The 144,179-nt window shown below is 34.7% G+C and overlaps 2 protein-coding genes and 2 long non-coding RNA genes across 6 annotated transcripts; 2 read left to right on the forward strand and 2 right to left on the reverse strand.

The window, feature by feature from the left end:
• Positions 1 to 8,168: 8,168 nt before the first annotated feature.
• On the reverse strand, positions 8,169 to 116,281 carry LOC119066500. Of its 2 annotated transcripts, XR_005085761.1 has the most exons (4): positions 115,542 to 116,265; positions 70,959 to 70,999; positions 20,218 to 20,663; positions 8,169 to 8,181 (listed from the first exon to the last, which is right to left on the reverse strand). XR_005085761.1 is itself a non-coding variant. In XM_037169012.1 (3 exons), the coding sequence occupies exon 3, from the start codon at positions 19,532 to 19,534 to the stop codon at positions 17,018 to 17,020; it is 2,517 nt and encodes an 838-aa protein (XP_037024907.1). In that variant the 5' UTR covers positions 19,535 to 20,663; positions 70,959 to 70,999; positions 115,542 to 116,281; the 3' UTR covers positions 15,037 to 17,017. The 2 variants fall into 2 exon arrangements, 1 of the variants encoding a protein (XP_037024907.1); XM_037169012.1 differs by lacking the exon at positions 8,169 to 8,181 and having other exon boundaries at positions 15,037 to 20,663; positions 115,542 to 116,281.
• On the forward strand, positions 96,369 to 109,666 carry LOC119066501. Its single transcript, XR_005085762.1, has 2 exons — positions 96,369 to 96,402; positions 109,600 to 109,666. It is a non-coding gene; the product is annotated as an uncharacterized LOC119066501 (long non-coding RNA).
• LOC119066499 lies at positions 99,745 to 102,715 on the forward strand. 2 transcript variants are annotated; one of them, XM_037169011.1, is made up of 3 exons: positions 99,745 to 99,883; positions 99,953 to 100,224; positions 100,297 to 102,715. In XM_037169011.1, exons 1-3 carry the CDS (start codon positions 99,868 to 99,870, stop codon positions 102,544 to 102,546), a joined length of 2,538 nt encoding a protein of 845 aa, XP_037024906.1. In that variant the 5' UTR covers positions 99,745 to 99,867; the 3' UTR covers positions 102,547 to 102,715. The 2 variants fall into 2 exon arrangements, with proteins under 2 accessions (XP_037024906.1, XP_037024905.1); XM_037169010.1 differs by having other exon boundaries at positions 99,953 to 102,715.
• Positions 116,282 to 131,480: 15,199 nt separating the features above from the next.
• Positions 131,481 to 136,901, reverse strand: LOC119066503. Its single transcript, XR_005085763.1, has 3 exons — positions 136,777 to 136,901; positions 134,538 to 134,542; positions 131,481 to 131,491 (listed from the first exon to the last, which is right to left on the reverse strand). It is a non-coding gene; the product is annotated as an uncharacterized LOC119066503 (long non-coding RNA).
• Between the last annotated feature and the right edge of the window lie 7,278 nt (positions 136,902 to 144,179).

Raw genomic sequence — 144,179 nt, forward strand, 5'->3', positions numbered from 1 at the left:
CTGAGACACTGTAAAACCAATGGATAATCAAAGTTCCATTCATTCAATGTTCGTTGATTTTTAAAATGCTCAAAATGTTAAAATTCAACCGTGCTATTATTGATCAATCCAAAGTCATGCGACGAAGCGCTGAACATCGAAGGAAAAAACACCAGTCAGAATTTCGAAAAAAAAATTCCACCAAAAATTTCCCTCCGTCTTGTAGAAAAGTCACTGCTCTCATTGCATTGTGATGTATATTTGTAATTCCACTGACCCAGCCTCAGTGATACCGTGCAGCTTGACTTTAATAGACCTTGGTTCACAGTCTTTGTAAAACTTGATCACAGACAACACACTAAGTAGAACTAATACCGGCTCCACTTGACTACTGTCTTAAAGTAACTAAATATCTACGAATGAATGTAAGTACACTGTCAACCGTAATCCCCTATTCAAATAGGATTATTGATGAATTGAAGAAACCATCTGTTAATGACTCAAAGAGGTAGAGTGTCAAGGTAAGCTACGAAAGTATTTTCAAGTGAGTTTTGTGTACTCTCTTGCACACGTTTAAAATCCCATTTTCGTATCTAAGTGGTTCTTCGTTGGTTATCTCATTTGGCAAGATCTCTTATCACAGTTTTGGACAACGATCAAAGTCAACTTGGATGCTAGAAGTAATTCATTAACTTGAGGGGCTTAACGGTTTAAGTAACTCTCGTTTTGGAAACTTTTATTTTGACTCGTGTAGTTGCACTCCCCTTCGGCTCGGATATCCAATCCCTATATTTGTCAAAATAACAGTATCTGAAGCTTGTTGCTTAAATATATTTAAGAAGCAAGCGTCACTAGTGCAACCAATCTCATTTGCTATACTAAATGAGAGCCATCAGTAACAGCTTAGAAACGAAAGTGGGATTTTTTACGTGGGCAAAGCAGTGCAAATTTCCTCTGAAATTACACAAGTAATATTTTAAACAAAAGAAGCAACGAATGTACCTGATTGACGTTTGGGAAAAGGTAAATCTGATAGATCTTAAATAGTGTTGTCGATTTTCAATAACGAATAACAGTGAATACAATGAACAAAGTATTATGCAACTCCGAACCGAACTGCTTAGTACACTCTGACGAACACTATTTTACTGCTTCTATATGGAATGTAATGCATGGAAAAAACGAATAGAGACTTACATAAGTTCTAGTCATTATTTCACCATTACACAAAGTATGAAAAGAACTGAAATAAGTTGGACACCCTCGGGTGCATTTTTTAAAAAAGGAATTCACTTTAGAAAGCACCCATCATCTATGTATACAGAGATACATGTATACACAACCAAGTACAAAATACAATTGTAATAACGTTTCAACAATTTTTCCAACTCATGAATATGTAGTTATGACTCAAGTTTTTCATTTTTCTCAAATGCTGCACAATATTATATATAATTCCTAGGTGTAATTTTCTCTTGCGAAACTATCATATCCAACGAATTAAAAACCGTTATGTCGGATAAAAAATAAGAAGAAATAAAATAAAGTGGGAAAAAATGGCTTAATGTGAAACGGAATACAAGTTGATGTTTTACGAAAGTAACGTACACTCACACACACACAAAAATAGTTCCACACGGGAAGAGACTGGAGGCTCCATATTTTCGATATGGAAAAAGAAGTCATGTTCAAATATATTACAATACATTTAGCTAACTCGGTTACAATATCTCTGGAGATTTTTGGCTACCAGAAAATAAATACTTTTTTCCCGTTTTTTGTTTCACGAAAATAAAATTTTAAATCTTCCATTAGATTTATATGGTTATGCCTTGTGCTTATATTATACGAACACACACACACACAATTCACGTTATAGATTATCTCATGGGCAACAATTTTATTTTCATTTTGCTCTTTACATTACATGAAAATTGTTCATAAAGTGGCTTATTTTTCCTCGGCAATTTTTTTTTTCTTTCTTCTTCTGTTTTCCTTTATTTTTCATCTTGTATTTTCGTTTTATTCAAATCTGCACGACATTGGAGTGTTTTCTCCGGGGTGCACTTTAATTTAAATGAAATCCGGAATGTTCGGAGCGAAAATAAAACGCAGAAAAGTTGATTTTCGGAAAAGATTTATGGAAATTACAATTTCTTATTACTTAATTTGGACGGTGGGAATTTCTGAATTGAAAAAACAACAAAATCAAAGGTACAAAATCACCAAATTGCAAAATTGCTTTCATTTGGTAGATCTTTGATCTTATCGATATATATGAGCCTAAGTAGAACGTAAGAAGAAGAAGGTGTCATGTATTTAACACAGAACATCTAATATTTGTAGCTTCAGTATAGCTTAACCTGTTACTGACGGCAAGCATATGATTAATATTCTTATCGGGTCTGTTACTTCCATCAATCAAAGTATTTTTAATTGGTCGATTTCAAATCTTGTACTTCAATTTTTTTAACATGATTTTATTATATAAAGGATCATATTACACAAAGCTTGTGATTATTTTTGTCGTCATTATTGATAACAGATGAAACGCGATCAAAAAAATTCGGAATATCTATCGCCTCCTGTAAACAAGGCCCCACCTTATGAGTGGGTCAGGTCCCTTGACTGACTGACTGATATTTTCTCAATAGATTTTTGTAATTGTTACAAAAATATCATAGATTGATCTTGATCAAATTAGCCCTTTGTCTTGTTTTGTCATAAATTGTTCGCTCCTTTTATTTTATTGAAAATCAAATTTCAGAATAAACAAAGTGAACTTATTTCCAAGGTTCTGAACCTTGCTTATTTCTCCATTTTCAAACAAAGAGGGATTTAATTCCTCGTCGATTAAAGTTTTTGGAAATCCGTTGAGAATTACTCAAGTTATCGTGGCATCAAGCGACGAGACAAAAATTCTTTTGAGAATATCTTTAAGATCATCGGTCCTTCATAGCCCATCTTCGAACTTGGTCTAAAGGGTTTAATTACTCGTCGATTAAAAAAAAAGTTTTTGGAAATCCGTTTAGAATTACTCAAGTTATCGTGGCATCAAGGAATGAACAAAGTGTGACAAACATTTTATGTATTTAAGGTTTTTGGTCATACATTCCATGTATTTTCAATCATTGTAGTGAACATTGTGTCACAAACATTTTAGAGTGTTTATCATTCGTAAAACCCATGACTTTCAGTCAAGGGAATAACGCTTCGGAAAATAACGCTCATCGCTTATCATTGGGATCATAGTCATTCCATTCTGGTTTTTAGAATATAGTCCGCCGTATTCTTTTCCGGTTTCTTGAATATATTCCGCGGTGGAATACTTTGGCTAAAGGAAATTCATTTAAGGAATGATGTTTTGGCATCCGGTTGTAGTACACGGTGAGTTAAAAAAAACATAAATGTTTGGAAACTGTTGAGAGATGTAAGAGTAAGTTTTTGGTGACGGAAATACTTCAGAGCAATCTCAGTATTTTGTGAACCAAAATATTCACCAGAAATTTCGGCTCCCGGTATTCGGTTAGGAATTTTTACTTTAAACAAAAGTGATGAGAAATACCTTTCGCTATCCTTATCCTATCGACAGCAGCTGTCCAATGAACCCCCACACATTCCTGTGTGTCATCTGGTATAGTGGCTGTAATTTTTATGAAGAAGCGCATTCTTTCCACTTTTTGAGTTTCCCAAGCCACCAGCCAGCAAATGAATAAAGTAAAGGGGCGGTTTTGGGCTATTCAGTAGTTAGGATCAGTGTTCGAAAATAAACTTTCAAATGAAGTAAATCAAAGTAATCACTTTGTGTATCATCCTACAATCGTAAGTAACCTTGAATGATCTGTTATCTAATCTGTTATCGACAGCGACGACACAAATAATCAATGAGCTCTGTATAGTGTGTGGTCTTATATAACAAAATATCGCATAAATCTGTGAAGTAATAGATTTTTTATTAATTAAAATTACGAAAGTCAAACGAAGTAACAGATTTGAGAAATATACCATCGCACGTCAACGTTATTTCAGCAATGTGTTGTGTTGTACTGTTTTCCGCTTATGTGATTTTATTTCTTAATCAATCAATAAATGCAAATAGTCGATATGACAATTATTATCATTTCGTCGAGTGGGAATCCGACTTGTCACAGTAAAAAAAAATCAGCAAGTACGCCAAGTATTTATAGTAGATTATTCACCTCTGTCCACATGTTTATTTAGACACTTGGGGAGTTATTGCATGAGCCGAAGGCGAATGTTATAACCCCAAGTGTCTAAATAAACATGGGACAGAGGTTAATACGCTATTTTATCTACCGACGGCGAAATAATAGCACTTTTTCACTGCTATTATTTCACCTAGGTAGATAAAGTACTTTAAGCAATTGTTGTGTGGCTGTGTCACAATAACATACTACTCATATATTAAACATGATTTTAAATTGTCAGATAAATTTGCCATTCTCTTATATGTGTGTGGTTTTGCTTTCACACAATCGACAAACGAAGATATGTTTCCATATGCAGCAAGGTAAGCCTCGATTGTGTAGTAAACACAAACAGCAAATAGTTTTGTCGCCAAAATGTTGTCTTTTCTCTTTACCAAATCACTTCTCTATCCAAATATTTTCCCAAAATCTAAACGTTTAAGGTTTGCCATTTTAGAGCTATAACATTGAGGGATTCTTTTGAAAAACGGCCCACCGAAATCGGACGCATACAGTGGAATTTTTTTCGTAAGCCCAAAAAAGTAGAACCCAAAACCACTTATTTTTTTTTTCGAAGCTTGTGTGGCTAGTTTCGAAGTACACGAAACGTACATGGTCGTGTGGGGCGTCATTAGAAAGGTAATTTTAGTATGTTTGAGGGCAACTATAAGTAGCCCCATATTCCATTATAATTCGCTGGTAAATGGTTTGATTTTTCACTTACTTCGGTGGATCCTAGCACCAACATACGGAACCAATTGTTTTTAAGACGTTGCTCTGGTTTTAGCTTCATTACATCTAGTTTACTGGAGTGTAAATATACAATGATTTAACCCAGTTTACCATCTTTGAACTTTGATCAACCAAATTTTCTCAAGTAAACAGTGAACGGGCAAAGTTTGTCTTTTACGGAACTACGGGCAAACATTTCTACTTACTCTAGGATTTAAGCTCATAATGTTGCACAAAGCGTAATAAGCCAACAGCCTTAAATTCTAATGATAATACTTCGGAATGGGGTGTAAAAAACGCTTAGTATTACAAAGTCCGAATGCTTACCCCTCCGCTGTACATTATTTTCATTAACGAAAGCAGACAAATTGAAAGCTAGCATTCATTAAGGAAGTCTTTTAATCATACAAATTAAAAATTCCTGTTGAAATTTACCTTATTTGCATTCCATTTTCCCCGAATGAAAAACAGACAAACCTTCAATCCGGCAAAAAAACAATTCATTAATCACACAAAAGGAAAGGAAAATCAACGAAAAACGATGACGAAATTTCGTCTAAAATACATTTGAACTGAACATACATCCCATGTATATCGTGTCAGACAAACATGTTTCTCGTACATATGTTTTTAAGGTGGCCTGGTTTTGTTCGAAAGAAAATCCATATCAAATTCGGGACAATTAATTATTATATCCCTCAGAAATAAATCAATAAAAAGGTTTCCATCAAAATACCGACACGAAAATGGCATGTCTCTCATTGGCAAAATTTATTGAACAATTTCAGTCTGTACGTATATATATATACGTTCCAGATATAATAAATATAACGAACGAGCAGAACACACACAATGTCAATCCATAAGTTTTGAAAGTTATTTAATATACCCCGTTTCGTGTTTTGACAAAACCCTTGTCCAACGAAAATTGGAAATTTAATTTATTGTTGAACAACCGTGTAAGGGGTAAAAGTGAGTATGAAAACTTATGTATATAATGGAACTTGCTTGGAAAGCTTTTCGTTCATCTGACTGAAGTATCAAAAGAACGACCTTGCAACTTTCGGTATTTTGTGTGCTGTGTGGAGAAAAGCTTTTTCCATAAAAATAATCATTGTGTGAACCCTTAAAATGATATATATGCAGAAAGTTAACTAAACTCCAAATTGATCGCACATATAACACAAAACTGTACAAAACTGTTCCCGTTATTTCGATGTATTTACAATGTATTTACTATACGACGCCAACTGGTATCCATACACCCAATGTCTTAACCATATAAATTTCCTCGACATAGCACCACATAAATACGTAGCAAATAGCAACACAACCGGCAACAGAGCGAGCAAAGTAATTATATTATGGATTTAAACAATTAATTTTATTTCAGACAAATTAAGGCTAGTGCTTAAATCAAGAGATTAGAAAGAGATATGTCTGGATACCACGAAGCAACATAATGAATCAACCCGAATTATGAACAACATTAGAGTGAGAGAGATTTTAGTTTTAAGTTTTAAATATAAAATTATGTGCTTCACGACGACCGGTTTTTTTTTCGTTTTTTGCAGATAGATTTTAATTTCGAATTATTATTTTGACTGTGTTGTGTAAGCTAGCAAAATTTATTAAGCCACAAAAGCCGCACATTTTTTTGCATCTAATTTGTTCACTTTTAAGCTCCACTGTTAAGTCGGGAAATAATGCACCCAAAGCGGTCAGTGGGCTTGGAATAAAATATATTTTGTGGGTCATTTTGTTGGAGGGTAAGTGGTGTTAGAGTTATGGAAATAATAGAATGAGATTCGTAGGAGTCATCATCAATGTTATAAACGTTTTTGTTATTGACATCGAAGACAAAAATGAACGATGGGCTGCTGCTAAACAAAATGTCGAAATTTCTGAAGTAATAGATTTTGTCTCAATCAGTTGAAAATACTAAGACCACCGAATTGTATTGAATATTGGGGCCATCTGTAAAAGATTGGAAAGGTTATAACCGTAAAATGAGTCATTACTTCACTGACGTTCATTACTTCATTGAACTTTAAAACTCATTTCCCGATGTGAGCAAAATAGCTGACTTGTGTGATTGCACCTCCTATAATAAATAGTTCGAAGCACGTAAATTACTAAAGCAGAGTAGGTAGAGAAAGCATCGGAAAGCATCGGTCAATGGACCAAAAGTCGTACGGGATACAGTTTGGAGGTACGCTGTTAAATGTTACATCGGTAAGGTTTTCGCATGATTATTGAAACTACATTGTTTCGTATAAATTTTTTGGACTGAGTAGAGATAGAGAATGAATGGTCCGTACTTAGTTCGTTGAATTAGTTTGAATCGATTCACACATTTCTGTACTACTAGTACGTCACAGCACTGCCAATACTTTTCCTTGATTTCTTTATTTTATTAACGGAGTGAAAGGTCTGGTGCGGTGATCCACTGAATTAAACGTGACATCTAAAATAAAATGAGACTTCTATACTCGACTGACAATCGAGTCCAGTTTATTAACCTTTTATAAACAGCAAGCGTTACGAATAGCAGCATCGCTACTATGACGATCAGTCTGTTCCTTCCTTCCTTTCAAATATCAGCTAGTTTTTTATAACAGTAGCTAATGGCTACTTTTGAAATCATCTTCGCTATCAGATGGTCTAAGTTTTTTCGTCAGATTGAAATGAAATCTTTTACTTCATTTCTTCTAACATAAATTTCACTATATAAGGCGACGTGAGAGTTCATCTTTGACTTCTATCATCGTAGTTGTCGATAACAGAACAGACAGATGAATTAATGATAACTTCCATGTAATGCAAGTAATCCATTGCCAGCAATGACATCCAAATAAACTGACTCGCCTAAACCAATTTAAATTGGATTTTACATTATTCAACGATCGATCCAAAGGTACAGTCCTTACACCCTCTCTGCCATAGACCGTTCAAAATCGGTCTCTAAATAAGCTTTACAAATTTGTTCGATCCATTAATACACATCAAATTAACATCTCCATCCAAACGGACGGAAGTTATTACGAAAATGTTAATGGATTGATTCCGAAATTCATGCAAGCGTCATGATGACAATGCGCAAATATTATTTATATGGACAATAATTCAAATTGAAAATTAAATATGAAATTGTTTTGCCGAATGTTGTGACTGCAATATTATCGGATATCTTTTAGATATGTACACGTTTACCAATAATATCATAATACCTTATATCCCCTTCTATGCCACATACACTCACCTATCGAATTTCGGGCTTCGGTTTTGATATTCCTACCGCTATCCACCATATCAACACATAAAATATATAGTTTTGCCTATAGTTAATAGGTGCAAAACTGATTACCCTGTTTGTTGTTTTCTTAGGGTTTATAGATTGTGTGTATTACGTATGTATACTGGGGGAGATGTTGTATAAATAACACACAACACCCTCAAGAACATTGTAGAATTTAAGATCAGATAAATATATTAGACGTAATGTAACATTACTATATGTGGCACGTGGAGTGTGTTTTTGTGTAGAGAGTCATAGATATGTGCGCCGGTGGTAGAAGTGGCAATAATCAGCGACGCCTGAAGGTGTAAAATGTCCAAAGGTGGCAGAATGGGATTTTTTTGCCGAAGGGCAGATAAATATAGAAAATATTTTTGCACCCAAACGAAAATCCTTTGTTAGAAAAATCCTTAAATTCGTTGAAAATCCTTGAAATTGATAGAAAATCTTTGAAGATAAAAGATAATCAAGGGATTATACTTAAAAGTAGTGTAAAAGCGCTTGAAAATTCTTTGAAATTAAGAAAAACAATCGTTTCGAATCCTAGAAAATTCTTTGAGGATTTTCTTTTCGAAAATCCTTTGAGGATTTTGTTCTAGAAATTCCTTTGAGGATTTTATTCTAGAAATTTCTTTGAGGATTTTCTTCTAGCAATTCCTTTTAGGATTTTCTTCTAGAAATTCCTTTGAGGATTTTCTTCTAGAAATTTCTTTGAGGATTTTCTTCTAGAAATTCCTTTGAGGATTTTCTTCTAGAAATTTCTTTGAGGATTTTCTTCTAGCAATTCCTTTTAGGATTTTCTTCTAGAAATTCCTTTGAGGATTTTCTTCTAGAAATTTCTTTGAGGATTTTCTTCTAGAAATTCCTTTGAGGATTCTCTTCTATAAATTCCTCTGAGGATTTTCTTCTAGAAATTCCTTTGAGGATTTTGTTCTAGAAATTCCTTTGAGGATTTTGTTCTAGAAATTCCTTTGAGGATTTTCTTCTAGAAATTCCTTTGAGGATTTTCTTCTAGAAATTCCTTTGAGGATTTTCTTCTAGAAATTCCTTTGAGGAGTTTCTTCTAGAAATTCCTTTGAGGATTTTCTCTTCTTTTAGAAATTCCTTTGAGGATTTTCTCTTCTTTTAGAAATTCCTTTGATGATTTTCCTTCAAAAATTCCTCTGAGGATTTTCTTCTAGAAATTCCTTTGAGGATTTTCTCTTCTTTTAGAAATTCCTTTGATGATTTTCCTTCAGAAATTCCTTTGAGGATTTTCTTTTAGAAAATGTTTTGCATTCAATATACACTATCTGCCCTCAATTTTTGCTCACAGAACGAGAACTATAAGAGCCAAGAATTTGAATCCAGCGCTATTCATTGTTTGACACATTTGTGAGAAGTGCAATAAATACTAATCAGCGTCATCGGCATCGAAATTTCGGCTGGCAAGGCTGTCCGGCGCACAGGTCTATAGAGACATGATACTATTACCGGAGACTATCATATCATTCTCTTGTGTACTTTCTGTATAACATAACATTATCTTAGGTTTTAGATATACAACTCATGTATCCATTCTATTCTCCGAACCGAAAGTGGTACGTTACATTTGTATACTGGTACACAGCTTTTTAACATCGTGTCTTTAATGTGGGTATTATGTAAGCGTAAATGTTTTTGCAGAAAAACAGGGGGTTTATTACGTAACCACATAATCGTTTAGTGAGTACATAATCTATTTGCCGAGTGTAACAAAACAAATATAAATGTGGCGAAATAAAAGTTTCGAGACGATTTTGAAAGATTTTAAGAGAGTGAACGTGTGACATTGATGATGCGATTATTTATTTTTTCGCGCTCTACATTAACTAAAACAAGAAATTTTCGTCGCTAAGATGAACTCACGAAAGGGTTTGGTAGGATATCGAGTTTCAATATCGACCTTTTCGACACTTTAGTAATAAATGGAAAGTTACTTTTGGTGTTGTTCTCGTGTCTAATGAATTCGCAAAGTATTCTATTTCTAATCTATACAACATGTTCAAGTGTAACTCAGTGTTATTTACGTCGAAATATTATGACAACGAGATGCCATATATCAAAATGTCAGTTAACATATATCCCAAGAACAGAACAAAGGAATAACAGTTGGTCGTATTGTACCTTGTTATAAGGAGTGTAAGCAAATAGCTACTTCAGTTGAAGCACAAAATCGTAAACAAAAAACGTACCGATAACCGAAAACTTTTGAGCAGAAGAAGCGACAGATTTATTTCGTATGTAGATCACCTGCTTGTTCCATTGCAGACACTACTGTTTTTGCACAATGTGCATCAGAAGCCATGAATTTTGTCGTTGAACTTTTCGCTTGATAAACAATTTGACGTAAATTTTTTAGGTATCGGTAAAAACGTAGTTTTTGCGACTTGTTTTTATTTCTGTTCCTAGAAAAATTATAAAATTCAGATGCACAAGGCATCCGAACTGAAACTCTGCACTGCAATATTTATCATCTTAATTTATTCGAGAATTTATTATTAAATTCTTAGCCCAGCCACAATGAAATATTTACGCTCATTTATGCTATCGCTTGGTTGTTTTTACATATTTAGGATAGAGCTGATGGTGCCTTTTGAGTCAGGCTTGTATTTAATTTTCGTTACGCCATAAACTATACCGAGTATTTTTAGAGATTTCCAGTAATTGTAGTTGAGGTTCACGGTTTGTAAGATATTGAATGAACATGTTGGGAGTTTGATGTACTCAAGTTCCTTTGATTTTAATAAAATCAAAATAACCAAACCATACCTTGTTCACTATAAAAGCTTGTACATTCTCAAAGTTTATATTGCTTATGCTCTTTGTTAGGATTCATAAATATTTGAATTAAAATTAACTAAATTTTAATTTGCAATGAAGACTAGAAACATCGGTTTTCAGCGAATTAAATTCTGTGTTATTTACGGGTATTGTTACGAATTGAACCAATTTGAAACTCTTGTCGATGATACCATCAGAACGTCGAGTTGGAGTCTCTTACTTCTTTTGTTGTGAATGTTATCAAAAGATTGGTGCCAAATCTTTTACTTCATTAGTTTTTAGCCTAAATTTTCGTATATAAGACCTTATTAGCCAAAGTTGGACGTTTATTTTTCTCGTACGTTTCGATAACAGATGAGTCTACTCTCTGTATGACCTTATTGCGGTCTTTGTTGGTGTGACGAGAGAATGATAAGGGGGGAACGAGGTCAGTTTATCAACTGATTTTCACAACGTATAATTGAGCTGGTTAAGTAAGTTCAATTAAGAAATTGAAAACATCATCTACTACCAACGACATCTTTTTAACATTCCAGTGGTCATTACTCGGTATCTTGGGAACTGTTATAACTACCCACTATGAATGTTCTACGAATTTGGTTCGATGTGAAAAGATTGAGAGAAATAGTTACACGAAATAATAGATTAAAGTTAGCTAGCTTAGTGTGTGTTTACTTATTACGTAGGTGGAAGCACGGATTTTCAGAGGGTATAATGTGTCAATGCATGTGTGCCAACTTTTAAAAATAAAATATCAAAACCCACCACTGACCGGTAGTGACTCGCTTGACGAACGAATAATACTAGGATAATTTCCCTACTCTATACTTACCGTGACTGGTCAACACAACAAGGCAAACTTAAAACGAATCGGCAGTTTAAACTGTGAGCTTACCGATGTATGCGAACAATAATAAGAACGCAACAAGTCACCTTATAGTGGTGGACGACAATACTACTGACGAAATTTGGCGAACTTACCTTTTTCCGAAAGGCCTATTCCAACAATTTTGTCGTATTGACAGTGTTCATGTTCATTACTTAATTTAAGCTTCAGATTTTGTTAAAATATCACGAGTTATCTTAACGAGAGGGAGACTAAGCTAGTACGCCAATGAAATTAGACAAGATTTGCTCGCGTTAGTTTCCCTCGACGCAGGAAAATCAGACTGGATACAGAAGCGTTGGTCTTTTCCATATACCAATACTCGGTGTCCTAGACTAGATGACAGCTGCGGGAATTGCCCTAAAGTGAAATAAAATGATTTTCTCTAAAAGTGAGCTTTTTTCTCTTTCTCTTTTAATAACGTCACATGTAGTGACGAAAACAATCCCATTTCACAACTTGAATTGAATTGAAGTGTGCGGTGTGAATAGCCTTATTTTCTGCATTGCATTGAGTGAGTTTAAAAAACACTGAAAAATCTGTGGACGTCATTATTGCACGACACCTATTTTAGTAAATTACTCTCGCTTCGCTCTTGTTAGAATTTGCAATTTTCACGCTATAGTTAGCGCACTGTACTTTTTAGCTTTCTCGCCTCCACTTTGTTCAAAATAAATCTCTCGCTTTATCTACTAATCACAGTTTGTTAGCGGAAGTATGACAAGTGTGTTATTGCAACTTTAGTCACTTAAGTCTGAAAAACACTTAGCTGCAGAAACCCTAATTACATACACTCAACGGGTGGGCTAACGAGCAATGTACGCTATTAGTTATTACTAATGGGATCGTTTCATTACACTCTCAACGTATATCGTAGTACGGGGTGTTGCTTACAATGAAAACAATGCAAATTCTCTTCTTTAATTACATTTTTATATTCCAAATATATCAACACTATATTATAATTCTATATTTCCTTTTTTTCCATTTCAATTTATTTTTATTTTATTTCTTTATTTATTTTTTTACTTAATAATTTCAATTTATTTTATAATTTAAATTTAGATTCTGTACAAGAACAATAAACTTTTCACTAATGAGCCAATATCGTAACATTGGGTAATGCAACAAAACAGAGAAGAAGATTCCAAATAAATAAAAACGGGAAACCAAAAAAAAAATATTTTTTTCCATTTAAATTTTCTTATATTTTTCTTCTTCGTTTTTTTTAAACCGTAATTGGTGTTAAAAATTAATTTCTTATGAAATAATTTTCTCGTGCTACCAAAATGGTTAAGAGGTGAATAAATGAGATAGGTACAAAGTGAATAAAAAAAAATTCATTTTTATATAAATGTAAAGTCGACCTCGGCATTATATTCCATTGGATTTTTTTCTTGTTGTTTTTTTCCCTAATTTAAATTTTATTTATGAAGAATAACGGAAAGTTTTTTTTTTCTTTCAAAAGGGAGTTTTACATTGGGGGTGGAAATGGTGTGGTAGGGCAGCAGAAATGACTGTGTCACTGATTTTTATTTTATTTAATTATTTGCGTTTCTCATTAAATTCGACGTCATTCGTTTGGTAAAACATTTTTTTATAAATGTTTTTACATAACGATTCAAGTTTTTTTTACAGTTTTTGACAGAGGTGAGCGACCCAGTTGAAGCTTCAAAAAACCGATTAACCCGGAGATATATTAGATCGCGACTTGATTCAATTAAGATAATCCCGAAAATAATCTATAAATTGGATAGTAAGCTATCGGGTCTAAACAGTTTGTTGAATCACCACACCAGCATTTGTACTGGCCCTTGACAATGACATAAAAAAGTACCTTAGTTGTATGCACTTGTTTGTATAAGTGCTGGTGTATCTGAAATCGAGATAAGCAAATACTGGTGGATTGGTTAAGGTCATAACGTCTAAACAACGGATCCTGTAATAAATTGTTTCTTTTCTCGACAAGAACTCCTAACCACCTCGCAGTTTTTTCATATTTGGTCGATATAGTCGAAAATGACAGATAGTAACATCTTTAGAAACGACAAGCGTGTCATAACACAATAAATCTGCTACTTCATTTATTCAAAATACATTGCCTGAACTTTCATGCGAAATCTTTTACTTCATAAGTTTTACCTCGTTTTTTCCTGTATAAGTCTTGTTTGACCGGTAGTTATCGCTTATGTTTTTCGTTTTTTGTGGATGACAGATGATAACAGGTAACAATTAACGAATGTCGTTTAATGCTGCGGACAACTGAAATACGACATATTTTGCCATGATTTTTTGTTATGAAAGGTCAGGTTTTCCCGAACGATACATCGTGCTATTTTGCCAACATGTGCCTAAATGGATATTTTGCGATGCAAAGCCGAGGTTGACAACACATCGTATGCATCGTACTTCAGTACATAAAATTCATTTCTTTACGATTTATCGTATGAGAACGGTTTTGAATGAATTTTTCCAACAAATTTAATATGGCGAATGTGAAGTTTGAATTTTTTCAAGTAAATTGATGTGTTTTGTCTCTTTCAGTTGTTGTCCTGTGCACAAAACGTTGTTCGTGCCTCGACCGGAAATGGATTTTTTTAGCACACGTCCCAATTTTCCTTAATTTCTTCGATCGAAAAGTTAGAACTGATGCTGAAAAAAATCGTCATTTCCTGGCTTGGTACGAAAAATACTATTATGTGAAGCTAGATGAACGTTCAACATTTCGAAATAACCATGAACTGTCCGATATGCGTGTATTGTCAGTGTTAGGGCTGGGTAATCGGTTTGGATTCTGGTCGGGTTTTTGTTCTATGCGTCCGGCCGATCTGCTCACCCCTATCTTTTTTTACAGTTCAAAGGGCCAACCAACATTTACATGTGAAAATATTTATATTTTTTAATGATGAATTTTTTTCATATTTATTCCGTCTGTTTTGTCACAGAATATTTGAATTTCACGTAGCCGGAAATGTTAAAAAAAAATTAAATTCTCTGAATTGAAACTAATTACAAAAATATTTCTCGTTTAATTTATTTTTATTTCATTTAAATTTATTTTTTTCTGTTTTCGCATTATATTTCATCATAGATAATTCATCGCTGGTTCACTCCCCACTTCTTCATTTTTTTTCTTCAAAATTTTCCTTGACTAAGTTTAAAAATTGTTGTTTACAATTTTTTCTTTTTAATTCAAAGTACAGATACCCCCTTTCTATGAAAGTTATGCGGCGGTTTTGACTGCCCATTAGATTTATTTATATTTTTTTGTAAACTTTTCAAGATGATTGTTTTGGAAAAGTTTTCGGTCTGAGTTTGTTTGTCCAAATAACAGACTTTATTTACACACCCACACACATTTAATGAAACATCATCATCATCGTAAAGAGTCACTTTCTTCAAACAGTCATTCGTTCAGCCCCGTTTATATACGTAACACGTAACATTACACAATTATAGAAAATAAGTTTGTTCTTACAATTTTCAGTTTTTTTTTCTTCTTTTTTTTGTTATGTCGTTGGCATTTCTTTAGCTAAGCACTTTTCTTTCACCCCAAAAATAAATAAACCGAAAATCCATGAGAATATGCTGAATTTAAATTATATAAAAAAAAAAAATGTTCGCTGTAAGACCTCCGGTTTTAATACACAGAAACACACAACCGCGTATAAATTTCGCTCTGTGTGTACAACTCTGGAATATAGAAGGAAGAAAAAAAAATTCAATGTGAGAAAATGAACAGTCTTGTTGTTTTTGCGCTTTTCCACAGAAAAGATTTTCCGAAGAAAACTTTTTTTTTCTTTATATTTTTTGTCTATAAAACGGAAATTCACTCAATTTGCTTGAGCACATAAAATTCTCGCTATACATTTTTGACTAGAACGTATTTTAGGTAGGTTATATAAAGTGGAAATGAAAAAGTTTTTTTTCCCTCTTCTTTGACTCGCTGTTTTGTTTTGTCAAAATTAAAAACACATTTCTTCAATTAAACGATTGCACAATTTTTTATGTTGTTCCGTATTCGTTTTATACACACACACACAATTTCTTGCCCGTCCGAAATGTTCCACATAATATTTTTTAATGTATCGACGTTGTTCGTTCCATTTCCCAGTCCATGTTGGCTCGTTGTTTTTAATTTCATGTTATTTTTCTTTTCCTTAAAAGTTATTATTATCGCGAAAAGAGTCATTTGTCGCTCACACATATTTTTTTTTTCGTCTTTCATTTTACTTGGTTCTTAAACAGATTTCGCATTTTTGATGTTTTGGTTTATATGTTGAAGCTCGAAGTAAATAAAAAGTTTTGATTGAACGAGCTTGTTTCTCGAATGATCGTGGAAGATGTCTTTTAATTTTATTTTACGTTTTTTTTCGGGGTGATGTGTTGGCGTATAATCCTTTTTTTTGTGGAAGGAACGGCAAAGTTTCAGACCAAACCACAAAAGACGAGGAATGACGAGAATATTTTCTTCGTTTTGTTAAGTAGAAAATTTGGCCGCGCGCGAAAAATCATTTTTTCCATTTTACGCTTTGCATTTTCTTTCTTTTTCGCGTGTGACGTCAATTGCAATTATTTTTAAGATATTCATAATCAGACAAGAGTCTGTGGAAAGTATTAATGGTGTTGGCGTAGGTGCGAAAAATGGTGTTTTTCGCAAGAAAATTATACTTTCAGCGAGAAAAAGTTCAACCAGAGTTATGTGGACACAAAAGTTGGTGAAAAAGAAAGTTGATTTAGGATGACTTACAAAAATAAAATATGTGGGAAGTCCGTCGTCGTTAGATTTATATTGTCATGGAAATTCAATGTTGGAATTTTACATAGAAAATAAAAATCGAGGCTAAAGGTTCGCAATTTCATAACACTCACCAACCGAAATGGATTTTACCGTTCGCCATTAAACATTTGATCTCGTAACGACATCACCACTGTGTAGTTGAGACAGAAAAATATAGAATTTTTTCCCCTTATTAGTTACCTTAATGCACTATTCACATGTAATGTCTTGTTCGACTAAAGTGCCACCGAGTCATCGGCCAAATTGTCGTTAATTTTATTACAACTAATTAATCTATCACCAGCACTACATTTTCCCTCATTGGCTTTATGTCATATGTCGGATCCTTCTTGGCTATCACCTACGTACCCCTCATCGGGACTGTCAGCCAAAGGTCCTGACAAATGTTTTAACTTAACTTCACCATTATCACCAGTGCTCGTCTCTTCGTCATCTTCGTCGTCTTCCTGCTGTTCGGGTATTGTTTCCTGTGGATCCGAAGTTTGGGCACCGACACACCGTTTCGTCACAGACATACTGTTACCCGCCGACGGTGTGCTGTTTGACGAATTCGGCGACATTAAACCGCTGCGAACCGATCGCTGGCCATCGTTGACCTGTGTTTTGATCGGAACGATTTGCGAATGGTAACCGGGTAAACATTGAGGCCATTGATTGTTGGTGAACTGTTGATTGGATGTGTTTACGATCAACGGTTGTGACATATTACCGTCGGCTTTGTAACCTTCTGGAGGTGATGGAAATTGTTGATCGGCGAATGCGACTTGTTTCGCTGCTTTTGGATAGCCTTCGGCTGTATACCGCATATCACGCATTGCGTAACCATCAAAGACTGGCGGAGGTGTTCGTGATAAGAATTCTGCTTCCATTGAATATCGCATTCCTGGATTGGCGATTGATTGATTCTTTGGCTTATGCGGTAACGTTCGGTAGTAGTTCACTTGATTGTTTGATTGTTGCATAACGTGCGGCATTATTGGCATTCCATGTAACCGGTAATCCATTGGATATCCATCTTGGCCCAGAAAACAGCCGGGATTGAGATGAACGTCCACCTGGTGCTGATACATGTCCTTTATGATTCCGCGTGGAATCGTTGATAACGGATTAAACCTAGGCGGTGTGTCTCTTATGACTTGTGGCATAAGCGGTTGAACCGGATGATATCCATTTTCACAACTGGCATGACTGCCCTGAATACTTCCTGGTCCATTAGAGCCATGATCGCTGGCACCATCGTCAAGTTCGCTTTTCATTCTGGCCTTGACACTTTCGGCATCGTTTATCAAGTCTGGATTCTGTTCGCCATAGTTCCGAACCGATAACGGGCTGCAATACTGTGCCGAAGATGGCATACCTTCATTTGTGTGATTCATTGAATTTTGACTGACAAACATCATCAGATCTTGCTGCTGACTCGATATGCTGCCGTTTGATTTGAGTATCGGAATTGGCATGTGAGTGTCGCTGATGATCGACGAACATTTGCTGTTTTGTAGCTGAATCGTTGAATCCTTCGACGACTCTTTTCGCCTGTTCGATCGTTTGGCGCGTCTGGTGCACTTTATAATAAGACAACAAATTAGCAGAACTATCATGAAACCGGACACACCCGCACCGACGATGATTATCAAAAAGTATTCGTACGGAAAAGTCAATTGCTCAGGCACTGGCTCTTCCTTCAGTATGACCCGAATTGTGTAATTCGTTTGTGTTTTCCCGGCCAAATTTTCGGCTACACAGGAAAATGTTCCATTATCCTCCGCTCGGGTGTTAAAAATGAATAGCTCGCTGCGCTTGTCCTCAACACCTTCTTCAATGTAATAGTAAAGGTGTAAGTTCGGCGCAACGAATGAGTCGTTTTGTAGTACTTGTCCTTGAAACCACCAGGAAATTGTGGCCTCCGGAATGGCTGTTATCTTACACAGTAGAGAAATGTTTCTGCCCTCGGTCAGTTCAATGTACAGTGTCGTTGGTGTTATTTCAGGTAAGCAAGCTAGCTCGTCAGTCTTTAGAAATTTGATTACTTCACCAGTCAATCGACTGGGATACATACATTTGGGATCTTCCACCTGTTGCGGTATATTGTAGCTTGTTAACCAAGCATGCATATCGATCATTTTACAGTCGCAATTCCATCGATTGCCATGCAAGTTAATTCCGTGAAGTGATTTCGGCAAAATGTTATTACCTCTGATGCTTCCAATACGATTACCATCCAGCCGAAGCCATTCCAAATTGTCCATGCCCAGGAAAGCTTCGTTTTCAATTTTATCAATTTGGCAATTGCTCAGCTCCAGTGTAGTCAGAAACGACAGATACCGAAATGAATTCGTTTTCAGCTCTCTGATCGGATTACCACTCAACGACAGTCGCATCAGCGATGTGTAGTCTTGAAACGTTTCGGTCGGTATCGTTGTCAGCATATTATCGGACAAGTCCAATTCGACCAAATTCGATAAGCCGCGAAACGCCTTGTCATGGATTCGTATCAACTGATTGCGGCACAAATAAATCTTTTGCAAATTTGTCAAATCCATTTTATAGAATCGTTCACTCTTCAGCACTTGCAAACTGTTACCCGTAAAGTTTAACACTTGTGTACCGGGGTCCATACCCTCCGGCAGACTGGTTAAAAACCCACCGCCACATTCTACCGTCTGTTTGCCACCCTTCCATTTGCAAACACAAACATCAGATGGACAACTACAGACCGTTCTAATTGCAAGACTCATTAGGACTAGAAAAACATAAAACCACTTCATTGTAATCGTGGTTGGAAATGTTAAAGTAGTTGATGATGTTGTTGTTGCTGTTGCTGTTCTCATGGATTGGTTTGTTTGTTATTCGGACTGCGGTTTTATATTTGTGTTTTTGTTCGTCGTATTGTTAATGATGCTAACTCAATCATCATCACAAAATTGTCTTTTAATTAATTCAATTTTCAAACTTATGTCCCTAGGGCGCTATTTTGCCTATCCCTTTTTTGATTAATTTATTAAACTTTTATCTTTGTTTATAATCCACACTTCTTCTTTTTTCAATAATTTCGTCGTTTCCTTTTCTCTCCTTTCGTTTCTTTCGTTTATTATCCTTATTTTGTTATTCTACCATTTATCGATTTTTAAAACAGTTCGCTCTAGCAGTGGGTACCTATTTAAAACTGTACGTTACTCGAAAATAAAAAAGCGAATATAAAAAGGGAACCGGCGACCCAATGAAATAAGCACAAAAACTCATTCGTTCAACATTGAATTTTTGATTAGAATCACATAATATAAAATTCAATTAAAAAAAACGAAAACTAAATTGAATTTTCTTCAATTATATCCCCTCTGACAAGCGATGTCTTCGTATCGTCTTCTGCTACTTTTATTTTTATGCGCTACGTCGGTCGTTTTATATATAATATGTACCCACAGTATCAGCCAAAGCAATGGAAAAATGTTTCAAAACGAAAAAAAAAACTTTCATCGTCCGCTATTCGATATATAGAATAGTTGTAACACACACATCTATACAACACACACGGTTTTTCCATGAAAATTCATTCTTTTTCTTTCGCTTCTTTTTCATATAAGATTTCGTCTTCTCCACGAAGTGGTCGCACTGTCCGTACGGTTAGTTAGTAAGTTTTTGTCGGGTATTCTTTGGTTGAATAAAAACGGGATTCCGTAGCAGCAATTTCGAGTCGGGTTTCTTGATGTTTTTGCCGTTGCGGTTTTTCCTGGGGTTTGCATGTTGTATACCAATGCATTTGTTTGTTTCAATGTTGATGATGGTAAATGTGTTTTCGTTTATCGATGGAATTTTTTTCTTTCTTGTTGTTGGGTGTGCTCGGTTATGGCGTTTCAAAAATAAAATGTATTCCAGTGGTTGAGTAGATGAGCTGTGGCGTTTCTTTTTTGTTTTGCTGCTGTTGTTCTTCTGCTGTGTGTTAATGGTAAAGCATTCAACCTGAAACAACAAATGAAAACAAAAATCGATTAGATGTTAAGACAATGCTCGCATGTTGTAGTCTTACATCTATTGATATATATATAACTGAAGGGAAAGGTGGATGTTCAAAAAAAGAGCCAACGAACGAACGAACGAACACCCAACAATGATGAATTACATTTTCGCTTCTATTTATTTATGTTCTCATATACGAGTTTCTATTTTCTGTTTATTCTCGTTTGTGTTGTTCCGTTAGCATCCATCCAAAATAATTTTCAATATAGAACAAAGGGAACGTATAATAAGGCTAAGGCAGTTAAAGTAATGGATTACATTGACCATTTCACCTACTGGTCTCATATATATTTCTGTCACATTTCCTACACACCGAAAAAAAAGAGCGGAAGAAAATCTTCAACTACTCACGATATATGTGAAACAACAAAAAACTTGTAGATTGATTGAAAATCGTATATTATCGAGAGTTTGAATACACTCCACTAACCCTCTGAATTCGATTGATTATTTTTGTTCGTTTCTTTCGTTTCCCGTAAATGTAAAGTTTAAACAAACACGAAAACAAAAAAGGCCGACTCTATTCGCAGTCTACTGCGAATAGTGTTTCATGGAGACTAATCGCAGAAAGTGCGAATAGTGTTTCATGGAGACTAATCGCAGTATACTGCGAATAGTGTTTCATGGAGACTAATCGCAGTGGACTGCGGATAGTCCCCATGAAAGACTATTCGCAGTTGGACGGAGTGACTTAACAGAAACGTTGTATGATTTTGCGCGGCGCAAAATCATACAACGTTTCTGTTAAGTCACTCCGTCCAACTGCGAATAGTGCTTTATATGTAATTTGATAACAACTTAAGATTTCGAGCAGAAAATTGCAGTATGAATTGTTCAAATTTTTTGTTTCGGATAAACAAATATAGGGTTGAAGAACGATTAGCGAACCACTATCGGAATCACTGGGACACATGTCTAAGATCACTTATTAACAGATGTTAAAGCATGAGTTTGAAGTGAATTGAACGATTTTAAACAGAATTTCATTGATCAGAAATAGCAACAAACGTCATCTATCTATAGCCATCCGTACGAGGGGTGAACTCTTCGAAAGAATCATATACCATAAATTTCCATTTCGTTCTATTCAATTTACCCGATAGTCAATTAAAGAGATTGTCAGTTACTTAGGCTTTTCCTTGATTCGGTCTCCTTTAGCTACAATTTGATACCCTTCGCCAACAATTTTATCTGGTTTACAGACGTTCCAATCAAATATTCGATTAATATATTTCCTCTTCGATCAATTGGATGACTCATCAAGATTTGATCAAATGGAAATATAACAGATTTCCGATTTCTCTAGTTGGACACGATCATTATGAATTTCCAGAGTCGATTTCAATAAATATTTACCTATCGATATTTTGAAGATATAAAATAAAAATAGAGTTAAGAGCAATCACCAGCAGGCAAATTTGTAACCTGCATTTGTGCGAAAAAATATTTGTTTTTCGTTAATTTCTTAAATATTTTTTTTAAAAGTAGGACCAACATAACGGATTAATAGTATATTAACTCGTTTGGAGTTGGATTTTCGAGCTTCAGCGAGAATCCTACTCCAAATGAGATACAATGCTTTATTGCATGAGCAAAAACGAGACAACAACATTCATCGTGTTGACAGCTAATGAATAACGTCTAACTTATAACTCTAGGCAAATAATTTTTCTGTCAAAGCATACTGCGAATGCAATAAATTGTATTACTTTAAATAAAAAATTTGTTTTTAAGTGAAAACTCAGCCTATACTACTTAAAAGTAATACAATTTCGGTCTTTACGTTTGGCCTATAGGTGATTGCTCTTAATAGTCGATTCGGATCGAGTACGAAAAATCCTACGTTTTGTTGAATTCCGTGCTGCAGATCATTTTTTTTTGCATTTTCTAGTTCTTACTCTAGTTTGAACGGTTTGCATTTCGGATGACTCTGGTAAAGATATTCTTATTTTTTGCATCAATTTCGTAGCCAAATTCAAACATACTATCATAGAGGTACTTTCAATATGAGTGAATTTTGTAGCTATCAAGGACTATCACGGTCCCAATGAGCTATTTACGTTATAAAATATACCTTATTTCTCAATCCATACTCAAATTTTTAAGAAAAATTTACTGCGAATAGTCTTCATGAAACACTATTCGCAGTCTACTGCGATTAGTCTACATGAAACACTATTCACAGTATACTGCGATTAGTCTACATGAAACACTATTCGCAGTATACTGCGATTAGTCCACATGAAACACTATTCGCACTAACTGCGAATAGCATCTTCGAACAAAAAATCGGTTTGAATTTGAAAATAACGAAAAAGGAAACCTATACCCCATAACGGTCCGTGTACATTTACGGTTTTAATTAATGGAATGACTGTCCATAAGTTTACTGGTGTGCTTTGGAAGAGAATGGAATAAGAGCATCAACGTTGGGGAAAATTATAATTGGATTTTCTTATACTAATTACGTGAGATGGACTGTCGTTTAAAAACGCAGAAAATTCGGATCAAATTGAAAGAATTTATTTATTTTGAACGGCCAACACTATGTGGCTTTTCTTCATACAGTCAATTAATTCGCTCGTCCTATTTATTTTGAAAAAATTGCAGTTTTAGTACAAAATCATACTTTTTGGTGTAATTTTTAATCTTACCAACTTCGATGGTACATATCGTCGGCATATCTCCGATATCTCAGGAACTACTGAACCGATTTTGAAAAACTTTTTTTCCCTGGAAGGTAGTAACAAGTTATGAATTATGAGCTTTAAAAAAATGTCAGTGAAATCAGCATTTTTCGTCGTATTCTCTAAAGCCTTTTTAGTTTTTCCACAATAACATGCGAACCGTATGGCCGATTGATTTCATGTCGAGCTCACAATTCATTACTTTTCACTGCCTTTCAACGAAAAAAAAGTTTATCAAAATCGGTTGAGTAGTCTCTGAGATATCGGAGATACGCCCTTTAGTTATGTTTCCGATGATATAAGACGACGACAATTGTTCTCATTCTTCTCACAATTTAAATAAAAATTGTTTCAAGTAGATCAAGGTGTATGTAGCAGCTGTATGTAGACTAACACCTCCACCAGCTTTTAATAGTACCTGTTTTTGTTGTATGGAAACTAAGTATTTTTTGTGACTGTGTAAGTTAGGGTGGAGCAGATTTTAAAAAGTTTCTTTTCTATCGAATAGCAGGGGGTCAAGTTTTGTTAAGAAATTTCCGATGATTCTTATGGATAACTTATCTTTTCCTTAAGTTCTATTGCCTTCTTATGTAGAAGAAAAAACGCGAGAAAACGATTAATTTCGTCCGTGTGGTGTTTGGTGACTGAACGTTTGTCGATGGCAAATACTTCGCAGACATTCGCCTACATTATGTTTTGTTCAGAAATAAAAGAACTAACTTGAGACCTGATCGATGCTCTCAAAGTTTCCGATGGTCACTCAAACTTTCAACTTAATCTTTTGCGAATATTTAATTAAAAAAATATTTTGCTTGTTAGTTGTATAAGGAATTACACTACACTGCTATAGTTACGCATATAATATAGACGAAAAGTGCCCAAGGGTTGTAAACCTATTCGATTATTGTATGTGCAATTTTCATGAAAACTATCTGAACGAAAAAAAAAATTGAAAAATTTGTTCAAAGTTCTTGTGCCAAATATTTCTAATTGTTCTTATTAAAAGTAAGAAGAGTTAGGTATGGTATATGGTATACATCGTATAGATAGTAAAGTAATGATTAAATATGACTTATTTCGTTTAGAGTATTGTCTACAGTTAGAGGCAGTGAATTTTCAGCATTATTTTGGTTTAGATGTTTTTCAGCTGATCCACACAAACCATCAAAAATTTTTATACGTCTTTATAGGGTTTTACCACTACCACGCATGTGCGTGTAGCAGCTTCAACCGTATAAACAAGTATAAACAGTTTTGATTGTATGTGTGGATCAGCTGAAAAACAGCTGAAGCAAATTAATGCTGAAAATTCACTGTTTCTGACTGTAGTGTTTGAAGGAAAATCTTTTACTTCTTTTGTTTAATCATAAATTATGCTATATAAAAGAATACTAAACAGCGCACATCTCTATCCTTTTCCCAAGTTGTCAATAGTGTCGTTGAAAACAAAGAGACAGTCGTGTATAACAGATCAAAATGTAAATCCGAAGCAAAAAGTTGTTTGTATACTGTGGCTCCGAAGAACTTTTTCTAGTTGTTATGTAAAACTTGCTGATAATTTATTTTTTTTAATATAAAAACCAAACTACCTTACTGGCATCACTCAGACGTCAAGACAAATAACCTCGCTAATAACTTTGTTGAGCTGACAACATTTTTACCTAATTAAGTTCGTCCTCCTGTCAACACAATGAACCCACATTAAAAGAAAATGAAACATAATAACTTCGCTGCAAGGCAAAAACTACATTATTGTGATGGGAAACGGATGACAATGATAACAACAGAAAATGTAAATCGGAAATATCATCAAATTTACATTTTCAGTCAAACGCAATTTCCACAACATTTTAATGTGCAAATGAAACTTAAGAACATGTCTCAGTATTTACGCCACAATTCACAATCGAATTAGAGCGCTTCAACTTTGCACCTACTTTACAATTGGAGTGACAATCGTTTTTTGAGTGATGTGTGTGTTTGGAGTATAATTGAAAAGTTTTTTTTCCTTCTTGGAACAGACAGAGCGAAAAGTTTCAGCGTCTCGGCATATTGGTTATCGTAACATTTAGTTGGAACAACCATTTTGAACTTGACATTGTCAACACTTTAGGTAAACGAGAACCGGCGGGTAGGTAGATTACGTAATTATAAATCATCTAACAGAAACCACACGAAAAGCTATTAAAAAGTTAAAAGTTTGCTGAAACTTTTACCAAGACCCCGGACAAAAGATAACGCAGCCGTTGTGTTTGCATACAATTAACGGTTTTGTTAATTTAAACGAGAAAGTCTATTGTGCTGCTTGTGGTGATGTCTGTTGATGTTATTGAATGGAGAAGAAAAAATGGAGGAAAATTTCAGGTCATTTATAAGTACATTGTAAGTAGATTAATTAAATTTTGTTTTCCTTCTCTTCTGGTGCTTACATAAGAAGCCTCAAACGACCTGTTCTTTAAAAAAAAATATAGAAAACTTAGGGCTGCCATATTTCCAAGATTTAACATTTTTGATGGAGAATTCAAATTCGTCGGAATGCAGGAATAACATCAATAAACGATTGATTTTTGAGGCAAGATCTGCTACTTCATTAATTTTAACATAACTTCTGATATAATATGCAACCACTTGGGTGCTCGTCTTTGCTCATATATATCGTCTCTAATAGATATCTATCTATAACAAGTAAAAGGTGTTCTTTAAAGTCTAAACGTTGCTGGCATTTCTCTTGTAATTATTGAATAGCGAAAGTCTACTGACTCAATTAATTGAAACTAAAAAATATTGGAAAATGCTGGTTGGATCGTTGACAATTTTTTTTTTTGTAGGCTGTGATACACAGTGGGATTTTCACTAGAACAGTGTAAACATTAATTTTTCTAGGATTTTCATTGCTTAACACTTTCCAGTATTTACTATTAAATTCATCGTGTTGATTTTGGCTCGGTCCATTTGAAAAATAGGAAGGAAAAAAATCGGTCACCAACCATTTGAAATTATATTTACAGACTGGAACACACACAAAAATGGGATTTTTTTTATAAATTTAAATTGTGGACATTAAAGGAACAATTAAGCGAACCAAAAACTCGACTTCCGATTAATATTCCATTTTATTTTTGATGAAATTTCGATCGAATTCAATCGAAATAACAAAAAACGAATTTTGGAAAAAAAAAATTAAATCTGGTTTAAAGCTGATCACGACATTAATTGCATTATTTTCAATTTGTGTATTCATGTGTATGTACAAACACAGTCCACTGTTCAGGAGAGGGATTACGGCTCTCTTTTGTCAATTCTATCTCAATTCTACCTGATGGAGACCGATTCACTATTTCACTGATGTCGCTTTCGAGATTTTTACTCGACGGATTTTAGTCAAATAAAATGCCATCGAAAAGCACAAGTCCTCAGGCCTGTGGAACTGGATCATTAGTTATTAGCTAATTTAAGTGTCTTAAAAAAGTTATGAAGAAAAGATAGCAAACGTTTTATCAAACCCTTATCTCCAAGAAAATTTAGTTCCGATTGAAAAACTGATTACTGTTTCGGAGATCTGAGGTCATGTGCATTTTATTTAACTAAAATCCGTCGAGTAAAAAATAACTTATTTTTCTGTTGACATTGGTTTTGTTTCAGCGACATCTTTAGTGAAATAGTAAATTGAACTCTATCGGTCAATTGGCATAGAGTAGAGGACTGCCGTAATTGGCATAAGAAACGTACCGAAAATTCTTAATAAAAGATTTCTTTTGTTTAGATTGTTCACTAAGTCTCTCATGCAAACTGCGTCAGAGGAAAGAGAATTGATGTCGTAATCTCCCTCCAGAATTTAAACATTTAAACATAGAAATGAATTTAGTGTTAGATAAAAGCATTTGAGTTTTTTTTAAATTACTTTTTGGACTAGATTGTCAATAAAGCGGAGAATCTGTCGTGTCGCCGTAGCATACGATGTACATGTAATTTTGTTTTAACAACAATATTGTAGAAATAATTTCTAAATCTGCTATATCTTTTGTTTAATGCATATCCTTGTGTTTCTAATTCTTTTACTTCGTTACTTTTAACAAATATTTTGCTATACAAGACAACATGAATATGGATCATCGTTTACTTTCAAAGTCGTTGTCCTAGCAGATGACTAGTAGATTCTACAAAAGATGTATCAATTGACTCTACTGTGGTGTACATGTAAAATAATGAAATGTGTCATCACACAATCTTGTGACATTATACCTTCTTTCATCTTGTGAAATATATCATTATGGTATCCGTTACATAATTACTTTGTAAATCCGTTAAACCACTTAGATCAAACGAAGTAAAAGATTTGTTAATGTTGTTGGTGGCATGCTTGTCGTCTGTAAAAAGGTTAAAGGAAAAACCGTGTAACTGATTGATTTCTTTATCCGTTCTTATTTTCTATGCATATAACGTTCCGGAACACGAAAGAGGCTTTTCTTTTAAGATTGTAAACTTTGCACACGGATTGAACACGATTGAAATATCGATTATAAAAATCGAAACCGAAATTGCTCGAAATGTCTTTTATCCAATTTCAATTTCAGACAATTCAATAAAAAGCGTTAAGAGAAATGTACGCCTTTTTCCCGCTACCGGGAAGAACACCTTTACGTTTCTATCTGTGTGGCACAGAAAATAATTTTCCTTATTTTTTCTTTCTATTTTCTTGTTTTGTATATTTATCCGTATAACAAAACACAAAGCCGTAATGGTTGTACACCGCAACGAAGTGAGTGAGAGAGAAACGGCTCATACAAAATGTATAATATTGGCGTAAAATTAATATGGGAAAAATTAGGGCACGTGATTTGGTTTAATAAACCCGAACAGAGAGAAATGTTTATGGAAATTGAGGTATTATTTGTTTGCCAGTGGTTAATATTGTTGTTTTGTGTTTGGAGATTGTTTATCCGAATTAAATGTAAAACAGTTTTGCTATGGGTGACGATGTTGGTGTTTCGTTGTTACATTGCAATTTCAAAAGGGGGAGAATTTTTATTATTCCATTCATTGCAGATTCTTGTTCGGTTAAACCTAATTCCGTTGAATAAAACACGTGCGTGAATGTGAATGGAACAAATAAAACTATTGCTAATTTACCCGATGGTATGGAACTGCTATAGAGATACAGACACGGAGATAGTTCCTTCTGGCTGATGTTATACTGCCATTGTTTGTATGTATGTAATTATGCTACTGATTAGGTTGTATTATTAGCAGACGTGTCGAGGCGATAAAATCCACAACGTGATACAATTAGATCACAGATTATTTCATTTACGTTTTTTTGTGTGGTAATTAAATTTCTCCGAATTAACTTATTGCATTGTTTCCAGATTAGCTGTTCGGTGTATAAAATGGGTGTATTTTTGGGAGGGCTAAGTTAGCTATCAGCAGACGTATAAAATCGTAAAATAAGTTCCATCCTTTTCTTATTCCTATTATCTTAGCGAGGAAAAGTAGAAAACTTAAGTTCAGCTGTTCCATTTATATAAACAAAACAGCTTGTATAAGAACTTGTACGGGTGCAATCCTTACTAAGCTCACCAAAAGCTCAATACCATTCTACATGAAGCAAAGTCAGCAGATGAAACCATTGAACCGTTTCATATCAAGTCATCTGTTGACAAGAGAAATGACTAAAACAAGCAGAGGATCTATAGGTAGTATTTAAGTGTGTAGGAAAATGTATGGTAGGGCCAATACCCTCTCTAGCAACCTAACTACATTAATTAAGGTGGAAAAAATGCAACGTATGCTTTCATTTTACATGGAAATTTATGAATTAGTCAACAGTGCATGATTCTAAAAACAAAGAAATGAGGTGGTATTTTGACAGCGTCAAAACCAAGTTTGTTTGCTAGAGAGAGTATTGATAAGGCTGGTTGTAGAAACTGATTATTATCAAATTGTGTCAACAATAGAAGTAGCAGATTCTGATTGCAATTTATAGAGGTTTTATAGTAAAAATGGGACATTAAACTCGTTGTACAATTTTTTCTTGGATGAACTATTGTAGCAATCTACCGTTATTGTCGTGAAAATATTGGTAAATTGAATGATTTTAACAACCAAAAACTAATAACGTTCCTTAAGTACTGTCCGTATCCGTCCTTAAATCGTAAATCTGTAAGGTAAGTGGACAGATTTATAAAATTTTAAGATTCAAAACCTTTTGTGCCACCGAGAATTGAAATACGACTCTTTTCAGCACTCGTTTTAATGACTTATTTCAGCACCCGTTTGATGTGATATTACAACACTTAAAGCAGTGTTGATATGGAATTTGTATGAGTTGTTACAGCATTCGTTTGAGAAAATGCAAAGCAATGTCATCGATCAAATTTGAAGAGTGATTGTTTACAATGAAAATTATGATTTTTTGTGCTCTTGTCTATTTCAATTCTCGGTTGGCACAAAGCATGATGTGTTACACATATTGTAATGAGATTTTTTCAGCACACGACCCAATTTTCCTTACTCGCTTGTAACACAACATACTATTACAGCACGACAATGACGACCAAAATAATCGACCGGCTCTGTCAGAATAATATAATTATTTGTGTTAAAACAAATGATGTAAAAGATCTGTTAGAAAATGTTTACATCAAAAGAAGTAACAGATTCAAGGGCAATTCCAATTCCACTGGATCGGATACTTTGAGCAAATGCCGAAGATGAAAATGGTGCAATATTTAAAGGACCACACACCGTTAATGGGTGTTTCACCTAACTGACTGAATGACATTACCATCGAACAATTACATGTAACACAAAGAGACGTTATCGGTACTTAATCCACGATGCAATCTACTAACCGATTCAATCAGATGTCATTATTGTGAACAACAACCTGATGAAGCGAATTATTTGTGTGTGGTTCAGTTTCGAACCCACAACTAGAAATTCAATAATTCAATGTGAAGTCTCGACTTACACACTCAATAGTTTAGAATGACAACCTTTGAATGTGTAAAATAAATCCATGCAAATAGTTCACGATATCGTAGCGAATGTGGATGTAACCAATGCGAATGCACATTATATCATATTACTGTGGTATTACTTAGTACTAACATTCAAGATACACAAATGTATGGAATAATTACTTTCCTTACTCAAACACTTCGTTTACGGTGGTGCACATAGTATATCCTCTTGATATATTCTACCTTTTCGCAATGGTATTAGGTATGCACACTCGTAGTTCATTAAATTGAGTTGAGATTTGTTGACTTTTTACAAAGCTTTGACAAACGAAAGAAATGAAATACACCCCCGAGTGAAATAAAATCCTCAATTCGTCGAAAAAGAAAAGTCCGACGCCTCAAAATCCATCTCGTGTCTTTCTGGTCTTGGGTTAAATCATTTCGACATATTGTAGTACATCATTTTCACCCGGGCATGCAGTCAGTGTTCTCTATACCGTTGTCTCATCATCACATTTCTTGCAATAATAATCCGAAAAAGAATTTCCAAGCAATTAAAGTTAGCAAAAAAGGAGCAGAAATATTCATAACTCCAAAAAGAAAACTCATAATACCCCCATGTAACAATGTTACTGTCTTAGATTTTGCCCATCACAATTCTCCATTAATTTAACTTTTTCTTGTCTTTAAGTAAATCCGTTTTTATTAGTTCGTCTCCATTTTTCGGTGTACACACAAATAGACGCGCCGAATGAAATATATATAAATACATTCCACAGTGCTCCCGGGTGCGCTCGCTCTCCTTGTGTACAATATAAAATATTTTCTTAAACCGCCAAGAGCTAATGTCTGATGACGACGATGGTTCAACTGTAATAATCTTTAAGATTCACACAAACGATAATAATGCTTATGGACTCTTATTTCATTGTGTACATTTGCGTATCCGTTCTTTTTTTTGTTGCTTGTACTTCTTTCAGATGAAAAACAATGGGAGTGTTGTATATACCCATCGTGTAACAGGGATTGAGTTAGCTGGGATGATTTTGATACGAAACCGAAAATATTCAGGTAACGGTATGAATTTGAACATGACAAAAAGTACGTTTTATATGTTGGCTAGGTACGTGGATAGGTAGAGCGATCGTACATGGATGGATATAAGCAGAGGAATTTTCGTTTAACAATTTACCCCGCTCTCTTCTCTTTACCTTTTACCCGTAATAATATCCCAATGAAATGTCGAAAATCTTCACAAAAAAAAAAATATTTCATTTTTCAGTTCAAGATAAAGTTACACCAAACAATAGAACAGATTAAATATAAAACAAATTACCGTCATTTTTTATGGCTCTGTTTTTCCCACAATAGAGGAAAGTTAAAATAAATTGCTGCTGCTGTGTTCTATCGTGTATACTAAACTGAATGTATGAAATGTTGTTGTTTCGACTTGGTTATAGTTCTGGTTGTTATAAGATATATTACGAAGGATGTTGTAGTACATGTTCTGGGGATACAAGCAGACATTCTGTGTTTCGGCGGGATTCCGAAAAAGAAAACTAAATCGTACACAAAAGATGTACTATGTATAGTATGTGCAGACGGGGTGTATAATGGAATGGGGGTATGATATTCGGCATTGCTGCGAAGGATTTCATTTGAAATGCTTTTTCGGAATTTGATTTAATAATCGTGTTGTACATTGTTGTTTCAAATGTTGCTACATAAATTACAGCGAAAAATGTTCCAAACACTTGGCATTGCTGAATGTTATTACTTGAAGCGCTCGTACATTGAAATCTAACTCAGGCGAGTTGATTTCCCTTTTAATCGCAATCGTTTACGGTAATTGACCGACAAATTACGAAGAAAAGGGAGAAATTTGTGCAGAGCTTTTCGATTCCTTCTTAAAGTGATTGTTTTTGATTTTTGAATGCCATTTGGATTGGCATAAAAATTGAGTGTTGAAGTTTAACCAGAAGTCCAACCTGTAACATACAGCTATTCATCTGTTATCAACAACGACGACGAAAATAATAACAAGCTTGGATTGGGTAATATGGTGCTTTAAATAGTAAAAGCCATGTTTATAAAAATGAAGTACAAGATTTGAAATCAACAGATTAAAAATACTTTGATCGATGGAAGTAGTAGACCCGATAATAATACTGATAATATGCTTGCCGTCTGTAAGAGGTTAAGAACATAAGCTTGAAAATAAAATCCGCAATTTAAAACTCGTGATGAACGTAGCAGCGCGTCAGTCTGCATCATGATACGTGAATAGTATTTTTTGACAAAACTTTCGATAAATGTTTGTTTCATAGATATCCAAAAATTACCTGCCTCATTTCTTTTAAAGTTTTTAGGACAGATAGGCAATCGACACAACATTGGAAAATTTGGAAAAACTCAACCTTAGATTCGCCACATTTTCTAATGTTTTGATAGTTACGCGCACACGTCTTGCAACAAAATACTGAAATCCTGAATCTAGATTTTCATTTGTTAAACCATTATGTGGTAACAATTGCAAACCACAGAAACTCTCAAATCAGAAAATATGTCGGAGTTCCGCAAAAGTATAAAATTCTTTTTTAAAAGAAGTCTTGGATGAAAACAGTCTCTTAGCGTTGATCTAGACCTTATTCACTTGACTAATCGACGAGGAATAAAATTACTGAGGTTATGTTCGAATAAAGGCTATGACGGACGGGTGATCTTAGAGATATTCCCAAGAGAATCAAGAAGGCAAGAGAGTGAGTAAGAAAATTTTTCTGCAGTTACGCCTTATATTTTACATACGGGCGTCCGGTAAGCTATTTCACAGGCGCAAACAGTTGACCGTGCACTGGCATGTAAAAGGAATGTTGTCATAAATTCAACACAAAAAATCTAGTGAAAAAATCAGTCAGTCAAGGGATCTAACCGACCCAAGAGGTGGGGCCTTGTAACATGGTAGAAAAGAAGCTTCTAGAAGGACAGGAAGCAGTATGATAAAATTTTTGTCTTACAAGAGACAGCCAGGTACAACAAACAAAAATAGTCAACCTCTTTTCCCACAACGACACCGTTAACCTTCATGTCTGGACATTAAAGAGTTCGCACCCCGCCGACGTGATTCTCAAAATAACACTTTTCTTTTACTAAACATTATATTGTGATTCATGCCGGCTCGAGAATTTGAGATTCCTTTTTGTTTGCAATAAAAAAGCAGAAGTCCCATCTGTTATCGACAGATATGAAAAAAAGGTAGGAAGCAAAGTACTTACAACAGAGTTTTAGAAGCAAGAAACATGAAAAAACAATTGAAACAAAATATTTCAAAAGAAGTAGTAGATTCGGTAAATACATCTGATAGTTAAAGCCCGTTTTGACTACGATCAAAACGAAATTGCTTTTTCTTTTAAACGTCGAATGCCCATTTTTTAAAACCAAAGTTTTATCGCTAACACGAATAAGTTTGGAGTTACTGCTTCCACATTTGTAAGGTAAAAGGTTAATTGTGTTCATGCATCGGTTAGAGAAATAACAGGATCCCAATTAAATCCACCGCAAGATGTCGAAAATTCTCAAAGTGATATGAACTTACCCTACGGACCTAAAGTTCTACAACTCCAACTCATATATTCCTAGTTTCCCCATGTAAAATAATCCAACATCTTTCGAATCAATCTCGCACAATTATTCATGAACTATGCGAATCAAAATGTTATTCATCATTCAGGCTGAAACATTGTCAGTACTTCTGAAACTCGAAAGTGCATTAAACAATTTATGATTTGTAAGTTTATGTACAGAGCTAATTGTCAAACTATTACGTTCCCTGGGTGTTTATTGGTGTTCGTTCCCCCATAAGTAACAATATAAGTGCGGAGAATTATTTGTTAAGTTCAGCTTAGTGTTAAAGTTTAAATGATAAAAACTTTTGATACATCACTACCGAACAGAATTATTGTTAAATATTCTTCCAACTTATCTAAATGGGAATCGTGTGTCTCTGTGTGTGTATTATTATATATTCATAATGCCAACCTAAAACATTTAGCATTGTTGGTGAAATTAATTCTTCAATTCATTAACAAAATGTCTCTGGGGATAATGTACTTCTCATCCGACTGCTTTGTCATTTGCGAAACTGTGCACCAATTATTATTCCAAACACAACTATTATACTTGCTCAATGCTCTGCTGAATAGTTTCAAGATCCTTTTGTCTGATTGCTATTACGAAATAATAAAATGGATGCTATGCCACTATGCCATAGAGTGATGTTACATTTTCCTTGTCTAATTAAATAAACGATTTTACATCCACAATTATTCATTTCCCATTTTATTCATTACGATCTTCTCTTGCCACAACATTCTTCGAGTTATATTCTATCTTTTGATGCGTATGTTGTACATATCAAACAAGCTAAGCTGTTAAGGTAAAACATCCACATCCCCATCCACACATCTAAAACACGTCATGGTAAAATAATCTGGCTCCGTTATGAAACGAGTTTTCAATCTTTCCACAATTTCCCCAGCATTTTCCCGGAATAGACCGGTTTGAACAGACCTCTTTAAACAAACAGAATTCAATTATGTGAGATGAATTCAAACAAACGGAGAATGTAAAGCTAAGCGTCGGAACCTCGTCTAATTACTATGGGGGATAGTAGCAGAAAATGGAGAAAAAAAATGGGAAAATTGAAGTAAATACTCTGAACGAACATTAATATTGTGCCGAAAGCAGCTGGCTTATTGCAATGTATGGTACTTGTACGTTTACATGAGTAGTAAATACGGAAAAATAGAGATATAATGATAAACTGCGAATCCATCTACACTTTAAGCTTCACTGTCTCTAGATCGAGAAAGAAGACAAAGGAATTTCTTTTACGCAAAACACTATTCAACCGTTCGGTCGAAACTGGGTCACTGTCTCGAAACCTCTCTGAACCGATTATATTTGATTAAACATTCACGTTTTGTTATTGAGTGCGTAGTAATACGCACTGCGTATAGAATCATTCTATTAGAATGTAACCGATAACCAGCACAAAATTCAGTTATGAATTTATTGCACTCTGTTCACGCTGCGACACATATTACGCTGTCGTATACATATGAAACGAATTGATAGCAAACGAAAATGAAAGGAACAGTGAACCAATCGTTAGTGGTGGTATTGTTAGATAAATTGGTTAATAGTAATGGAGTGATGGCTAATGTATTCCTGTGAACACAAAATAAGAGCAACACGGTTGATTCGAATAGCTTAGCTATTCTATTGTCCATATGAAATTGCAACAGCAGAATAGTCATTGCAAATTCTTTGCAATAAACTACATGTTAACCCAAGGCATACAAGGAGTTTTTCGTTGTTAGGATCGATAATTATGCTGCGTTTCCCATTGTAATCCGATATTCACCACAGTCTGAACAATGGAAAATGTAGCATAAGTGTCGATCCCATCATAGCAAAATCGCTTTGGCATAACATTGCTAATCTTTAAGGCAGATGGCAATTTTGAGTTCTCAAAATTTTATATTAAAAAGATCCACCGAACCTTGTTAATTTTGCTGCCACCCGCCTTCCTTGACTTCCTGAGGGTCTTAATCTGAGCTTTTTCTCAACCTAAATATTTTAGTCCTCCACTCGCCCCCTTGTTACCGATTCTCCAATATCTATAACGTGACATGTCAGTTGATATGGTTGGACCTTCATTTCGTTTTTCGTTTCTGGACAGCCCTTAAATTCACTATTCAGCAAACTTTGGTCAATGTTGGCTTTATGCTCTGTTGGATCTTAAACGGAATTTTATATTTAAAAAAATTAAATTAAATTTAGATGCAATGAACAATTAAAAACTATGGCTCGGTTGGTCAGCATACAAAGTCATATTTAATTTGAAATTAAAATATTGCGTTGAAAATCCAGTGAAATATGAAAATCATACATGAACGTGCATAAAAAAGTATTCCTCTGATGTCGGCAATGTTTACATTACACAATCATTTATGTTGCCATATTTTCTCATTTACAATGCTAAAAGCTTTGCGGAATTATATTCCGGAAATTGAATATCTCTTTCTATGTTATAACAGAATGTTTTATGAAAATGTGTTTATACTATTACGGGTAACGAAATTGGTTCACCGTAGTAACTATGCGACTGTGCGATAAAAGTTAGAAAATGCTTTTATAGTATAGGGAATGTGGCATAACATGTTTAGTAAAATGTAGCCGAAGTAAATAATGAGCTGAGGACTTCAACACCTCATTCACAGTTAGTTTACACTTTACCTTTATCATTTCACAACTTTGCCATTCTGTACAAGATTAAATGCATCGTTTCCAACATCATTTGAAGTATGTCACATAAAGTTTGCCTATCTTCGAAACTCCCTTTATCGTTGTCACAGCCTTGTCACAAAACTCTGCACCTGAACACCACAATAATCGTAAAGAAAATGTGGAAAATCAATAAAAGTCACAAATTTCTTGCTTATTCCATTTTCCATTATATTTTTATTTTTGAGACTGTCTATACAAATGATCGAAACGATAGAAACGAATTGTATACACCGAGGCAGGGCCTACTTTTTAGAAACTTTTAGAGAAATTCAAGAAACTTCGAGAAATTCAAGAAACTTCGAGAAATATTTCTTGAATTTCTCAAAGTTTCTTGATTTTCTCGAATTAGAGAAATTTCAAGAAATTCCAGAAAATTCAAGAAATTCGAGAAATTTCAAGAAACTAATTTCTCTAGTTTCTTGAAGTTTCTCGAATTTCTCGAATTCGAAAAATTTTAAGAAATTCGAGAAAATTCGAGAAATTTCGAGAAATTCAAGAAATTAGTTTCCAAAAAGTAGGCCCTGCACCGAGGTGACATATAAGTTAACGATAATCGCCTTTCCCCCGAACACTGGTCTCAAAATCGCAACTCTATGAATGGACCTCAAATTAGATCGTCAGAATTAACGGAAATGTATATTATTAGACTATAACAAGATAGCTACCAACCATCTATCGATGTTAAAATTGAATTTGATATACAACAAAGTTTCATATAATTAAACGAAAGTTCACGGAGTCCATATCCACTTCCAAGTATTTTAAATTAATTCGTTGAAATTGTCTGAAATCCGAGATTTTCCTACATTTTCGGATCGATATAACTCTGTTATATTTTAGCTCAACCGTATAATATTGCAACGCATTATGAACGCAAGCAATTCAAAGAGATAAAAATTTAAATTCTGTGTGCCTGATAGACACTGTCTATTAATCCCTGAATGCCTGTAGTCTAACCAAAATATTGTCCATATCGTAGCAGATGGATTCGCTTTTGTGTTCATAACAAAAAATCCCTTGCGGCATCGATGTAAAATGAGATATCCAACAAATTTCAGTCCGAGATAAACAGCCAGCAAATGGCAAAGACAAAAATGTATTTTTTTCCGATTTCAAACCAAACACGAAAAAATTCGATTATAGTGAAAACCTATAAAAAAAAGTCACTTTATGGCTTCTGCACACAAAAAAAGATCCTTTTTCAAAAGAGTTTATTGATTTTATATGGATGGCAATTTTAAATAGTTTTTCTTTCTCTTTCTCTCTGCTCTTTGCTGCTTACTTGCTATTCATTACATTTCTATCAAATCAATTCGGTTTCGACAATTTTCTTTTATGGAATAAAAGAAAATCTTGTGACCTTTATCCATCGGTGACTTGTATATACGCTTAAATTCTGTTCTATAAAAGGTTTTCAGTTAAATTAATCTTTTTTTCACAGTAAAATTGATATTGCATTTAATTTGAATTCTATTATTAAGATTTCAATGCATGTAGTCTCGCATTGCATACAATAATAATAATGATTCCTTTGTACGGCTTCGAATGAATATGAATTAATTTACTTTACAAATTTCTGGAAAGCCACTCGGGCTGAAAATTAATTTAAAAAAAATGTTTACCGACGAGAACTACATCATATCTGTTATTTACAGCGATGAAGAGTTGAGTCCTAGAGTACGAGACCCATGTGGATACATCGAGGAACTCTATATTGTAGTTGATCTCACTCTTACCAGCAGTAAATAATGAACTAAAATTCCACTAAAGTCCTTTCCATTCGCTGCAGTGAAACTTATTCATGGATGTCTTTCCATGCCATGGTATTACAGAGGCTAGGCTATCTTAGCATACATATTATGTCACGGACTTGTGTCACTGCTGGCGTTCAGGGATTTGGAAAAATCACCTACTTTTTCTCCTAAAATCATTGATATCACCAACAGGTCAACACGGATCTGGTGGTGTGTATACTCAAAATGTGCATCTCTCCAAGGTCTTCAAAGCTAGCTAAAAAAGTTTTTTCCCAAAATTGTTTCGCAAAAAAAAAAACGATTTTGGGCCTCTTTTGACATACTCTTACGTCACTACCTCGAGCGTCGACACCAAAATAAATTTCACCAAACGTAATAGTACGTCTTACTAGCAACAGTTCAACGAATCGAGCTATAACTCAATAAGATCCGTGATCCCTTGTCTTAAAGTTGTTCGAAGATATCGCGACATCACTCTTAAGAGGAATCGATGCTTCGCTTGCCTACATTTGTGCGTTTTTCATAAGGGCAAACCACCCGATTTGGAACATTTTTTCAACATGCACCTCCAATGTTACTCTTTCATAAGGTAACACATTTGTGGTCGTTATTGCGGTTTTACTGTTTTCAAAAACTACTTTTGTGTCGGGGGAAATTCCTAAATGTTTACTCTAATTTCAGCCAAGTATTCATGTCTCTATCAGTTAATTTATGCGACTTCATGAATTTTACTAATTATAACAATAGATGTAACAGATTCAAGTTTTCATCAGATTCACTCACAAAAATATTTTGAAGGATTACGATATATCTCACTGAATCAAAAACCCTTTCAAACCCTTTCAATAAATGAAGCATGCCGGTGCCTATTCTATTAGAATTTTCACGAATTTTGAAAATCATGAAATTTGTGAAAATTCACGAAAATTTGCAAAAACACTTTTATTTATATAGGTTTGGATCGATAGCGACGCTAAAATAAGGGACCAGCTACGACCAGCACTTACTCATATTTCAAAACATTTGTTGAAGCCAATGAAGTACCAGATTTTATGATTGTATCGAAATACAGCTATAAAAGATGAATTTCATATCTGACTGTTGCTATAGTCTAAGTGGGTTAGGCGGATACAATTCCAATTAACATCAGCAACCTTTTAATGTCGAAAAAAAAATTAATTGATTTCAGTCACGCAAATATTTTGATAATGAAAGACAGAATTTATGCCCCAAAAATTTATGACATATTGTTCGACCCTCCTAATTTATAGCTTTAAATCACTTTTTTATTACTTTTTCTTATCGTTCCAATAGCGGATATTATGAAAATGGGAAACAACTTTGTATTTAATGTAGATAAAAGTATATTAGGGTCAAACAGTATGGAAATGGTTCGAATTTGAATATAACATTTTACCAATATTAAAATTTTGTTAAACTTCCAAACGGAAAGAAATTGAAGAAAAAAAAACAGCAAATTCACGCTACAACATTTCCTATTTCATCCATGATTTACAGTCTGTCGTTTAGACTTGGATTTTGTCATAATGTGTCAGCTGGTTCATACACTACTATTCAAAAGTTTAGTTTAAAGAGATGGTAACGTCGTCATACAAATAAAAAATAATAAAACGTCTTTAGCATTTCATTTCTTCAATTCAGTTTTGAAGACATCCCGAGGGAAAAATTTATACCGAAAATGGTTCCGTCGTCTGTTTAAATTTGTAACACTTCATTGAAAATTATATAAAAACTGCAATTTCTCCTCGAATTCCTGAGATGAATTATAATTTCCCGTGAATTACTATTTCCGATGAATTACAGTTCCGTAAATTGTAACCAGTACCATGTTGTAGAACATTTTAACGAGAATGGCATGAAGATGGCATGATATGGAGTGAGGAGAATATGTAGAGTGACATGAAGTGAAATGCACCAGTTTTCTGTTTAGCACATCTTCGAATGTACTTCGTTAGCTCATTTTTCCCTTTAGACGAACTTGCGTACCCCTTAGCTGTATGACATAAAATTTTAAATGAAATGCAGAAACTGGATTCGTGATATTACAGTGCTTTTAGTAACGAATCTATTACTTCAATTGATCTAAGTTTTCAATGGATTCATTCTAAATCTTTTACTTCATTTCTTGCACAAACGTTTGCTATAATAAGACCTCATGAAATCATTATCGATCGCCCGTTTAAATCAATGCAATTTCATTTTTCTTATAATTCGCTAATGTGACATCTCCCGTTTCTGCATTCAACTATTCAAATATAGCGAAACCCAGGACATTTCATTGAAATGTTCAATTAATACGATAGACTCACAAACACAACACACTAAACTTTATTACTCGTTAGTCCCGGTGTCCCCTGTTCGTTTGAACAAAGTAAATCTTCCATTCATTCTTCCATCCCGGTACAACGTATATTTTATACTGACAATTTAGCTACATGCATGATAGTAGGACCAGTGTTAAATATCATTAAAGACACAAATAATTACATTTTCTCTGCTCTTCGACTCGGTTTAATTGAATTTATTTTATTATTTCATTCGAAAAGACAATATGAACGTGTTACTTTCCATAAATAACAAAGTTCGGTTCATTATAATAAATTATCACATTTTAGGGTGCGTGTATTAACGTTTATGCCATCATATACATAACGGAACTTACCCTTTTTAGATTAGATATTCCGTTTTTCCATTTGGACTTTATGTAACACATAAAATGGGCAAATGGATTTGATTATGGAGGTTTTCGGAAAATTTTCGCATGACTGTGCGATGTGATCTCGATTTTGCAAGCAGGGTGATATGGCCACACAGGCAAAAATCTAACAAAAATGTAAAAAGAAAGCAAAAAAAATCGAAAAATAAAACAAAAGAGAAAATGGAAACCGGTCAGGTCATGATAGAGGAGAGATTCCAGTCTGAACATAACCCAAATTTATGGTAAATTTGAATATTTAATCGGAAAAGGTTAATCAAAGATGAGAAGTCTTTTGTTATTTAAATTTGTTGTATTTGTTGTAATGAGCATTGTGTTCTTGAGTGATAATTAAGCTATCTGGTAGTGGATTGGACTTTCGGAAATGATAATAATGAATGTCGGTCGGTGCAATATAATTGTCATGGCCATGATTTAGCAGTACAATGTAGTCAAATATAATGAAGGAGTACACGTTGAATTGTAGCAAGTAATATTTTAGCCTTTCAGAGCTATGCATCTGTTATCGACAACGACAAACAAAAAAAGGAAGGCGCTCTGTCTAGTGTTTTCTTAAGTACCAGCCAAAGTGTTAAATCTAATGAAGTAATAGATCACTCGGAGAATATCTTGAGCAACAAAGAAGTGACAGAATAAACGGTCATATCCTGATTCATCTTTGTAAATAGTATGGTTTCTCGGGTCGCAATCAAGTTTTTCAAATTTTTTCTTGGTAACTAACCGAAGGAAATTCACGTTGCAGAACAAAATTTTCTTTTCTTACACACCCTGCTCGGAATTGCCGGAGAATCCGGTAATTATACGGAATTGACAGGAATTCATGGGAATTGACAGGAAGTACCTATAGAAATTGAAAGGGAATTGAAAGAAATTGACAGGAATTGAAAGGAAGTAGTGCGAATCCGGTTATTAGACAAGTTGCTCCGGTAATTATGGCCATTAAACAAAATTGAAAGGAATTAGAAATTGATTTACCACCCTTCTGACCAGTGGTTTCCTTCTCGAAAAAACCGATTGAACTGGAAAGGGAAAATGCTGGATATCTTTCGAAGAAATTTACCTTTTTTGCAGTTTCTTTTTTTGTAGTCAACTACAATTAAATGCCCAACTTTCTGGAAACGTACTTTGAGCCGCCGCAAATCTCCATTTTGAACAAACCGTTAACTTTGAATCCCTCACCATTTCTAACTTATTCGTCTTAGTCATGGGTAAATGGTCGAACTTTCAATTAAACAAATTAACGGATAGGTCAAGTTAAACAGAATCTAAAAAAAATTGGAAATTATCAACTAACCGAAGCCTATCATAGGCCGCGTATGCCATGTTTAGTATACCATTATTAAGTTAGTTTTCTGGGAACGTGAAAGAATACGACATCCACCGCATGGAAGACCTCTGCATTGATTATGCAATTTTATTGTTGAACTTTAGTAAAACTAAACTTTATTTAAGGTTTTGCTGGTGCATGTAATACAGAACGCTTTATGTCGTCTGTTTTACTGACACCATAAAACTTTATTACTTCATATTTCACAGAAAACTGTTTCGAAACTGTAATTTATGATTGTGAATTATATACCGTCGTCAGAGCCACTACAAAAAAGTGTATGCAAAAATAGGAGTCATAATTTTCTGCTATAATATGGCATACAGACACACCACACCAGAAGTGAAGTTAATATTACCGAAATATTACAGCGTTTTATTCAAAATTCTATTTTCAGTTTCATTCTCATAATCGTAAAAACGTCGACCATAAATGTTGCTACGCAAAAAAAAACCGAGCACATTTGTATTAGGTATTATATCAACCGTCACGTAACATTTCCAATAAAAATTTCTCGATATCGAAAGCATCCAGAAAAACTATCCGCTGCGTATTATTGCTACAATCAAACGGAACGCTACGGCACACTACAAGTTGGCAAAAGTTTTATTATTTTTGCCACCGAATTCGGCCAAGAATATGACGAGAAAGAACAAAAGCGACGGAAAAAAAGGCACAGAAATGTCTGTGCTAATAAATATTTTTTCGGTCGTAAATATTCTATAGAGCGCAAATATCGTGTCTGCATGCATCATACATTTGTATGTAATATGAGAGGAATAAAAGGAAAGTTAATTCATGTTATAGTTTTATGGCGCCATTATACACAAGCAAATATATATTAGAGATTGGTAATAAAATATTTGCGAGCATGAATTAAACGACATAGGGAACATATATGACTCTGGTACAAAGAGAGAGTGAGACAGAGCAGAAAGATGGACACGAGCTGCTAAAATCGTTAATTTTATTATTCTGTCAATTAGATTTAATCAATAAATCTATCCATGTCGGTGACCATAAATCTGCAATCCGAACAAATCACTTTAGATTATTATATGTGGGAGATGTCTGAGCTTTTCTGTGGCTTTTTTAATAGTTCTGTTAACAGCAAGCGCATCACATTATAAATCACTAAATCTTCTTGTTCGCTTGTTTAAAGTAGGGCATGGAGATTGATTCAAAAAATCTACTACTTCATTGGTTGAAACATACCAATTGCTATATATAAGCCACATGAGCATGTCATTTGGTTATTTTTGTCGTTATCAGTATCAGATGAGAAGCCGTTTTTAACAGGTCAATTCCATTTTTTGCTTTGTTTGATATAGCTGATTTATCGATTTATGCAAAGGCTTCCGAAGTTTCAGCGGAGGGGAGAAAATGACTATTTCCTCGACAGCGTTGTGAAAATGACATTATTGCAGTTAGGCAGCTAAGGCACTTACGTGTTAGAATATAATTTCATGTTTCACATTTCAATAAAGTTATATGAACAATGAACATAGCGCAGCATTAGGAATTTCCAGCTTCCATAGTTTTTACAACCTTATGCAAAATAGGACAAATGAACGCAATATGAAAACGTATTTAATGTGAATTCTCTGGATTTTTAATGACACAAAGTTATATAGAATTGCATTCACAAGTTCCTCACACATTTTTTTCTCTCTGCTGGGAGATGCGGGAAATCAGAAACAAAACCACATTTTTTATTTACATCTTTAAAAAAAAATTTTATTTAAAATCGCTTGATAAGATTTTAGTGCAGACAATTGAGTCGTACAACTTTACTATTGCATAGAAAAATAGGTCAGCATCCTCTTAAATTTTTTGTGTAACAGTAACTTATTAACCGTACGAAGAAACACCTTTGGATTTTTGGCTAAAACATGAAGAATCGATTTTTTTAACTGTGAAAATTCTATGTCTCCAGTTTCGTGGCTGATCACAATGTGAATGTGAGATACTCTCAGAGTTCTAAAACAACCAAATACAAAGTATACAGTAGAAGGTTCCCAAAATAACCAAATAAAATTGTACCAAGTCATACAAATCGAAACACTCCGATCCGAAACATGTTTCGAAGACTCTGCAGAATTCTGTGAATCTTGGAGACAGTGATACCGTACATCAAATGCAATGGAAGCGAAGGGAAAATGAATTTTGCTTGGTTTATGGTCCTCATAGACAGAGGACCTCGGCATTGCACGATATTTGTTTCTAAATTTGGTCACCCATGTCAAAAATGGTCTAAAATATCAGTCGATACTTTCCAGAATCTGGAAATAATCTGCAATTCTGGAAAAATTGGTCACTTACATCAAACGCAATGGAGGCGAAACGAAATTTAATTTTGTCTGGTTTATGGCATACATAGACAGAGGACCTGGGCATTGCACGATATTTATTCCAAAACAGGGTCACCCATATCAAAAATAAGTCGAAATATTAGTTTGAAATCAGTCGATACCGTGCAATATTGCGTTTGATGTAAGTGACCAATTTTTTCAGAATTCCAGATTCTGGAAAGTATCGACTGATATTATAGACCATTTTTGACATGGGTGACCAAATTTAGAAACAAATATCGTGCAATGCCGAGGTCCTCTGTCTATGAGGACCATAAACCAGGCAAAATTCATTTTCCCTTCGCTTCCATTGCATTTGATGTACGGTATCACTGTCTCCAAGATTCACAGAATTCTGCAGAGTCTTCGAAACATGTTTCGGATCGGAGTGTTTCGATTTGTATGACTTGGTACAATTTTATTTGGTTATTTTTGGAACCTTCTACTGTATACTTTGTATTTGGTTGTTGTAGAGAGTATCTCACATTCACATTGTGATCAGCCACGAAACTGGAGACATAGAATTTTCACAGTTAAAAAAATCGATTCTTCATGTTTTAGCCAAAAATCCAAAGGTGTGTCTTCGTACGGTTAATAAGTTACTGTTACACAAAAAATTTAAGAGGATGCTGACCTATTTTTCTATGCAATAGTAAAGTTGTACGACTCAATTGTCTGCACTAAAATCTTATCAAGCGATTTTAAATAGATTTTTTTTTTTAAAGATGTAAATAAAAAATGTAGTTTTGTTTCTGATTTCCCGCATCTCCCTGTTCCGCTTATCTACTCTGCGCGCCACTTAAAGTTCAGAGTTTAAAGTTTGCGAAATAAACTTTTCATTAGATCGTTTTAATTTTCGAATACAAAAAATTTTTTATGTAAATAAAATCCTGGGAAAACTAAAGTGTTTCATTAAAAATAAAAATTTTGCTGGTAAATGTTTACATAACACTAGGGCATAATCTGCCGATTGCTGTACTGGAAACCGTGTTAAAAGAGTCGCATTATGGTTGAGATTAACAATAATTGTGATCTACTGCTTTAGCTTTGATAACCTTGTAAATCCATCGTTATACAACTATGTAATCTTCTACTTCTTTTGTTTAAACAGATGAGCAGTTCCTAAAACCTGACTGACTGGTGTGTCATACGAAAAAGACACTTGAATAATTCACAAGTTCACTTCACATTTACTACTATGTCGCAATTACATGTTATTACTTATTAAAGTGGGAACTTGTGTCGGGATGGAAACACATCAACATCATCCATTTATTCATCCACAACACATAATCAGATTATTTTTTCAAAACTTCATACTAGCTGTGGATTTACATTCCGTTAATGTGCGTTATTACGTAATTAAATTCATGTTGTGACCGACAATTTTCCTTTGATACGAATCATTAACGACAAAGCCAGTAAATTCAATGTTTGGATTTGTGTGTGCACATCCATCCGACTGCTGGTTGATAAGCGATTTGCTGAATCTTTGATACCATTTACCAAAATGCTACCTAATGAAACCAAATTGATTTATAATTGGTCCATTTATCAGAGCAGTGTTGCTGGTTTAGTCGAAACGAAAGCATTTCGAACTAACTGTGTGATGTTCTGAGGTTGCAAATTCAAGGTAAACGTTAATTTAGTGGGGGAATTGTTAACTTATGGTTGAGCGCAAAATTAATTGTGTCATTTTCTGGTATTTTACCAGTGCAGGTATGTTTGGTGTTTAGTAATTACTCAACGAGTTGTAATACTCAACGAGTTGTAATACTCAACGAGTTGTAATACTTAACGAGCTGTAATACTCAACGAGTTGTAATGCTCAACGAGTTGTAATGCTCAACGAGTTGTAATGCTCAACGAGTTGTAATACTCAACGGGTGGTAATGCTCAACGAGTTGTAATACTCAACGAGCTGTCATACTCAACGTGTTGTAATACTCAACGATTTGTAATACTTAACGAGTTGTAATACTTAACGAGTTGTAATACTTAACGAGTTGTAATGCTCAACGAGTTGTAATACTCAACGAGTTGTAATACTCAACGAGTTGTAATACTCAACGAGTTGTAATGCTCAACGAGTTGTAATACTCAACGAGTTGTAATACTCAACGAGTTGTAATGCTCAACGAGTTGTAATACTCAACGAGTTGTAATGCTCGACGAGTTGTAACCCATTAAGAATATAGACCATAGAAAATTAAAACCCTAAGAGTCGGCGAAACAATTACCACACAAAGAGTTGTACTCAGGAACATAAGATCATCTGTCGAGTAAGAGCATATGAAATATGTATGACGGACATGTGCCATTAGTGAATTATATGAAAAATGAAATCTCATTCAATTTCCATTCCTGATAGGCTTACGATATTTCTTGTTTTGCCGTTTTACAGACGGAAAGCATATTAGTACTTTTACTAACGGATCTATCACTTCATTTGATCTATATAAATTCTAAATCTCTTACTTCTATTCTTGAACATTCTGTTGCTATAATAAGATCTTTTCGTTATCCATGATATTCGGAACATAAAAACCTGTCTTGGGAAGAGGAGCTAAAGCAATGACATTTCATTTTACTTATAATTAGTTAATGTGACATGTATCGTTTCTGCAGTTAATTATGCATAGGTAGGAGCTACTTACCTACCTATGTATATCTCAGAATGTGTCCTGTAGTCCAATCTTGCCCTATCTTGGTACAAAATTTTCCCTAAAAACGAGTTTTATGTAGTCACTTATTTCGGCAACCTGTCTAACTGAACGAATAATTGCTTTTAATAAGTCTTCTTTAACGACAAAAGAGCAGTAAAAACGCTTTTACATTCTTATCTATAGCAATTTTCAGCCGAAAAAATCAGTAAAATTGTTGCTAGGCAAAATTTCTTTTATGGCTCGCTCAAAGATATGGCACAGCGTAAAGAAACCCGTTGATTTTTTTCCTTCTTTCTTTTTTTAAATTGGATATCTAATAACGACATCAAAATATTGTTAGCTTCATGTACTAGTCATTGTCATTTTTATTCATTTATTTCAGAGTGTAACGTTCGTAATATATAATTTAACAATATTATGAGAGACATGTACCGTCTGAACTCTCAACAAAACGGTTAAAAAAGCATTCCCACTTTTACTATTACTGCGTCGGAAAGAGGTCCATATTCCGACAGGGTTTTAACTTGAATAAATATGTTTTCTTCGTCGTGTCTCTTCTTAATAAAATTGCAATCAAATTTATCCTTGGTGTTAACACACGGGATAAGATCACATCAACGGAACATAGTTAAGCATAAAACATTTCTACGAACATTTTGTATCCACACAATGCATACAGGCTATATAAATGGAAATGTCGCCGTACTGATTCCTTCGTCTTTCTGATATCATTTTTTTTTTGTTCATCGCCTTGATAATATTACTACAGTGCGTTCATGCGATGCTGCCATAACGGTCGTAATTTTATGAGATTTTTTTTTTATTTATTTTTATCTTCTTCGCCATTTTCATTTAACAAAATATGTGGTTTTTTGTGTAGCAAAAAAAAAAGGAAAACATAAAAGTGTAAAATGTACTGTGGGTTGAATGTCTCGTATGGATCCCTATAAAGTGTAAAATGGTAAATGATGACATTCGTTTCAGTTGAATGGGAATGGTCATGCTTTTATAGAAAAGGGGAAAAATGATTTAATATTTTTTATGCCTCGACTGGTGGTATGGTACGGTTTTTTTTTATCGTAAGATGCCCAACAGAAAAAAATTTGAAATGAAATTTAATTTAATGGATATAACCAACTTTAAACTTTAGAGTGTAAAAATGATAATAAAAAACGCAATCTGAACGTAATTGATACAAGCATACAAGCAACGCACATCAAGCATGAGTGGTACTCTAAACTAGACACGGGCGACAATGTATCAAACACGATTTGTAAACAATCTAAAAAATTGCATAATGTCGGATAATCATCTGTTATCGACACCTACAACAAAAAATAAGTAAAGATGTAACATATGTATGGTCTTATGTAGCAAATTTTGCGTTATAACAAATGGCTCCCTTACAAAATCCGGAGAACTAAAATCCGGAATGATGTAAAGGATTTTGCATCAATTCGTTGAAAATGTTCAGAGCAAAAAAAAATAACAGACTCAACAGACTTGGCGTTTGAGGACTGAGAAAGGTTAATTTAACCGCCGTTTTAAGAATCTTATTTCGCCCATATTATGTCTCTTGGTACGACAAGAAATCAATTGGATAAAAATGCTCTGACCTCTGGCGCATCCACTTTAACGACTTAGAACGACTTATTCGTTTCAATTGCAACAAAGCAATTGCCTAAGAAATCTATGAGCTCTGACTTACATTTGTCGTATACACAGGCCCGAACTGGCTATACTGGACGCATCGGGCCCGATGCACCTTTTGCTTTTTCTCTCTCCTCAGACTAATAAAGTTTATTTAGGCGCCCCTGAGCCTTTTTCAGACAATCCGCCCGATACGCCCTTTGGTAGCTACGCCCTGCGTGTACAGGAAAATGTAATTTCAATTAATGAAGTAATAGATTTTGACCAAGTACTGGACGCTATTTTCAACAAACATAAGCGTTTGATTAGCGTGATACACTTGCCGTTTATAAATTTTAAATGAAATCAGTTCTTTCACCGAAGAGACTGCTTTCGCTTATCTATCAAGTATTTTGCTGTAGATTTAAGCTTTAAAATTTTAACGAGTAACATCACAGAGCGAGCGAATAAAGTTTCGAATGAACAGGTCTCGTATACCAGCAACCGAAAAAGAAAACCATTTTGCTTAAGATCTGTAATGAACTAGCTAAGTGATTAATATCAGCTTCCAGTTTATCCATAGTATGTGTCCCACACCGTAAATGAACAGACCGTTGTAAATGACCGTAATTAGACATTTAAAAGTTCTACAAGCTTATTTATATAAAGGACTTAGCCAACGATTCGAGACATGTATACTAATCATGTGATGCAAAGCGAGCACTTTTCGTATATATACGAACGTGTGCATTAGGTTCGGATAATTGATACCTACGCTTTTTTTATGCTTGTGATGAATATATATGTTTTTTGTGTGAGTCTCAGACTTTGTATATGGGAACTAAAAGCATTATTAAGTTTCGTTGCTATCGTAACAGATTTTATCACTCTATTCGATAAATCGAGTGAACATTTTTTATACATCTGATGTGTATGTACATGTAGGTAGGTAGTAACTTCTGTGTGTCGACTTTTCTTGAAATCATTAGAAGAGGATTAGACTTCTTTCTGATGACCTAGTTCGAGCTGGAGAGAAAAAAAAAGTGTATTCCAAAGAACGTACATAATACCTAATGTGTTGGACCAGTGATTTTGTCGATACTGAACACAAAAATAACAGAAGCTATTTTGTACAGTTTCTATGCAACATTTTTCTCGGATGTCTGTCTAAGCCCTTGTTGAAGATGGGGAGAAATAAAAAAGTTCGAAATATAAAAGGTATACGAAATCCTTTTCATGAAAAACGAAACATAAATATTTACTTAGCATTCTGTGAAAATATTTTTACGGTGAAAAAAGTCTCGTTCTATTATTTGGTGGAACAATCAAAATTCAAACATGGAACAATCAATTGAAAATATTCTTCGAAAATATTTACAATTTTTCGAACAATAATATTTTGTTTGTTTGTGCAAAATTTTCTGTTAAATGTTTCGCATTTTTTGTATTCTTTTTTTTACTCTCGTCTGACTTCATTTAACTTTTCTTTTCCAAGATTTTTAAAAACGGTGACATAACAATGAATTTTTGTGTCAACAAACTCATGAGAATGATTTGTTTTTTGTATTTATACATATCACATATTTACACGATTGTCAATGAGTCAAATAAATAGATTGCACAGTTTTATGTCTTCAAATCATTAAATTGAACAAATAAACGACAAATAACATTACACCCTCACACTGTAAATATCTCGCAATTTTGTATTTATTTAACAAATCACGCGAGCTTGAATGTAAATATTTTTTCGATCTATAGATACTTCTGATTACAGAAATGTTCCCATCCAAACTTCCTGTACACAATGCCTGAATTGTAAATTGTTTTGATATCATGGCTTATTATTTCAATTTAAATTACCGAATTTACCCAAATTACCGATAAATAGCTGAATAGGGAGGTGCGGGAAAACAGGAAAATATGCAAGTTTTGCAACATTGTGCAATTGAAAGGTATTAACGAGACAAAACAAATTATTTCATTTTTAAGAAAATCGGGTTTCCACAACAGTATCCATTGGCGAGAAAGCAAACAAAACTGCATATTTTCGCACTTTTCCTGTTTTCTCGCAACCTCCCTAATTTACTGACAAAATTGTCGAAAAATAGGTTCCGTAATTTTGTCAGCAAATTTCGGCAATTTCATCGGAATTTAGGAAAATTCGGTAATTCAAATGACCAATAATAGGCCCTGCATAACGTTGATAACTTGGAGTCACAAGAAAGAGTCAAAACAACGCCGCTAATTTAACTGTTGAATTAAATTTCATGCATCGATCGATTTCATGTAACTATCGTACCAGCAGCTTGAAAATAAGTCTTAAAACCGTCTGTAAACGACAACCATATACTAAATCTATTACCTCGTTTGTTTGTATTACGCCTAATTCGCTAATATTTACTACAAATTCTAGTACCTCGTTTGTTTTCAGATATATTTTGATAACATATGAATTAACGTTGCAAAGGAGGTACGGGAATATTGGTAAAGTAGTTAGTTACTTCAGTATGGCACGGTAAATCACATCAATCTCGAAGTGAATACCGCTGGGACACTCAACAAAAGGATTACGACTGAAACGTTTCGAAGCAATTAAAATGTGTACCGTCATCGTCAGTGCGTTTAACGACTACACCAAAAATACTCATTGCACATGCCTTTGACACGTACTTATTGTACAGATTAGCTCTTTACAGTCGCAAAAGGTTTTTAAACGTACTTAGTACAAGAGTGTTCAAAGGCACACACCGTTCGTTACATTCAGCTTTTCCAACGTAAAACATAAAATAGATACGGCTGCACCATCAAATCTTCATAAATAGACAGACCGAATATATTTGTTGCATGAATTAAATGCAAATTTATTCATACAATTTCGGCGAATTCATTAACGGTTTTTATAACATTTTCAAAGCATATTTTGCACGATCTGCGTATCCATCCCATTTTCCCAAAAATTAAAACCGATTTCCATAAACCATTTTCATAAGTACGTACGAGCTGGGAAATCTTAACTAATTTGTTTCGTTTTTTTCAGTACTTATATCCCAATGAGAATGGTTTCAGTAATTTCCAGTAAAATTCGTGGAATCGAGGGTAATTTATCAACATTTAAGGATTATTATCAAAGTGCTTGGAGATTATTAGATAATTTTATTAACTATTACCGGAAACAAAAGTTTGTAGCCAGGTGCACGGCCATCTAAGTGGTAATGTATAGTAACAATCAGCTACAGATTGAGATTTTCATGAGATCTACTTTGATGAGTACACAGTTAGTGGAAAATCTCTGCGAAGTAGATACAACAACCTTTTTGAATCATCAAACAAAACCCTGATTAAATCTCAAGCGTTTGGGTTGAGTGGTTTAACCTTATAAGAGAAGACGATTTCACTGAGAAGTTGTAAAATTCAAGTCGTCGACCATAGTTTGAAGATACGGTGGAAGAATTCTAAGAAGTTACATTTTCAAAAATTACAGTCCAATCGACGTTATTCATTCCACGTGTGATTTACATGTTATAGTACATGTACACACATAAATGTCGTAACGTTGGTAATTTATGTGGAATGAAAAAATCATCCTCGCCGTTTGAAATGCCATCCACATCAAGAAATGCCATCCATATTTAAAAAATCTTATTCAAATGAATCAATGAACGAAACATTTAACGACACTTAAGTGAGGCTATGTCTGAAAGTACCGTATCTTGAAGATGATGTATAGCGTCGATTGGATTGTAGTTGTTACTTCTTATAATTCAGGGACTGTATAAATAAGATTCATGAAATAGGTGAGAACAGTGGAAAAAACAGAAAGAAACGATAGGTCAGAATCAATTCGTTGTAATTTTTACGTTCGAGTAAAGGGTGCGTACAAGAATAGACACCCTAATTATGTTACAGTAATGGGTGTTACACATCGTTGGAAAGCTGAATGGAACGTCGTTTAGTGCATACAGCCTATGTCAGAAATGAAATCATTAACTCGGGGCAACAAATTCAAAGGCTAAAAATTGTCAAAAATTCTTGATATCGGTTGCCCCAGGACACAGCTTTACTTCTAGCATGAACATTTCTTCACATAGAATATTACTTTAGCGGAAAACATGTTGAAAATCTGCTAAAACATTCACCAGATTCACAACAAAGACCAACTCCTAAATACTCTCGTTGTGACCTGGGTTCCATTAACTGTATAACGACCATTACCATTTATTTTACTTGCGATATTTGTCTGGATTTAATGTGCATTATTGTCCAACGAAAATTATCGTAAATTTCGAATTTAATTAAACTAATTTAACGTATTTCTACACAAAAGGACCAAGCGCATGAGAGCTCATTGAATCTGCATAAAAATCCAGTCTATTTACATGGGAAGTGTGCAAGTAAAGCAACGGCGAGTATCGTTATTATTTGGAATATAAACACAATAAAACAACAGGTTAATCTAACAAACATGTTGGTGCTATACCGGTCATTTGCTTCGGTTCCAAATCCCTGCAGAGCATTTCGAAGTAAATAGCCCCCAATGCTTTACACACAAATTTAGTTCAATAAAGCTCCGAATCAAGCATGCACATTGCATTGTTCTACTTAAAATTTTCCAAAACATTTGTCCGAATTTATCGCTTTATTGATATGGTCCTGGTATACAATGGGGAACATCAGCAATTTTATGGTGTGTGAGAGATAATAGCGTTTTCGGTGGAGATTGATTTTGCTGTTAGCATCATTACTTTCTCTTTGTGTTTCGAGAAATGATGGGGTGTTTTGGTGTGGTGTAGCCAAGGGTGTAGCACATTTACAGAGGTGAATCTATATACACAGAGAAATCACATTATACCGTTCCAGTGTAACGTTCATATGGACGAACATCTTCATAATTATCCGGGAAGTATTTCAGTGTCTACTTTTTAATGCAAACAAATCGATCAAGTAACAATCTTTCATGCAATCCGCCCTAAGTACTAAGTTGTTTTACTGTCTTTGTGCCAGTGAAACTTGGAACATAAACATTCCGAGCACGTGAACACTTGCTCGGCGAAATTGAAAAACGAAAACACTTTAATTGTATAACACAAGCTCAAGCGATCCATGTAATATTCAACAGTACATTAATGAAACATAATTTGAACATGTCAAGAAACATTATCGTCACCCACCATGTCATTCCGCCAAAACTCGTTACAATTATGTTCTCATGTATCCGAACGTAAACTGAGCACAGAAAATAATATGATAACGCAAATGTGGAAACGTATTTATTAAGCGGTAGCATACAGAGAAGACAGTATGGCATACAACACAAGCCGCCAGAGTTTATTTGAAAACGTTTACAAACCTCGTTTCTTTGTAAGTTGAGGATTTGTTATGTCAATTTATATTATTTTGCTTGGTATACTTGAAATGGAAGGAATGAGTAAATAAACTCGCTTTGTGCGCGCTTTCCCGACCGTATATGTGCTAGGCATGTTTGCCAGTTCCACTCAGTTATTTTAAACAAAAAATTAATTCGTCTTCAACGTTTGCTTTAGTGTTTGGTGTGACGCAGTTATAAGCACTCATCAGACAGTATGGTCTGATGATTTTTGAGATGAAGAGTTTTGGAGGTTCTTCGGTAGATTTACGAATACGAAGATGATGTCAAGCATAAGTGGTAATATATTTTTCACATGTCACATGCGTCGCAAATCGTACTTTTCATGTTTCGTCCGACACCCTCGGCATGTAAAATCTACTTTTCATCTTTTTATCACTTGTTATATAAATGACTATTGCTTATTGCCTTGCTGTTCACATTGCTATTGACAATTTGTACCTCGGCTTTTTGCGGTGATGAGGGGAAGATCGTCATTTGCACGTCAACAATAATTTTGCAGACAGTATTAGTCTTTCACATATAACTAGGAACGAATAGTAGAATTTTCGTGTGAATTATGTTGATCCGATGTCAATAAACCCACGAATTTTTCATGTTTATTCTAAATTTTAAGTTGGATTTTACATGCCTATGGCGTCTACAGCAGTGCTTGAAACATGAAAAGTACGGTTTTCGACGTTCACTGAACTGAGGATAAAAATGTCGAGCTTTCGCGTGAATTTGGACAAACAAAAATGTGAGTCAAAAACCGTGCATTCTATGATTTTTTTTATATTTATGTAATTAATTTTTAAAAATCGACTTCTAAAGCCCTTTATGGTAAGACATTTTTGTCTTAAGAGTGATATCGCCAAATCTTCGGGTAATTTTTTTTAACTTTGGAAACAAGCGGTCTTCGATTTTAATGAGTGATAGCTCGTTGGATTCGTCTTTCAATTCTAGGAAACACGTGTCTTTCACTTTTTCTTAAAAAAAATTGTTTTCTTTGAAAAGCGCTCAAAAGTGAAGACATGCCAGAGGGCACCTAAAACAGTTTTTCGGCAATAACTCAAGAAAAAATTATTTTAAGTTGTTGTAATGTTCTACGATTGTCGGCCTTGAAAAGACCTACAGGTGGAGTATACGCACCGCTTGGTGCTAGTTGATCCACTAGAGTTATGACTAGAAATATAGTGAATGTTCGGAGAGACCGCCTTTTCTGCAGCTTCGATGTACCATGGAGCTGAGTATGGGGTGTTGTAGCTGGCCTCACCCACTATCGTTGCACATATAAATGAACCCCGTACTTTTGGGCTTCAAGCCTACAGAAGTCTTGAAAAAAAAGTTGGTGCCAAAATGTAGATTTTTTTCCTTCTGTCTGAGGGCCCAACTGCCAGAACAGCGTCTGGAACGGTTCTACGTGAGTAATTTTGTATCGTCTACTATTCTCTTACCGTATACGCTTCACTTCGACTCGAATATAGCTATATAACGATACGATCAAGTGGGAGCAAACGGTTTTCCAAACTCCTGTCACGTAGCAAATATTGGTCCAATTGAAAAACTAATTACTGTTCCGTAGTCCTGAGGTCATTTGCTATACGCTAACACTTTATTTGACTAAAATCCTCGGAGAAAACTTTAATGATTTTTCTCTTGATATTACTAATAGTGGATCTGATATATTCGCGACATAGCGAAGCGTTTTTCTATTGATAAGGTGAAAGAATAGTAGAAAATAAAAAATGATTGCCTTAGTACCGTTCCAGATGCTCTTCTGGCAGTTGGGCCCTCAGAAAGAAGGAAAAAATCTACATTTTGGCACCAACTTTTTTTTCAAGACTTCTGTAGGCTTGCGGCCCAAAAGTACTGGGTTCATTTATATGTGCAACGATAGTGGGTGAGGCCAGCTACAACACCCCATACTCAGTTCCGTGGTATATCGAAGCTGCAGAGAAGGCGGACTCTCCGAACATTCACTATATTTCTAGTCATAACTCTAGTGGATCAACTAGCACCAAGCGGTGCGTATACTCTACCTGTAGGTCTTTTCAAGGCCGACAATCGTACAACATTACAACCATTTAAAATAATTTTTTCTTGAGTTATTGCCGAAAAACTGTTTTCGGTACCCTCTGGCATGTCTTCACTTTTGAGCGCTTTTCACAGAAAACCAATTTTTTTAAGAAAAAGTGAAAGACACGTGTTTCCTAGAATTGAAAGACGAATCCAACGAGCTATCACTCATTAAAATCGGAGACCGCTTGTTTCTCAATCACCTGAAGATTTGGCGATATCACTCTTAAGATATTTTCATGACACCACCTTCTACTTTACTTTCAATTTCCTCATTCAGTAACAATTGTTCTAACAAGATCGACCAGCGTATCGACTCAATCTATTACTTCGTTTGTATTAACCATCATTCAGTCTTCGACACTAGATCTTGTACTTCATTAATTTGAACACTCGTATTTTGATCTATAAAAGAGCTATAAAGAGTTAGTCTTTTATTTTATGACGTGGTCACTGATAACAGATGAGTCTGTAAAACTTATAAAAAAAATTGCTTTAATGAATCAGACAAATCCGATAAAAATTATCTGCTCGGTAGAAGAGTAACGCCAACAGCACACCAACCTGATACAAAATTAAGAGACGAATGCAAACAGTTGAAATACAAACAAAATATGTCGCGATCGCCCTGTCACGTATGACATGCATAAACCATTTCCCACCCCCCGAGGATTGTTTCGTTGTTCATTATTGAACATTTTGCATGTAATTACTTTCTACAGCAGATTAGGACAAGCTTAACGCATTTCTAGAATTCTGTACGTTGAAACAGCTTAGCAGCATATTATAGTCTTTGTAGAGTTGTGCTTTATGTTCCATTTGGTGGAAAATAGCTGAATGTTGCAAAAATAAAAATGAAAATAATAAAGTGCACAGCAGCACATAGAAATGCATCCAAAGTTTATACAAAATGTGACAGTAGTGCATTATATAAGCGAATACATGTTCCGTTTGCACTCTATAAATGCAAAATGGTGTTATTTATTCGAGAGAAAAAAAACGGGAAATACTTCGCTACGAGTGCAAAATACATTTTGTGAAAACAAGCGTGTAAATGCAAATATGAATGCATGCAAGTATATCGATGAATGAAGGTGGAATATGGAAATATTGGCGCAGTGAAATTATGCAGACTTTGTAAAACAAGACGGAAAAAATTTAACGGAAAAATATTTTAAACATCATTTGGCTGACGAGAGTTTGCCGTGTATACTGCTTAGAGAAAAAAAAATATCAAAATTTAGCGTCAATTGTTTTTAAAGTATATTTTGTCGCTGGTTGTAGCCTGGTTGGACACATGGACAGGTTATTAACTTTCTAGAAGTCTCATTACGATGTCTATAGTATTAGAGTGACGGTATCATTCCTATGGATTTTTTCACCTTTCAGATTCAGAAACTACAATCGTTCATGCAAGGCAGCCCTCTAGCAACCGCACACATATTGGTTTCAAGATTAGGAGGCCGCTTGCAAATTTTATTATCTTAGAAGTGTTTGAATACAGTGTAATGAGATTTACAAGACACTGTCTGATTTTTGGCCTTATAATTTTGTAAACAATGTGTTTGCGGTTTCCAGAGAGCTGCCGTACAATATAATCATTGAATCTACTACGTCTTTCATTTAAATTATTGCTTACAGAGTCGTTTACATTGTTTGTTTTAGCATACGTTTTGGTATAAAGAGTAGTGAGGCCAGAGTTCATCGCTTATTTTGATGAATGTTTTCGATTTACGGTATTTACCACAAAACATTCTTGTGTATATAAAATATGAATTGTCAAGATCAGTCATCATTACTCTGACACAGTTTCTTCTTATATACAAATTTTGGTTCTTTTGGTTCCTTTAAGGCTAAATTTTACCCATTCCTAAACCTTTACAAACGATAAGCTTCTTGGTAACGTCTCAACGATGTGACCTTTAAATCTGCTACTTCTTTTGTCTGTGATGTCCAAGCCATCAAATTGTTCAAATATCACAATTTTGGGTTGCAGATTAGTTTCTTTTAATTGTTACTTGGGCTGATATTCCTTAATTTGTTGCTAAATTGAATGGTGGCCCCTCAATTTCTAAAAAAAAAACGAAATTATCAAGAGGTACATACCAAGCTTTTCAATAATCTTAGAGAAACTGCAGCGCCACCGTGCATTTTAGTACCAAATTTTATGCTGTCCTATTTGTATGATACATCCATACTCTCTAATATATATTCACTGGAATTTTTAAGTGTGTAACAGATTCGCATTTAGATTGTTTCAGCACGTAGAATAATACCCTTAAGACGGACGGAGTTTTAACGTCACCATTCGTTATAACGTTACTATTTGACAGTACGTACGTAATGTACTTGATTAGTTTCAGAAGGGCATCGCAGTGCCTTATGAGATCGAGACAACATTGGAAAGGGCTCTTCGCTTGTTTCTGTCATCGCCTTTGCTAACAGATGACTAGACATATAGGCAGAATTGAGAGTTCCTTACTTTTCATAATTTCTCAAAAAAGGGAAAATTAGGGAAACTATGGGAAACTATGGGAAAACGTTTTCCCAAAAATGTCGCTGCGTAAAGGTTAAAGTGCTCCTGCTCATTCTACGAATGATGATGTCATCTACTGAATTTTGGATTAAAGTATGGTATCTATTTTTGTACATGCATTTGTTTTCCCTGGGATCGAAAGCAGTGCCTACATTCGCGAAAATAATTTCAAAAATTTTCTCAAATTTTCGTGTTTTTCTCAAATTTTTGTGAATTTTCTCAAATTTTCGTGATTTTCTCAAATTTTTGTGAATTTTCGCAAAAAGTTTTTTGTGAAAATTTGATGAAATCACGAAATTTTGAGAACATTTGTGATTTTCGCGAATATAGGCACTGGTCGAAAGTGGCTTATTACACACCTAGGGAAAACAAAAAAATTGGCTTAGGTCTCAAAACAATGCCTATTTTTCGTGAAATTTTTGTGAAATTTCGTGAAATTCGTGAAATTTCGTGAAATTTCGTGAAATTGTGTAAATATGTAATAAATTAAGTTGCTACTTAAAATACACAAAAACAGCAATATCAGAATAAATATTGGAAAAAACGAACTTATGGAACCTTTTTCGTCCGGTCGGAAGTAGTCAAATAGCGATCAGGTGAGCAATGCCGATCATACGATAATTGTCTTTCTCTTCTCTATCTGACGGTGCCACATCAATAACGAGAGAAAATTATGGTGTTATCGGAATTTACCACCTGATCGTCATTTGACAGGTTCCTCGAATCAGTGAACTATAAAGTTTAATGGCTAATCGAGTTTTTAAGTTAAATGGAGTTGGGATCCGAGAATTTGGCACACGTGAAGGGGGTGCCAAATTCCGTACATGAAGTGGAATCTAGCACATGTGCCAGATTACCTTTTTTCCTAGGTTTTTGAGAATTTGGCACACGCAACGAAGCTTGTGTGCCAGTTTTGTGCTAACTCATTTTAATCTGGAAGTTATGATTGAGTCTGTGAGTCAATAAATTTGTCATTTTACGAGTTTTCGCAGTCAAAACTAAGAAATTTGTCTTTTTACAAAATGACGCAAAAAAGCTATGGCTTTGAAGGCATCGAGATAAATTCAATAATTTGTCTCCAAACTAGAAAATTCGTCCTTTTACGAAATCTTGCATAAAAGTTGCGATGTCTTGGAGGAATTGTCGTTTTCCGACCCTATTGAGCAATCTTCGTCGAGCAGCTAAACGTTGTTCCTCGAATCGAAACATCACAATTCCCTAATTTTTGCCAAGCCTTCCCTTTATAGGTAAATAATGTTGACTAATAGTGACAGACGGCTAACTATGATTAGCACACCATTCACTTTTATTTATTTTTCTATTATGGCTACCGTGTGCCAATTTCCAAAGTTGCATGGTGCCAAATTACTCTTCAGATGGTGAATCTGGCACTGTGCTAAATTCACATTACAGTGGAAACTGGCACGCATCAAACTTGCATGGTGCAAATTTACCCTACCCCCATGAGTCTATGAAGGCCATATTAGCTTTATAATTTAGGTTCTATTATCTTTGGATTTTCATGTTATATTAGATCGTCTAAGAAAAGGGTTGCAAGAATGGGTCAATAAAAGCAACTAACTATAGCTAGACCTCTATACCGTGCAATAGAAACACCAACCACTATTTATCAGGCAGAAAATGTCTGAATACAAACTGAAACGTAAACGGAATTTTCTGTTGACCACACTACTCTTTCAAAGTCTTTTATTTGTGAGAGATTTGCGAGGAAAACTAATTATTATTACCAAGGTTTTGAAAGAACAGGTTAAGACATTTCTAAGTTGATCACGAAGGCGGTGTGATCAAAATTTTCCTGTAGCGCCAACTAGGTTTGGAAAATTTTCAAACAATATACATGTCTGAATTGTCAAGATTTGTGTTTCACTCGCCTTCGTAAGTGGCTTAACCTGTTCTTTCAGAACCTTGATTATTACACCAAACCCTGTATAGAATCAGTCATAAAAACCTTGAATAGTAAAGGTGACGCAAGTCTACAGTAATTCACGCCGTGCGGTCGAAATTCAATATCTTTCTAACGCAAGTCTTTCTAAAGCAGCGTCATTTTCATACAAAGGTGCGTTGAAATGTATTTTTGGTTCACTTTTTCATCGACTCGTTCGCTTGAAATTCAAATTTTACGGCGTGAATAGAAAGTGGGTGAAGACGTTTTTACAAAAAAAGGGTGATCTTTGAGAAAAGGCCAATTTGGAGGCTTCTGTGATGAGAGCTACCACACAAGATTGTTTGTAGATGTCGTTCAGATGATTCAGATGCCTTTAATTTTGGGATTCATTTGTTGCTTATGTGTTTATGATTACTCAATATTTCGATTTAATGTGAAGTGAGGCCCAATTCAAGTTTATAAGATTTATTGACACGACGAAGGCACAATGCTACAATTCAAGATATTGTGAACGCCAAACGACGATTGTCTAAAGACAAACAGTTACAAAAATATGCTTAACTATTTTCGTTATCTTTCATCATAATGCTACCTCATGTAATAAATTACAATATTGGTAAAATAAGAGAACATCCGACAACTAATCAATGCATGACAATTGAGTTTTCTAAATTTAAATATATTTTTCCTTTCTGAAGGTGATAACAACCTTGTTTTCGAAAGATAGGCCTATAAAACAAAAATTAACCAGTCCACTTATCAGAATATCTTTTAAAATGGATACAGAACTTGGAAAATGAAGTTATCTACTATTAAAGAAGCTATACATACCATAAGTTAAATTCGTGAAATTTCCTGAAATTTAATGAAATTCGTGAAATTTAATGAAATTCGTGAAATTTCGTGAAATTCATGAAATTTTGTGAAATTCGTGAAATAAATTTTCAAAATAGGCACTGTCTCAAAAGCATGTAATAGTAGATTATTCACCTCTGTACATATGTTTATTTAGACACTTGGGGAGTTATTGCATGAGCCGAAGGCGAATGGTATAACCCCAAGTGTCTAAATAAACATTTGGACAGAGGTAAATACGCTATTTTATCTACCGACGGTGAAATAATAGCACTTTTTCACTGTTAATATTTGACCTAGGTAGATTAAATCAATTGCATAACTCGGGATATAAGTTGAAAGTATCTTTTTCGTGTGTTTATTGACCTCGGCTTCGCCTCGGATCAACAAAATTCACACTATAACTTTACTTTTCAACTTTTTATCGCTTGTAACTATAAATTCAAAATCGAGTACGTCATTTGTGGCGCCAAACTTAAAAATTGCATTACTTAACTCATGTTTCGTCGTCAACAAAATGCTACTTCATAATCGCATTATATGAGATGAGCCCCAAAGGTGTGTCTATACTTTTTTTTTGCATTCCATTTTGAACATTTGCACAATTTTTTCACGAAAAACGTTCGCTTCTTTTTTCTGTGCTAAAAGTCATTTAAAATGTAAACCAGACAGCAAAATCTCTTTTTAAAATTATCTACCCTCATTCAAAATGACATAAATGAAATATCAAAATAAAATAAAGGCATGAGAGAAAATATTTTTAAAAAGATAACGTTAAAAATGCAGATTGAATGAATAACATTGCCGTCTACCTCTGGGGAGGCAAACGGAAGAACAGAAGAAAAAGATGAGCACAAAAAAACACACACAAACTTTATTCATTCAATGTTATATATCCCTCCACTTGTGTCTGTACATTTGTCTTAGATAATATCCGATTTGAAAAGAGAATAGAAAATATACAAAAACAAAGAACGAGAAAATCTTGCTCGACTTATGGTGGCTATAGGATGGGGCACACATCCTTCGTAGACTCATAAGAGTTTATTTATTTTGCATGTTCTGTTATTTTTTTTTTCTCGTTCTATGTTTTATACGTGTGTATACACATCATGCAAGCTTGCAGGCAAAAATATTTTGTATCGCTCTACCAATCGTCTGAGCTCCAAGAAAATTGGAAACTATTTCGAACTCAATATTATTTCCGAAAACAACGGTCGAGTCGGGGAAAAAGAGTTCTGTACAGTTGTGCACAGATGATATACCTACAGGCCCTTTTATTTAAGATAAAAAATTGAGCAAGGGCCAATAAATACAAGCATAGTAGACACGAGTACACTAAATTATTCCCGCAACATTACACAACCCATGCCGTATATAAGCCGAATAGTAAATGGGTCTGGTCTGACTATAAATATAAAATATGTGGCATTCAGTTATGAAATTTAAATAATTGAAAAAAGGAATCGTTTAGCATCTAGAAAAGGGTTTTTTTATCAGGGAAAAATCAAGTTTAATTGAAGAAAATCGTAAAAGTGAATATTCCGTGCATGATCTTTTCGAAATTAAATGAATTCAAATGTGAATGGAACATTGTTCCAAAGAATTATATAAATGACTAAGAAAATGCAATAAAACCACGTTTTTATGGTAGAACCGGTGAGTACACTCTCCCAAAAACGATTGTGGAAGGAGCGTATATGGCTTTAAACCATTGCGGAGTCTTTGTTGCTATAGAAAGTAAACAGAAATACATTACGAGATGAAATGAAATGAAACAAATAACTGGAAAAGTAATATAAAAAGGAGATATATAGAAAAACGAAGAATCAGCAATAGACCGAAACAGCGAAATGATACAATTCCTCCCTTTACTTTTTTTAATGACGTAAAAGTTAAGCGTAGAACGAAATAATAAAAATGAGGGGGAGAACTAAATTGAAAAACTTGTACTTTATTTATTGCTATCGAGTGCTTCCTTATGCGTTCGTATTCTACAAGATTATGTGATACACCGAAAAAAGAGGTTTTCTGGAATTACGTGGAGCAGTACATTGTCTACAAACTTAAACCCATTTTCTTGAATTTCCCTAGATGTGTAATTGATTCATTTCGACCATAGGGAAAACAGAAACATGTAGCAGTATTTTACATGCTACTTGCGTCGAAAACCGTACTTTTAATGTTTCAAGTACTCATTTCGATGCCCTCTGCATGTAAAATACTATTGCATGCTATTGTTTTCCCTAGGGTCGAAAGTGATCTATTACACACCTAGGCGAAAATGGCGAAATTGAAAAATTCGGGATAAAAAAATGAAAAGAAATGAAAAGTCTCATTTCCGTGTGATGGTTGACCTCGGCTTCGCCTCGGACCAAATTTTTAACATACGTACGTTTCAAGTGCTCCATTCGATGGCCTAAACTATAAAAAACTCGGGAATAAAAGTCACGAAGTGATTGCGTGTTTCCGAGGGGTAACTCACTTCTAGATTAAATGGATTAAATGGATTAAATGGATTAAATGGATTAAATGGTATTAAATGGATTTAATGGATTAAATGGATTAAATGGAATAAAAATTGGATTAAATGGATTAAATAGGAAAAAAGTTCATTTTACCAAATACTGTAAAAGTATTAAAAATTGTTGATTTTGATCGAACCACGTACTACAACTCATACTACAATGTTAAAAAGCGAAAAAATCTACTTTTAGGAGTTTTTGGTGTAAAGTGGATTAAATGGATTAAATAAATTTAATACCATTTTTCACAAAAATTTTTTTCCTATACCTCACGAGTTCTTAAACGAGCTGGGGATCGTGCAAATCTATTTTTCGCAATTACTTTACAAATTTTTCAGGTCGGTAGCCTAATTATTTCGGTAAAACTAAAATATTTTTTTTGGATTAAATGGATTAAATGGATTAAATGGATTTAATGGATTAAATGGATTAAATGGAAGTGCGTCACCCCTCGCGTGTTTCACTTCGGCTTTACCTCGGATCAACAAAATTCACACGAAAACACGACTTTCAACCATTTATTTTTATGTTATGCGTAAATGACGTAAGTATAAAAGGTACGATTTTCGACGCATGTAGCACGTAAAATAAATTGACGTCTGAAACACGAAACGTTTAGTTACATTGAAAACTGAAGTCCTGCTTGCCTACGGATTCTTACTCGTCAAAATTAAAGTTTTGTGACGTACGTAATCTACGTCATCCGGAGGATGACCTTTATTATTTGGCATAGCCACAATAAGCTATAAAAACAAGTTAAAAAATTAATTCCCTTTTAACGTTCGAGTTAAGAGAGAACATTTGTTTTTCTTTTAAATTTGTCAAAACACTCCGTTACATTGTTAGATTTCGAGTAGAGAATTTCTACGTAAAATAAAACATTTCATATACCAGCCCCAGCCATTCAGCGCTGCCTATTTATAAACCATTGACGTTAGATTAAGGTGTCGCGATATAAAAATTGAACAAAGCAAGAAAAACTGTGGATTCTTTTCAGGTGATATGTAAAAGAAATGAGTTTATAATCTTCATAGCCTTGTTGAAGTTGGTACGATAATTGCAACAGAATTATTCATAAGATTCAGAAATTAACCCATTAATATTACATCGGGACTATTCAAACTTGGAGAAGAGGTAGAGAGACGGCAGAAACTAGTCGTGTTACATTTAAATCTAATTCTAATCTAATAAAACCGTATTTCCCAACAAACGTTTACTTTAAATTATACCGGCATTAAATTTGAATTATGCAAAGACTGCTTATTTCCGAAATAAATTTCTTCTCTTGCTAGAATGTTTTAACACAATAAACATGGCAAACGATAATTTTGTGGAACACTTTTAGTGTATGTATATTGTATTAATGCCGACGAGAGTTGCCACTCGGTAAATTTACATCAAAATGTAACATTATATTTTCCTCTCCATCCCCCATCCCCATCATGCATATATGACTGCGTCAGGATACACATTTATATTAGTGGATAAGAAGATGGAATAAGTACGGATTTATATGTCTTATATGTCATGTACTCGAAAATAACAGTATGAAAAGAACGTTGGTGGAATGGTGGGGTAGGATATCGCGAGAAAGTTGCACATATTTTGTTGGTGAGATTGTCAACTTCGACATTGCTTGTTTAGGTAATATCATCCAAACAAGGGACTCTATTATGTTTGTACCACATTATATTTCAATGATTTTCACAATTTGCTGGCTGAAGTATCTTCACATCAGATGATGTTTGTAATGTTGCTATTTATCAGGGCCTATTTTACAGAATTTGAATTCTAAACGAGCCATCAGAACAGTCGGAGCGTTTGCTGCGACTGAGCCCCGTACAAACCCGTATATCTATTGCGTACGTGACCCTAGTGCGTCTGTCACCCTACTTTGACCGTAAGCCTATTGCGCCGGTTAATGTAGTTAAAGTAAAATTATTATGTAATATGTACATCTTACAAATTGCGCATAGCGCAATTACGAAGCCCCGTACGGCGTTCCTTTCAAATGAAACAAAAATTTCAAATCGCCCTAAAATTTTATTTTTTTGAAGGGCCTAGTATCGGCCTCAGTCCGAGGACCCAAATTTAAAATTTTTTTCAACTACATTCTATTCGGCCTTTGATTACCTCCCAAATGAAACAAAAATTACGAAAAACGGATGAAATTTGCTCGAGTTATATGTAAAATACACATAGGGCCCTAGTAGTGGCCTTAGTCCAAGGACCCAAATTTATTTTTTTTTCAACAACACTCTATTCGGCCTTTGATTACCTTCCAAATGAAACAAAAATTACGAAAAACGGATGAAATTTGCTCGAGCTATATGTAAAATACACATAGGGCCCTAGTATCGGCCTCAGTCCGAGGACCCAAATTTAATTTTTTTTTCAACAACATTCTATTCGGCCTTTGATTACCTCCCAAATGAAACAAAAATTACGAAAAACGGATGAAATTTGCTCGAGTTGTATGTAAAATACACATAGGGCCCTAGTAGTGGCCTTAGTCCAAGGACCCAAATTTAATTTTTTTACAACAACATTCTATTCGGCCTTTGATTACCTTCCAAATGAAACAAAAATTACGAAAAACGAATGAAATTTGCTCGAGTTATATGTAAAATACACATAGGGCCCTAGTATCGGCCTCAGTCCGAGGACCCAAATTTAATTTTTTTTCAACTACATTCTATTCGGCCTTTGATTACCTTCCAAATGAAACAAAAATTACGAAAAACGGATGAAATATACTCGAGTTATATGTGAAATACACACAGGGCCCTAGTAGCGGCCTTAGGCCAAGGACCCAAATTTAATTTTTTTTCAACAACATTCTATTCGGCATTCGATTACCTTCCAAATCAAACAAAAATTACGAAAAACGAATGAAATTTACTCGAGTTCTATGTAAAATACACATAGGGCCCTAGTAGCATTTCACTTCTAAGGCCCTAACTCACGGTCCACTCATTTCCATCGTTTATTTTGCCATAAATATCACCAAAAGACCTTAAATCACTTAGGTGGCCCTAACTCACGAAGGGCCGACCCGAATATGCCCATCTTCGAACTTAGCCTCACTATTTCGACTATCTTTCAGGGAAAAAAAATTTTTTTGAAATCGGATTTGATTTACTCAAGATATCGACGTGACAGACGGACAGACGGACAGACAAAATTTTTATTGCAGATTCGTCATCTATGAACATAGGCAAACACTTTGCCCTTACCGTCTGCTTCGAATTCCATCAATTACACACGGCATCGTAATCCTATAAGCCCCTTTGTACTTCGTACGGGGCTAAAAATAAGTTTTTGGTATTACCAACAATGTTGGTCCAACATTGAGTTATTTCGAAATTCGAAAGTTGATTTTCATTCTAAAAAATGGCAGAAAAAGTTTTGAATAAAGGGATCTTCATAGATTTAGCGTTGCCCAAGGAAGAGGTTTTTTATCGCACAACTGACATAATTGCTACATAAGCTGCCCGAAAGCTGAATGGAGTAAAAAGCGGACATGTCATCTGTCATCAACAGCGACGACAATAATAATTAATAAGCTCCCACCTCCCTGTTTTTTTTATGCATGTCAAAACTATCGAAGTAAAAGATTTTATTTCAGCTTGTTGAAAATATGTCCATCCAAAGAAGTAACAGATTCGATATTTATACTCGTAAAGTAGTTCAAATGGGGAACGCACTACTATCAGGGATTATGATTTTCAAAATATCGAAATAAGACTGAAAATGGTACAAATTGCCTTATATTTTTCTTATATATAGTCTTGGGTCTAGTTCTGCTGTGATGCCTCGACTCCTAATAGTATTGTACTCATTTCAGTGCCTTTCTACTTTTGCTATAAATTCGATGCCACAAATAAAATGGTGCTTGCATAGACAAATTTGACATAAAAATCGAAGAGTAATGACTGCTAGAGACTCGGTAGAAAGTCTTCGTCCTCAGACATCTCTGGTCACAATTTCTTGTTCGATGATTTATGCCAGTGTAAGAAATCATCGAACAAGAAATTTCAATATAGGAAGCTACTAAATTAAGGGATTTTGAAACCGTTTCGGTCAGCGGTTTTTGACATAGAAAAGGCCAAAACCACAGTTTCTGAATGCGGCCCGAATTTTCGAATACAGTAGGGTGGATCAATTTTAACAACTTGAAAATCCACACCCAGGCACATTCGTAGCTTGCCAAGACTAACGTACCTGCATCATTACTTTTTCGAATCCGGTTTTTTTCGAGTACCGAACAGTTGTTTGAACGAAATCTCGGAGCATTGTACTCCAATCAGTCTATCAAAATACAATTATGAAAAATTGCGAATTATCACATTTTTGTTTTATGTGGGATCTGATATTACTAGTCCCATAGATTCTGACAGTTGTTATATTGAACGCAATTTTTGAATTTTTTCCCATTTGAAATTTTTGTCGCATACTTATGTATAACGACCAGTTTACTGGGATAAAAACCAAAAAACCATTCAATATCAAGTCAAGTCAAATTTTTGGATCTAGAAATTATGTAGAATCTGTTGAAAATGAAAATGTGATAATTCGTTAATTTTGTTAAGTGTATAGCTCCCCGACAAATGATCCTAAAACTATAACCCTACGGCATTTCTGATTTGCACGTAGTGTAGGTGACACTACTTTCTATGTTCAAAAAATGTGAATATGTTCGACCCTTCGTTGCAAATCGCCAATTATGTGATTGTTGATTTCAATGAGTAGGTCGTGAAGATTTTGAAAATATTGGGATACGTTAAAGGTGAAGAAGTTGAAATTTTCAATAGGTTCCTTTCTGGCGCACCCTTTAATATATTACAGTGTCACTACTTCAAAGTAAATAACATTAGGCAATTTATAAGTAGACTCCAAAAAGCATTTACTTATGAAAAGCTTTATTGTTGAGCTTTTTTTGTGAATTGTAATTGAAAATTATGTTAGCGAAACTCAAAAGCTCTTTAAAATCTAATAACAAATTGACTTACTTTTGGCTTGGTACACACGGCATCATGTGATGTATACTGTGTGTGTGATAAAATGGTCTGAATTTTTGTTTTTATATTTTCTTCTTTGTAGATAGACATCTCCCTCCAAATAGGTTATATTTCATGGTTTTATTTCAAACAAACGGCTAAATAAATAACACCCAAAGCGGAACGAATATGATTGTAAAAAAAGAAGAAGAAGAAAATCATAAAAAAAGAAAAGTAAATAAATTGAGAATATTTTCGAGACCTCCATTCCATTTATCTTTATATGATGTTTTTGTATGGAAAATGAAAAGCGTTTTGCTATAAATTGTTTTTGTGCCACAAACAGCTCATTTCATTTCATAATAAATGTTGTACAACCCTTTTCATACATCTAAACTGTTGGGCTGGGTGTACGGGTGCATAGCGTTAGAATGGTATCCTATGCGTATATATACGGAGCACAATATTGCAGAACTAAACACGAAGGGAGTTTAAAAAAAAAGATTTTTCGCTGGTTTTTCACACATACGAATGACGGGATATAACGTAAAATTGTGAATGGGAATGGGAAGTGGTGAAGAAATCTTTTGTTTAATTTAATTTTACAACGGTAGTTGTGCGCACCTTGTGCGAAACAAAATAACCTGAATTTTTTTATATAAAAAATTACATCGGAAAACAAATACCGTTTCGGAATTAAATGTAAATTACTGACATTCTACCTTATTTTTATGAGTTATATCAAAAGAAAATTAATTTTGCGAGAAACATTCTCGTGAAAATTCCAATTATAATCCGGTAATTCAAAGTCATTGGTGCTTAAAGCAAGTCTTCGGTATGCACCTATAATATACGTATTACATAATAATAGCGGTCTACCCAAGTGTGGCGTATAAATCCTTACTGAATCGTTCACCAAACTTATCTCAATAGCGGTTTACTTACCACAGGTATTAACAGCCAATATGATCTACCGCTGGCATGCAAATTGATTGTAAGTAAGTAATAATGTCTGGCGACTCGTTTGTTGGTCGACTACAAACATTAATCAGCTGGCTGGAATATATTTGGGAATTTTTATGGAATTGCGGTACTCTTTAGGAAGATTCCGTTAGACAAGAATCTGTTTCCATAATTTGCCTCAGAGAAATGTAAGGTGTTTTTCTCAAAGGCTTGAGATTACAGCAATTTATAAAACTAAACTGAGTTTGATGTTTGAGTAACAAGTTATACAAATGATAAAGTTTTGTTGCCGATGTTCGTTTCAACAGCATTCGCTTCGACTCTAGCCACATTCGTAACTACAATCGATTTGCTAAAATCAATAACAATCCAACAAGTAAGCAATAACAAGCGACCTGCCGCAAGTAGTTCAATTTTCCACAAGAATATTAAATTCAGATCGCTTTAAATATTCCACATTATTTCAGTGAAGGAATTTTCAATTATTTCCTAGCAACAAAGTTCGCTCGAAACTTTCAATAATAACAATTAAATAACACTGAACTTACCACAACTTCTGGTTATGCACCGTCGTCGTGCGTTTTCCTGCCTGAAATAACAAAAACAATAAAAAATCATTAGAAACTTTGTTTTAATGGAATAATTAATTTTCAGTACCCGCAATACAATTATATTGTTGCAGGGCAGCGAAACAATAGGATAGAAATTGAATATTAAGATAGCACTTGGCCAATTGCCACATTCATAAAATATTATAGAGACCAGCCAACTGTTATTGACAACAACGACTAAAATAATGCGATACTCTCCTCGGAGTATTATATATACCAATATCATGAACGAAACAAATGTTAAAATTAATGAAGTAAAAGATTTTGTATCAAACACTGAGCGATAATTTAAACAAACGAACTAACAGATTTAATGGTTTTATCACTATACGAACGATGGACTGGACATGGACATACTATAAATTTATTATATTTAGATTATACCAAGGATTAAACAACTAAAAGAAGTGAAGACCTGGGACAGTGATGGAAATAATCAAAATAGAAGGAAAACAAAGTTGTATGGGAGTATACGCCATTATTTCGCTGAGACCGTATCGAAAAAAATGACGGAAACTTCAACTGCATTTTAATACACAATTTTAACTGAACTTATGAAAAGTAGAGTAGAGTTCAGCGAATTTTTCAGCGATAACGCCACAGTAATCGACGAACCTCCTCATATAAAATATTTGATCAAACCGTGGGTAAATTAGATGAATAAGTCAGCCAATCTATAAGTAGATACAAGGAAATATTTGGGACATGATCTTGTCTGGTTGCTCTGGAATTGTGGTCTCGGATTTTTTTTCCGTTCAACTAAAACAACTGCACAGTGCACATGATGTACCTAATACTTGGCAAATATATTTTGTTATTTTACGTGTAATATCCGTTCCAACCGCTTCAATATGATAGCAGGAGGTGTGTGTAGGTATTATAACGATATTTCCATTTTATGCAGTGAAAACGGTGAACATTTTAGGTCGCATAAGTTCCACAATCGTGTGTTAGTTCATACATGCATGCGGGTTTGTTATAATGACAATCACCAGAATGTTTTCCGTGTGTATGTACATTGACGAAACTTGGGTGCTTTGTGGTACATTGGTAAACTCAAAGAGTAACATGAGATGTATGCAAGGGTTAAACTTAGGAGCATTTCCGATACAAAGACTGTACTGTAAATGTAATTTCGGTGACGAGAATCGTAATGTTGATTTTAAATGGCACCTGCCAAGTGCTACCTTCACTTTAATACTCACTAAAATGTCCGATTTGAAAATAGTTTTTCGATCGACCATTTTATTGCATCGGTACTCTTCAAAATAGCATTTAATGAATAAATTAATGTGAACACGGTGCACGGAGAGCATGCCAGAGAATAGCGGAAAGAGTAAGGTCCATGCACTGCTGTTATTCATGAGGATTTTAATTTAAATTAAATATGCAAAACAGCGCTTTCGGTTATAAATAAAAAGGTAAATGCGACCGCTAATTCAGCAGATTGAATTTGTGTTTCACAGTTTGATGTTACAGTATAAATAATTGTATAAATGCTTGACTAGTCGAGTTAATTCGAAAAATAAATTGAAATTGAAGTTTAGTCATAAACTGTGTACCATCGATTGGTTTGCCACACGAAATGTTTAGAGTTTTTTTTAATTGTTTTGTATCAGGCTTTCGCTATTCAATGATCGGTAATTATACATGTTATACAATTTAAAATTATAGCATTAAATCGACCGCTTCTTTGTCAGATATTTAACATTTTATGAACCCCCAGCTTACCATCATACCATTTAATCTGTTACTTCATTTGTACAGCTTAGTGCTGGATTCATAGTATGCCTGTAGATTTATTCTTTTATCAAGTGTGAGGGTTGTGAAACGAGCCGAGGGCGACTGAAGTATGCACGCAACCCAAAATATTAGTTTCCATGTAGTAACGAAAGCATATCACATGCTGGTGGGTGGTAAGTACGTTTTCACAGCCACAGTGAAGTGAAGTTAGAATTTACAAGTCTTCTATACTTCACAGTTTTCCCACATATGAAACACGTGCCAGTAGTTTCGCTATCTTTAGTAGTTCTTTTCGGTAGAACATACTCTAACCGTTTCTACATAATGAGACAGACCAGCTAAAATAGCCAAAGAGTTGGATCCATTGGTTGCCGTGAAAATATTTCGTTAAATGAGGCGAGTCATCCTTAATGTTTATTGGCTATTTGGTCGATGGGTGCGACGCGTAGCGGAAAATAATTGTACCAGTGCCAAGTTTCACATAGAAATTAATTTCGAAAATCGACAATAACTTTAATGCAACGCTGTTGTTTGGATCTATAACGTTACAACTAAATTTCTAAAAATCGCTCAATATGCTGATACCCTAGTTTTTACATAAAGTTACGAAAACAATTAACGTTACTGGTGTCGTTGGCACCGTTACGGTCGTACTTTTAAATTTTTGGTTCTGATGGTAACGTTACATTTTATAGGATCTTTTCGACAAGTGTAGAATTTGTATATCCGAACTGAAGGCTAGGTAATACACACTTGTCAGTTATCAAAGGAAGTTGCTCAAAAACGTGCGAGGAAGTTTGGTTGAAAAGGTTAAAAGGTTGTTTTCAAGACAATGAATTACTTAGCAGCATCCAACGTATTCTAGTTTATTACCTGTCCTATGCGAAAGTTGATTTTCACAAAAATTCACGTAAAATGAACCGAAAATTTTCAGAATTTCTTTGATGATCTTCTCAGACAAACTGCCACGTAATGGTTTACTTTCGCATGGGACAGGCAATAAAGCATTTTGATTGAGAATTTGAACAAACAAAGTTAAATTGGGAAGCACTCACGCCATTCCCTCGCTAATGCACGACTTTCACTTCGAATGTATCACAAATGTAGTCATCTAATGTTTGCCGTAGAACATCCTATTACTTAATCAGCGAAATTCATATTCCATTAACTGATTGCAAAATAATTAGGATTTTCTTGTCACTCCACATACCATCCACGCAACGCACATGACGCGAACGTACGCCAATTTTCTGACTCAACGTCAATCATCTTCTTCCATTAAAGCTCTCACGTTATCCATCATCAGTGATGATAATTTCTATCAAAATTTATTTTACCTTTGCGGATTTAATTTGTCTGGTTAATCTGATATTTATATCAACAAAACAAACAAACAAACTTTAAGCGACAATTTTACTGATGAAATTGCATGGATTCCAATATTATAATACTTCCATTGTTAACATTGACGGCATGGTGGAATGTTATATATACATCTATACGTGTCTCTGCTCGTCATACAATGAACGTTAAATTACAAACGCCTTCCCTCGCTTAAAATTAATATTTCAATTTCCATTTCAATAACATTCTCGACAAACACCAACATCTTATCATTTCTTATGTTCTCTTCGTATACATAAGAGACATGGTATTATTACAAGGGACGCTTCAATCCTGTACACCTTTTCCCAACCGAAAATTTCCTATCATATTCGCGCGCCGAGTGCTGTGTGTAGTACCTCACTACGCCTCCTCTTCTTCTCTACACATCCACCGCTGTGCGGGGAGGAAAGGTTTTTCGGTGTGTTTTATTATTAGAAATATGCGAGGTATTTCGTAAAGCTTTATTGTGTATCCACCTTATCTACCTGATGCGACGGGTTTTTGTTATTTCTCTCTAGGTGTGTATAATAATGTCGAAATGAATATAAGCTTCACCCAGCTATCACGAGTTAAATTATATAAGATCAAGATTTGACTTTGCCGAGCATGGCAATAAGTAGATAATCACTTATATGAGTCGAATGATACAGTCTTGTTCGCTTGGTTAAAAAGGATGATGGTATTACCGGAATATCTTACCTCCGAGCAATGGATTATAGTTTATTCGCATGTATCGTTTACATGTTTGTATATAATTTGCTGCTGGGGTTGATGGAGGAGGAGGAGATGGATATGTGTGTATACAGAAAATGAAAGACATATTCCGATGGCGGAAGCGTATTATGAAATCTGAAATCTAGCTGAATTTTCGGGATCCCAACCATTCGAATTGTGTTTCCACTATACTCCATTGCTTACAGGTTTTAATAGAGTTTCGTCTTGTTCTGTTTGGTTTACTTACGAGATAATCTCTGAATCTGATGTAGCACTTGATGTAAGTTGATTTTCTAGGAACTATTGAAAGGTATGAGTACCATCCCTTAATGGGTGTATCTTGTTTCAAAACTCTTACAATTTCCAAGCATAAAGCTTAAAGCTCAGAGTGAATCGTCGTGTAATTGTTGGAAAAGAGAACAACACTTAAAATGGAAAATGAACGAACTGAAATTCATAATTTTTTCGTTTTCACGTCGTTGGATTATCTCGACGAGAAAAAGTATTTTAGCATGAATGGGCTAATGAATATTTATGTTTCCCTTAATGTCATCATAATCAGATACAGTTTAACTGTAGAAAAAGAGATCAAAAGAAAATTCGAATGTGTTATTACATTGGCTTGAAAGTACCTCATTTTGAATTATTTGGCCACCGTTCTATACATATTTACCTGTCTCTTTATACCGTTCATTCGGTACATAAAGGTGAATTTTATTTATTTTCCCAAGAAATTCATTCAGATATCTAAATACCTTCCTTTCAATTGAGATTACTTTTATTTCTTCGACTTTTTGTTTTCCTCCCATTTCATATTTTATTTATGTTTTTTCTTGTTGTAGGATTTTCATTCGTTATCGTTTTTCTATAAAGAATTTTCGTTTATTTCTATCTTTTTGTTGTTTAAGTGATAACACCGGAGGATAAGACGCAACTAATAAATTGACGCATTATCAGTGTAATATTTTCACATTCAGTCAGAGCCGTCTATAGCGTAACTAGCGCACAGAGAAATATTATTTACAGTGCCATGTTACCACTTTTAATGATTTCAATAGCTTTAGAGAGTCTGTGCTTATATAGCTGGAAGCAAGCAGTAGACAAAATCTTTTCCCGACAAGTTCTATTGCAATCGTTGCCTTTCGTTCGTAGATGGAAATTGTGGCAGTAAGTGCACCTTAGAATGTTAAGTGAGTGGGTGAACAAAATAACAGGGAAAAAATTCAACGATTCCTTTCATAAGAACTAAAGCTAGAACCACGTTCAGTCCGGTGAGCAAATAGTTCATCCGTTTACATGACACTTACACAAAATCCTACGGATCAAAATTGAAGCCTGTTTCCCATTTCATGGGAAATGGGAGTTTTGAAAACGGGTACGAACTCCGTGTAGTTTCCAGAGAAACTAAAAATTTGAAATGGGCGCGAACTCAATGCAGCGTGTTTTCCGAGAAACTAACGCTTTATGTAAAAGTAAAATTTTCTATTTTTATTCGAGTTTGCTTCCATTTTCGATTTTCACTTTTCCGGAAAACAACTCCAGATCAAGTTCGCACTCAATTCCAATTTTTAGTTTCCTGGAAAATTCTTAACACCAAGTTCGCTTCAATTTTTACTTTTTCTAAAAATACTCTAGATCAAGTTCGCCTCCATTACCAATTTTTACTTTCTCTGAAAACACTTACTCAGAGTTCACATTCATTTCCAAAACTCGCACCCACAGGTCGCTCCCATTCCTATTTCCAAAGTTACGAAGATTGTAGAGTAGATTCTTCGATACCAGTTAAACCTACACTGTGAGTCCTACAGTCTGAGTGTTTCGGTGATCAAGTAAGTTAAGGAAAAAGTTTAACTGAGGGTAAAACAAAACCGTTACTTTTCATACCTAACGTTCATTTTCAGCGTAATTTACAAGGTCCCAACTCGTTATGAGACTAAATCGGGCGCTGTATTCACTTGGTTAGTACTAATCGCAAATTAACGTCATATCAGTAAATGATCTAGTGAAAGTAATCTTCCATGTTCTTGTAACTGCACCTTAATGTTACCGCGATTTATGTTCATTTATTTGTTGCATTAAAGGAAAGCCGAGCATAAAACTTTCTAAAAGATTAAAACCGGGCGTTATGCTAACCATAAAAATTTATCCGAAACATTAACATCATTATCGTTAAAATATTTCATCTTCTCAACCTTAGGAATTTTTTTTATTTATTTATTTTCAGTTATAATCTTTGTCTAAAGCTGTGTATCATACACGTAGCTTAAAAGAATTAAAACTTTCTCTGAACTCATAAAATACACCCTGAAGATAAGCATTAAAAAAATATTTTACCGTCCCTCTGTGTGATTATATCATCATATTATTCTCAATTTAAAAAGCTAAACATAGCAGGAAAAAAAACTCGGATAAAAATGGGTGAATATGAGATTTTATTTTACTTCCCTTTCAGCATGCCTTTTGTTTCAAAACGAAGGAATATATTTTTTTAATTATAACGACCAGAAGAGTTTAATTGTATGAGATTCGTTCATTTAATTGTTGAAGGTAATGTTTGTTACATTTTATCTTCCATTACAAGTTTTTATTCTCCACCCGTTATTTAATGGAAAGATATTTCGGCATAATTTATGAAACAAATGGCGAAATTTTCACACCTCTTTTTTCACCGGGAGGAAGATATCAACATTCACTGGTCTCACTAGTTTAATTGCCCGAAAAATACCTTCAACCTACTCTTTAATGGTTTGGTGGAATACTCTGGAGTGTGTAACGGAGAAAATTAATTTCATACCAGAGAAATTAAATTAAAATGGGTGATACGAGTGACTGTATCTGGGTAATGTGTATACAGTATGAAGCCATAAGAGATAGTCACCATTTCATTTAGCTTGGGCGCGTAATTTTTTAATTATACAGCAATGATCTACGATGGTAGCGGTAATGGCAAGAACTTCTTACTAAGAAGCATAGTCCAGGGATGCAATCGAATAGTCCATCTCTCATAATGTTCAACGTGTAGATCAAAAAAAAAATTATTTGTTCGTTTCAAGACCTCACTAACATTCTTTAACAGCCATGAACAAGTGCAGGGTGGACATCCGCGTAAACGTGACGTTCGAACCACGCCTCGAAGTATGCAAGTACTCTATGAGAGAAAGTTAGTTGCTTAATTGATATCTCGCCCAAATACATTTGATATGAGTGATATGAGTCATTCAGTGGGTACATGGTTGCAGCCACTAGAAATGAGATTGTCTTACACGGGATTCGAACCCGGATCGTTTTGTTGCAAGGCTAGTACGTAACCATTGAGCCATCCCGTCCGTAAAATTGTAAAGGGAAGTTTCTATGGCTCGTACTGTTCCGGCCTAATGGTATCTGTTGCCTAATTTCTAATTGTCTAATAAATGTAACTGTAACCCATACTATGGATTAATATAGTCGAACACCCATAATAACCGGTTGGCTTTCCCAAAAATTTACAACTCAAAAAGAACAATCAGAAATCCATCTGAAACCGAGCAATTGTAATTTTTGTGTCATTGGCAACACTTCATACCTGTAATTGGCAGGAACTATTTTTGGAAAAACATTCCCGAATTTTCCTGAATTTTTCCAAATTTCACCAAAAACATTGTTTGTATAAATGAAGGATACTATGGGAAAATCTGGAAAAAATTCAAAAACTTACTGGGAAATATTTTCCCAAAAGTAGTCCCTGGTAATCTGTCTGAGAATTGTTGATGGAAACCAAAGCACTTGTGGAAACGGAAATTACAATTTCTCGTGTGTCTTAAATTTCATCTTCATCATCAGACTTAAACGAATGAAATCAGCTGTGCATTAATATTACCTGCAACATCTACTTAATATATAAGACGAATTATACTCAGTCTCAGAACTACTAAAAACAAAGAAAGCGAGAAATATGTTTCACTTTAAGCTCTTTACGTTTTCCTTCAAACTAACATAGTTCGGAAGCGCACACAACGATGTTGTTCTAAATTCTAGCTACAACAATTTGTGTTGTGTGCTATTAACTCATAAAATATGTCAGAACCTGAACACGGTGGTGTTCGCTGTTGGAAAACAAACATTCACTCCACTTACACGTACACCACGTTGTTATTAAAGAGAACAACAAGCTTCGAATTTAATTAAAAAAAAGAGACCCACGTTATAATAACGCAGCACACACTCACATGATTCTTTATGCTTTCATTATTATATACGAAAAAATAATAATGTAAGCTTCTGGGCCTGCAAGTTTCTTTTATGGTCGGTTCTTTTTTGCTTCTTTTTAATTTACATTTTTTGTTCTCAAACTCAATGTTTTTCATTTTAATGAGAATGGAATAAGTATAAAATGGAGTGTCTGGATCTAGGTGGTTTCAGCGACTACACTAAAATCATAAAACAATTTCTCCGATGGAATAGTGACTGTTACATTATACATCTCATCATAATAAGATGACGACATCCCATCTCACATACCATAAGCCATTTCTTCCTACAACTTCAATCATATCCTCAATGTTTGTAACAGTTGCCTGCACAAAACTTTATCTGTACCTTTAACACTTGAACTAGTTGAGTAGAAAGTAGAATGAATCAAGATTTGACAAGAGTTACCTGTTACCTGTTATAGTCAATGATGACAAAAATAAGCGATGCTCTCTAATCAGTATAAAAAGCTAAATTCAGAACTAGGGCATGTCAATCGTCGTATGAAAAATTAAGTTTTATTTGTTTCGAATAGTCTAACGATGTCAATATGATGAAATGAAATTTCTTTTTTCTCATAATTCGCTAATGTGACATGTCCCCTCTTTGATTGAAATATCAATTTTTTGGAACCTATAACAAACAATTGAAGTAATAGATTTAATGATTGTATCGCAATGCTATTTGCAAAAGGTAAGATATTATCCATCTACAGGAAATAGTAGATAGAATTGGATGCAGTGGAAGTACATACTTGTGGAGTCATTTATTGTGAGCCTAATATTTAGGAAATAATTCTTAAAAATTCCCTAAAATTCCCAAAAAATTAAAAAAAAAATCTTTGCGTTTTTATAATTAAATGCTAGTAAACGTTCAAAAACGTTACAAAATAAGTAAATAAAAAAATGGAACTTTTTGGGAATTAATTCCCAAACGAGGGGTGGATAAACGTAAATTCCGTTTACAAACAAAGAAAAAAACAAAAAAACATGGTACTTCTTTCGGGTTTTGTATTTTTAATTTTGTTTTTCTGTTTTCTTTTTAATCCTTCCTGTTTTTAATTTGGTTTTTCAGTTTCTTACAGTTGTTTTTTCGGTTTTCTTCTTGTTTTTTTTTCGGTTTTTTCTTGTTTTCTTCGGTTTTTTCCGTTTTTTTTTCTGTTTTTTCTTGTTTTTGTGTTTTTTCTTGTTTTTCTGTTTTTTATTTGTTTTGCAACAAATATATGTTTGTTTTCTATCCCTTCGAACCTTGTTTTTTATGTTTATCCACCCCTCGTTCCCAAATATTGGGCTCTGATATGAACCGAATTCACAAGTGTGCAATTAACTAGCAAGCTTTGTATACTTTGTCTGAAGATTTTCCGTGGGGGCAGAACCCCATAAACTGACAGCTTTCCGTAAGGGCATTCTATTGACAATTTTCAGCAGAGCCTATTTTAGAGAATTAAAATCCAGAAATTTTCAAAAAAAAAATTAAAATTTCGCGAAAATCCATGAACCCTTGTTTTTTCTTAAATATCATCCGTATGTAATCGATTTAGCTGAAAACTATAAAAAACAAATAAAGAGGCCATAAAAACAATCGAGGAACTTCGGTCTATTGATATTTTAGAGAAACAGATAAAACGTGACGGAAAAAGTAGGTAATTTTCGGGAAATTAGCTCCCCTGAAATAAGTCTACTCCACGTCAGTGCCTATTAATCTACTCCACGGAACTTCCACGGAGTTTCCTTAAGAAACTAGTAGCTCTCAAACGAAATATGAGACAGAGTGACAGAAAGGTCTCTATCATGTTTTTGTCAAATTAAAGTCAATTGCCAAACTTCACAATCTTGAAAGTAGAGTTACAGGCTAATTTTCTAGTCGAAAAGTTAATTGATTCCAGTTTTTTGTAGCTTTAATCCAGTTTTCCCTGTTATAAGCCCCAGCGAAAAAAAAAATCACCGAAAAACTATATAAAAGTGTATGGGCACGAAATACGTATATGAGACCGTGTACACAGTATTTCTTACGGATGAAGTGTACGTATATAGTAGCTTTTTTACTATCCATTTCTGAATGCAGACCTCCAGTTAAGGGGTATTTAGCCATGAAACACCTCGCGGGCAAGTGGCTTGAGTACTCATAGAAACGTTACTTTCATGCTAAACTTTGAAGATAAATCCTATACAGAATTTGCCCTCTCCGAGATTGAACCCGGGTTTTCTTGGTGGAAGGCTAAGTACGTTACCACTGGAGGGTCAAAACACTCCACTCAGTTTTTCTTTATGAATTTGTATTGGCTGAAACTAATCTTCTTTGTTTCATACTTAATACTTCTATTCAAAATGGAACATTATACCACTACCATGGAATCGCTTCAGCACTTTATAGTTGGCTATTGAGCGATTCATTTTCATTGGATGAATGAATTCAGTGAGATATTATTTCAAACAAACAACGTCGAATAACAAATGTAATTTTTCTTTTAACTTTAAAGTTGTTAAAGTGATGGATTTTCCGGAAAATAAATACAAATTCCCTGGTTAAACACACAATTGCTATGACGACTTGGGATAAGATCTCTGTACTACCTGTACTGTTTCCAGATTACTTTCATTCGACGAACTGCACACGGTATGATACGTATGCTATGTTGGAATTGAAAGTATAAAATGAAAAGAAAGAAATTCGCTCAGCTATTTGGTTGTATTCCGAGCTTTCTATTTACTTACACAGAAATATTGATGGTAAACAAATATTAAATGTGGATGAAGATAAATAAAAAGAAAATTTGAACAAAACAAATACAATATGAAAGTCGATTATCTTGTGTAGTACGAATGTAATACACTCTCAGTGCAGATATTTGCTCATTGTACACATCCAGTGCTGTTTACCTGTACCTTTTTTCGTTTAACTCTTAACAGTGGAAAATATTTTTTCATAAATCGCCTGAAGGATTCATTTTCAGAAATGTTTAATAATCTTTCCATCCAAAACACAATCATAATGCTTGCCGAGAATGTATTCTATCCCATTTCTGGTTGCACAGATTTTAATGACTTCAATTATTTTAGTCATTGTTTCAGGAGTCTAGCGATGATAAAAGCGGATACAGTACGCATGTAAAATTTGTCTACAAAAAATCATTTCATCTAAACTTTCCGTTTCGTTTCGTCGATATCGATGCTTAATTTGTGCAATTTTGCACGACCGTTATTGAACGCTTGCAGAATGCTCATCCACTTGACGATAATTTCAAGTGATTGTTAATACGAATGGCGTGTTACCAAAGTTCTTTTGGTTACAACAGATAAGTTGCGATAAGTTTATCGGATCTTCAGAAATTCATACCGGACCCGGACCTTCATAGGACCTTCATGAATCATTTTATTTGGGAATGTGCAAGCTCTGCGAATATACCGATGTGTCTGTCTTAATGGTAACCAGACCACAAGTGCAGTGTCGGCGCAGTCGCTTGGGCTTAGTTTTTTTTCTAGCATTTACACACTCCTAGTCCAATTTTAACATTTTTCAAAAAGTAGGACGTTTGCCATCTGAGAGAAAATTAAATACGTCTTTTGACGTTTTTCATTAAAATGCAGTTCAAAAATGCCTCATCAGGCCATGACGACAGTAGTACTCTAGGAACACTATATCAATTTGCACACTAACAAGTATAGCGAATCATAATCGAAATGAAATTCCAATTCATCACTACCCTTGCAGACTAGTGGCAGTCTTGTGGTTGAGCCACCACAAAAAGCTAAACAAAATTTTGACTTTTGTGTTTCATACGATGTGAACTTAAGAAAGTTTTTTCAAACTTTCATAAGCCGTACATGAGACGACGGTGATTCTTAAATAGATACGAAGTGCAATGTATTTGTTCAATTTGTTACCGATCATCAGTATATTGGTTAACATCAGACAGGCACAAATGTCGAAAAAGCAGTAGGAATTTTGACCACTGTTTCGATATGAGAGAAAAATTTTCAAAAGCTTGACGGAAATTCACCTTCGTCGGCGTTCATTTCAATTTTCCATTAATGTTTTGTAACTCGCAAAAAAGGTCCATTGTCGACATTTGCCTTATCTGTAGCTAAAATTGGTACATATTGTCCTGTTGACTTTTATTCAGTGCAGTGGTGTGGATGGTAGCTGAAGTCTTCACTCCCAGCCAACCTGGTAACAGTATGTTTTCGTATATTATTGAAGCAAATTTCTTGTATACACACTGTAATACACAAGTTAAACATCAGGGCCTATTCTTGGGAATTGTATTTTCTGAAAATTGCCGAAATTTACCAAAAATTCACCGAAATAGTTTTTCGGTAGATCTCAGTGAAACTCTGCAATTTTCATTAATTTGAGTAAATGAAATTCCCAATAATAGTCCCTGCTAAACACAAAGGTATGGCGAAGGTAGAGCTTGTGTACGGCATTGAATAAAATCGACTTCATTATAATAATTACAGCATAAAGTAATTGCTTGTCGAAATATATTTCTCCGGAAAGACGAAGGCCCTATTCATCATAAAATATTGTTACTTTCCCATCGTACAATGATTTTCATTCAGTTAGCGTAGCGTCCCACTACAGTACAATGAACACAATGTTCGCATACTTTAACACATGATTTGCGGGAAAGATCTTTCATTTTACAGCCTTTTGTGTGAGAAAAATCGTACCGTAATACACAAACAAATTAAGTCATACCTTACACACCTTTCAGCTTACAAAACCTCCACACACATTCATGTCATGTTTAAATGGAAAGTTTTTTTTTTGCTTGTGCGAGCGAAACGAGTTTCCGAACAAGTTTTCTTTTTCAAGAAACTGAATATTTTAGCAGCCACCAATTTTGTTTTTTTTTTCATCTTCCCTTTCAACAGTATATACACCATAAACATATTGTGTCACCGTACCATTCACGAACGTCGTACAATAGCCGTGTACACATTTTGGTAAAAGAAAGTTTATTATAAAGCTTCAACATCCAGCGTTCCTAGGGTCTATTAGATATTTTCAATTGTTATGCTCCGATTGTGATGTATCGTACCTTTCGCATTATTATTATTATTCGACAGAATCACGTCACATTCAGGACGTAATACACTTTGCTTCCTTCGCACAACAATGACAAATTTTAATTAATATTAAAACCGCCAGTATGCAAATGCGATGAAAAGTTTTTCAAAGGATATGCCGGAGAATAAATGGGAAAATTCCATACAATCGAAAAATCCATTACATTCAAGGTGATCGTGGTGGGTAAATGTTTTTGAAATTCGTTTACAATAAATCTTTGGAATTTCATTGTTTCCAAATATGAAAAAAAAGGAAAAATAATTTGTTTTAATAAGGCCATGTTGATAGCAAACAACGGCAGTAGTTGCATGTGAAACATTGACATGTTATTTGCAACTGCAGTCGTAAAACAAAGGCTTCACATTCCGACTGTATAAAATTATTTGATTTACGATGCATACATCTTAGTGAAAAGAAGGGAGTCAACTTTGACACATTTTTCAAATAACTTGTAATCGTTCATACATAATCAATTTGACTGAATGTGACTGTTTATTTATCGTTACTCAATAATGCACGGCAAGGCCAAACAAGTTTTTCTTTGAAAAATTCTTGAGAAATTTCCATAACAGTATTTCTCTTAGACTGGTATTTCGTACGATAATATGTGTCCCCAACACCAGTTTGCATAAAATACACATTTCGTACGATTTTACGTAGAATATTAAGCCAATACATGCATGCAATGGCGCTTTTGATAGTTCAATTTGCCTACTTAATTAACATACTACCAACCATTTCGTATTTTGCTGAAAAGCGTTTTTGGGCGTTTTTTAAATACTGGATTTTCCTTTACTAGGGATGGAAAATGGACCTTCCGTCCCGAGGGAAAAATATTTCCCGCCTTCGTAAAGGAAAACGTCATACTACACGCGGGAAATAATTTGATATTTCGTATCACGATGAGTAAACGTGTCCGAGGGCTTTAGAACTCAAATATCAAATTCCTTCCCTTGTATAGTATATCCTATTAGTTTACTTTTGATGTTATCTTTCCACCAGAATTAATTTTTCAAAAATGTACGACCCCAATGTGACCTGGCCTCAATGCATGGAAAGGACGATCCGAAATTTTGTGTGAGTCTATTTTAGTTGGGTTCGTTTATTGCGTTTATTTGTTGAAATTGTTTGTTGATTCTGTTTGAATGATTTTTTTCTGTTTTTTGCTGCGCTTGAGTGTTTTCACAGCAGTTTTCCACTTTATTTCCCGATTTTCCATCAGAAGATGAACTTGCTCTTGTAAACTTTCGGAACTCGATCAACTGAAAGTGTACTGCTGTCTCGTGTAACGGACCAGTGGAAACGACTGAAGATGGTTAGACCACGCTAACCTCTGACCGCCACTGTATCCGGAGGTCGAAACAGCATTTCATCGCCACTCTCGCTTCACGCGATCCATGGGAAAGGGAAGAGCAATTATGCTCTGTTTGTTTGTTCTGGTGTATTCGTTTGAACTTGATTTTTTCTGCGGATTAGATAAGACCACCCCTGGAATAAGTGTGTTTTCCAGGTATAATAAAGTTTTGTACCTTCGGAATATTAAATAGATTTGGTTGCTGACTTTTCTCAGAGCTGGTCAAACGACCACAATCAAAACTATTTTTTTTTAAAGCTAACACTTTCGTGGTCGTTATTACGGTCGTACATTTTTCAAAAAGAATTCTGATGAAAAGATATCATCAAAAATGCAATGCGAGGCACGCAAATGTAGTCTACAGTTTTAGCTTAGCACCGGTGCCTTTTTATAATAATCACGAACTTTAAAAAAAAAAAAAACGTTGACATTCCCACCATTAATGGTGTTTTTGCATTATATTATGTTCCCTTCGGGTCGGGCTGTAACACACCACTTATCAAATACACAACTTGTAACCTCGGAAGTAATATTAATCTGTAGATTTCAAATCTTGTACTTCAATTTTTTTTACCATGCATTTTACTGTATAAAGGACCATATTACAAAGAGCTTGTCATTATTTTTGTCGTCGTTATCGATAACAGATGAATTGTTTTAAAATGAATACATGAAAGATACACCGATGATACGTATACTCCAACCTACTTACATTGTAATACTGTTTTTATTCATTCCACATGCAATATCGACGTTTTTGTACGTTCACATGCACACGTAGCGTAATGGAAATTGTCCGTTCTAATATCAACCAAGGAACTATTGAACACAATCTTTAACGTCATTAAATCTATTACTTCTTTTGTTATCGCCTGGCTTTTTACTCAAAATCATTCACTTCATTGTTAACATACCTATCACTATATAAGATCACGAACCGGGAGGTCATCGGTTATTTTTGTCATTGCTGTCGATAACAGATGATCTTGGAGATGATTAGCCGTTACCATAAAGGGTTTGGCATGTATTCGGTTGTACAGACGACGATATAATCAATGTAAGAAATAATTTATCTTTCGTAAAAGTTCGGTTTGATGGAAAAATATCAACTTCAACTTTCCGACACACACACACACTCACATACCCTTCCGCGTTCAAACATTAAATGACGATGACGATGCTATAAATATCTAACAACTTTAGTTGCTTAACATTTTAATGACGAAACTCTTGCCTCTAACGGTAATACCGTTATCATAATATTATAGAAGGAAAACCATAAAATATTTCATCAACATTTTTGGTAAAATTGATAATCTACTTACAAAGATTACAAAAAAAAAAATTGCTCAAGCAAAGGATTCCTCCACGAAGCAGCGCTGCAAATTAATAAATTTATAACATTTTAAGTCAACGACATAATTGAAATTGATGTTCTCACTTCGCCATATATGGCACGGTGTAGTATTTCTCTATTCCACGTAAACACTCACTACACTCACTTATTCTTGTATGGCACATTGGAGTAAATCACTTCACCAGAGTGTTAGCAAATTTTACCATCTTTTGCGTCGAGTAAAATATTAGGTACGCTCCTAGTGAACCGAATCAAAAAATATTTTATCTGAAAGACGTGTGTATGGGAGCACATTGAACGGAGAAAATTCTCTGACATTATTGTCATTATGTCTCGGTTATATTATAAAATATCTCAAATATCTTTCGGTTTGTTATTATACGTTTCAAGTCTGGCGTATGCGAAAACTTTGTTCAAAAGACAAAATTATCGATTTTTAGTCGGGGTATATCTATATGTACGGCAGCATAAACGGACGATATTTTGCTGTGTGTATAAACGTACATGCAATGGCAATATACACTTTTCGCTTGTACATTAAGACGAGTACTTTTGGGTGGAACATCATACATGGAATGAAGAAAGTTATCATCCTAATTTCTCCAGCGAGAATGATATGTGGTATCCAGTGAACGTGAGTATTTTCAAATTCCTTGTAACTATAAATCGTGTGTAGTGTTTTGAATTCACAAAGTAGCAAACCGCTTTCTGTGAATACACTTGACTTTCAGCCTTCCATGCATGTAGTAGTATTATTATACGGAAATTTATCCACTTTTCAAACTCAACTTCACTTTTATAAGCTGAGCATAATAACACACTAATATCCGAATTCAGTTGGCAGAAGAAGAATTGTTAACGCTCAACTCATCTATTAGTATACACTAGACTAATTTGTACGAAATTTTATAAAACCTAATATATGTTCGTCAGGATGAACCGTATGTTATGCTGTATCCTCATCATACACTTCATATAATAAGGTAAGTTGAAAAGTAACATTTTAAAGTTTGTAATTAGGGCAGTAGCGAGACAGCATATTTCACGAATGTGAATGGAGGTAGTAGGTGGGAATAAGGGCACTGTCTAAAAATGAGGAAAGGAAATGTGCCAAAAAAGCTTTAAATTTGCGAACCAATTACCAAGTGTGGTGTACGCTGCCTTGAATCTTGTCAGGATATTTTCATATTTTACATGATTCCTGGCCCTGAGCCCGGTAAGGAAGAGGTCTAGCTACGGGTCTGACTTTTATCATATCTGCTAGCGAAAATTGGAACGGTATAGTTGAATTGCTCAAGTGGGCGCATATAATTGCTTAGAATTAGTGTGGTTTTCTGAATTTATTTGCAAATTTTGTTTTACGGGAACTCCTTGTGAGTTGTTCTAATTGGATGTTTAAACATAATTAATGCAATGCGAAAACAGTTAGAGTGAGAAATGTTGATAGTTTTCATTGGATTTTAATGCGAACATTTCCTTAATGAGAAACTGTAACAGAATTGATGTTTGATGATTGACATGTAGTGCGTCCTTCCATTTTTATGTAAATTGTAAATCTTTTTAATGAGACCTTATTACCGAGATTCTTACATAAAGACTGATGCTAAACTGATACGTTGCATTAGATATGAAGTAGTAGATTTTGATAGGAAACGCTGGATGATACAATAGAGATTACCAAAATTTGTCGTCTAACTTTCTTTATGTCAAATCGTATTGATGAGAGTATCTTCTATATCGATACAGCTGGTTCCACCCAACATTGTTACATCAACTGTGTGGCGCAAAACTGATTCCAGACCCTTTCATAAGCTAAACACAAAATCTTTTACTTCATTAGTTTTAACATATAACATCTGCTACGTATAATATCCACATATTACCGCTTATGTCTTATCACCGTTGTTAATAGATGAAATTCTACTTTGATCGAGCAATTATTTGTCTGAGGTCAGTCAATGATTTGTCGTATGTACGTTTCCTAACAGAAGGACCCAACAAATGGGAATAATATGGAGATTCCATGTAATTAATACCTGGAAATCTATTTGTTCGTCTGCTTTCATAAATCTCTATTTTCATGTAAAATTTTCAATTAGCAATGCGAGAAAACTAACACCCACGACTCGCGAATACCGCGGAGACCCGATATTTTGCTAAATTGATTTATTGGCATATGAACGACATATCACATCAGCTCATATCTGTGCTGACTGTGAAACAATAAGATGTGAAGCAGGTTATACAGAATGCACAATAGATTCTTTCATGTTCCAAACTTCACAAATGAAGCTTCCACTTCAATGGATCATAGTAGAACCAGCTAAAATATTCACTGAATTTGACAACAATACTGATATACCTTCAATGCAAAACAGCTTGAATCCTTGGATGGTGTACGTTATAAATGCTATCTAATCAAATAAACAATCGCATATCAAAACCTCGAAATGTTCTTCCTCCACACCGGCAAACAGCACCAAATCATAATTTAATAAAGGTTCTAAATAAATACCCTTTATTACGCTCCTGGCATATCGAAAAGGGTTTGCATTCAAAACAGAAAAAAACCCATTTTCAATATTTCTTCATATATCCGTATACTGAGAGCGACTGAGAGAAGTTAAAGTTAAATTGGATTTCATTTTTTTAAGGGGCAATTTCATCCTTAATCTCGTTGGTATAAAACGGATGGTACGTATTCGTATTTGGAGAACGTGTTGTTATATAGCCGGAATATTTTTTTTATTTTCATTTTCTGGGTGAGTGGTTATTCACTACTATATATCATTGTGTTAGCCCAAGCACACCGGTCAAATTACGTGATCGAATAAGTCGGTTGAAGTTCGTATTAATTGAAGATGACAATTAAAAATTTAAATTAGTTTCGCACTTGAAGCGGCATCTGGAGTTTGGAGGGTGGTGATAACAAAATTAAGTTTTTCTCAAACTCTTAACTCTATGTGATATCGTGTGATATGGTTAACACCCACTGGAAGACAGCTAGGGAAAATAGTGTGGCAGCATTACCTCAGTATACATGATTTTACTTATCACATTTAACCGAGCTTGTGACAGCATTTAACCAAATCATTTCCCCCTCGAGTAACACCAATTATATCCAACGAGGAGTGCCAGGTTAAAATAAAAAACGAAATTTTTGGAATTGAATAACATGTCTGTCCCACAAGCACACGTTGCAACACCCGGGCTACCACAACCACTCTATGTGTGTATAAAAACACACAAACGACCAAACACTCATAAATTCAAGATTTTTTTTATTTCTTTTTGAAATTTTGCAATATTTATGAGTTTAACCCTTTTTTGACATGAGCCGGGAATAAGGTGAACAAACTGAATAATGTTATGGATAAAGCACAAGCATCGCTATATGAATAATTGAGTCTTCTGCCATTCTTAGTATATATCTGAATGTTTTACGGAATTGGTTTTTAAATAAGTAAAATCGAAAATAAAATGCTTGAATTGTCAATTAAGCTCCGATGCATTTAACGTTAGACAAGATTTCAAGGTATTGCCTCCAATGAGAGGTTCATCGATAATACATGTTGTATGTATATAATATTGGTAGTAGGAATAGAGAAATCGAACAACCAACGGACGGATTCAATTTTTAATTTTCATGATTCATAATCATGGATTCATTGATAGTTTCCTAGTAATTTTGACAAATTTTTTTAGAACATTTAAGCGTGCCAGAACTGCTGGACACCAGTCTAATTAATTTTATCTGCTGACACGTACTTTTCGCGTTAGTACGACATGATTTCTGTGTGAAACTATGTCAATGTCTACCTTTTTTACCATTGCTTTCTAGTGATACTTATACATCACTTAATATGATTGTAGCGACCTGAAGAACCAGTATAATCAGCATCAAGTCTATTACTTCTATTGATGCAAGTATTTTCAAGAAAATCTTTTACTTCATTTGTTTTTACATCCACTTTGCTATATAAAACCACAGTAGCCATAGCTCATTACTAACAATTGTCGCCGCTGTCGATAACAGATGAGATAACCGCTTGAAAGTGTGATTTGTTGAAACTCTACCATTGCCATTTCACTGGTTACCTGGATTTATTGAATTTGTATATTCCCGTCAGAGTCGAATAATTTCAGCAGAAATTATTAACATCGCAAATGTGAGTGTTCCTTCCGGCATGAATTAATCGTACATCTTTGAGCATCACTCCGCACCACTCCGTACTCATTCATACACAAAGTTCCATATAATAATCTAATCAAAAGGTGTCGTACACCGAAACATTTACTTGAAGGTACTACATGTACAAGGGTGGTTTTGGGAGGTATTTTATATTCATTTCATTCGTTCATCAGCCAGCAAATACGAAATGTAAACAATGTAAATTATAACACATAGTCTTCTTCGTCTTGCAATACATATTTTGATGTTGTTTGTATCTTCTCATACACATAACATCTATCCACATAAATCAATGATTTCGAGAAGCATATGAAACATGAAACATGCTGATGCTGATTCAACGTTGTGTAAATTGTTTTGATAATCAAATGAACAATTTAAGTCTTGGAAATTAACATGCATTTCACTCAGAGCCATAAAATGTGTTCTGTTAAGTGAAGTAAAACTCTGTTACATTATTACCAGAAAACTTTTATGTTTGTTCTTGAAGTGTTTGCACTGTTTGCAGGGCTATAATGCTATGTAAACAATTCCAACATTGGACGTGTGTGGGATAGGTATGTAGTAGGATTGTTTTAAGTTTACAATCCAGTTTAACTACGCTTACTGCGAGGTTTACGAGCGAAACTGTGTTAGAGTGGATTGATTTGACACAAAAATATGCTTTGTAGTTTAGAATGTGAATGTGAAGGTCTGCTCAGTAACATATAACCTCAATTACGAAATGAAGTAAGAGATTTTGCTTCGTACATTGGAAGAGACTTTAAGAAAATGTTACACTCAAAAGCTTATAAGTGCCACCAAAATTGTTGACTATAGCTTGATGTAATAAAAGTAATTCCTGAGGGATTAAATTCTAATCTCAATAAAGGTTCGCTCGAGTACTTGTTAATCTCTAAACGATTTAAATCTAGCTGCATAGTTCAATCTGTATGGACTTTTTACATATTGAAACGACCTAATTTGGAAGAGGGGTTCGTCCGACAAAAGGTTGATATATTTTCTGCAATTCGTCATCTTTCGCCATTGAATGTCAGCCATGTACAATTTTCTTAGCAGCAGATTTCAGTAGCCATTTGAAACGCTAAACGGGTCCACCCTAACTTTAACAAACACAAACTTCATCCGTTCAGTAAATGGTTTAGGTAAGAGGTGTAGAGATTTTACTTAATTTTCTATTTAGTCAACTCATTCAGCTCCATCCAAAACTGACTGAACGAGGTGCTTTACATGACAACATGTGCATGGAGAGAAGTCAAATGTAAACATTTTATTCGTTGAATGAATAAAAACTCTTTTAGTCAATAATTTATCCAACATTTTGTGCGTTCTTTCCTAGTTTTATTTTTTCTGCTGACCTAAGTTATGTATCGGAGAGAAGAGAGGAAAAAACGAACATAAATGGACACTTATATCAAGCTTTACCATGCAATTTATTATTTTTATTGATGGTATCTGTTTCCAAAAGTCTAATATAAAAATATCTCGTCGGATAAACTTATAATTTATATAAAAACTTCCATAAAGAACAAAGGGAAACCTCCCTCATACGAGTGAAGAAAAAAAAAATCGCACACTGAAAGCATGAATAAAGAGTGAAAATCCACCCTTAAGGCTTCATAATGTCAAAAAAAGTGTCCATGGGTTGGACAAAAGTACAAAGTAGCAACGAATAAAATATGCAAAAGGTCAAAGTGTATTTCCGCTGGCCCATGCCAACAAAATAAAAACAGCAAAAAGAATATCACATTAGGATTCTGCAGGCATATTAGCTCTTAAACTTTGTTGCTTGATCATTTTTCATCGTAAGTACCCTGACCAAAAATACTTGACGAAAATATAAATTCACCACGAAGCAGTTTTTTTTTTAAATGGAATACATAGCTGGGGTTATAGGGATTGGAGGATTTTCTCGTGTAACACATTTGGGCTTAATTTATTTTTATACGCGCGTCTTCTATTCTCATTTACCATTTCCTGTTCTTTATGAACCACTTTAGAATTTGATTGTGGAAGTTCGGTTAATCGGCATCTATATCATGGTGACATGTTTGTTGTGCCGAGGCACGGTGAGTGATAGTGTCATCGGAATTAGAAGCGTTTTTTCTCTCTCTTTCAAACGCACGTAGGTTACTGAAAATTAATTTTTATTATATTCCGTTGTGAGGATCAATTGAAACGTTGCGACGATTATGTAAGTTAAACACGTTTTTGAGCGTGTATGAATATCGTCTGTAAGTTCTTTTGATGTGAGTATTTTGAAAAGATTGGTGAAAAATCTACTACTTCATTAGTTTGAACAAAACATTTTCTATAAAATACCACTCACTAAAGCTCATCGCTTTTCTTGTCGTTGCTGTCAATAACAGGTGACATATCTAAGATAAATAAAAAACATTTTTATCTGAATTCTATACAGTATTAGAATGCTAGTCACTGTTAACAAATGTATGTGGACGCATTTCGTTTCAGCTGTCTTTTAGCTAGTTCACTCATTGAAACGAAAACTGCTTATACGTCCTCACACGGCTTTGCCACTATCACGTGCATGCTTGCAACTATTCTACCAAATTAAACACTTTTGTAAGAGTGAACCAACTGAAAAAACAGCTGAATCGAGTTCCGATACTTGCTACATTGTCCATTGCTGTAATTCACGCCGTAAGTGCGGTCGAAATTCAAAATGGAAAGTGCGGAGGTCTTTCTAACGTTGCGCCATTTTCATACAATGAAGCGTTGAAATGTACTTTTCGGTTCACTTTTTCATCGAATCGTTCACTTAAAATTCAAATTTTAGGCACACTTACGACGTGAATTAAGTTCCAAACAAAATCATTTTTTATTTTTCGCAATTCCGGTCCATAATCATCACCTTTCCATGCATCCATTTAATGTCGTTTTGAAGGTATTTATTTCACAGTGCGTTTTTGATTATTTTTTCGCACCTGGGCTTTTTCACATTTTTTTCGCACGCTACATAGCTCAAGTACCTTTAAGAAAGACTAAATTTTATAAATAAAAACTTTGCACAGACCAGGATTTGAACATCCAACACCAAAATTCTTCCAAACACCAAGCAACGACCATAGCCATTCGGCTACAGAGTCACACACAGTTATACAGAACGTATAGAGTGTTCCATTTCGGAGATGGTTCAAGTTTGTCCCACGGCATCTTCATATAAAAAATACCGAAAGTGAACACGTAACTCATTTTTTGTATGATGTCCCACGGCATTAAAGTGAACTATATCCGAAATGGAACGCCCTATTGTTGAAGCGTACATACTAATCATTGACTACTTGATTTTATTTAGCGCGTCTCTATACATCACATTGCAATGTGTATATAGAACAGGTTGCTTGATCGTTCAAATGAATTCATGTTTGCATGTGAATGTTTGGTAGAAATTTTGGTAATATTTTGCATTGGAAAGGTGATTATGGCCCGAAATTGCGAAAAACGTTGTATCTACCACGGTAGGTATGCCGGTATTTTTTCGCACACGACGTCTTGTCGACCTCGGCTTCGCCTCGGATCGACAATCGACATCTAGTGCGAAAAAATACCTTCATACCTACCTTGGTAGATAAATAACTATTATTTAGATGCCGAAATTTATTTAAAACATTTTTGTATTATACAGCGAAATTTTGCATAATTTATTTTTAATCTAATAAAGTATCGTGAAAAATTAAGAAAATAAGCGAAGTCAGAAACCTTTTTCAACATGCGTTGAGGGCGCCATCTTTTTTATTCAATCAAAGTTATGTCGATTCACATATAAAAGTATAGGGATATTTAGCACATATGTAAACAAAATGTCCTTCTTGGTTTGGCAAATGACCCTTCTTTTCGCATTGTACATTTTATGAACACAAAAACTGCTTCATAAAAAAAAACAAAAACGTTTTTCTGTGTGCTGTAGAATAATTTTCTGCTCACAATAATTTTCTTTGTCGAAATAAAATCATGGTTTGGAACTTAATTCAAAAATGAAACCTCGTTATATTTCCAAAATATTTTTGATCCTAAAATTCCTTCCGAGCTTAGATAGATGTAACAGAAAGTCAGCTTATTTTCGTCGTTGCTGTCGATAGCAGATAGTCGTTTTCGTAAAAGAGGTTCAGTGAATTAAACGTTTCATGTGAGCACACAAAAAAGAAATTAAATTAGAAATTTCTTTGATCAACATCTTCAGCTATATATAGAGTGTTCCATACCTTTGACTTCAGGAAACGTTAAACCGAGAAAATATAATTTCCCAGGAACAAACAAATTTTATCATAATAACAATTCGGTACAAAAGAAAGTGATAAGCACAATAATATTCATATAATACGCAGACACACATTCATTGGAAGAGCTAATTGCTTTGACGATGAATTTTGTATGTAACGCAGAATACGTACGTTTAACGTTAATACATTTAAAGAACAATATGTGCGATAAATCCGAAACCAGTACACTTCATCGCATAGTCATACATAATGTATGTTCTAAATTTACTTTTAAATATTTAATGTGTTTAAGAATTTCAAACCAAATAAGAGGAGAAAATCTGTAACAATTTGCTCAAAAGTGTTTTCGCTCGTCTTTTGTTCCGGCTGTAATGTTTAAAATGGTGAATGGAGTGTGGAAGAGTCAACAAATTTAATGAAATTAGTAGAAATTTCCATCCTTGTAAAATCAAATTTTCACAGGATTGAAGCAATAACAATCGTTAAGTCCTGATGCCGGAAATGAATGAATCGTAAGGGCATGTTTTGGGACGGGGTTTTGTTCTTATTATTCCCTTGTAACTCTGACTGACTATGTCTTCATTTCAATTGTTACAATTTGGCCTCTTGCTGATGATTTGAATCCAGTAAATTACAGACTGTACCGACTGTACTCGTGGCGATATGATATAGGAAGGAAACGAAAAAATGGTTTGTATGCGCGCTCTTCGATATACTGTTAAAAAGGGTTACTAACCTCTAAATCAGATCATGGTGCCTTCTGACTCTATTAGAAATGAGAAGGGTATCACGACGGTATAATAATAGAATCTGTTACGTCTCTTGTTCTTTGTTGAAAATTTATAATTGTCACAGTTATAGCGCAAATATAATATTAGATTACCTGGACAGACTTACACGCTACAGCCGTAAAATTTCAACTCTCTGCCAGTGACAAAATCTTTTACTTCAATCACGACAGAGTAAAGTTAACCAGGCAGGAGCGCTGGTGTGACTAGGGACCTGAATAATCTAGTAGCCCTATATTTTTTGCGAATAAAATTTTTCAATTTATGTCAGCGTTCATTTGAGTTCATTTTCATCCCGTGTATTAGGTCTCTTATTTGACGTTTCGAAAATGAACCGCTCCTGCCTGGTTTATTTTACTCTGCCGTGCTTCAATTGCTTTAACATTGTCGTTGTTCTAGACAGTTATAGATGATTAGACGTTTCTAAATCATCTTTTCCTTTCCTTTACAGTCCTAATTGCCATTACAACGAAATATTACAACGTTCCCTAAAAACAAATTTATTTTTTTTTCAACTCAACTCACGTAATATAGAGACATACCCATCGAGCATACCATGTTATATGTATTTTGTTGTCGTTTTCCAACATTTTATACCATTCGAGCATAAAAGAGAATTTCATATATCCCCAAAGACATCATTTGGCTCGTCGTCTTTTTACTATACACAGCCCATATTATTATGAACGGCATATAGAAATCGATATATGAAAATTAGATATTTTCCTAGGCGTATTTCATATTCCATACGGGTGGATAGGAAGTGGAGAGATCGTTAAGAATATGCAAAAAAAAAGAATGGATTCTCGTTTGGATTATACAATAAACAAACCAAAGAGATATATTAACGAATGAAATGACACCAAAATGTTTATATTATGCGCTAATATTATTAAAGAACATCATTGGGTTTTATATGATAGAAATTGAGAAATTATTGAAATTTTAGTGTTGTGTACGGCGTAAGCATAAGATACGTGTTTAATTCTAGTGTCTTTCACGAAAACGAATAATTTCGGTTTGTCGTTTTAACCGATAAATTATGCATACTACTTCCACGAATGACATGCCATTATAATAAGTGATTAAAGTTGATGGTCTTTTGCGTCGGTATTTAAATCAAGGTTAACATTTTACGGACCACGCAGAATATATAGTAGAAAGAATGTATAGATGAGTACACAGAGTTGGTGAAAAATGTTGACATAAAATGTATGAGCCATCTGTCAAATAGTTCTGATGCTTGATGTAAACCTGATGTAAACGCTTATTTTTCATGTTTTTTTGCACTGTCTCACGATGGTAAACAGTTCGTAAACAGAACGTACTTCAAGTATGAGTAGTACTCTTAATAACGTACTGAAACTTGACAGTGTAAAACACTGTAAAAACCCATTTCATACAAAATAGTAGGACACAACGTCCTTGTTTGGAGATTTTTATTTTGCCGAGAGTGAGTTTTGTAGCCAGAGCCGAACGTAACACTATGGATAAAAATCTGAAGAGTCCTGATTTCGTGTGAATAAGGGAGGGACTTATCGATTTTATTCGCGATTTCTTGTCAAATATCAATAGAAATACGAAAAATAAGAAACTCGTACATCGGGCATCCTCAAAATATTGTCTCATTTAAAAGATTTTATAAAAAGAAAATCTATGAAAATAGCACTTCCCACTCAATTTCACACCCAAATCACATCCACCTTGAACTTAGTCAAATATGGTTTAACGAAGAAAATCATCGTAAAAGTCGTTCATCGGAACATGATTATAGTTTTGTATGCTTGCTAAGAGGACCGAAAGTAAAGCTGTCAATTCGCGGGGCGAAAGCGAAAGCTTTCGCCCCGCGAATTGACATTTCTCTACTTTCGGTCCTCTTAGCAAGCATACAAAACTTAATACGTAACTCTTTCGGCCTACTCAATCGATACGTAAATAACTATTTCAAACGTCAAATCGCCAACACAAAAATGTAGTGTTTGTTGTGAAAATGTCATAATTTCGGTGATTTCGGTGTGATTTAATTCAGATTTTGTGAGGAAATGTGCTTCTTGCAGAAGAGATGACCCAGTAGAAATGAAATGACGGCGGTAATCTTAAAAATTACGTTTAAGCGGAAACGTTTTGCTTTAAATGTGTATCCGTTTCCGGTAAAATAAATTAGTGCGAAAGCAACTACTTTTCATGAGCTTTATAATAACACTTTTAGTTAGGGGTGGGTCACATCCCTTATTGAGTTGACTCGAAGTTTAGCCGACTGCGTGACTTTTCACCTGTGCATCAATCTGATGCAAGAAGATCGATTTTCATGACCTTGTAAACGTCAGACACGATCGCAGCTGTCAAACATGTCGAAAAATATCGAATGATTTGAAAGGACGATTTTCCAAAGTATATAAACACAAAGGTAATGCAGACCCTCAGCGGATCAGAGAAATTACGGATCCAAACTTTCAGGTGAATTCATTTTCGTATGTTGTCTAACTTAGACTTGTGCAACATGACGCCTCTAAATCCTTCCAATTCACCACTTAATACAACTTGACGCAAACGAATTTTATATGTGTGCAACATAACACCGCTAAATCGTTTCAAATTTACCACAGATGCAACTTGACGCAAACGAATTCAATACGTGTGCAACATGACAGAGCTAAAATTCACCTGAAATTTTGGATCCGTGTGTAACTGTGGATTTGCATTACCTTCAGTGTTTATATACTTTGCGATTTTCATGTAAAAACCAGTAAATTGAACGCAGTTAACGGTAATTAATTTAGGTTAAGGACTACTTGACGAAAAATTAAGTTAACGTTGACGAGTACCGTATAATGATCGATCGGTATAGGTTTCTTCCAAGGTCGTTCAAAATGTTAATCGTCATCCACAGAGAAGCCAACACAACCTCACTTTGAAGTTTTAACGAAGAAATTTGTTTAAGTTGCGGTTATGTTTGCTTCTGTGGATGACGGTCGGTTGTTTTCGGCCTGTCAAAATTCGTTTTTACCGTACGATGGAAGAAACCTATGCTTGTTTTATGGCAAGGAACAGGCTTTCAGCTCGAAGGGGCTCAAATGGACGGGAGAACTATAGTATTGGCCTCGTATTTATTCGAATTTTACATCTAAAGCAGTCTGAACATATTGACGACCAACGTATTCGTTCAGTTCATTCACAGCATCTGCAACCGTTCACTGATGCTATGGTTCATTTGAATTTCTGCCATTACTTTTTGAAAGCTGTAAAAAATACGTGTCCAATTTTTTAGCCCGTCAGACCGTCCTCATACCCGTTTAGAGGTGAATGTCCGTTCCTTCCCATAAAATACGATTAGCTAACATAATCTACTGCCATGCGCTGGAACAGATTTTTTTAACGAAAAACTTTTACAGCGCCATGGGCACAGTAACTGAATTGGTAATGTGTCGAGTAAAGCCACACTGACATTTTATACCAAAATGCAAACCTTAATTTCATTTTTCGTTTATTTACTTAATTGAAGGCTGTAGATCAGAGAGATGCTAAGATAACGGCTGGGACGCCGTTTCGACGGATATTAGCATCTCTCTGCTGTAGATTTACAGCCTTGAATTTAGTTGAAGTTGACTGGACGAAAATCGCCCTACTCCGTTAAAACAGTGTGTATGTGTAGCGTCATCTATTTTATCTCGCCCGGCCGTCATTATTAAATGTCATTTGAAATGATGCAATCTTTGTCACGCTGCTTGAAGATTATTCAATGAAAATTTTAAACGATAAACGACCATCACAATGGATTCTGAGTGTTGTAAGTGTGAAAATACCTGCAGCGTCAATTCTGAGGAACGTATTTAAATGAATTTCATTTCTTTTGCAGCTCAAATCGTCACCGAAATCATCGATGAACTAATTGAAACGTGCACCAATTGTACACAGTTTCGAGACAATGACAATCGAACGCGTGGTAACGAGTTCAAACAATATTCTGATCAATGCGATGATCAATCTGATGCTGGCGAAAGTGGCCATAAAGAAATGTCACAGGAGGATGAGACTTCATATCTGGCTGTTGAAGTCGAGATATTCGAACAGTTTGACGCTTTGGAAGGCAATAATTGCCAAACAGTCGATATTAATGATCTGAATCGAGTCATCATTGATGAGAAACTCGATCGTGAAGACAATTGTGGGACGGATGCAAGATGTGCCGACAATTTAGAGGATGATAAGAAACTCGATCGTCAAGACAATGCTGAGCCAGCAAACGATGTCAAAAAATCAGCCGGAGCTGATTGCGAGCTTTCGATTGGGGCCACGGATGCAAGATGTGCCGACACTGTAGTCAATGATAAGAAAATCGATCGTCAAGACAATGCTGAGCCAGCAAACGATGTCAAAAAATCAGCCGGAGCTGATTGCGAGCTTTCGATTGGGGCCACGGATGCAAGATGTGCCGACACTGTAGACGATGATAAGAAACTCGATCGTCAAGAAAATGCTGAGCCAGCAAATGATGTCAAAAAATCACCTGGAGCTGATTGCGAGCTTTTGATTCGAGACACCGATTCAAGATGTGCAGACACTGTAGACGATGATAAGAAACTCGATCGTCACCGCAATGCTGTTTCAGCAACCGATGTCAAAAAAACAGCCGGAGCTAATTGCGAGGTTTTGGAAAGCTTCTCAATGGAAAACCGTAGAAGAACTACTATGACGAACAACTTGGCTTTAATGACAGTTGACAATAATGTCTCCAAGTACGAAGTCAGATGTGAAGGTTTTCCGATGAATATGATGGAAGAGGAGCTGGTTTTGAAGTTTGCCAAGTTTGGAGAAGTGTACAAATTGACGAAACACTTGGACAAGGAACTGATTTATGTCACTTTCATAAAGGCAGAAGATGCCGAAAAAGCGATCGAGGCATTGGATGGCCGAATGATCCAAGGACATCGGGTCAAACTGTACAAACAACTGCCCAATAGACGACTGATCGTCAGATGTATACCAAAAACGTTGAACCGAGACCGTTTGTTTGCAATATTCAAATCGATTACGCCAAATCTCGTATCGGTGTCCGTGTACAACGATCCGTTTAATGAGAATTTAATTCGGAATTTTTGTTACCTTGAGTACCCAGATTATTATCTTGCCGTCGATGCGAAGGATATTTTGTCATCGGTGCAAATTTTTCATACTTCGCGTCATTCTGTCGAATGGCCTGATCGACGTTTTGAGTGGAAAGAAACACCCGACACGCTTTTTATAAGCAATATACGCTTAAGTATGGGCTCTCGTGATGTATATGCTGTCTTCTCCGTTTTCGGCAAGCTTGTCGGCGTCAGTAAAAATGGTAGCTTTGCTAGTGTTAAGTTCCAGAAGGTCGACGATGCCAAACGTGCAACTATTGAGGTTGACAAGAAGTTGTTGGGTAACGAAAATGTCGAAATTTTATCTTTCAAGCTGCACAAAGAAAACTCCGGTTATGAAGGCGACAGGAATGTGTCGGGTAATAAAACGGAGAAAATTTCATCCGTCCACGTAATGCCAAGAGACGAACCGAACCTCAACTCCAATATATCGGACACATTGTACATCAATAATTTATCCGCGACACTGTCAGCTGCGGATTTGCGAAAGATATTTAGCACTTTCGGCAATGTTCTGGACATCGACATCGACCGAAACGAAGGTTTGGCCTCCGTTCACTTCCCGAACCAAGAACAAGCGAAACGAGCCGTATCTAGCATCGACAAGCGACAGCTTGGCAACGATGTTCACATTTCATTCTTCAATAACACCGTCGTTGGCAAGGCTTCCGATGTGTTGCACATCAGCAATTTGCGATCGAACGTTATGACATCGGATTTACGAAAACTGTTCGCCGTGTACGGGGAAGTTATGGAAATCGAATTGATCAGCAATTCGGCAATCGTTCATTTCCGTTATGCAAAAGACGCGAGAGCAGCTGCTCGTTCTGTTAATAGACAGTGTATGGGCGATGGCGTTAAAATTTCGTTTGGTGAAAGAACGGAAATGGAAATTGAGAAAAAGCCTGCCGTAACAGCGGAAAACAAATTCGAGAAAAAACCTGCCGGGACATCGGCTAACAACATTGAGAAAAAGCCTGCCGCCACACCGAAAAGCAAAATTGATCAAAAGCCTACCGGGACATCGGCAAATAATATTGAGAAAAAACGCGCCGAGTCGGAATATAAAACTGAGAAAAAGCGCCTGGCTACGTCCAACACCCTGTACATTTACAACATTTACAACGACATGACCACATGGCGATTGAGACAACTGTTCACGGCGTACGGTCACGTGATGGACATCAACGTGTATGCGGATTATGCTTCGGTTCAATTCGCATGTGAAAATGATGCCATACGGGCTGCCCATGCGATCAATCGAAATCATTTGGGATCGAGCCCGGGTTTGCTGGAAATTTTATTTTTTCCGAAAAATCTTTAAAGAGGAAATTTGATTGAGAATTTAATTTTGTTTTTTGATTTTCGCAAATGATAAATTCGAAGGTAAAGCAACTTTTACCATTTGCTTTTTTGTCGGTTCCAATTGATTATTTTGATCAAGATTTTGAATTTTGTTAAAGAAATGAAATGAATAAAATGGAATTGTTACATAAAATTGTCCGGCCGTTTCTCCATCTGACCGAAAAAAATGAAAAAAAAAAGATAAACGATCGACCTAACAACTTAGCTAGCCACATGGATCGTGGAACTTATTGGTAAGTTTATCACATCTCTTTTATTGCCTTTCAATATAAAGCACTGAAAACTCTCAATTCAACGTTTCAAAGACAACAATCGCTACCTCGTGACTCTTATATTTTATACCATTTTAGAGTTGGGATCTAGCACACTCATTCTATATCCACCAGGGCCTATTTTTAGGTTTTTTACAAGATACAAGAAAATTTTAGTTTTTAGCCCCGTACGAAGTACGAAGGGGCTTATAGGATTACGATGCCGTGTGTAATTGATGGAATTCGAAGCAGACGGTAAGGGCAAAGTGTTTGCCTATGTTCATAGATGACGAATCCGCAATAAAAATTTGGGCCGTCTGTCCGTCTGTCCGTCTGTCCGTCTGTCCGTCTGTCCGTCTGTCCGTCACGTCGATATCTTGAGTAAATCAAATCCGATTTCAAAAAATTTTTTTTTCCCTGAAAGATAGTCAAAATAGTGAGGCTAAGTTCGAAGATGGGCATATTCGGGTCGGCCCTTCGTGAGTTAGGGCCACCTAAGTGATTTAAGGTCTTTTGGTGATATTTATGGCAAAATAAACGATGGAAATGTAAATGACACGGCAAATGATAGGTATTGTCAATACCAATCCAGGAAAAAAAAGTTTTTTAAAATCGGGTGAGTGGACCGTGAGTTAGGGCCTTAGAAGTGAAAAGCTACTAGGGCCCTATGTGTATTTTACATAGAACTCAAGTAAATTTCATCCGTTTTTCGTAATTTTTGTTTCATTTGAAAGATAATCGAACACCGAATAGAATGTTGTTGAAAAAAAAATTAAATTTGGGTCCTTGGACTAAGGCCGCTACTAGGGCCCTATGTGTATTTTACATATAACTCGAGCAAATTTCATCCGTTTTTCTGTAATTTTTGTTTCATTTGAAAGGTAATCAAAGGCCGAATAGAATGTTGTTGAAAAAAAATTAAATTTGGGTCCTCGGACTAAGGCCGCTACTAGGGCCCTATGCGTATTTTACATACAACTCGAGCAAATTTCATCCGTTTTTCGTAATTTTTGTTTCATTTGAAAGATAATCGAACACCGAATAGAATGTTGTTGAAAAAAAATTAAATTTGGGTCCTTGGACTAAGGCCGCTACTAGGGCCCTATGTGTATTTTACATATAACTCGAGCAAATTTCATCCGTTTTTCGTAATTTTTGTTTCATTTGGAAGGTAATCAAAGGCCGAATAGAATGTTGTTGAAAAAAAAATTAAATTTGGGTCCTCGGACTAAGGCCGCTACTAGGGCCCTATGCGTATTTTACATATAACTCGAGCAAATTTCATCCGTTTTTCGTAATTTTTGTTTCATTTGGAAGGTAATCAAAGGCCGAATAGAATGTAGTTGAAAAAAAATTAAATTTGGGTCCTCGGACTAAGGCCGCTACTAGGGCCCTATGCGTATTTTACATACAACTCGAGCAAATTTCATCCGTTTTTCGTAATTTTTGTTTCATTTGAAAGATAATCGAACACCGAATAGAATGTTGTTGAAAAAAAATTAAATTTGGGTCCTTGGACTAAGGCCGCTACTAGGGCCCTATGTGTATTTTACATATAACTCGAGCAAATTTCATCCGTTTTTCGTAATTTTTGTTTCATTTGGAAGGTAATCAAAGGCCGAATAGAATGTTGTTGAAAAAAAAATTAAATTTGGGTCCTCGGACTAAGGCCGCTACTAGGGCCCTATGTGTATTTTACATATAACTCGAGCAAATTTCATCCGTTTTTCTGTAATTTTTGTTTCATTTGGAAGGTAATCAAAGGCCGAATAGAATGTTGTTGAAAAAAAATTAAATTTGGGTCCTTGGACTAAGGCCGCTACTAGGGCCCTATGTGTATTTTACATATAACTCGAGCAAATTTCATCCGTTTTTCGTAATTTTTGTTTCATTTGGAAGGTAATCAAAGGCCGAATAGAATGTTGTTGAAAAAAAATTAAATTTGGGTCCTCGGACTAAGGCCGCTACTAGGGCCCTATGCGTATTTTACATACAACTCGAGCAAATTTCATCCGTTTTTCGTAATTTTTGTTTCATTTGAAAGATAATCGAACACCGAATAGAATGTTGTTGAAAAAAAATTAAATTTGGGTCCTTGGACTAAGGCCGCTACTAGGGCCCTATGTGTATTTTACATATAACTCGAGCAAATTTCATCCGTTTTTCGTAATTTTTGTTTCATTTGGAAGGTAATCAAAGGCCGAATAGAATGTTGTTGAAAAAAAAATTAAATTTGGGTCCTCGGACTAAGGCCGCTACTAGGGCCCTATGTGTATTTTACATATAACTCGAGCAAATTTCATCCGTTTTTCGTATTTTTTGTTTCATTTGGAAGGTAATCAAAGGCCGAATAGAATGTAGTTGAAAAAAAAAATTTGGATCCTCGGACTGAGGCCGATACTAGGCCCTATGTGTATTTATACTCAATAAATTAAAATTTTAGGGCTATTTGAAATTTTTGTTTTATTTGAAAGGAACGTCGTACGGGGCTTCGTAATTGCGCTATGCGCAATTTATAAGATGTACACATTACATAATAATTTTACTTTAACTACTTTAACCGGCGCATAGGCTTACGGTCAAAGTAGGGTGACAGACGCACTAGGGTCACGTACGCAATAGATATACGGGTTTGTACGGGGCTCAGTCGCAGCAAACGCTCCGACTGTTCTGATGGCTCGTTTTTTAGAAATTGAAGAATTTTGTAGGAAAATTTCTAAAGATTCTAAAATTCTCAGAGAATTCTAGAAAACGTTTTCTGGAAAATAGTTCCTGATATCCACTATGGGAGTTAATGAATACTGAGCTGTACCCGACTAAGACTTTCAAACTTTGTGGTTTTTCCATAGACTCTCGAATCTAATTTCGTGTAAATTCGTCATCGTCATCTACTCTCATGATATCAAATCAAGAGTCCTTAGCTTAAAGTTCTTTGTCTTGACTCATAAAATCCAAGAAATTTTGACTGTACGTCTGGCTCCAGCCTTTCACAGACGGTAAGCTCATCAAAATCTAAGCAAGTACAATTGAAAATAGTTTGCCACCAACGCACTTCAAGCATGAGTGGTACTCTAATTAGAGTACTGAAACTGGACCGTGTATGACACTGTAAAAAATGTGTGAAATTTTTTTCACACAAAATATTTGGCAGCTGTCACTCGAATAACGTATTCTTGAAGTGCGTTTGTATGTTCACATTTTTCCTTCAATAAATTTATAGCTGGTCCACCTAACGCATATATCCTGTCATATCATTAATGAAGTGAAGACGCAGTTTGTAGCTTGTGGACCAGCTGATGAGTTGCTGCTACTGATCTATTTTCAATCGATGAAAATCTAATACTTCCCTGACGATAACAAAGAAGAAGAAGATGATTGTAAAAGTATAACGTGACTAAGAAAACGTCTGTTTCATTATTAAGAGATATCCTAGGAAATCATTAATAATCGATTATTGACAGCAATGACGAATATAATACGTAATCTTAAATCAGAAAACGAAAGAAGTAAAAGATTCTCAATCGGCACTCTTAACTGGTAATTATTGGTAATTTACTTTGCCTTCTCACACTAAAACGTGTACCCTCAATTATACAGACGTTTGAACAAAATAAGTAACAGATTCAGAGACTACAATACGCAATTTCTGAAAATTTTAAATCATTTTAAAAAGGTATCAGAACAGATTCTGAACTTCTACTAAGGCATCAAAACATTCTCAACAAATTTTTACAGATGAGGATAAATTTTCCAACCAGTGGCCATTTATTTTCTGTTAAGATTCTGACAAATTATTTATGCGATTTGATGAATAGAAGCTATGAATTAAAAGTTTGTTTGAAACTAATTAATTTTCTCTTCAATTAGGGCCTTTTAAAATATTTGGTAAAAACAAAAAAAAAACTTTTTCCACATTTCCTATATCTGCCACTTTTAATAATGTTTTCGCAACAAAATATAAAATTAGACGGAAACCTCTCCCAAAAATGTCAAGGGTTTTCCAATTAAATTGAATCTCTTCTATCAAATAAACTTTTATTTTCGAGTTGTTTTGTGAGTTCCATCTTTGTGATCTCTACGTATACACTGTGTTATGGGTGTAACATCATGCTTTGTATTTATACTTATATTTACTGTATACGTTCAGCTTTCGTATTAATAATTTTATTTATATTAACACATGCCATTTTCGCTACACTTTATGAGCAATAGCTTTCCAAAATTTCAATTTTAATGCAGTTTGTAATTAATAGTTGGAAAAGTTTTTAATTAAGTTGAGTTGTTTGTTAATTTCGTACGGTTAATTAAACTAAATAGACTAGGTGAAAGCATCGAGGATAACATACCGACGATGGATAGTTTTAAAATGAGAAACTTATTTCAAATGATTCAAAAGTACGAGATGATACAGTGAAGCAATTAGAAGTTGGACTTAGTTTTGATGTAGCGGTTTTAACAAGCTGCATCAGACTTTTGTTCATGGCACAAATGTACTGGTGACTTGTGGACGTATACCAGTACATCTTAGGCAGAGCCTATTTTAATGCAATAGTTTCACTAATTTCGCTGAGTTTCTCCAATTTAAAGAAGATAGATTCACTAAGTTTCTCTAAATTTCATCGAAATTTGTTTAGGTTCTAATCTTAGGTGTATATCAGAGCCCTTTGTTGGCAAATTCATTTACCAAACTTCCTGAATTTTACCGGAATTTTACAAACTTTACAAAAAATTTACTGAATTTACCGAAAATCTTCGGATTTTGAATTTACCAATAATAGGTCCTGGTACATAATATATGTACTAAAAACATAAGTAAAACCAACCATCTGGTAAAAGCAACTATAACACAACCAGGATGATTTTCTTTTTAAATGCTTCACTGCAAATCGACTATGATTGCAACTTATACGAGAGAGAAAAAAAAAACTGGAAAATTATTGCGAAAACATTACGTTCCTATTTATACAAAGTCTCGTTCACTTCATCCACACAACAATATTTTCAGTCGTGTTTAAATCAGCAAAGAAAAAATAAAATACGAAAAAGAAATGTGGATAACCGGATGGAAAATAAAATAAACTGCAGTCATTGCTGAGAAGCCCCCCGGAATGGATACAGTTTATAACATGAACATTTTCCTTGCGGTTGTTTTTCCAATATTTAAATATTTGTAAAAGTTCCGAAGCTGCCGCATTTTACATTTTTTCTCGATATTTTCACTGAGAATCACCCCATTTGAAAATGTTTAAATTGAAGTGTCTTTTGATTGTGTCGGTGCTGTGGGATAGATAGGATTTATACATACACATCGGTTGATATAACTGAGATAACGACCGAAATGGGGAAGGTATTGGTGGATTTAATATAATTTTATATGCTTCACTGTGTATCTCGATCTGTAAAATGATTAAATTGCTTCAGCATTTTTGTTTTGACACTAGGTAAAGCTTATGTAAGGCTATAAGTTCATAAATATAATGCGTCTAAATGAAAATATTCCGCAATAGATGTGAAAGTTGTCTAGCCGAGGCAAAGCCGAGCATAATCGTATCAGTTTAGGCATAAGTTAGGGACAAGATTTTATGGGATCCTAATTTTTACAAACGTCATTTTTACGAACTAGTGCCTAAATTTTTGTAATTTTTTGTTTGGACTCGTGTGATTATAGCCCTTAAATTTGTCGTTGGCTATACCGTTACCAGGCCACTATCATTGGTACAGAATTTACTGCAATTTACGAGATTTTATCAAAAATCACTAGAATTTGCCCTGCTTTACAGAATGAAACAATTAATTTTCCGCTCAGTGAGGTAATAGAAATTTCGTCGCGAAACAAAATACTTCAAACAAAAATTGGACTTTTAAACTTTTCATCACTAGTTATGTAAATGAGAGCCCATCGGCTGTGAATACGGTGCCTCTAAGTCAAAATAACGTTTTATAAAAGCGCACCCACAGGGCTATTTATAAAAATCACGTCAGAGTAAAGACAACCAGGCAGGAGTGCTTGATTTGAGTAGTGACCTGAATTATCTGGTAGCATTATATTTTGCGAACAACATATGTCAGTGTTCATTCGAGTTCATTTTCATACAGAGGGATTCTTTTGAAATACAGCCTACCGAAATCGGACGCATTTTCCAGTGGACTTTTTTATATGTGCCTAGAAAGGACTTCTACCCTAGAACCCAAAACCACTTTAAAAAAAAAAATCGAAGCTTTTGTGACTGGTGAAAGGTGATCAAAAACCGAAAACTTGCACTTTTCTTACCAAAATTTCTCCGGGTACACGAGCCGTACAGGGTCGTGTGGGGTGTCATTAGAAAGGTAATCACATGTACTATTGAGCCGAATAGAGACTCGTTGGTTTTAAAATTAATCCACACTGAAATATGTGCAGTTGAAGTTTTCAACCGAAAACTTGCACTTTTCTTACCAATATTTCTCTAGTTACACGAGCCGTACATGGTGGTGTGGGGTATCATTTGAAAGGTAATTTTATGTGCTTTTGGGCCAAATAGGGTCTTATGGGGTTTGGATGCATATGCGATGAAATATGAGAAGTTGAAATGTTTAAGTGCCCGCAAATTTTCGGCTTTCGATCACCTTTCACCAGCCATAAAAGCTTCGAAGAATTTTTTTGAGAGTGGTTTTGGCTTCTAGGGTCGAAGTCCTTTCTAGGTACCTATAAAAAGTTCCACTAGAAAACACGCCCGATTTCGGTAGGCTGTTTTTCAAAAGAATCCCTCACGGTGTATTAGGTCCCTTATTTGACGTTTCAAAAATGAACCGCTCCTGCCTGGTTTATTTAACTCTGCCGTGATAAAAATGGCTTCGTCTCGAACCATTTACCATTCCTCGAACATAAAACACCCTTTACAGTTCTTGTAGTATAAATAACTATAAATTCGATTTGATCCTTTTCCGTATGAATTTTCATCTAAAGAATTTTTCATTTAAAATACTAGGCAAACAGTTTCCATTTCGCGGCCCAAAATGAAGTTTTTCGAAAGAGTACCCACAAAGTTGTTACAGAAATGAAAATCGGTATCCAAAAAGTGTTCCAACCAGATATCAGTTGAATTCGATCAGATCCAGAACACATAATATTTCGATTGAGGGACATCGTGGTGACATACATGAAAATCCATCATCACGGTTTGAGTTAGTTCTGTAAAGAACTTATATGTTGAGTGAAAAGCCTGAATTACTAAAAGTAACATTTTCGATTAGAATTTCTATGAAGCAATTCTGAAATTCAGTTGATTCTAAATTTTGTATAGACCGACACGACGTTATTATGGGACCATAATATGAAAGCTACGAACAGTAGAGATTAATCAGCTTAATAGAAACGGATTCACCAAGATAAAACCTACGTCAGTCGTCCATGGCAAGTGCAAACGTACAAACATTCAACGTTTTAGTGCAGACAAAGAGATATTTTTTGACTATCTGCTCCTTCACACATACATCATTCGGTTACATTTTTGTTGCATGATAACCGTCAGCCTAATGCTGGTGGTGCTTTTAATCCAGCGAAGTGCTCTCTATAGTAATTTGCAACTTCCGCACTAAATGAATGACTTCATAAATTATTTCCACGAACAAAATTTTTATTTTTCCTTTTTATATAGTTTTAGCTCTGCAAAACAGCGCAACAAATATCCGTATTTATATTTTAAAAGCTAAGCCAAAGCCATTAGTTGTTTTAATGCATTTTTGCTTCCATCCGATAAATCATCCAGCAAACACGAATGTGTCAATGTAAACCGCATCCATAATTCAATCACACTGTGTACGGGGGTGATATTATACACAAACATAGCCCCCCTGAATAAAGTAGATATTATGCTTGATTTCGATACTGTTCCGTCGATATTGTCGTTACATGTACATTCCCGTTGATCGATGCACATGCAACGTTTTCATATTATGTTATAACTATGCCGTTGTGTAGTGAATGTTACATGTAATCATGAGATAAACATTTATTACAAAAAAATAAAAATTGAATCCAACGAGGATATCTCACATGGGATTACGAAGCAATAACATGCGAAGAAGGAACGTATAATGGTAAATAAAATCTGAGATACGTTTGAGCGAATGGAACTACTTCAGGAATAATAATGCACAACATGCACCAGGTATCTGGTATATGTGTGCCCATATTTGCCTTACAATATAAATCATAAAAGTATAATGCACACACACGATTGCAACTGGTTTCTAAGCCGTATACTACCCGATATTGACAAACTATCAAAGCAATGATCCGCAGAGTAAAAATGAACTACATGAGAAGTACAATAAGGATTTCCTAAAGAGGATTTACTTCTTGAGCTCTTTCAGGTGGAATATTCGTCTTTGTATTTCACGTTTGTCATACTGAAAGCCTTTTGTCAACCGAGTATGAATACTTTCTTGAGTTAACATAAAAATTGCGGCGCCTTTGAAAACCCATAATTTAAAGATATTTGTTAGAGACAATGACGACCAAAGTAGGTATGAACTTAGTTAAAGTCGTCTTATATAGAAACCTGCATGTTAAAACAATTGAAGTAAGAGATTTTTTCAGATTAAGTGTAAGTGATCTAGTGATAGATTCGGTACTCTAAAATATACAAAGCAAAGGGAGTACAGACTCAAATCCAAAAATTCGACACAACTTGAGATCATACATCATAGGTCAGAAATCTTGCAAATGTTCTCGGTGCTAATTTAGTCCCATTTTTTTGTATTACCAGAATTAAGTGTCAACTCAACTTAACTCTATAGCGAAGTGTGTAAGTCGGTACTTAACATTCAACTATTAACCTGTCACTGACGGAAAGCACATCAACAGTTTTACTATCTGATCTATTACTTCATTTGATCTAAGATTTTCAGAAATTGATTTCAGAAATCTTTTACTTCATATGTTTTGAACATACCTTTTGCTATATAAGACCTCGTTAGTCAGAGCTTGTCGTTTATTGTTGCTGTTGCTGTCGATAACAGATGACAGCCGTCCGTAATAGGTTAAATTGACTGTTGTGGGTTCGATATTCAACCGCAACACACGTGATTCTATTCATCAGATTGTTGTCGATCTATTTGATTGAATCGCTTATTTGGTTTGTGTCTTGGATTCAGTGACAACATCTCTCCGTACAACATGATCGTACCATTCAACATTTGTGAAAGTCAGCTCAGACTTTTCTAACTTCTAAGTAAGATCTTCATCCAGGGAAGATCCGTCACACACTTGCACGCCAAGTGGAGCCACTAGCGAACAGTCTGAGAACAGCATAGTAAATCTATCACCCAATTGTACTTTGCGTGGTGCTGAGAATCCGGACATCCGACGTTCTCAGTGTAAGCTTAATGGTTTTAAGGGATAAAACGAGATTAAAGCACTTAACCATTCATGAAGTACTAAAAACCGTAACATCTTCGCACGTGCCCAATAAAAAAAAAAAATTTTCGGAACAAACACTCTCGTTTCGTCCTCCATTTGACCTGGTAAACAATACATAACCAAACCATCCTCGTTATTGTTTGATCGTTATGCTTGGCATATCGTAGGTAAATAGCCCGAAAACACTTAGTTTGTTTACGTTGAATGAATATCATCAATATTTCCCCGAATGTATAAAAACGTCTTCGTCAGAACGCCCAAAGAGGAAAGCAATTTTTGATATTTTGTGTGGCATATTATCATCACAAAACCGTCTATTTACACACTAAAATGTGGACATCTACGCAATGTGGGCAATGTTTGAATGGATGGATTAATTTACTTTTATTGAAAATTGAGAAGAAAAACATTTGCTTTTATCTTACGAATTGGCATTATCATAAACAACATTTAAGCATACCAATGTTGAGTCAATCTCGCGTATTATTCATCCATTGTGCCATACACAATACCCCGGCGTTTCCGTATTATAAGCATTTTATTATTCACTTTCAGTATGATATGCGTGGAGGAAAAAAATAAGAGTAAAATTGTAGGTATAATAACACCAATCATGACATTGCGTTATTCCCCGTCTAATGTATACGCGTCAGTCACTCTGTTACTGGTGCGAAATATTCTATAACAACAAAACACATTTCTAATTTGCGTTATAATTAATTATGTGCTATTCTTAAAGCTTCTAATAGCTTTGAATATAATATAAAATTTATGTTCCCTGTTACGGTTTCCGGTAATAATATATGTGTACTCCTGCTGCTGCTGTGTGCTCCATATACAATTATCCACCTTATAATATACAATACACCATGATATAACGCCATATAATGAGTGCTAAACAATATTAATTCACTGTAGCGAAACAACACAGTCGTGCATACGGAAAATCGCGTGCTAAGAGCATATTATTAAAATAAATTTGTGTTTGCACGATTTTATGTGTGTGCTGCCTCGCAAGAGATGCTATTTTTCCTTCAATACGGAAAATCTTATCCTTATTTATTTTCCCTCATTTTCTCCAAGAATGTCTGAGTTTATGTTTCTAATTAAGTCGGCGGAAAGGAGCGATCGGTTAGCAGGAAAAAAAAATAAAATAAAAAAAAACGAAAACTTCTGGTTCCTCAATTATTTTTGTTCCTGGCATTTTCATGTAGAGCTTGCCGTAACATAAGGAGGAGGAAGATGCAAGATTTGTGGTTATATCAAAACATTGTCATGTTGTGTTGATAGGTTAAGTCTTTTAATTAAGTACCGATCTCATGCGGTGCTGACGAGCCAAATCTACCATTGTATAGTCTACCCGATGTGGGTGTACTGTTTGTGTTGATTTTTGGATAGAGAAGAATTACAGCGTCGATGAGATTACCTTCTAGTTCGTCATATTTAGTTACACCACCGAATATTGGTGACAAACATTTTAGACATTTACATAACTACGTATAAACAGCTGTTAAATCCAGTTTTCGTGTTAATATTGTTGATCCGAGGCAAAGCCGAGACTGTTCACTTTTATCCCGATTTTTGTAATGAATTTTACATGCTGATAGTTCAAGAAATTTAATGAAAAGAATGATTTTCGACTGGCAATACAAGTATTAGTAGATTACGTCTTTGGTTCCAGTTTTTTTTATTTTGACAAGAGCGCTTCTGGTTGGAATGTGAAAATGAACTGAACTGGCGCTTGGCTCATATGAAATATGTAGTTACATGGCTTGTGTGATTACTCCTCTCGCCTTCGGCTCGTTCCGCCAAGCTCACACTTACCAACAGAACAAACTTACATTGAAGGACGTGTTATACCATTACATCGCCTAATCGCGTAAAATATAGTACGTCCGTGGTTCCAAATTTTTATTTTGACGAGTGGGTGGTATTAACACCGCCCTACTTTTCGGGTAACTCGTCAAAATAGATTATGCATCTCTGTCCAAAATGTTTATTTTGAGGGTTTGGTTCTAGGCAAATACAAATTTTGAACAATGGACGTAATGTACAATTACTCATAGTATTGACACTATATGGGTTAGTATGACACTTGGGTGTTTAAATGTTCATGGTTATTTATTTCAATAAAAAATGAGATTTTCTTAATTTGGATGGCTTTTCGAACGGCCTTGATGAACACGGGACTAGATGATTCTTCGTCATGTCATCTGTTAACAACAGCGTCGACAAATATATGCAATGGGCTCTGACAATATTTGTTCTTATATACAGCCAGATTTATGGCACAACAAATGAAGTAAAAGATTTTGGAAAAAAATCAGTTGAAAGTATTTGTGAGAGTAACAGATCCGGTTATTATTCATTCACCCAACGTTTTTTTACTATATTCTCTCTCTTGTCTGCCTCAAAGCCCCGTGAATTGGACTCATAAAATAAATAAATTTCGATATCTCTTAACATCCAATCTAAACACCTCTTGATGGCAATAAACTCGAAAAAGGTTATTTGACCCTTTCAATTATTAACCGGTTGTACTTCAAATAACGGGCAAATTAATCTATTTTGCATTATTTAAATTTCATAATAACAACGAAACGAATGTCACATTTCACATCACCTTTTCCGCTTGTTTCATTCACTGCATAAGACTACAAGCAATAACAACAACAACCAGAAAATCTATTTTTAAAAACAACCGCACGAACCCACGCGGATATTCCACCAGCATCCCTACCCATAGAGTAATAAGAAAAAGAACCGCAACAAGAAAATATTTATTTTAATTTTGTTGGGTGATATGAGATATGACTGACTGCCGCCATAATATATCTTCAAGATGGTAATATCAATGAAGACGTACACCACCACTTTCCATCCACATATATATACAAGTTTAAGTGTCAAAACCCTTCTCGCGGAATATATTATGTGTCTTATGGGTGCTCACACGCGTAGCCTTTGTAAACTTCTTTTTTTCATCTTCCGTTGTTTGTTGTTATTGTTATGGTGGTGGTGGGCAATTTCTTTATTTATAATATTTTTAGTGGTGTTTCCTAGCGTTTACATAGCATAATGTCGTTTCGAAACCAAAATCTGTTGGGTACAAGAGATAATGTATGCAGCATTTTTCTCTCGGCTCTTTGAATATAATTTCGACTATACAGACATTTTTGCACATTGTACACATTTTGTGTGTATTTATATTGTACATACAAATATATATATAAATATGCTATAGGGGATGGGGTGTGTATAACGTTCCGGGCGGATGGCAAATAAAAAATAACAACTTACATATTTGAATTGCTGATTATCCAATTTGTATCCTTATCCATATTTATGCATGTTCAAAAATAAAAATCCCAGAGATGAGTACGAGAGTTGGTGAGACCGATGAGAAGCACTGTAAAGATTTTCCACTTGGTTGTTTAAAAAAAAAAAAAAATCAAACAAACATCACAAATTCCATTTTAGGGAAAAACAATAAGAAAAGATTTGGAAAAATAAAATTCTTTCTCAATTTCTCTTCCTCGTTTACTTCTTTTTTTTTCCTTCCTCTCCTTTATTTTTACTTTCGTTTCCCTTGATTTTTATGTGCGTTTAATATCACATTCACCTTCACTGTGTATTGACATGTACATATAATATAATACTTATTGGATGAGGCGAAACAATATCAAAACACCTGCGGTATATATACGTTTTGTTGTGTTAACCATCCAAATTGATTAATAACAAGCCATTTAAATCACCTTTAAACACCATTACTGAATGATTACGACACATACATCATCTAACAGGAGATCGACAATTCGACCGGTATGTGTGCGTTGTACAAACACCTCTTATACAGCAACCGAAACGATTAATTAATAATACGACGGTCGATTTATAATCACATCACATGAGACAGGTCTTGCTTTTCGGTTATAACTTTTTGTGTGTACACCTTGTCCTACACAATCAATTTTCTAAAAAAAATTTCGCCCAACACCGTTTCGGTGGATGCCAGACAAGAAGATCGTTTCGAGACTGACCTGCCAAAAATTTGTAGTGAAGATTTCATTGATATAAGAATTTGGAGGAGAGTAGAACCGTCGAAATGGCATCGAGTGCGCCGGCTCCGATGGTAACGCCAATTTTCTCAACGTAACTAACCAGTCTTGGTGTGTTGTTTTGGTGCGAGTATCTGAGGCTTCAGTAGCAAACGGAAAGCGTGCGATGCCACTTTATACAGCCAGAAATGCACCGGCTATTCCCTCAAGAAATTTATTCGCAGTGCTCGCCTTGGAATGTTTGGGTTGGGTCAGCGTTAACGTAAAATTCTTTTTTTTTCCCCATTCACATTATCCAACATTTTTTATTGTTCATGTCAGCACACACTATCTGTTCGAGTGGGAACATTTATATGGAAATTTCAAACTCTACTTGGAATTGAATAAATCTACGTGTGCTTGCAAGCGGAGGCAGACATTATGTTATTTATTCGTCTTTTCAGTATTTGATATCTCTTACATAGTTTGTTACAATTTACAAAATGAAAAGAGACTTTTTATAAGGTCGAAATGGGAATGGGAATTTGTTTTTACTTAGATTTCGGAAGCCATTTACTTCATAGATTTGGATCGCCACGCAGAGCTGGGATACTAATATTGTGTCGTCTGTTGGTAATTTGACATTACATTGGGTGTAACGGCGATGTTCGTCTAGACAATAGAAATTAATTTCAATTTATGTTCGGAATGGGAGCAATAATTTCACAGAATATTTCCGTATCGTAACGTTGTCATTGGTGGGATAGTGTACCGTATTTTATTGGTACATTAGATAGAACTTGTTATCACTAATGATGACGATGCCTGCAAAACATTCATGTTGTTAGAAATTTTCGTCTGAATAGAACATTTAGTTATTTAGCGGCTAACGGAGCTATAATCGTTATGCAATCATTCCGAATAGCCCGAGGGGGTTAGAGAAAAATGTTTAATATGCTGTACGTTCGACTAAAGAGCGGGTCTATAATGAATAGCAGTTTATCGAACAAAAGTTCAATTTAGATATTCAGCTATCCCGGGTCAATATAGGTATAAATACCTCGACATAAATGTTTACTACCTATTCAGTCTGCACAGACGTTGCAAAACTAATCACACCGGAAAATTAAATAGTTATGAACGAAGAACCTAGCATAGTGAATATTGCTTATGTCAAATGCAGTAATAAGTTAAGACATGTACCATGAGTTCCATGCGATATTTTATGTTAAAACTGTTTCAAGGTCATGCCGTTACTGGAAATATTACTTGATTTGACGCAATCAACACTGCTCGACACCGTTTATGTGGGAAATGGGAATTACGTTGGTGTGGGGGAGACGAACTACTACTATGCTACATGCGTCCGTTTTGAGGAATTCTTTTGAAAACAGCCTATAGAAATCCATTATTTAGACGAGTCATGCTTCGACGCTCTCAATATGGAAAATCTATCACATTGCTCGGGATAACAAGAAAAAATTTGGTTTTTGTGAGTTTATTGACCAGCAAAATTCTCACGAAAAATCCACTTTTCATTTTTGTATCACTTTTTATGTAAAATAATATTCGTTTCCATTTTTAGACCCGTATGAAGTACTGGGGTCTTTTAGGTTTACGCATACGTTTGTAACACGGATTGGATTCCCTGAGTAAAGGGAAGCCTGTTGTGGTTGTCCAGAGATGTCAAATCAACGTAAAACAACATAAGCTAACGTCGACCTGTGAAACTCATCATCACTCTCACTTCATTCTCTGTTCTGCTGAAAATCTATCCATTCTTTTCCTTATTATCATGTACAAAGAAATTGCCGGAAATTCCAATTTAAACAGCTATATACCGCTATGTTTACCTATATTTTACGATAAATAAATATTTTTCAGATAAATATGCTACAGTGAACGACATCTCAAATGTCTCACTGTCAAATTTTTCTGAGAATTTTATTGTGTCATTGCAAATTCACAATGACATTCTCTGAAAAAAATGACAGTGAGACATTTGAGATGTCGTTCACTGTATTATATAGCTGAAAACAGCTCTATAGGTCTGTATATAACTAAATATAGATATATATATATATATAGATGTCCAGAAATGGAATTCACGAAACACCCCACCGGCCCACACAGATAACCAATTCTTCTCTGTTAATAAAAACTCTCCCTGCACCATTTTCCCCAAGATATTTCACTTTTACTGGCCGCAGGCAGCCATTTTGTTAGGAGAAAGAAAATAGTGCTGGCCCTTAAACAAGAAAATCCCGGATATCACATTTTCCCAATTTTTACTTTGAATTCAGTGTAAAAAGTGTTTCATTTTAACGTATACCTATCGCATAGCGCATATAAAGTAATTCGCGAATAAAATGCAACGTTCGCGGAAAATGTATCTGTGCCAGTTGCAGTTCATTCGAGTTCGAATTTAATGCAGTCAGTATGACAATTCGATATTTCGGTCAAGCGAGTTCTGTTAGTTTTTCGATCAATCCAAAGTTAGCAGTCCGAGCTGGGACTCGAAAGAGTCGGTCTTTTCAAGAGACTAGTAAAAAATATGCTTTGGTAAAGTGAAATTATTCATTTGAGTGACTTATTTCGATGTTGTTAGTGAATTGGATGTTGGCATTTATAAAAGAAATTGTTAAGCGAAAACTTAGTGGTTTGTTGTTGATATTGTGACCTTTGGATGAAGAGAGAACAGTTAATCGCTTGAACCCGGATCTCACATAACAAGCCCATCAAAAACTAATAATACATTTATTAATACTTTTCAAACCAAAAAAAAAATTCATGAAATTCTGTCAAAGTTTACTCGAGAAATTCACAAAATATTCCACGTTCACCGTAAGGCCGAGTAGCCGAATATGAGCTCACTCACGCTCCGGTGAACCGAATTTCATAAACTTTTTTTCCATGATTGGTTCAGTAAAACTGCTTGCCACCCTGTACCTGGTTCACACCACGGGCTCTAACTCACGATTCGGTCATCCACTTTCCATTTTTTGTCACTCGGTATTGTAAATACCGTTCATTTGACGTTACGTAGCGTTTAAATGTCCTGAGATATCTTCGAAAAACCCTAAAGCACTTATTGGGCCTCATCTCGAGGAGGGGTAGACCCGAAATCACCCATCTTCGAACTTAGCCTCTCTTTTGAAAAAAATTTAGAAATCGAATGTATTGACGAATTCGTGAGTTTTTCATTAATTATTAATTTTCTTTTCTTTTTATTGAGTTTTCTTTTTCTAATTTGATTGGTTTCCAAATTCACTGTAATGTTCTATTTCCATTCTTTCTATTGTTTCTTTATTTATTTATTTTGATTCTTAATTTCTTTCTTTTCGTGATCTCTTTGTTGTTCTTTTATTCGAGTTTTTCTTTAAATTTCTAATTTTCGATTGATTTTCTCATTAACTTAGTTTTTTCTTATATCATAACCTGTCATGGCTATTCATCTGTTATCGATAACGAAGACAAAAATAATGACAAGCTCTGGGTAATATATTGTCTGTTATATTGTAAAATATATGGCCAAATTCTTGCCGTCTGTAACAAGTTTTCCGACACTTCGTGTTGAGCATCTTTAGTATGTGAAAAAGTGAATCAAAATCAAATAATTTAGTAGAAAATCTATTTTTTTAATTAATGTAAATGTTTTTCGAAATGGATCAGTAGAATCTAATCAAAACTGAATGTGTTTTCATATTTTAAATAGCCCTTTTGGCTGAAGATTTTTTCAACAATTAATTAACAAAAATGAACTTGTGAATCACATTACTAGCATTATGAATGTTTCAATCTAAAATAAGCGTGGAAAGTGATTATTTATGTTTAATTATGTCTAATAAATATGGATCGCGAATCGCGATTCGACACGGAAAATATCGCGGTTCGACAGTGATTGTTGTGGCTCAACTTCCACGATTTTATCGGAAAATTTTAGTTTGTTTCCATAAAGAAAGTTTGGTTTGTGCATGGAAAATTCATCGAAAGTTGATTTTCTTTGAATTTTGCATGGAAAGCTGATTTTTAATGAAAATTAACGATTCAAGCGAGTTTTTTCGTATCGGTCTTAAAATGTTAATTGAAATACTAATGAGCCTGTTGCAATCAATTACAATTGTGGCATAAATATTAAATCCATCTGAATTTTCTTATTTAATCTGTCTTCAAAATTTTCTCTTAGCTCTGATTGAACATTGCTACTTCACACATTGTATATTAAGAAATATAATGAGCTTTAAATTAATTTTACAGCTTTAATGAGCGCAGTCTTAAAATAGAATGTAAAGAGAAATACATAGCGACAATTGTGTATGTACGAGGTGGATATTCACCCCCTGTGGGCACATGGCAGCAATGCGTCTACTTCCCATAGTCCTTTTTTGACAACAAGATCCTCTAATCACATTAATTACTGAACGTGGCTATGTTGTCTGTTATGTCAGCGACACGACAATAATAAGCCATGACCTCAAACTTATCAAGCAAATTTTATGCCAAAACTAATGAAGTAAAAGATTTTCTTCCAAATCAATTGATCGTTAGACTAAATAATTATACTTCCAGTCATTGAAAAGTTAATCGAGTTATATTGGGTCGAATAGAATTTCCATAAAAGATAAATTGACTTTGAGGGCGAATATCATCTTCTAATTATCTGTTCCTTCGGCTGTTAATAATCGGTTTGTTGTTCTTCATTGGAGAGGTCGTCTAACTTTTACCTTTCAATATTTTTATTTATGAAAAAGATTACAAAGTCATTCGTATGAATAATGATCACAGATTACACTCTATGCTGCTTACATCGAATGATGTGTAGAATGGACATTTTACTTATAATTGGCCAATTAAGAAATCATATGTTGGATTAAAATCTATATTCTGTCTATAATGCAGATGTTACTTCTACGGCAATGGCACAAAATAAAAGAATAGTACATTACTATGCAAGGGAAGTAAAGTGATATCTCGTATCCAGATGAGAAAAAGTATCCGAGGGCGGCAGCCCGAGGTACTTTTACTCATCGTGATACGAGATATCACTTTAATTTCCGTGTGTAGTACGACGTTTTACTATGCGAGTGATGTAAAGGTTATTGCCTATACATGTAATAGCCTTATTACATGCACCAGCATAGTAAAATGTTTTACACTAGTCGAGTACCACCGGCTTCACTCAGGATTACTATATTTGACAATATAGTTTTGTATTTTCTCGCGTAAAAAATATTTTCATCCGTGCTGCGTGAATAACCATATTTTCTCCACTCAATCAAATGCATTGAGAAAATGGCGCTTTGACGATTCGGGTGATAAACACTTTTTAGAGAAAGAGAGCGGGGTGAAAATAGAGATTTTTTCACCGGAATTGTCACTTTGTTTTCGTTGTGATAAATGGTGTGACAAATTGATGGGATCCTTTCGTGGATAAAAGGGGTTATTCACGTCACGCACGTGTAAAAATCATCTTTTTTTCTTTTAGAATGTGCCCAGAATACAAGCTGCATTGCCCTGTTGAATGGCTATTGAGACCTTTTGCTATAAGTAATCTAAAGCTCGTTTTTCTCCTGTAGCCTTTTTCAGAAGTTTGCCAAGAATATTCTAGGCTCCTACAGAACAGGCCCGGAATGGCTATATGTGGACTTGGCAAAAAATCACTAGTGCGCTTTTGTAATTTTCTTTCAATTTGCTATATTGGCGTCTAAACCTTTATTAATTATAGATTCAAGGGATACTTTAGAGTAAATAGCATGACTTATTACATGCGTGCGATTCAGTTTCCTTTGCTTTTTTCCATCGCTTTGTCTCACTATTCTGTCGACAATCCTAAGTAAAGCAAAATAAATAAATAATTAGAAGAAGTGAATAAGATGCAATCTTTATTTACTTAATTTATCCGTATAAAGCTAAGATGATAATAATAGCAGACAGGGAAAGGACAGTTATAATATCGTTTAAATATAGAGAGAGTATAGGATGAATCAATTAATTTTACTTAGAGACCGACGACGTCGTAGATGCTATTGACAAAGTTTATTTTATTGCCAGTGCTATAACAATAATTATTATCTAAAAATACAAGACATTTTTAGATGGAATCCGTGCATAATAATATCAAATCGAATAAAATATGCGAAACGGATGTTATCGATGGAAATGTTCGAAGGTTTACCGTGGGAGCGAGAGAGAGAAGAGTAGAGGTTTGCCGATATATTTTATAGAAAAACTTTTACTCGCAGTTACACAACTTGATAAATAAAAGTGATAAAAATAAAAAGCAAAAAAATGTTTGACTTTGTGTTACGACTTGCTTTTATGATTCCTGTATTTGAACTATACGAAATAAACAAATAAATTTAAGTTTTGTTTGTATATACCTTTGAGGGATAAACACGGGACACAAATCATAAGTTGAAAAAATGATTCTAGTCGATTTAAGCTGCTGTACAGGTAAACATCAGAACTCAGAGGCGAATGTAAATCGAAAGTCACACAATTTCAGTTCGTCATTGACTTAGCTTTTCCTTATAGAAAAGATAAACAGAGGAAAATCTCGGATCGAATTTCATTTATTTTCAGATTTACACAACTGAATATTCGGACAGATTACTTCAAAAATAGAGTTTGTTGTTATGACACCAAAAATACAAGGACTTATATAGTCACGCCGTACCCATCTGTTACCGATAACGATAAAAATAAGCGACAATCTCCGATTAATACGGTCTTTAATAGCAAAATTCATATTCATTAAATTGAAGTAATAGATTTGAAATCAATCCGATTGAAAATACTTTCAACGCTAGAAGTTCTAGACCCGACAATAATGCTGCTGCTTGATATATGTGTCAGGTTAAAAGATTTCTTTTCGTTAAAAAAACAGAAATTAAATATCTTGTCACAGGGAACTTTTTAAGACTCACGACAACTTATGCGCAGTAAAAAAAAATGCATGACTTCTTGGTTGTATGTATGACACTCTGATAAAATATTGTTGTTGTCGAGAAGGTTTGTTTTCGTTCGACCCAGCCAGGCGGTGAGGATGGAGCGGAGCGAATGATTTCACTGGAACGAAATGTGATAAAAAAGGTAGGAGAGAAAGTTGTTGTTTTGGCTCTCTATCAGGTGAGAGAATGTGACGCGTTTGGCCTGAATAAAAAAGTAGTTTTTTTGGAGGTCCAACATCTAGAGTAGCCAGTAATGAAAACTTTTCGAAGTCGAATACACAAAATGTATTGTTCTAATTCAAGACCACTAAGAAAATTAGAAAATTTTTCAAAATAACCTCGATGAGTTACTGCCTTGCTGGAAATCTGCATTGACCTGACTCACCCAACTGAACTAAAATTAATTTTGTCATGAAGCCACATGCTTCTTTCCAAGCTTTGCACCTGTACGTCAACTGTACGACGTTTAACCACTGTTTCGATCTGAGAGAAAGTTAAACACGTCTTTCGACATTAATATGCAGTTCAAAAATACCAATTCTCATCAGGCCATGGCGACAGTGGTACTTAATACAATGCTCTAAGAACACTGTATCATTTTGAACACGAATAAGTATAGTGAATCATAATCGAAATGAAATTCCAACTCATCACTATCCTTGCAGTCACGAGTCTGTGGTATTTGGTTGAGCCCCAATAAAAGCTAAACAAAGTCTTAGCTTTTGTGTCTCATACTTTTATACGTCTTTATATGGTTTTACCACTAACACGCCTGTGCGTGTGAGGGATTCTTTTGAAAAACAGCCTACCGAAATCGGACGCATTTTCTATTGGAATTTTTTATATGTGCCTAGAAAGGACTTCGACCCTAGAAGCCAAAACCACTTTCAAAAAAATTCTTCGAAGTTTGTGTGGCTGGTCAAAGGTGAGCAAAAACCGAAAAATTGCAATTTTCTTACAAAAATTGCTCCAGTTACACGAGCCGTACAGGGTCGTGTGGGGTGTCATTAGAAAGGTCTTGTTGGGTTTAAAATTCATCCACACTGAAATATGTGCAGATAAAGTTTTTAACCGAAGACGTACACTGTTCTTACTGAAATTTCTCGAGGTACACAAAATGTACATGGTCGTGTGGGGTATCATTTGAAAGGTAATTTTATGTGCTTTTGAGCCAAATAGAGACTGATGTGGTTTGGATGCATCTATGATGAAATATGGACACTTAAACATTTCAACTTCTTTTTCATCGCATATGTATCCAAACCACATAAAACTCTATTTGGCTCAAAAGCTCATAAAATTACCTTTCAAATGATACCTTAGATTAGATTAGAAAAACAGCTGAAGCAAATTCATGCTGAAATTTCACTTCCTCTGACTGTATGAAGGTGTAGAAAAAATACTTCCATCGTTAAATATTTTCAGAATTTTAACTTTTCACTAATTAAATGATTGATCAAGCTCCCAATCATTTTAGTTTTTAGCTTGTTTTCTACTGTTCCACTGCATGTTTAAATTGACGAGATCGAAGTTGAGATCAAACCATTAAAAGTTTTTAATCTAATGGTTCTATCTTAGTACCGGACTGGATATGTGATTTATTCTAGTTCCCTTTCAGTTTTGGATGAAATGACACACTCTCAAACGTTATTTAAAGTTGTTATAACTAACCAACGACACAGCTAATGATAAGCGATAAGCTATAAACTACATAAATATAAGACGAGACGTAAAAGAAAGAAGAAAATCTACTCTCGTTCACATCTAAGTTCACAACTACACAAACTTTTCCATATCTCCCCGTCTGAATGTAAAGTCTTAAATGAACGAAATATAAATCAACTAAATAATACTCATTCGCATTAAATATATATTATCTCAGTGAATCTAATTCAATATATGAAATGCCAAAGTTTTAATACGATAAAGTTGAAATGAAAACCTCTAAGTCTCTAACATTTAATATAAATGCTTCAAGTTCAGCAAAGAAAAAATTGTCCTTCGCATAACTTTGTCTCCATTCCGAAACTCTTCACTCCCGCTCCCCGCCGAAAAACACATCATCCTCCATACACCCCCTTGTGTTCAACTCACGTAATATGTGCTATAATGTGTGCACGACGGAGAAGTGAAAAAGTGAGAAAGACATAACTAAAACCTATTCTGGCCCCCATGCGTCTGCAATAATTCAGCTTAAATTTCATATCGTTCCCATACTAAAACAAATCAATAAATCATAAGTTGTGCTTAAAGCTTAACCCCAAGGGCTTTTCTGGTTTCCGCACATAAATAGACGTTGGTATATATCTATGTGTGTGGAAATAGGAAATTTTCTAAACCCACCTAATGTTGTGTACGGTGAAATGACATAATATCACCCAAAAACATTATATGAACGTATTAGATGTACATATATATATAGTAACACACACAAATTACACACTTCTGTAATGCACATATAAAATACATTATTTATCATTTATCGTTATCCATAAATTGTAAGATTTATAGAGAACAGAGTGTATACCTACCTAAAATCCGTGAATGTTATTTTTTCTGCTCTTTAAAGAGAAATGTACATTAGATTATTCGGGGCTTTTTTTCCCGGCAAAACCAGAATATTTTACCCTTAAGGGCATATTTGTGTAAATACGAGAAGAAAAAAAATCCGCTTTTAAAAATTGCAATAAAAAATATTTATCTCAAAGCTTACACACATTAAAAATAAAAATAGAAAGATTTGCTTGGGGCTGCGCCAAATATTGCAGTTTTCGATTTCTTTTTATTATAAATTTTTATTATTTTAGTCTGGATCGAACATCCACCATACACAAGTCTTTTTTTTAAATAAAAAATAGGAGGAAGTAACGTTGCATTTGTCAATTCCATGAAATGCTACTAATCGGGCTATAGGGTCTGATCTGATCTCATCAATCAAGGATTTTCACATTTTTTTCTCTCTGTTTGTTTTACAATCGTGCAATGCTCTGAATGGCATTGTAAGCTTTCGATGAAACCTTTTTCTGTGTAGAACATAACTTGGTGGAAACATTGTGATTTATTACTTGAATGCAATGAACGATAAAGTCGAGGATAAAGTCCACGTCCAAATTTACATTTCTTGTCGAACGACAGAGAGTACACAGTGCAGATTCAATATCCCACATCTACAAAATAGATATTTGCATCACTTGGGAGGAAACCTCGAAATTGCAGTATAAGTGTAAGTTCGTGTAGAGAGAATTATTTTGCATAAGTATGTATGCATACGGCCTATTCATCTGTTATCGATAACGACGACTAAAATAATGACAAGCTCTGGGTAATATGGTCCTTTATATAGTAAAAAACATGTTAAAGAAATTGAAGTACAAGATTTTAAATCAACAGATTAAAAATATTTTGATCGATGGAAGTAATAGACTGATAATAATATTGGTATATTGTGACAGTTGGGTTCAAAAGTCTGTCTATTCGATCTGTCAAAGTGACGTTTTCAACGTCAAGCCAAAATTTTTCTGCCAAATAGTTAAGAAGTCAATTCTATCAATGTAAAAGACTTATAGAAAAATAAACGATTCTGTAATTATATGGGTAAAAATTTTTGGTTTGACGTTTAAAACGTCACTTTGACAGATTAAATAGACCGACTTTTGATTCCAACTGTCACACTATTGTTGACGTCTGTAACAGGTTAATGCCGATTCACTCCGTTTTGGTCGCCGTTTTCAAAATAACAATGAAAACTATTATCTCTTTCTATTGTTATGGTGTAAATAGTGAGTGAACGGAGTGTAGTCCGTTTCGTGCTTAAAGCACAAATCGCATAAGCTCCGTTTTGCCTCCGTCCATTTACAATGAAAACTTGGACACGATTCAATTTTGTCACAGTATAGTACACAGTTTTCGCTCAAAAACTCATTTTGATCCACTTTTGTTCAATTGTCATGTAAGTGGATGAACCGATTCAAAAACGAAGTGTAGTGCGATCCATACTTTATGATACGAATAACACGAAACAAAAACAGCAAACAGAGTGAGCCTTTGTATGCATTAATTGAAAACAAGTCGCATGTATGGAAACGGTCGTTTTCACTCCTTGGACTGTTTGCAACATCGTTCATTTGCCCTCCTAAAAACGATGCTTTCGAAAAACTTTCAGCACATGATTTCGAGTGTTTTCGTATCATAAAGCGTGTAAAAATTTTATTAATTATTTAACCGAAACAAGGAAATTTAAGTTGTTCGGTAGACGATTTAATTATTGGCATGACTTTATCTCTACGGACTCACCTAATATGCCACTCTCGAAAGTCTCTCTCCATCGTAACAGTCTGGTTCAAAATTGTATATTTATAATGCTAAAATGCATGATTGTACGTCTCCTTTATGTGCATATGCACAGTCATATCAGGATTACTTGAACTTTACCAGGCAATTTAAATTTTGAAGAATTTAATAACAAACATAATGCAAACATATAACATATACAGGATGTGTGTTTGTGTGTGCTAGTGCTCTTGTTCCTTTACCGCTGCCGAGAAAAGTTTTTATTATTTTGAACAAGATTTTCTTTGATACGAGGGCACCGGTTTTTATACATTTTATTTGCTTGATGTTTATTCATACAGTATACAGCATATGTACCTAGAGGTAATATTAGAGTAGGAAAAAAAAACCAGCAGCAGCAAAACTATTTTCTGTCTGGAAAATTTTATGAAAACAATTCTTGACCCGTCTTTTTACTCAATATTATCCAATCCTCATCCAGTACCAGTATTTTATAGGATTATATAAAAACATGCAGGATATACTGTAAAAACATAAGTCTTTTGGTGAAGCCATTATATAATCCAAAGAACCCCAGGGAAAAGGTTTTCTTTAGACTCGGTGCTTTTTTTATTCCCTCTTCTCGTTCTTTTTTTTTAAATGTTTCGTATGAGGCAGCAAACTGGTTATCAAAATTGTTTTTATGAAATTCCTTTGTTGGAAATAAAATGTGGATAGCATTCTATTTTTTAAAGAAAACCAATTGAATTTACGGTCGATTCTGCTTTTTTTCCTCTCTCTCTATCTCCGTTGATTTAAGAATATGAAAACATTGGTCGGCTTCCACATAGAGAATACGAAAAAAAAACCGTCGTGGACTCTTCTGTATTGATAGTATTGTGGATAATGGAGTGTGGTTAGATTATTCTTTAAATATGAATGCAACATAAATTTAGATAGCACTTTTAATGCAATGGAAAAAATTGCCGTTTCAGACAATACCCCACAAAAATGATTTTGTTGAACAAGTTCCATAGTCCGATGAACAAAAAAAAATCTCGTAAGTTATTGTCAGATTAACCAGCAAGGCAGAGCTTTTGGTGATCGTTTTGTTCAGCAAGAGAAATTTATTTAAATTGTTCTTAAACGACAACATTGAACGAACGGAACGATTTATAGTCGTGCAAAAAGACATTCGAATAAAGCATTTTTGTGCTTTTTCTAGTAACATTTCACCTCTGACACACTTCATCGCAATTTTAGAAAGTTTCTCGAAATTTACTTTTCGTTGCTGACATCCGAACTAGTCCAACCGTTGATCGTATTGGAAATGAAGATGAGGCCATTGATTTCTTGCTTTGCAACTATATCGCATATATCTTCGCAAATTTATGCGCATTCGCATTCGCCACATTTATGATTAATCAGGCTACGACATGCTATTAACCACGGAAGAGTAAAATAAGCCAGGCAGGAACAGTTCATTTTCGAAACGTCAAATAAGGAACCCAATACACTGAGGAAAAAGAGTTGAAAATCGCACCTGTAGCTGGTAATTTTGGCTCCAGATAATCTACAATAGCTGTCACACCTGCAGCACCGCATACAAAAAATAGAGCTGTCGCAGCAATTGTAGATTATTCAAAGTTAACTTTACCTCACGTTTTATTAGTATATTACGAAGGGGAGGGCTGTATTCCCCACTTATCAAATAACAACTTGGAACCTCGTAAGTACAGTGCTTCACGTGATTAGGCAATGTAAATGAAAATGAAACAAGCCGTAACACGTAAAATAAAATAATAGTCTATCGCCAGTGCATACGCCGGGCAACATGGGAACAATATTCGTGTAATCTGTTTATTTCCTTTTGTTTCCTTTTCGAAGAAACACAAGCGAATATATTAATTTGCATTCGACGCAAAGCTCCTTACTGTTGTACACAACACATAAATCAATCCCATCACCAGATAATTCAAAAATATTTTGTAGACGCTACGTATACAAATGCGAGACAGGATATTTTATGTTATGGTGCATCACGTATAGGAGAAATAAATGAAAATCTATTAGAAATCCGGTTAAGATAAACAGCCAACTACAAAATATAAATTTAAGCCATCTGTTTTCAGCAAACATAAAAAACATTTTCCACAATTTACTTAAACAAATTTTTTTTCTCGCTCCAAATGTTAATGCTTGTTTTTCTCTTCGTCTTTGTTTTCCAGTAAATAAATCTTTTGTAACCGTTTTACTTACAATACTCGCACGATATATGTATATAAGTACATGGCAGCAAAATGTATCCATATCGAGGAGAACAAAAAAAGTAGTATACGATGTGTAGGTGGTATAACATACGCAAAGGATTCTAGATTCAACAAGGAGAAGAAGAAGAAAAAAATAGGGTCACATGTGTTCCCCCATCATTGTCTGTTGTAAAATACTACAGTATTCCGGATTTTAATGTTAAGGAATATATAAATATAAATCAGGCGTGATGAAATGCCATTAGTCTTATTTCTAGAGGGTTGAATAAATTATACATTTTGTGATTTTGTGGTATGGAAAAAAGGGTATTGTACGGAGAGCGAGAGAGCGAGAGAGAGAAAGAGGAGGAGGAGAAAAAAAAAACACACGAAGATAATTCTTGGTACATGAATACCAGGTAAACTTGGTGTTGTTATTTTTTTCCATTCGTAAATGGTAAATAAAGCACACTGATGGTGCTAAATTCCTTATGCTATTATGGATGCTTTGAAGCGCAGATTTCGCAACCCCTCAGTTTATGTGGAAGAAAAAATAAATCTGCCGGGTATTTAAAAAAATATATTTCAAAGACTTATTTTCTTTATTGGCTGTTAGATTCTTTCAATTGAAGCTTTGTGATTTTGAAGTAGGAAAGAAAAATTAAATATTTCTTTCTTATTTTTGTATGAAAACATTTCACATTATTCATCCATGGCAGAGTGCGTTGCGGCACGTGATGTTGCGGGAACTTTACGAAATATAATGCGAGAATTCAATTAAGCTCAGGGGTTTAGTTCCACAGCGCGATCTTTTAAAATAAAACGCAACACTGTGAATAAAACACGTATTTTAAAGGCAGAAGTCTGGTTCTTGTTGTGATACCTTGGAAAGACACAACAAAATATTTGAAAATCACTGAAATTACGACTTTTGCGGAATTAAACTGTTAATTAAAGAAGCTTTTCAAAAAAGAAACAAAAAGATGAAATTGGTAGCTTTTCGCACCTTGATACGTAAACTGGGGTGTGTCGATTTCAATTTTTATTTTTAGTGATCCCGGATTCCGACCTACCGCGATTCACCATAGCACCAGCAATAATAATCAGCGAATAATCATGCCCCATTTTTGGGCCTTCCAACAGCGAAACCAAAAAATATTAAAGTTTACCTATCGAAACTGTACGTTTTCTGGATGCGCTATTAAAATACCTACAAAATGAGCTATCACAACAATATTTGTAGTTTTTTATGAGCTTCTTCAAAAATTTTGTATTTTAAAGTCAAGTAAAGAATAGCTCAGTTTATTCTTTTAATTTGCCAAATATTTCGACTTCATATCGAAGTCATCATCAGTGGCTGTAACAAAATTCATCTAAAAATATCAGCGCACTGGACACAATACATCTTTTGTTTAAATGTAAAATTACCTCAAAGTCAAAAATCAAATTCTAAAGTAAAATACATCATCGTCACAGTATCTCCAATTCTAAAATAAATTGACAAATTCCTTTACATTAGAACTAAATAAAAATCAAATTCGGTAAATCGACAATCTTACATAACATCGGTGGTCAAAACGAAATCTCTTCTCTTATCAAAAAGAGACCGAAAACAGTCAAACAACAATATCACAGTATCACAGTAACAGTATCACAACAATAGGTTGACAAAATTTCACCCAGAAGAGATGACTTTTTCATTTATAAAATTCTTGAAAATTACACCTCGGTGAAAATTGATACTAAACCAAAACTACGGTAGATCCTTTTTTTAACTTTTTTAATTTTTGTATATTCTAGTAGTTCTCTAGATTCCGTACAGAGTAAAAACTCTGCAAAAGCATCTGTAGATTTTATTTAGTTCGAAAATTCTTAAAAAAGCAGCGGTGCAAGCTTATATTGACTTAAAAAAAAACTTTTTGCTGATTATTATTGCTAGTGCTATGGTGAATAGCGGTAGGTCAGAATCAGGAATCACAAAAAAACAAAAATTAAAATCGACACACCATATCGTACACTGTTATTGGTAGCCGAAAAAATAAACAATAAGCTCTACTTAGCATCGTTGTTTTACATAGCAAAGTGTAATTTTGTTAAAACAAATTTGAAGATATTTGAATGTAAAAGATATGGTAACACTGCAGTGGTCTCTCACAAGAATTTACTTTAGCGACTGAACCTTTACTGACTCTTTCTTGCTGGAGTGAATAACACGGTGTGTCTTAAATCGTTTCAATTGACAAAATTTTGCTTATGGATTTAGCCAAGGTAGATAGTGGGGAGGTAATGCCATAAACCGAATCAGATGACGACACGAAAGTTCGATACAAACGACATCTCTTCTTTTCATTAAAAATAAAACATTTCATAGAAACCTGTGCCATCGGTTAATGAACCATCGGGTCATAGTTAGAAAAAGTGGCCAAAAGTGGTCGATGTTAAACTTATGTGCTACGCCGCGCGACTGAATGACATTACTTCCCCAACTATATCTACCTTGGATTTGGATTTCTTGGGGTCACAGAAAGCCACTTTTGTTCGAATGGTAGAGTGGCGCACAGTCGCGTTTCGAAATAATTTAGAAAAATTATGTTTTTCAGTCTTTTCGGTCAGAGTGATGAAGGTGAGTGTGAGTATACATTTTAGCGTATGCATGGGAAGTGGGCTACATATTCATATCTTTTCGCGTGCACAGTGAATGGCCCTAAATAGATGCGTACCTTACTGATAGTATCTACCTACTAATAGTATCTTATTCAATGAATAATTTTTACTTCCAATGATCTGATAATTTTGAAAAGATTAAAGGAAAATCTTTTACTTCATTTGTTCATACATGCATTTTGCTATATAAGGCCAAACTACAAACACTCTTATTTTTGTCCTCGCTATCGATAACAGATGACGAGTTTGCCAGAGGCTTAGTATTGAGGCATTACCTATGTTTTTATTTCATAATGTACATACAATCAGCAGTAAGCTTCATCCAGTGCATATTTTGGAGAATTAAATTCCCGAAATTTCTCAACAATTCCTGGGCTCTTATATCTGTTAGATCATATAAAGTGTCATCCCATTGTAATCGGTCTGGCTCGAAATCATAGAAAACAATTTAAAAAAAAAAACATAAAAACTACGAACACACGTCGAGCTATTGTCATTTTACAGAAACCGATGTAGTTAATTTTCGGGATTTTTTTTCCCTCTTTTAATAGACCCTGTTCGAACATTAATTTCGTTACTCAATCGATTGGTTACATTCCTTTCGTTTGACACAATCAAACATTTTATTGTCCCATTACGTCACCTAATTCATCTAATCCAAAAGCAGATCCCACACTCAATTTAAAGAAAAAACAGCGACGAAAATGAAAGAAAAATAATTGTAGCGATTTTTCATCTGAAATCCATAAATATGTTATGAACGACACCATAAATAAAAAGCCATAAAAATAAAGATAATTTAGGTAGCTTCCGCAGATCTCGTTATTACATTTCTGCATTTTTTATGGAAAAATAACGGGGAATATGATCTTAATCTCGACACATAAAAAAAACACACACACAAACTCTATGGCAGCACAACAACAACCAAATTATTATACTAAACTTTATTGTCAAAATTTATCAAAATACATAACAAATAAAAGCCAACCATTTTACTGATTCAAATCCCCTCTTATGCTTCATAATGCATGAAAAATGTCACAAAATGAATTTTTCATATACAGCAGCAGTCCTCGATGTCGTCTGTGCGCTATCTTAAGACGAAGAAAAATACGGGAAAAGCATTTCACCTACATACGCGACATCGTATGTTATTATCGCATGAAAAAACACCTTCTTTGCATTCAAGTCGAAAACGAACATTGGGATCTGAACTTGATAAATGTACGGATATATTTTTCCAACATATTATTGCTAGGTATACATTCCGTTTCGGAAGGTGGGCTAAAACTTCGTTCAAACTATTTTTCGTGAAGAAGTTAAACACTCATCACACGTGTTGCGAATATTTTAAAAATGTTTTTTTTTTTTTCTCTCCAACTTTATAAGATGTTTTACTGGGCTGACGGTATTGTGGAGGGATGGTGGGGATAAGCGCACATTTTCAACCAGAAAAAACTTTTTTCGACATTTAGCAATATTCGTCAAATTTTAAATATAAAGTTTATGTTTGTCCTTCGGGGAAATGAAATTTCTGAACACTTTTAATCTCGCATCTTTATTGCAAATTAAGTTTTACTTTTACGCCATGGCGACGACATGTACGTCGTACATGGACGATATTTATGCGGAAAATTTACAAGATAAAGTTCATCGGCGAATGTAGTAGACAGGTGCGCAGTGTCGTCAAGTAGTAGTACTGGAATAAAGGATTTCCAAATATTTAGAGGCAATTTATAATACTAGAAGTTTTTCATTCAAGTAGAACCCGATGAGAGTTCAATGATCTGTTTTGGATCACTGAACACCAGGGACTATTTTTGGGAAATCGTTTTTCCATTTTTTCTATAAATTTTACATGATTTTCCTCGAAATTTTTCCTATTTTCCGGAAAAATGTTTTTCGAAAAATATGGGAAGATTGTGTAATTTTTGGAATTTTGGGCTGCTGGACACTGAAAAGCTAGGAACTTTGACCTTGACATAAAATTTCCGGTCAGGTCACATTTGACTTGCCCTAAAACTGCTTTCATTCAAATCTGTCAGATCAGCTGTCAGGTAACCTAAAATCTGTCATACCAATTTTTAGTAAATACTTTCAGGTCAGATGTGACGTGATCACCATATCTAGGTTTTAGGTAAAATGCAGATGAGGTTAAAATTGATTGAATTAGGTTCAGGTCACAACAGGTTCACATATTTTCAATCCCGCTTTCAGGTAAAGTTAACTTGTTCCGTCCTTTAGAGACACTGGATTCCGTTGCTTCTGTTGTAGTGACCTTGACCCTATTTCAACGATAGCAACATTATGACAAATTTATACTCAAAAAGTGCATTTTCCTGACACTACCCGTGCATGTAGGAAATGCTTTTAAAGCGAGGACTGAGTACATCCAGGATTATACAATAATAAAACTGCTGATATTGAAGCAATGTCGCAGCTCCGTCGAAAGTTAGCCATAATATCTTCGCGTTTCTGATTATATGAATAAAAACTGGGTTTGTTAGAATTATCGAAAAGATGAGGATGTGTTCCAGTACGACTGAAAATTAATATTATCGCCCTCACTTGGAATGACTGACATTTAGGGTTTAGCAAAATGTCAGGATTCGGCACATTTCAAGTGAATGCGTTATTTACCGGGAAGTCCCAATTATATTACACGGAAATTGGTTAAATTTTAGTGGATACCGGAAAAAATCGGATTTGTATACCGAGAAGAAAGATTTGCACACACGGTTTGAAACTTCAATGTTTTAGTTTGGCGAAGTATTACCTGTTGTTTGATACAAAAATCTTTTACTTCATTATTTTTAACGTTCGTTTTAATATACCGGGCAGGTTCACATTTATTATTGTCGTCGTAATCAATAACAGATTAGGTTAAGAAGAAATCCGATCGTAATTGGCCCCATAGAAAAGACGACACTGTGTACGTACGTGCATGTACGTGTACCACTTACAAGAACTTTATATTGTTTAGTGTCAAAGTTTTACCTATGATGTATTCATATGCATGAGCTTTGGCATTTAAACTATTGATAGCAGAGCACATATATAAACGCGCACTAAAACTCATACATGTGCACACAATTCTAACTCTTATATAAACTCCACGCTGGGTTAGATAAAATCGGGTTTGATTATGTAGAAGCAATAAGCCAGAGTCACCTTCTTTACAGCATACATTAATTTAAATGACTTCGCATAATGTAATCTCTCTGAATATAAATTAAATCACAAAACCCGAAATTCGTAAGATCAAACTCGTAACAGCTCTAAGCCTTAAATATAAAGAATGGAAGACGTTTCCATGGAATGAATTGAAATGAAGCCTTCACGATACATTAGTGATGTCGTTATTGTTATTACGCCACAGTTACTATACCGAACATTGTCGAAGAAAAAAAAAGTGTGCGAAGTGCTTTCACATCTCGCAATTAAATATAATCAAAATTATCAATTGTCTGCTGAAGTGAACTAAAATTCCGTTCGCTTTTGTTAATCACATCGAGACTACCATGTTCATCTGCATGATTTGAGAGATATATGAGATTTTGTGTTTCTCTCTATCTCTCTCTCTCTCTCTCTCTCTATTTCTTACCTCGATGTGGGAGCCCTTTGACCTTCAACCCTAACGAGAATATGAGATAAAATAGTCCTAGTAGCTTAACAACATTATGCCATTAGAAGTATGGCGATAGGAAGTCTGCCCTGTTGAAAAAAAATCTTGAAAAAATTGTCATCACGGAAGGTTGATTCAGCGAGGTGGTATCTGAAAATAATTTTAGCGCAAATAACAACGAGGGAGTCTTTCTGCTTTTACTGTTCGCTTTGACAGTGGAGTCTTTGGGGTATTGTAAGCAAAAAGATACAAAGATTTATCATTTTGAATAGCAACAAAACGGGTTTGCAGTTCTAATCGCTGCAAAATAGAACTTTCATTTCATTTAACCTGTCACAGATGGCAAACATATTAACCGTTTTACTATATGATCTACTACTTCATTTGATCGAAGATTTTCAGAGATTTATTTCAGAAATCTTTTACTTCATTTGTTTTGAACACGTCTTTTGCTATATAAGACGTGATGGGTCAGAGCTTGTCGTTAATTGTTGCTGTCGTTGTCGATAACAGATGACAGCCGTTTGTAACAGGTTAAGATTTTTGAGTGAGGGCATTTCAAAATTACTTTAATCGTTTCACTACTTACCTACGTTTGGTATGATTGGAAAGCAGGTGGCTTGTAGTAGCAAGGGCAGGCAGGTATTTTAATCATTTTAGTTGCTTTGTCGAGGTAGATGAGAGTCTACGACTTGAACGATGTAGCCAAATTTTTTAATTTTGTATGTCTCCAACCAACGCACTTCAAGCGTGAGTGGTATTTGGTATTCTAAACAGGGTACTGAAACCTGACAGTGTTTCACACAACTGACAAACACTGTAACAAACCATTTCATACAAAATAGTACTCTATTTGGCAGCTGTCGTTTCTCAAGCCTAATAAGAATCTTTTTGCCATGTAACTACAGGACCTCAGGTATACAATGGTACCACGACACTCGTATGGGAGAAAATCTAATAAGAAAATTATATTTCTTTGGACTTCGATCCCCTACCACACATGAACCGAATTTTTAGTTTGAAAGTGATTTCGGATTCTAGTGTTTAATGCCTTCCTAGTTCCTAGGCATATAAAAATGACTACACTGGAATGATGGGTCCGATATCGGTAGGCACTTTTTCAAAAGAATCCCTCAACATCCACAAATAATTTTCCAGATTATTTTTTGTTATTGATATTCAACGTTGTACGCGCTCTCGAATTTCCTCATGATACCCACGCTATCGGTTAATGATAACCTTAGCTGTTCGACAGAGTTTGCGGTAGTAGGGTAGATTCTTTTCTAGAGAATTTAAGGCATCTGTTATCATGTTTCTTCATAGATTCTCGTTTCCAGCTTTTCTATATTTTGTACGTCTACATTTATAGCTGTGTAGCCAAGGTAGTTCATCCGAAAATACATTCATTTCAAGAGCAACGATTTGGTGATTTCAAAAGCCATGACACACAGACGAAAGTTTAAATGTCTGCGTCCAGACTGGCAAAAAAACCACTTCTCATAATAATAATTGTCTGAGGTAAAATTTTACCTCGTTCAATGTCATGAAATAAAATGCTTGCGAGTGAATTTGGTGTTACTTACAGATTTGGGAGGACCAATGGATTCCCCCGGGATACTTGGTAAAAGATTGTAAGGCGAAAAAGTTTTGTACATTTTGATTTATTACTCTATTGTTCCTTACACATTCATGTCAGTCTTAAAACTTCTCTTAGCTCAATTATTAGTCTATTAAATTTGATATGTTTTAAGAAGAAGATCGTTTGTCGAGACGATTATGAGGAATCATTAATATTTCGATGAAAACAAGCAACATGGGAAGCACAGAATAAAACTTAAACTTAAAAGGGGCTGAGCCAATTAAAACTCTTTGTTTATTTTAAATTGCACTAAAATATTCCACAGAGTATTTAAAAACAATTAGGCCGAATAGTGGATTGAACACACACGTAAAGGTGTCGATAAAGTAACGAGAATTAAGGATTTCTGATGTTGATCGTTTTCATCGGAATTGATTCAAAATACCCACCTCTATGTACACTTTTCATTCTTAAAAGAAACTTAAATCTAAAATAAGTTTTTTTTAGAAAAATAAAATTCAATTGGAGGCAATAAAGTTTGTTTTACAGCACTGTTTCGTGAAAGTTTTCAAGAAAATTCGAGAAAAAAAAAACTTTCTCAAAAAGAGCTCAGCACGCAACTGTTAATTTTGAACGACTAATTATAAAAGTTCGTATAAAAAAGTAAATAACTGACTGCATGTCATAAATACACCCACTAAGCTAAACTTAATAGTCGAGATATTTTCAAGCCAATGTGTTGCACATAAACTTGAAGAAACTGGTCGAACAAAACGTAACAGTTTTGTGCGAAAAATGAAGTTTATTGCCCCCTAGTGAATGACATCTGTATATAATATTGGCACGAACATTGCCTGTCTCAAACGGTATATTATTAGATAATAAAAGGAAATAATAAAGACGAAACTCTCGATAAATAAAATATTTTTTGTTCGATGTGTTCGGTAACCTGTATTTTACAAAAGTTTTCATACTTTCACAACCAACGTGTGTAAACACGACTAAAAAAATTCTTAATTTTGTGAGCTTAAGGTCTAGAACGACGTTGACTATTTTTAACCGAAAAATAGATCGGTAGGCAGTAAGTGGGATGAGATGCGTAAATATTATTGATTGCCGTAATCAAGTTTTTAACAAATTCTTAGCACACACCTCGGCACATACACAATGTTTTTACCCGCTAAGACTTCTACTATTACTGTTTCCAGGCACCAATGCGTTCACTAACTAATTACACTATTTGAAAAGGGGTCCTTCGAAGACGTCTTTTAGAAACGCAAACGACTAATCATCTGTTATCAACAACTTCGACAAAGAAGAGCGATGTGCTCTGGTAATGGCATATATATAGCAAAACGTATGCAAATAACTAATGAAGTAAAAGATTTTTATAAATGTTTTCAAATCGACGAATCTTAAACGTGAAATCAATTGTTTGGAAAATAATCTAAAACTTCTTTATTGATTTCACCACTTTATTGGATGCACACGAACCCTATTACTTACATCGGCATGCGAAGATAAAACCGAACGAAGGTCTTATGAACACCGATCAAGGCAGAGTAGTTGGAATGAATCTTGAACTTTAAATAGCTATTTTGCTAACTAGTTCACGGTGATCTTGGATTTTTTTTTAGTTGAAAGTGGTTGTACCTAAAATGTTATTGCTGTTAATGGTAGAGGTTTAGTCCCTGCTCATTTTCCAATAAAAATTTAAATCGCTTGTACGGGGTTTCTTTGAGATAAACCATTTTTTCATGCAATTTGAAACCCCGTGAAATAGTTTCACCAGCAAAACATAGATTTTTCGGAGAGTTTATGCAGAAAAGTGATAGTATCCGTCAGCCAGAGGCCTAAATTTTAATGGTTTATCTCAAAAACTTCCGTACTTCCGTAAAACTTCCGATTTTAATTTTTATGGGAAAATGATCAGGGCCTATGACTTTACCATAAACAGCAATAACATTTTGGATACAACCACTTTTCAACTAAAAATGAATGTAGATTTCCGATACGAACACATTGTATGCGTACGTGTTAGCAATAAGATTTTATGAGCAGCAGCGGAATCCTCATTATTTACAAAAGTCAATTTACACAGTAAATATAAATATATAAGAAGATCCATGATAGAAGATAGATCCTCCGAAACGCATTAATTGTTAATACATTTTTTTTAAATTTATTAAATAATTTTGTGACATCAATAAAGAACCTTTAAACTATTTTCCAAACAATCACAAGAGATTTTTATGAAATACTTAAAACATTAGAAGTAACAGATTATGTCTCGATTATGCTTGTCGTTTACAACAGGTTCAAGCATAGCCTATTTTAGGAATTAAATCCCATAAAATTCTTAAACTTCGTAAATTAATGAATTTTAAGAATTCAATTCTCAAAATTTAAAAAAAAATCTTGAATTGATAGTTTTCAAAGATTCTTAAATTTAGGAATCTAGTCATCTGTTATCGACAACGACAGCATTAATGAACGACAAGCTCTGAATATTGAGGTCTTATATAGCAAAAAGTATATTCAAAACAAATGAAGAAAAAGATTTCTGAAATCAATCGCTCAAAATCTTTGATCAAATGAAGTAATAGATCAGGATCAGATAGTTAAAGTGTTAATATGCTTGCCGTCTCTGACAGATTAAAATATTCATCAAAATAGGCTAAGGGGTCAAGTACACAACGAAGTGTGGTACACATCTGCAGTTTAAGTTCGTCACACTTCTTATTTCTTTCTCTTTCCGATTAAGGATGATTGAATGCTTAGACATGAAGAGCATTACATATCAGAGACTATTTTGAGAAATTTATTTCTCAAAAATTTCTCACAATTCTCAAATTTCTCAAAAATTTCTTAAATTTTTCAAATTTCTCAAATTTCTCAAAGATTTCTCAAATTTCTCAAAAATTTCTCAAAATTTTCTCAAATATCTTAATAATCTTAGAGAATTAAAAACTCAATCCAACCCAAAAAAAACGCGGAATATTCTAACCAATCAAGGTTCTACGCTATAGAGCGAAACATGTAGAATATTAAGAGTAGGATTGTAAGATATGCGAATTAATTATGCATTATTATGCATTATTAAAATCATCATCATTTATTAGAGAAAGCAAAACGGAAAATTGGATTGCGAAGAGATTCAATCTCTGAGATTGTCTGAACATAACCAAGTCCCGTTATAAACATTTAGCGTGCTATGGTTAATCCATAATGTAACCACCAAGGTTGCATTTGCGCCACTAAACTTGAAAATCTGTCGCTACTAGCGTTAGCGCTCACTAGAATGTCATTAAAGAAACAGTTTTCGCCGATCGCGAATCATTTTGCTAATGAAAAATAGAACTTTTCTCTGATCTACAAGAATTGAACAAATCGTCATTTGGCAGACTAAAGAAAAAGATCATTTAAACCTTCAACATGTACGGACCTTTCAAGGGTTACTTGATTACTCTGTATTTTCTGATCCAAAAGTTTACAAACATGCAAAGCAGTTGTCATCGAATCTTAATTTAGCGAAACATTAGCTACCGCTGTTAGGATACCGCGGCCGCTACATTTTCATTAGCGAATAACTTTAACAACGGTTACATTTCTGACGAACTAGTTCGTTGAGAGCCAATACCCAAGGCTGGCACCGCTCCTGAAAAGTTCGAGTGGCGATCGCGCTCATACTCTCATTTTGAAAGATGAACGCCAACCTTGCTATACCCTTGACGGAAAATCAGACATTTTTGGTAAAGTAAATACTTTCATGCATTTTATTCTTCTGATATTCGTTGAAAATTGGAACGTCAAAAAATAAAAAAACAGTGAAAGTTCTGTATTCTTTTGTAAATACGTTTCACAATCAAATTTCAAACATTTCGCGTCCGTAAAACCCTTATAACACACCCAAGAATTTATGTGGCGAAAATGTTTGCCCCCCACGGGAAGAAGTACAGTTGGCCGTCTGATGCTACAATGCATGAAGCCATAAATACAAATACAAATGAACAATACAGAGACTTTAACTCTTACATTAGGTCCTTGATGGAAATCTTTTTGAATATAATACTGAGGAATTTAATTCTGTGCTGAAAAATATTTTTGGAAATTGGTTGCGATTTACTCAAATTATTGGGGAGTTGCGGGAGATGGCGAATGTGTTTCACGAAAACACGGAAAAAACGATCCTGAGGTTTACTCAAAAATATTCCGTCGAAGAAAAGCAATAAGTTTTCCTTGCCTTGAGTACTCGGTTAACAAATGCGTCAAATATGCGTGTTTCACATTTGACCACATAATTTTACATTTAAAAGCGCAGTCTATTTTGTCCGATTTTTAAGTAAAATTTTAGTAAATATATTGAATGAAAGATGCTGATTTTAATGTGCATGGAAATAATTCAGAACCAGCGATGAAATTTCCATCCGATCCACAAAAACTGGAAGAAAAATGACATCTTATACGAAAGAATGTGGCAACAGATCGTTATGAATTTAACGCATTTGTTAACCGAGTACTCAAGGCAAGGAAAACTTTTTGATTTTCTTGGGCGGAATATTTTTAAGTAAATCTCAGGATCGTTTTTTCCGTGTTTTCGTGAAACACATTCGCCATCTCCCGCAACTCCCAGGAAATATTACAAACACGCATTTAACGTTTTTGATCACATTTCCATACATTCTCAATCAAAGTGATTGCGTTACATTTTCTTTTGTAAGACCTATACCTTACGGTCAATGTTAGTATTAAATTCAGTGATAATCTGTGGCTTCCTTATTTTACGCCATTAAAAGAATACAAACTACAAACAGTAATCAATTTCTCAAATTTCTCAAAAATTTCTCAAAAATTTCTCAAATTTCTCAAGGATTTCTTAAATTTTCCAAATTTCTCAAATTTCTCAAAAATTTCTTAAAATTCTCAAAATTTCTCAAAAAATTTCTCAAAAATAGTCTCTGTTACATATACCATAAAACCATTTTTTTAGCTCAGCAACATCGCAGCGGACTCCGGAGTGTTAACACCCAAAATTATTTTAAACAAAGTGTTTAACAGAAAAAGCTGATTACACAAACATGAAACAAAAAACCAGGTATAACCATATTTAAATTTGCATATAGCCTATTTGTAGCTTCGAACGAACGCATTCTTGTGAATAAATTAAAATTCCACAGCCGAAACAACGTAAACTTTCATGTTTCGAAAAATAACGGTTCAAAAACGAGTCGATCCTAATGATTTTAACTCGTTTTATGCAGAGCATGCCAATCAACAAGAAAAACGTAAGATAGATAGCAATTCTTTGCAAAAGACGAAAGAAAAAGATAATGAGTCACTAGTCCCATACATTTTGTTTAGTCGTTAGTGACTAATTTGCAAATCGTTTTTGCTGCTATATATTTACCTGGCCTGGCATGCAATGTTCTTTGTATATTTTGAGTCGAAATCTTGAGGACTTTCTTCGGTTACGCATGTAAGAAAATGTAAGAAACTTGAAAATTTCAAGAAAAGACTTCGTTCTAGGGTACGGGCACCAGTATTCGGCCATGAATCAGTAATCGGCCATGAATCAGTAATCGGCCACATATTGTTCTTTCATTGATAAAAATGGGTTAACAATGATTCATTTACAATGAAAGAACAATAGGGGACCGACTTACGCCATGAACGGTCAGATACCCATACCCTATGCGAAATCTAGCGAAAGGTTATCCGTGCTTTTGCCATCTCTGTTCTTTCACTTTCATTGTGGTAATGCAGCATTGAGAGAAACGCTGGCTTTTGTCGGAAATAAAATTTGATAGAAAAATGCATTTTCTATCGGAAAATTAGTTTTCTACAAGTTATTAAGGCAATCAATGATATTGTTACTAGCCTGACACAATCTATAAAAGTCACCGTCAATGATTTTTCGTCGCACTAAACTAGTACGTATATTATAGGTTTGATGGAAGTATCCATCGTTGCTATTGCTCACAGCAAAATTAGCAAGCATTCCTCATCATCACTTCTCGTGCGTAGCTCTGAGAATTGCTTGGAAAGGTCGGTTCCTAGAAAAAGAAACATTAACTGAATTTAATGTCTCGCCATTTGACGCAAATGATGTCGAAATGGTGAAACTGTAGTTTCTGTGTAATCGTTCATACGCACTCGTACAATGGATGGCAATTGAATTCTTTTACTTTATAGACCGATAAGGCGAACAAAATGCAATTATGTTGTCGATTTATTTATCTACATGCATGCAATGTTGTTGTGCAGATAATAGACAAAAACAGTTTAGGGAGATTCATAAAATGCATAGTGTTGCAGGTAGTCATTCAAATATGTTTTGACCGGTTTTGCCAGCGATTTAAGATTGAGTAAATATCATAAGACACACAAGCAATTTCTGCTTATAAATGTTTACCGAAATCGTACGTACGAGTGAGTATGAATGCGTCACAAGCATAGAGTTAGTCATTAGTCGTTAGTAGATAAATGAAATGAATGGGTTAGTCTTCCTTTTCTGATATTATTTTCTTGTGACATGGTCGCAAGTGCAATCTAAACCACT

Source organism: Bradysia coprophila, chromosome IV (genome assembly GCF_014529535.1).
Source record: "Bradysia coprophila strain Holo2 chromosome IV, BU_Bcop_v1, whole genome shotgun sequence".
Classification (NCBI taxonomy): Eukaryota; Metazoa; Arthropoda; class Insecta; order Diptera; family Sciaridae; genus Bradysia; species Bradysia coprophila.

Bases quoted from the DNA above. Each gene is read 5' to 3' on its own strand.
- LOC119066500 (XM_037169012.1), bottom strand. From the start codon at position 19,534: ATGAGAACAGCAACAGCAACAACAACATCATCAACTACTTTAACATTT.